Raw genomic sequence first — 121896 nt, forward strand, 5'->3', positions numbered from 1 at the left:
AGCTGCCCCTGGGCCTTGAGCTGTGCTGACCACACACCTGGGGGCCTAGACACTGCACTCTCACCGCCAAGTCCTTATGACAGGCTCCGCTCTCTGTCCACTCTCACTGCCAAGTCCTTATGACAGGCTCCGCTCTCTGTCCACCTGTTATCTGTCTACTTGTCTATCAACCTAAATCTGTCTATTTATTATCTGTCTACCTGGTATCAATCAGTCTATCGATCTATCACCTATCTATCATCTATCAATTACCTATCCATCTTTCTATCTATCTAATCTGTCTCTATCACTTGTCTGTTTGTCTATTTTATTGGTTATTTATTTCTCTGGAGAGCCCTAGTACAACAAGTTTTTTTTTTTTTTAATTAAGATTTATTTTATTTATTTGAAAGGCAGAGTGACAGACAGGGAGAGACAAAGAGAGATCTTCTATCCACTGGTTCACTCCACAAATGGCTGTACTGGCTGGAGCTGGGCCAGGATGAAGCCAGGAGCCTGGAACTCCATTCTAGCCTCCCACGTGGGTGCAGGAGCCCAGGGACCTGGGCCATCTCCCACTGCTGTCCCAGGCCATCAGCAGGAGCCCAGGGACCTGGGCCATCTCCCACTGCTGTCCCAGGCCATCAGCAGGAGCCCAGGGACCTGGGCCATCTCCCACTGCTTTCCCAGGCCATCAGCAGGAGCCCAGGGACCTGGGCCATCTCCCACTGCTGTCCCAGGCCATCAGCAGGAGCCCAGGGACCTGGGCCATCTCCCACTGCTTTCCCAGGCCATCAGCAGGGAGCCGGATTGGAAGCAGAGCAGCAGGTCTCTAATTTGTGCTCCAGTGCGGAGCGCTGGTGTTGCAAGTGTCAGTTTAACCCACTCTGCCACAGACCAGCCAACAGGGGCGTTGTGGAAAGCCTTATTTATTTGGACACGTAGCCTGCTTGTTAGCAGATGGCTTTTGTCCAGTTGCACACAGTAGGTACTTAATAAGTGCCTGCTTGTCTGAAGAGCTTCTCTGGCTCTCTGCCCCTTCGGCAGGCAGCAGATCCCAGCAGCAGACACGCAGGAGGCACTGCTGGAAGGCACAGGGGAGAAGCACCAGGCAGGCTCCTCGGTGTCGTGTAGCTGGGACTGGATGTGGTGAGATGAGGCAGAGAACTGCGCCACCTCCGCAGGCCAGCGGGAAGCAACCGCACTGTGCGGTCGGCTGCACCCTCTGCGAGGCTAGCCACTGGCTCCCTGTGGCGTGCCCACATGCCTGTGGTGCCCACGCAGCAGGTGTCGTCCATCCTCGGGCGAGGCCGTGGGCCTGGGGCCTGGGATCTCATTCCTGCCCGGCTCCTTCTACTCCGGGGCTCTGGGGCCAGGCCAGCCCTGCCCTCCTGCCCTCCGATGGGCAGTCCATCTAGCCATGAGGAGCAGCCCTGGCCACTCCCTCTGAGATCTCTCCACGACACCATTCCTGCCCAGCTACAGCGCAGCTGGTCAGCAAGCAACACCGGGGGTGGCCGGCAGGACAGACTCCGCGGGTTCCTGTGAGGCCGTGTGCCAGGGCACCTGCGTGCACAGGACTCTGTGGGCACAGCCTGCCACCCTCGGTGTTGGCCTGTGTGAGTGTGAGGGCATCTGCACATGTGTGTGCACTGGCACATGTGTGGGTGTGAGTGCATATGGGCAACACATGCGTGTTTATTCATGAGCACATGCAGCTGTGGTGAGTTTGTTCACATGTGTGCATGTCAACTGTGACCGTGAGCATGCGTGAATGCATGCACATGCCCGTGCCTGTGTGCACGTGTGAAGTACATGGTGAAGGGGAGTTTGTGTTGCTACAGCCTCTGCTGATGGGAACAGTGAGGTTGTCCTGGAATCAATTTAGAGACAAGGAAGGAGGCCAGGTGAGGGGGCTACAACTGCTGAGGGTGGGTGGGAGCTAATTAAAGGCCAAGCACAGAGTGGCCAGCCCTTAGGGGTAGAGGGACCGCTGTCCCCCGTCAGCGGCCTGCACTGTCCGTCTGTGAGCGGGGCTCTGGTAGGGCCGAGGCAGGGGTACCTGCTGGAAGCCCGTGTGGGGCCCAGCCCAGGCGATGGCGGCTCGGGACCCCTTCATCCTCAGGGCTGCTTGTGGGGAGCACGTGTGTGTGGCCGTCCCTCGGCAGTGTGGCCGCCTCCCTGCGCACTGAGGACGTGGCTGCTGGCCCAGGGTCACTACCAGGATGCAGCTCGGGGGCCAGCACGGACCAGGGCATGGCTGGGGGTGGTCAGGCATCGCGCCCGGAGCCCAAGCTCCCCGCTCCTTCCAGATGGGGCCATTTCCTCCTGCCAGCCAGGCACTGCAGCCCCACACGTGACCCCCTCCACATGCCTGCACACACAGTCCCACGTCCTCACTCGCACACCACAGAGCCTGCCACCGTCAAGGAGGAAGGTCAGGAGTCCCGCAAGGCCACCCCCACCCCTGTCTGTAGCCCTGTCCTGCCCAGAGCAAGGTCTGTGCACTACAGCTGGTGACACCACAAAGACAGGGTGTGGACTGGAAAGAGCCTGACCCAGGCGGCCGGTCCCTTTCGGCCACGACTGCCCCCTACCTGCCCCCTCCCACACTGGCCGGGTGGGGGCCAGCACATCCCTGGCTTGGGGACAGTAGGAGAACGAATGGCCGATTGCCTCCGTCGCTGAGAAATTGTAGCCACAGGTGTGTCCCTACAACGAGCCATCCCCCAGAAAGGAGCCAAGTGTATGTGTGTGTCTGTGTGTGTGTGTTTACTGTTGCTAAAAATAAAAGAAAGAAGTTAAACACAAAGAGGCTAAATGATTTCCGCAGGCGAAGTGTCCAGATTTTCAGCTGTCTTTCCCATAACATTGTATTCTCTTTGTTAAATATTTGGGACATGGACATGAGACAACTGGAGGGGAGCATCCGTGTGTGCAGCAGAGCAGGCAGGGCGCGCTGACGTGTGTGGCTGCTCGGGGTTAATATTTATTCCGGGATAAACGGCGGCTTGAGAGGCATTAACCGCCCGTTACTGATTACACAACGCAGCCCGGCAGAACGCAGCGGGCTCGCACGCCGAGGGGATGGCCTCCCGCGCGGAAGCAGGAAGCGGCCAGCACTGACCCCCGCCCTGAAGCAGCAGCCCCCTCCCCGGTTCTCTGCGTTCCTGGCCCAGTGCAGCCGGCAGCAGGACCTGCCTGGGCGCGCGGCAGTCACAGGAGGTGACCGGACACTTCCTGCCCAGAGCTGGCTGCCGGGGCGGCTGCTGTCTCCAGGAGCTCGTGGAATCTGTACACCAGGAAGCGCTGGGGAAGCCCTGCTCCGGCCTGACCCTGGGGCCTGGCCTGTGGCTACACAGCCTGGCTGACCGGCAGGTGGGCCTCGGCTCGAGCTCGCTGGGTCCACATGCCCCTCGAGCAGAACACTGCTGAAATCCCCCTTGGAGCGCTCCGAGAGGGAGCAGCTGCCCTCCTGGGGCAGGCGGCCAGCCAGGGCCCAAAGCCAAGCAGCCTGCTGCAACTGGAGCCCCCAACTCAGTCCAGACCCTACGTACGTGGGAGGGCCCAGCATGGGCCGTGTGCACAGACCCAGAGGGGGAGGGCCCAGAGTGGACCATGTGCAGATATAGAGTGGGAGGGCCCAGCGTGAGCCGTGTGCACAGACCCAGAGTGGGAGAGGCCAGCGTGGGTGGTGTGCACAGACCCAGAGTGGGAGGGCCCAGCATGGGCCGTGTGCACAGACCCAGAGTGGAAGAGGCCAGCGTGGGTGGTGTGCACAGATCCAGAGTGGGAGGGCCCAGCATGGGCCCTGTGCAGAGTGCACACGTGGGAGAGGCCAGTGTGGGCGGTGTGCACAGACCCAGAATGAGAAAGGCCAGCGTGGGTGGTGTGCAGACCCAGTGTTGGAGAGGCCAGTGTGGGCCGTGTGCAAGGCCCGGGACAGCCGTTTGACAGCTGCTGGCCCTCAGAGGAACCAAATGGAAGGAACAGGCAGGCAATCCAGATGTGTAAACCTGTGCGCCACTGATTGGCTTTGATGCAGGCGAAAGATGCAAACCCTGTCTTCCAAGTGCACCTCCAGGGGAGCTTGTGCTTGGATTTACGTCTTAAACACATCAGTCACTTCCTCCGTCTGACAACCAGTGCCACGCCTTGTCGCAACGCCTTGTGTCCCGCAGGGGCATGACTGGGCCCTGCTCACAGCCTGGGCGACCACTGCTGGGGGAATGTGAACCCAAGCCTGGGTTGTGGCTAGGGTCTCCCAGAAACGGTGCCATGGCTGCTGTAGGAGGCACGGTCCCCACGGGCGCTGTCGGGAGCAGGCAGAGCCTTGTGGAGGTGGGTGTGGTGGTGAGGTCCCTGGGTCTCAGGGTGCTGCCCAGGGAAGGTCGCCCCCGAGAGCCTAACTTCGGGGCCAGCATCCCTACTCCCTGCTTCCCGGCTCGCTGTGTGTGCCTGACCTGGGCCTTGCCACCTGCCACAGGCTCCCACCAGAGCCAGCGTGCACAGAGACGTCTGGAGCCCAAAGCCTCGGCCCAGGTACTTGGCTGCAGCAGCACAGGTGCCCGAGCAGGAGGTCCCAGGCCAAGCCAGACCCAGAGGCCCTGCTGGGCATCTGCTCCCAGCTATGTGACAGAGAGGCGCGGCTGCGGGGAGGGGAGGGCCTCACTCCTCTGACGCTTGGGGACCCTGGCACCAGCATCTGACAGCCCACGGGACCTCTCGGTCACCTCTGGCCCTCAGGCCGCCTGGAAGCGGCGGGTCTGGTTTCTCCTCCACACCAGCCCTCCTCCAAGGTCCCTGCAAAGGAAGGTGCTGAGCAGGCCCCGGCTGCCCAGCCTGGATCGGGGCCCGCATCCCCCAGACAGCGCACGCGGCCCTGTGGGCTGCCGGGGGCTCTGCCCAGGGTAGTGGTTCCAGCCTCTCAGCCTCAGCGTCCGCACACGGTACCGGGGACCAGGGATGTCCACTGGCCCGTGCCTGGCTTCAGTGCTTCCATTATGAGGGTCAGGAGGCTGAGGCTCACGTGGGCCACAGACCACTGGCCTCAGCCGCTCAGAACCAGAACTGCCCCATGGGTAACTCGGCACTCCCAGCCCTTGTGCGGGATCACACTGGGCAGGCCTTGCCAGTGGGGGGAAGCCAGGCCCACCCACCCACGGGGGAGGCCTTGCCGGTGGGGGGAAGCCAGGCCCGCCCACTCACGGGGGAGGCCTTATAGGTAGGGGGAAGCCAGGCCCGCCCACTCACAGGGCAGGCCTTGCAGGTGGGGGGAAGCCAGGCCCGCCCACTCACGGGGGAGCCATAGCCTCGTCCTGGCAGACACTGGGAGGTACAAGAGCTGAGCAGCTGTGACTGCCAGGGGCTGGGGCTGGAGCCTGGCCTGTGCTCTGGGGACGCCGAGATGGGGGCGTTGGGGTTGGGGGATCCCGGAGCCTCAGATGGAAGGGGCTGGGTAAATGGGGGCTTTGTGATCAGCCGGCCCAGAGCGGCACGGGGGTGTCCAGGGGCCTGGGGACAGGCGGTCATGCTGGCCCTGGGTGCTGTCCCAAAAGGCACAATTTGCACCTCGCCACCCCCTCCGCCAGGCGCCAGCTCACTCAGACCCTCTCCCAGCCTGGCCTCCGTCTGGTCCCAGCCTGGGGAGGACGGCCAGTCTGTTCCACAAGCCAGCAGGCACACCGGCTGTGGGGACTCAGGCAGCCCTGGGGGGTGCCTCCCTGCTCCTCTGGCACGTGAGTATCCCACCTGGGCCTCCAAGGGCATTGGCAGGGGCTGGGCAGGAGCCACACTGCGTCAGGCACATGGTCTCCACGGTGTTCCCGGGACACCGCTCCTGCTGAAGAGTGACCCCACTTCTGGGCTCCTCCTGGCTGGTGCCTCTCATTCTGTAGCCTGGGCCAGCATCCAGTGGGCCTGCCAGCCTCCCCTGCACCTGCTGACCATGAGCCCAGGGCTCCTACGCTGTGGCCTGCACACCTGGACGGGTTCATGTCTAGGGCACCCTGGGCTCAGCGGCATGGACGGGGGAGCTCTGGGTGCTGTCTCTTTGGGGGAAACCTCAGTGAAGAGGTCATGGCCCCCATTCTGAGCTCCATTCTGCTCCCCTGCCATCCCCAGCCGGTCATCGCCCAAGTGCACCCGGCCTGGACACCTGCTGAGCCCATGTGCGTGGGGAGCAGGAGGCGGGGGGAGTGGCAGGGTCGTGACCCCGACCCCCATGGGGGAAATGGAGGATGGCTGCTTTTGCCTCAAGAACCGGGCTCCAGGCTGGTGCTGCCTCATTAGTGAGCCGCCGGCCAGGGCTCTCAGTACGTGCGTTCATTTGTGTGTGTATGGGTGTTTGCGTGCATATGTGTGTGCATGGGTGTGCACATGTATGAGTGGGGTGTGGATGCATGTGTGTATGTGAGTACGTGTGTGGTAATGTGTGAGTGTGTATCTGGGTGTGTGTACGTGTGCATGTGTATATGAGTGTATGTGAATTGCGTGTGTGGATGTGGATGCACATGTGTGTATATGTGTGTATATGCATGTGTGAGTACATGTATGTGGTGGTGTGTGAATGTGGGTTTATATGTGTATGCATGTGTGTATGTGTATATGCATGTGTGAGTACATGTATGTGGTGGTGTGTGAAAGTGGGTGTATATGTGTATGCATGTGTGTATATGCATGTGTGAGTACATGTATGTGGTGGTATGTGAAAGCGGGTGTATGTGTGTATATGCATGTGTGAGTACATGTATGTGGTGGTGTGTGAAAGTGGGTGCATACATGTGTATGCATGTGTATATGTATGCTTGTGTATGTGTATATGCATGTGTGAGTACATGTATGTGGTGGTGTGTGAATGTGTGTGTGGGTGTGTGAATGTGTGTATGGGTGTGTGTGCATGTGTGTGGGTGTGTATGTGAGTGTGTGTGAATGTGTTGATAGTGGATGTGGACGTGGATGCCTGTGTGTGTACATATATATGTGTATCTGAGTACATGTATGTGGTGGTGTGTGAATGTGTGTGTATGTGTGTAGGTGTGGGTGTGTATGTGGGTGTGTGTGAATGTGTTGTATGGTGTGTGTGGATGTGTGTGTATGTTTATGTGTATCTGAGTACATATATGTGGTGGTGTGTGAATGTGTATGTGTGGAGGTGTGGGTGTGTGAATGTATTGTATGGTGTGTGGGGGTGTGGATGCACATGTGTGTATATGTGTATGCATATGTGAGTACATGTATGTGGTGGTGTGTGAATGTGGGTATATAGGTGTGTGTGCATGTGTGTATGTGTGTGAATGTGTGTGGGTATTTGTGTGCATGTGTGTAGGTGTATGTGGGTGTGTGATTATGTTGTATGGTATGTGTGGATGTGTGTGTGCATGTGTAGATGTGTATCTGAGTACGTATATGTGGTGGTGTGTGAATGTGTAGGTGTGGGTATGTGTGAATGTGTTGTATGGTGTGTGTGTATGTGTGTATGTGTATATGTGTATGTGAGTACATGTATGTGGTGGTGTGTGAATGTGTGTATGGGTGTATGTGTATGTGTGTAGGTGTGGGTGTGTGAATGTGTTGTATGGTGTGTGTGGATGTGTGTGTATGTTTATGTGTATCTGAGTACATATATATGGTGGTATGTGAATATGTGTATGGGTGTTTGTGTGGAGGTGTGGGTGTATATGAGTATTGTATGGTGTGTGTGGATGTGGATGCACATGTGTGTATATGTGTATATGCATGTGTGAGTACATGTATGTGGTGGTGTGTGAATGTGGGTATATAGGTGTGTGTGCATGTGTGTAGGTGTGTGAGTACATTTATGTGAATGTGTGTGGGTGTTTGTGTGCATGTGTGTAGGTGTATGTGGGTGTGTGATTATGTTGCATGGTATGTGTGGATGTGTGTGCATGTGTAGATGTGTATCTGAGTACATGTATGTGGTGGTGTGTGAATGTGTGTGTATGGGTGTTTGTGTGTAGGTGTGTAGGTGTGGGTGTATATGAGTATTGTATGGTGTGTGTGGATGTGGATGCACATGTGTGTGTATGTGTATATGCATGTGTGAGTACATGTATGTGGTGGTGTGTGAATGTGGGTATATAGGTGTGTGTGCATGTGTGTGTGAGTACATGTATGTGAAAGTGTGTGGGTGTTTGTGTGCATGTGTGTAGGTGTATGTGGGTGTGTGATTATGTTGTATGGTATGTGTGGATGTGTGTGTGCATGTGTAGATGTGTATGTGAGTACATGTATGTGGTGGTGTGTGAATGTGTGTATGGGTGTGTGTGTATGTGTGTAGGTGTGGGTGTGTGAATGTGTTGTATGGTGTGTGTGGATGTGTGTGTATGTTTATGTGTATCTGAGTACGTATATGTGGTGGTATATGAATGTGTGTATGGGTGTTTGTGTGGAGGTGTGGGTGTGTATGTGAGTGTGTATGTATGGTGTGTGTGGATGTGGATGCACATGTGTGTATATGTGTATATGCATGTGTGAGTACATGTATGTGGTGGTGTGTGGGCGTTTGTGTGCAGTGTGTAGGTGTATGTGGGTGTGTGATTATGTTGTATGGTATGTGTGGATGTGTGTGTGCATGTGTAGATGTGTATCTGAGTACGTATATGTGGTGGTGTGTGAATGTGTATGTGTGTAGATGTGGGTGTGTGAATGTGTCTATGGCGTGTGTGGGTGTGGATGCGTGTGTGTGTGTGTGTATGTGTGTGTGTGTACCACACAATGAAGTCTGCAGGTTCCCAAGATAGAAGCACAGAGGAGAGCCCGGGAGAACTTTCTAGAAGAGGCACTGAGCTGGGTGAAGGCTGCCCCCAGCCCACGTGGCCAGTGTTCACACAGGACTGCCACGCGGGGGTTACCCACGCCACCAAAAGGTCAGATCCCAGAGCTGCTTCTCCGCCGACTTTTAAACCCTCGTCTCCAGCATCCCCAATCCTCAATTACTTGCAAACCGCCACTGTGGTTTGAGCCACACCCCCTGAGGGAGCCATCCAGACATCTCCTGCGGGTGACTGCCAGGCCTAATGACAAGGCCCAGGGCCTTCTGTCTACAAACGCGCAGTACACTGGACATAGAGAGGAGATGTGCTCATCCCTGTGCCCTGGAAACGCCACTCTCCCCACGAACAAGCCCCGCCCCAGGAGCCGCTCCCCGATGGGGCGGGGGAGGGGGCACGGCCTCACCCACGTCCTCCGCTCTGCTGTCCCCTGTCCTCCGACCCGTGTCTCACACTGAGGCTTCAACCCCAACTCTGCAGGCTACTGGCCAAGCTCCGCCCCTGCTACCCCTTCCCCACCGGTGTAGAAAGAGACACTGTCAATACTCAGCAAATCCCTCTCTCACAGCCCAGCTCCACTCTCCACCCACAGCCCTGCCCACTCCCAGGGAGAGGTGTGGCCCTGCCTGATGACTTCTTTCACAAGCAAATCCCAGAATAAGCAGCTCATTCCACGACCTGGGCGGGGGGGGGGGGGGGGGGGGGCTTTCCCCAGCTGGTCCCTGGGGTTCTACAGATAGCAGGGAGTCCCAGCCGGGAAGTGCACAGTAAGTACCAAGTATGCTCTGTGGGTGTAGCAGGTGTTCTGTGCATGAAGACCTACACCTAGAATCTCTCCAACAACTGACCACTCAGCTTTCCAATGCTGCACACGGTGCCACTTCAGAGCCTGGGTGTGTAACACAGGAGCATAGAAACCCAGTAGCTACTGCACCCCTCTCTGCGTAACAAACACTTCATCAGCATTTGTATATACCAGAGTCCTGCAGAAAGTTTGTGGAAAGGGGAGTTGAAAGAAAAGTTCATTTTGGTGCAGAAAAATAAAATCCATACCAGGAGACTTCAAAAAGCTCACCGAATATGTGCACTATGAAAAAATCCACGCATGTATTTCAATTTTTTGCAACAAAATGTTTAATTCCATTTTCTACACACTTCCTAAAGTACCCTCATATATATTTGCACACTAGTACATACACAGAATATCAGATACATTTGTATCCATACTGTTAGTGTTTTTATTCAGAAAGGATGAACTGTTGCTGGTACACTGGGGTAATGATATTTAAAGGAAAAGGCACATTATTTTTCATAGTCACAGCAGGCTGATCTGTACAATGGTAAACACAATTGTGCTATCAAAATGTTAAGTAGAGCAGTGAAGACATTGATTGATGGAATGTACTGCTAACCTTTCAAAAAGGCAAAAAATGCGCCAACGCCCCCAGGAACTAGGAAGGAAACAGATGAGAAATATGGGAGAAATTGCTCTTTAAAGTAGAGACTGATTGTGGTTCTGCAGCTCTGCAAGGTTTGGCTCCGAGAAGCCAGCGTGGTTCAGCACACAGCCCTCAGCATCTCCGCCTCGAGGGGACAGGCTTCCTCGCCCTCAGCTCCGAGGGGCGGTGGGGGCTGCACAGACGGCGTGGGTGAGAGGTGAGATGGCGAGTCTTTTTTTTTCTTTTTTTTAAAGATTTAGTAATTTATTTGAAAGGCAGAGTTATAGGTTTCAGAGAGGCAGAGGTAGAGAGAGGGAGGGAGAGAGATCCGTCCAATGGTTCACTCCCCAGTTGGCCACAATGGCCGGAGCTGTGCCAATCCAAAGCCAGGAGCCAGGAGCTTCCTCCTGGTCTCCCATGCGGGTGCAGGGGCCCAAGCACTTGGGCCATCTTCTACTGCTTTCCCCGGCCATAGCAGAGAGCTGGATCAGAAGTGGAGCAGTCAGGTCTTGAACCAGAGCCCATATGGGATGCCGGCTCTGCAAGCGGCGGCATTACCCGCTACGCCACAGCGCCGGCCCTGCAGTCGTGAATCTTGAGCACACCTCAGTGCCGGTGCCAGTAGGAAGGCACTCCTTCAGCTGAACCCCTGCTGCCCCGTGGGTGGCCCCTGCCTGGCTGAGGAAAGGACCCGAGGCCGAGGCACGAGACCGAGGCGCGGAACGACGTCTGTGCCTCGAGGCTGTCACCAGATCACACACCTGCCCCACGACCCCACTGCTGGGCCCGAGCACCCCTGGGCCTGCCGCCTCTGACCCCACAGCCGGGCCCGAGCACCCTGGGCCTGCCGCCTCTGACCCCACAGCCGGGCCCGAGCACCCCTGGGCCTGCTGCCTCTGACCCCACAGCTGGACCCGAGCACCCCTGGGCCTGCCACCTCTGTCTGAGGACCCACGACCCCACTGCCAGACCCGAGCACCCCTGGGCCTGCCGCCTCTAACCCCACAGCCGGGCCCGAGCACCCCTGGGCCTGCCGCCTCTGACCCCACAGCCGGGCCCGAGCACCCCTGGGCCTGCCGCCTCTGTCTGAGGACCCACGACCCCACTGCCAGACCCGAGCACCCCTGGGCCTGCCGCCTCTGCCCCACAGCCGGGCCCGAGCACCCCTGGGCCTGCTGCCTCTGACCCCACAGCCGGGCCCGAGCACCCCTGGGCCTGCTGCCTCTGAACCCACAGCCGAACCCGAGCACCCCTGGGCCTGCCGCCTCTGACCCCACAGCCGGGCCCGAGCACCCCTGGGCCTGCCGCCTCTGAACCCACAGCTGGACCCGAGCACCCCTGGGCCTGCTGCCTCTGTCTGAGGACCCACGACCCCACAGCCGGGCCCGAGCACCCCTGGGCCTGCCGCCTCTGACCCCACAGCCGGGCCCGAGCACCCCTGGGCCTGCTGCCTCTGACCCCACAGCCGGGCCCGAGCACCCCTGGGCCTGCTGCCTCTGTCTGAGGACCCACGACCCCACAGCCGGGCCCGAGCACCCCTGGGCCTGCCGCCTCTGACCCCACTGCCGGGCCCGAGCACCCCTGGGCCTGCCGCCTCTGACCCCACAGCCGGGCCCGAGCACCCCTGGGCCTGCCGCCTCTGACCCCACTGCCGGACCCGAGCACCCCTGGGCCTGCCGCCTCTGACCCCACAGCCGGGCCCGAGCACCCCTGGGCCTGCCGCCTCTGACCCCACTGCCGGGCCCGAGCACCCCTGGGCCTGCCGCCTCTGACCCCACAGCCGGGCCCGAGCACCCTGGGCCTGCCGCCTCTGACCCCACTGCCGGACCCGAGCACCCCTGGGCCTGCTGCCTCTGACCCCACAGCCGGACCCGAGCACCCCTGGGCCTGCTGCCTCTGTCTGAGGACCCACGACCCCACAGCCGGGCCCGAGCACCCCTGGGCCTGCCGCCTCTGACCCCACAGCCGGGCCCGAGCACCCCTGGGCCTGCTGCCTCTGACCCCACAGCCGGGCCCGAGCACCCCTGGGCCTGCCGCCTCTGACCCCACAGCCGGGCCCGAGCACCCCTGGGCCTGCTGCCTCTGACCCCACAGCCGGGCCCGAGCACCCCTGGGCCTGCTGCCTCTGTCTGAGGACCCACGACCCCACAGCCGGGCCCGAGCACCCCTGGGCCTGCCGCCTCTGACCCCACTGCCGGGCCCGAGCACCCCTGGGCCTGCCGCCTCTGTCTGAGGACCCCGACCCCGACGGGAGCCAACCTTGCCTAAGGACAGAGTCGGCTCTGAGGGGCTGGCGGTCTATCGGTTTATTTAACCTTGTTTGAGGAGCAGAGAAAGAGAGACAAAGACAAAGAGACAGACCGACAGACAGGGCTCCCGTCTGCTGGTGCATCCCCGAATGCCCACAAGAACCAGGACTGGGCTGGCCTGGGGCTAGAGCTGCGAACCCAGGAGGGTCTCCCCGTGGGAGAGAGAGATAGACCCCGCCCCACCCCGGAGCCATCGCCGGCTGCCCCCAGGGTCTGCATTAGCAGGAGGTGGAATCAGAAGCTGAGCCCAGGCACTTGGACGGGGGACACAGGTGCCCAACCAGCGTCCCAGCTGCCAGGCCAAATGCCCACTCCCAGTTCTATTTAAATATATACTTGTACGTGTCAACAGCTTATGAGCAGGGTTAACACCACCACGCAGGAAGCCCCAGGAGTCCAGGGACACAGCCCAGGCCCCGGGGAGGCAGCTCGGGCAGTGCCGGTGCGGCCACTCGGGGAGCACAGTCCGCAGCCTGGTCATCGGTGCTTTTCCACTTGTTGGACAGGAAGAGTTCACTGCGAACACGCTCGTGGGAGTTAAGCAGCTGACCTGCTGCCATTCAGTTACTTAGGAGCCAGTGGGGAGGGGCCGCTGTGGTCCCCGGGGCAGGAAGTCATCCGTGTCTGCAGAGGACACAGAGCGGCCCAGGATGTGGGGAGTGTGACAGCCCCTGACATCAGGGAGCAGGCGGCAGGGCCCAGAAGGCCTTGGGGTGCCACTGTTTGTCAGAGCAGACGGTGACATGGCGGGAAGGGAGGACGAGGACCTGGGAGTGGAAGGGAGGAGGAGTGGATGACACAGGGCGTGGTCTGGTGCCGCTGACTTCTGAGTCCGGCTGATGGAGTTCACCGCACCTCTCTCTGCACTCTGGGCTGTGTGTCAGGGATTTGAAGATGGACGGTTTAAAAGACCGGGCTGCCTGTGGTCACTGCACCTGGTTTTTGTCCCTGAAGGCCTAGGGGCTTTCCTCCTCTGGGAGGGGGCGCACTCTCCTCCCCATGTAAGGGCCCCGGCTGGCGGCCCTGACTGTGGTGCCCGTGGCCAGCACCTGCCATAGGGCAGCATGCATGGTCCAGGCTGGGAGGGAGCGCGCCCGAGAGCAGGGGACCAGAGCTCTGTCCCTGCCGAGAGGTCCCCAAGCCCTCACTTCAGGCCTGGGAGCAGGGCACAAAGACTGCTGACTGTTGTGACTTGAAGTGGGTGGAGCTGCGTTTGGCCAGAGATTGGCGAATAAAGAAGCGTCGGGGGAATGTGGGAGTAGGAGAGGAGGAGGAGTGCACACTGCAGCTCCGGGACCCCGTGGCCCTGGCCGGGTCCCAGGGGCAGCCGTCTGGGTAACATGGGCCCAAGGGAGCAGCTACAGAACGCGGTGGCCCATGCGGGCCTGTGGGCCTGAGGTCCTGCTTGCTCTGCAAAGCTGAGGGAGCGGAGAGTGTTTTTCCTGAGTGTGGTGAAAGCAGCCTCGGAGTGCTAAGGGCGGCCTCTGCCTGTCCACAGCCTCAGGCTGCCCGGCGGGCCGGGTCCACACGAGGGGCTCAACCAGTGCCTGCGGCTCTGGAGGGCTTTGCACCCGGCGTGGGCCCGGCGTGCAGCCGCCCGGCTTCATCTGCGTCACGCCACCTACGCGGCACAGGGCGGACTTCCCAGCCTGTGACGGCAGCATGGGCAGTTGTGACAGAGACCGTGGGAGCAGCAGCGCCTCCATCACACCCTCCTGGAGCCCCACGGAAGTGAGTGGAGCCTGCTGCATCCCAGGTGCTAAGCCTGCTGCACCTGCTCTGGAGTCCAGGTCCCGGCGGGGGGGGGGGGGGGGGGGCAGAGACCACGCTGTTGCGAGGTCATCAGGTGGGGGAAGCTCAGGCTTAGGGTTTCCTTACTTTTTTAAATATGTATTTATTTAAAAGGCAGAGTTAAGTTAGAGAGAGAGAGAGAGACAGAGAGAGAGAGAGATCTTCGATCGGCTGGTTCACTCCCCAAATAGCCACAGTGACTGGAGCTGGCTGGGCCAGAGCCAGGAGCCTGGAACCACAGCTGAGTCTCCCATGGGGGTAGCAGGGGACCAAATATTTGGGCCATCCTCCACTGCTCTCCCAGGTGCTCCAGCAGGGGGCTGGATCGGGATCGGAGCAGCCAGTAAATACGCAGGCGTCCCAAGTAGCAGCTTACCCCGCTGCACAGCGCCAGCCACTTCAGGCTTCCGGTGGAGGAAGCCCCACTCTCAGCTCATCTCTCTGCAGCCACTGAGCACCTGCCGACTGGCAGGCACTGGGCTAGGGGCTAGGGTTTCAAGGTGAAATGAACGATCTCAGCTCAGGTCTGGGCAGGAAGTCAGAATCAGAGCCAGGTTCAGCAGCGTGAGCACACACTGTTCCGCAGGGGTCACCCTGCGGGCTCAGGAGGCCTCCCGGGGGAGGTGATGCTGGACTCGGCCGCCAGCACCGAGCTCACAGCCCACAGTGCCGCAGTCAGAGTGTGTTCTCCTGAGTCACACTGAGCAGCCACGCTGGGGGCCGTGAGAAACAGCGGAATCTCCCACGAGAAGCACATGGACGTGGCTCTGAACAGGCTGCAGAACCAGCGCTGGCTTCCATGGGAGCAGGAGCCCGCGTGGACATCGCCCCGTGGACGCCCAGGATGGCCGTGAACGCCGAGGGCTGATGCAGGGGCCACAGGTAAGCGCTAGTGAGTGGGTGCACTCACACACAGGGGCTCGGCCTCCCCCCCCGAGACTCGTGCTGGGGCGGCCCCCACGCAGGCTGTGCGGGGCTGTGCCAAGAAAGGCGCTTTCCACCATGGCTTGAAATTTCCGGGAGCGTCTATGGCTTTGTGCTTGGCTCGGCCACACGTGACTCTGGACGAGGCTCCCGGAGGGTGGAGGGCAGCTCTGAGGAGGCCCAGCCCCACGTCCACGTCCACGGCAGGGCCGCCCAGCAGGGCCACCTGACCTCTCCGTGTGTGGACGCATCCTGGCTTCATCGGGGAACAGCAGTGACTCCCACGGGCGCTCTGGAGTTAGTGCCCCCGTTTCCTGGTGATCTCCACGGGCAGGCGAAGCATGGGGGTGCAGGTCAGTGCACACACAGCGCGGGGTGGAGAGCGCACGACTGTGTGAGGCCCACGGGTCGTGGCACTGTCCCGTGTGTGGGATCCACTCCCTGTGTGTATCCCAGAACTGGCCCAAGGAGCTCAGTAAGATTCATCACAAACATGCGACCGCCCCAGCACTGGGAGAGGCCGAGCGGCCACGAGGGGAGACGCCGCACGGAGGCATGGGCAAGCCTCCCCAGGGCGACCCCGGCCCAGGGCTGAGGAGGCGGCATCTCCTGAGGAACCGCTGTGCCCGGTCCGAGGAGACTGAGCCGGGCCCAGCTTGTGTCCCCATTCTCCGAGCCCTCACCTAACACGTCCATGCACACACACACATGCACACACACACGCACACATGCACACACAAATGCACACATGCGTGCACGTGCACACACATGTACACGCACACATGCCAGTGGAGAGATCACGGTCATCGGGTCTTCCACAGAACATAAAAAGGGGCCTCGCAACTGCATCATGGGACACGAGGTAGACACAGATCGCTCACCGCATCCCCATGCCGCCGGCCGCTGTACACTAGGAGCGCTCGTTGTCCGTGTCCTCACGTCTGCCAGTGTCCACTGCATCACCACGGTGCCCTGCACTGGACACCAGGCACACGCTCATCTCCGTGTCGTCATCCCGGTCGGTCTTTGCTAGAACCTGGTCGACACGGAGATTGATTACGCCCGTGCACAGGTGATACAAACTGAATCCTTAGCAGGTTAATGGTTCGCGCATCTCCCTCGGCCACCAAGAGGGGAAATATGCCCCCGGGCTTGTTTGAACGCAGAGCCTGCAGGCTGCACCCCCAATGTCGTCATGCAAAGACTCGCAGTCTGTGGGAAGCTCTGGAAGCCCAAGGGGCCTGACTCCCGGCCCTGCCACCAACCTGACCGCGGGCCGCTGTCAGCCTTCTCGAGGCATTTGCCCCTAACCAATGGGCTGCTCTCTCCCCTCCCTGAGGCATGCACCCCGATGGCTCAGGCCCCGAGGGTGACTGGATTCCGCGGTGAGTGACAGGTGTGACTCAGGCCCCAGGAAAGCAGGAGGACGGTAAGTGGAAGGAGAGGTGAGCAAAGGAGAAGGTATTCCGAACAGGCGTCTGGGGCTTCAACTCCCAGCAGCGAATGCAGAAACCCCGGCACCCGGCACCCGGCACCTGGCATCCGGCAGGTAAGCAGCGGGGTTGAGGGCTCTGGTTCCCCTCGGGGCTCCCTGTAGGCGGCCACGTGGTTTCCACATGGAGAAGGCCCCGTCAGCAAGTGAGGAGGGGCCTTGGACACACAGAGCTGTGCCGGGGAGACAGCAGGACAGTCACGAGGCCCCCGAGTGCTGAGCCCCGGCAGGCGGGGCAGCAGGAGCAGCTGGGTGCCTCCAGCTCTGGCCATGCTGCAGCCAGAGGGAGCTTCATTCAAGACAAGGACGGGCGGGCCGAGCCCCCCGGGACCTGCTCTCTGCAGGAGCACAGGCCCTCCCGCGGTCTCCCTTCTGCCGGGAGAGTAGAAAGCAGCCACCAGCTACCAATCCCAGCTCCTCAGCGGCAAGAGCCTGCAGCCAGGAGGTTCTGTGAGGCACAAGCAAGTTTGCTGGATGCATTTTTGCCATTTCCATACCCTAAATCTGTGCACTTTTTAACAGAAGTTAAATGAACTGGGTTTTATTTGCATATTTTTTATTTGCATATTTTATTTCCCTTTGTGCCTTATCTTCAATAAGTTCCAAAATTTGTATTTGCATACTGCACTATTTCTCTATTCTTTCCATCTCATTTACATACAGTTGCCCTACCTGAGGTCCCCCACGAAGCAGGTGTCCTGTCTGTGTGTCTCCCCTTGCGTTTACTGTCGTGTTTGTGTTTGCTGCCACAGATGTCATTTTTTTTTTTTGACAGGCAGAGTGGACAGTGAGAGAGACAGAGAGAAAGGTCTTCCTTTTCCATTGGTTCACCCCACAATGGCCACTGCGGCTGGCGCACTGCGCTGATCCGAAGCCAGGAGCCAGGTGCTTCTCCTGGTCTCCCATGCGGGTGCAGGGGCCCAAGGACTTGGGCCATCCTCCACTGCCCTCCTGGGCCACAGCAGAGAGCTGGACTGGAAGAGGGGCAACCAGGACAGAATCCGGCGCCCCGACCAGGACTAGAACCCAGGGTGCCAGCGCCGCAGGCGGAGGATTAGCTTAGTGAGCTGCGGCGCTGGCCACAGATGTCACTTTAACCCTGCTTGATAACTGTCTTTGCAGATCTTGTTGTCATTCTCCAGGTGGCAACACCAGCCCCAAGCCAAACCTCAAATGTTTCACTTTTTCTCACCTCAACTGCACATGAGTAGCAAGCAGAGAAGAAAAACAGATAAAAAACTGGCGTGGAGAACGTGGCGTCTGGCCCCACACTGGGATCTCTTATTCATTAGAACTGTGGGAGAGCGGCTTCCCTGTGTACCCTGTCATTGCGTTTGCAAGAATTCAAATGCACTCAACTCTGGGGACGCAACACTGTGCACTCACTGAGAGAAATGAGGCTTCTGGGCCAGCGCCGTGGCTCACTAGGCTAATCCTCTGCCTGCGGCGCTGGCACACGGGGTTCTAGTCCCGGTCGGGGCGCCGGATTCTGTCCCAGTCGCTCCTCTTCCAGTCCAGCTCTCTGCTGTAGCCCCAGAGTGCAGTGGAGGATGGCCCAAGTGCTTGGGCCCTGCACCCGCATGGGAGACCAGGATAAGCACCTGGCTCCTGCCTTCAGATCAGCATGGTGTGCTGGCTGCGGCAGCCATTGGAGGGTGAACCAACGGTAAAGGAAGACCTTTCTCTCTGTCTCTCTCACTGTCTACGAAGAAGAAGAAGAAGAAGAGGAAGAGGAAGAGGAAGAGGAGGAGGAGGAGGAGGAAGAAGAGGAAGAAGAAGAAGAGGAAGAAGAGGAAGAAGAAGAAGAAGAGAAAGAAGAGAAAGAAGAGAAACAAGGCCTCTGGCACGGCACCTGGCACTGCCTCTGCTCAGGGAGAGCCATCCTGCTCACCTGCCCGTGTTGCCCTCGCCTGCAGCCCACTCCTAGCAGAGCGAGTCCAGACAGCATGAAGGGTGAGAGCGGCTGCTCAGCTGGGATGAGGCTGTCCACCCAATAGCGTCTGCTCCGCGCCCAGGAGCCGGCCGTCGTCCCCTCATCCCAGGCCAGAGTGGCACCTCCAGGGGAAAGTCCCTTTCTCAGGCAGGGGACGGGAGACTCGGGGTCACTTGCTGTTGAGACCAAGAGCAGCCCAGCTCCTGCTGTAAGTAACCTCTGGGTGCAGTGGCTCAAAGCCCCTGGGTCAGGGGCAGCTCAGCGGGGAAGCTTCCGGAAGCCCTCCAAGGGTTGGCCTTCCCTCTGCAGGGGGTGCTCTGTGGCTGCAGTGAACACACCTGCTGGGCTGCCCTCTGCAGCCGACCCACACCGCTAGCTTGGGGAGCCCATGGAGAGAGCTGGGCTGCCCAACTGGGCTCAAGGTGAGGGCATGAAAACAGCCTTGGGGATTATTAGTCTCCGAATTCGTTTTCAAATCTTTGTCGAGATTCTGCGTTGGAAAGAGCAGGTGAGGACACGGCCTCTGTTCTCCAGGACAGACTTAGGGGATTGTTGACGCTCAAGAGGACAGTGTGGTGACCACTCGGGAGGGAAAATCCACCCCAGGAGCACCGGGCCAGCAGGGCCTTCACGAGGGGGCAGGACTCAGGCAAACGGAGCCCAGGGTTCCCGGTGAGCGGAGTCCACGGAACACCAGGGCGGTGGGAGGTGCCCACGCCCAGAGGGCATTCCTGCCCCACCGCTCTTCCTCCTCTGTCTCCTGCAAGCCCATCCTACCCTGCCGCTCCCGCCCACAGCCACCGGCACCAGGGGCTCTGTGAGCCCACGTCTGGCTCTCCTCGCTTTTTCAGGGCTGCAGGCACTAGATCCCCGAGGACCTTCCCGGAGAAGGGGCCACTGGCGAGAGGCGATAGCTTGCTCCTGCCCCCAGCTCCAGCAAGTTTGCTGCTCGTGTTTGGGGCGCAGTCTGCACAGCAGCAGCCCCACTGGGGCCATTGTGTCAGCTCAGGTGTTTAATTAACTGACACGAATCCAGAACGTGGTGTGCAACTCATTCATTACGGGCCCTGCGTCCATCTGATCGGCTCTTCCCCGAGGGGATGGGGTGGTAATTGGTCCACTAGGTCCTTGCCTAATCTGTCAGAGCTGAAACCAAGTGCTGCCATCTGTCAATGTTTTCTCCGAACCCTACCCCTCATCTCAGCCTGAGGGGAGCACAGGGGGTCTGGGGAAGGTCCTGAAAGCAGAGGGGTCTTCATCCCCCTGAGGTGTCGAGCGGAGGGGAAACAAATCCTGCCCAACACATAAAATCCACAAAATCTGACCATTGACAGAGTGTTTAATTAAGCAAGCAAGCCGATGAGGTATAAAGAGACCAAGGCGGGCTGAGAAGTAGAGACACAGGGTAGGTTAGGAAACGAGAGACCTGGGAAGGCTGAGAATGGAGAGGACCCAGCACTGAGGGTGGAGAGGACCCAGCACTGAGGGTGGAGAGGACCCAGCACTGAGTAGTGGGGAGGACCCAGCACTGAGGGTGGAGAGGACCCAGCACTGAGGGTGGAGAGGACCCAGCACTGAGTAGTGGAGAGGACCCAGCACTGAGTAGTGGGGAGGACCCAGCACTGAGTAGTGGAGAGGACCCAGCACTGAGCATGGGGAGGACCCAGCACTGAGTAGTGGGGAGGACCCAGCACTGAGGGTGGAGAGGACCCAGCACTGAGTAGTGGAGAGGACCCAGCACTGAGTAGTGGGGAGGACCCAGCACTGAGGGTGGAGAGGACCCAGCACTGAGTAGTGGGGAGGACCCAGCACTGAGTAGTGGAGAGGACCCAGCACTGAGTAGTGGGGAGGACCCAGCACTGAGCATGGAGAGGACCCAGCACTGAGTAGTGGAGAGGACCCAGCACTGAGTAGTGGGGAGGACCCAGCACTGAGGGTGGAGAGGACCCAGCACTGAGTAGTGGGGAGGACCCAGCACTGAGGGTGGAGAGGACCCAGCACTGAGTAGTGGGGAGGACCCAGCACTGAGGGTGGAGAGGACCCAGCACTGAGTAGTGGAGAGGACCCAGCACTGAGCATGGGGAGGACCCAGCACTGAGTAGTGGGGAGGACCCAGCACTGAGGGTGGAGAGGACCCAGCACTGAGTAGTGGGGAGGACCCAGCACTGAGGGTGGAGAGGACCCAGCACTGAGTAGTGGAGAGGACCCAGCACTGAGTAGTGGGGAGGACCCAGCACTGAGGGTGGAGAGGACCCAGCACTGAGTAGTGGAGAGGACCCAGCACTGAGTAGTGGGGAGGACCCAGCACTGAGGGTGGAGAGGACCCAGCACTGAGTAGTGGGGAGGACCCAGCACTGAGTAGTGGGGAGGACCCAGCACTGAGTAGTGGAGAGGACCCAGCACTGAGTAGTGGGGAGGACCCAGCACTGAGTAGTGGGGAGGACCCAGCACTAAGGGTGGAGAGGACCCAGCACTGAGGGTGGAGAGGACCCAGCACTGAGTAGTAGAGAGGACCCAGCACTGAGTAGTGGGGAGGACCCAGCACTGAGGGTGGAGAGGACCCAGCACTGAGTAGTGGAGAGGACCCAGCACTGAGTAGTGGGGAGGACCCAGCACTGAGGGTGGAGAGGACCCAGCACTGAGTAGTGGGGAGGACCCAGCACTGAGGGTGGAGAGGACCCAGCACTGAGTAGTGGAGAGGACCCAGCACTGAGTAGTGGGGAGGACCCAGCACTGAGGGTGGAGAGGACCCAGCACTGAGTAGTGGGGAGGACCCAGCACTGAGGGTGGAGAGGACCCAGCACTGAGTAGTGGAGAGGACCCAGCACTGAGTAGTGGGGAGGACCCAGCACTGAGTAGTGGGGAGGACCCAGCACTAAGGGTGGAGAGGACCCAGCACTGAGTAGTGGAGAGGACCCAGCACTGAGTAGTAGAGAGGACCCAGCACTGAGTAGTGGGGAGGACCCAGCACTGAGCATGGGGAGGACCCAGCACTGAGCAGTGGAGTGGACCCAGCACTGAGTAGTGGGGAGGACCCAGCACTGAGTAGTGGGGAGGACCCAGCACTGAGCATGGGGAGGACCCAGCACTGAGTAGTGGGGAGGACCCAGCACTGAGCATGGAGAGGACCCAGCACTGAGCAGTGGAGAGGACCCAGCACTGAGTGGTGGGGAGGACCAGCACTGAGCAGTGGAGTGGACCCAGCACTGTAGCCTTGGAATTGACCGACCTGGGGTGGCGGTGTCAGGACCTCAAGGGAACCCAGGCTGAGCTCATCACACGAGAGCAGGACGCTGCAAGGGAGTCAGGACAGCCCAGGCCCGGGGATGAGTCCAGGTGCCCGGAGCTCTGAGGAGCCCTGAGAACCCCGAGCTGGCGAGCAGCTCAGAGAAGCAGCGCCGGGGCTTCGGAAGGCCCTGGAACTAACAGAGCACCAGAGAAATGAACGTGGCGAGGAGTCCGGGGAACCCTGAGGTGATGGAGGCTCGAGAGACCCCAGAGCCGGGCCGCATTGTGGAGACACAGGTCAAGCCGCCACCTCTCAGGACAGCAGCGCCACGGGCGCCGGCTCAGATCCCCGCTGCTCCACTTCTGATCCAGCTCCCTGCTGATGCACCTGAGAAAGCAGTGGAAGATGCCCAGTGCGAGGGCTCCTGCACCGCGTGGGGGACTGGGAGGAAGCTCCAGAGCTCCCACCTTCAGCCTGGCCCAGCCCCGGCCGTTGCCGACATTTGGGGAAGTGAAACAATGGAAGAAAGACTCTCTCTCTCTCTCTTGCTCTGTAACCCTGCCTTTCAGATAAAAATCTTAAATAAAGGAAAAAAAAGCCAGCGAGAGAGAACTCGGAGTTGATGAGGAATTAACATCCAGTGCTGGGCCAGACTACAGCAAGGACCTAGAACTTGGTCTAGGAGCTCCATGCGGGTAGCAGTAGCTCCAGTTCTTGAACCATCACCTGCGGCTCCCCAGGGCCAGTGTTTGCAGGAAATTGGGGTGAAGAGCCCGAGTGAGTATGGAACCCAGGTAGTGTCTTGACTGGCACATTAACTTCCACATTGGCCTCCTGCCCTTTAACAAAATCTGTTTGTCTATGGGCCAGAGAGAGAGAGAGAGAGACCCATCAATTGTTTGCTCCCCAAATACCTGCAATGGCGTGGGTCAAAGCTGGGATCTAGGGCCTTGACGCAGGTCTCCTGCTGGGTGGCAGAGAACCAACTGCTTCAGTCAACTCTGCTGACTCCCACACTGTGCACCAGCAGGAAGGCTGGAGTCGGGAACCCAAACAGGTGCACAGCCCAGGTAGGCCAAGGTAAGGCCACAGGCATCCTGGCCACTGGGCTGCGCACCGCCCCGGGCTCACTTCTTAAGCTGGGCTGTCTGTCTCCTTGTTAAGCTGAGAGAGCTCTCTGCATGGGCTGCGGGCGTCGCGAGCGGCAGGTGTGCCCTCCCAGCCTGCTCCCCGAGCACCGGTGCAGAGCAGGTTTCTGACCCCGACGGAGTCCGCCTGATCTCTTCTCCCCCATGCGGGCCACGCCCGGTGCTGGATCCAGGTAACAGAGATGTTCTCCCTGACGTGCTGTGGCTGGGGCCAGGGCGTCGGTGCTGAGGTGGCGGCACTGGTCAGGTCACAGGGCCCACCCGGGTGAGAGGACTGATGCTGTCCCTTGCTGGGGGGTTGTAGTAAACCCCGGCCCACCGACCCATCTTGTCCCACGTGTGGCATGGCCTCTGCGGCTCATGGCGGCTTCCCTTCCCGCCTCTCTGCCGGGGTGCACGGCAGGGCGCAGGCAGCTGCTGCTTGGGCCCTGTAGCCACCGACAGACAAACCCCTTCACGGCGGCCCTTAGGACGAAAACCTCCTGCCTTCCACTCTTAGGCATAGTATCAGCTGCAGGGAATTTTAAAGAATAGATGCTCTTCCAATCCAGCTCTCTGCTGTTGCCTGGGAGGGCAGTGGAGGATGGCCCAAGTGCTTGGGCCCCTGTGCCCATGTGGGAGACCCGGAAGAAGCTTCTGGCTCCTGGCAATGGAGTAGCCCAGCTCTGGCCATTGCAGACATTTGGGGAGTGAACCAGCGGATGGACAACCTCTTTCTCTGCCTCTCTGAAACTCTGCCTTTCAAATAAATGAATAGGGGCTGGCTCTGTGGCTCACTTGGTTAATCCTCCGCCTGCGGCGCCAGCATCCTATATGGGCGCCGGTTCTAGTCCCGGTTGCTTCTCTTCCAGTCCAGCTCTCTGCTGTGGCCCAGGAAGGCAGTGGAGGATGGCTCAAGTGCTTGGGTCCTGCACCTGCATGGGAGACCAGGAAGAAGCACCTGGCTCCTGGCTTCAGATCAGCACAGTGCGCCAGCCGCAGCAGCCATTGTGGGGTGAACCAACGGAAAAGGAAGACCTTTCTCTCTGTCTCTCTCATTGTCTGTAACTCTCAAATAAAAAAAAAATAATTAAAAAAAATAAATCTTAAAAAGAAGAAGAAGAGTAGATGCTGTTTACCACGTTAGGGAAAGCCCTTGCTTTTTCTAGTTTGTTGAAAGCTTCTGCCAAACCTAGATGCTGACTTTTGTCGGATGCGCTTTCTACATCAATGGGTAAATCTGGGTAGGTTTTCTCCATTGGCCCACAGGCGTGGTGAGTTCCAGTCACGGACCATCCCAAGCAGAACCAGCCTTGCATTCCTGGATGGACCCCAGCGGATCACAAGGGATGGTTCCTTTTGAATGAGGGGGCTTCAAAGTGGTGGGGAAAATTGAGTCTTCCATTTAGGGGCACCTGGTTCAAGTCCAGCTGTTCAGCACTTCTGATCCAGTTCGCTAATGCACCTGCAGGCACGCGGGAGAGCTGGGAGGAATTCCTGGCCCCTGCTGTGGCCTCTCCCTGGCTGGGCTGGCTTTTCAGGAGTGAACCGTGACCTCTTGGAAGGCCCCAAACTTCTGTGTATAGAGTGGCTCCGGGGCTCCTGGAGGGCTGCGTGGTGACCCGGCTTCCATCCCTGGGTGATGACTGTCTTTGTCACCCTTTCCAAGGCTTCGCCATTTCACTGGCACTTTGGAAGAACCTGTCTGAGCTCGGAGATGTTCCTCATTGCTTCTCTGCTCCCAGTTTTCCATAGCTCAGAACACTTTCTCCTTTCCTTGTGATGCCCTCCGTGACTATGGACTGTCTTACTTAATTCCCAGATATCAGGGAATTTTTGAATGTTAATTTCTATTTTATTATGGTCAGAAGACTTGCTCTGTATGATTCACCTTACCCTCACCTCGAAAGCTTCCTGCTCTGCTGGTCCCGTCCAGTGGTGACAAAGCTGCATCAAAGTTAGGGTTAGGGTTAGGGTTAGGGTCAGGGTTAGCTATGGTTACTGATTCCTCATGTCTGCCCTCCGTTCTGTAGATGCTGTTGCACTTGACCTCGTATCAAGTGCATCCTCGGTCTGGCCGTGTGTCTGCCTGCCAAGTTGCCCTGTTTCCATCACCCCACGACCTGGGCGATGGCGGCTTTCCTCTCTGGCAGCCTGTTTGTCCAACATCAGAAAGCCACTGGAGGTGCTGGCGCTGTGGCGCAGCAGGTAAAGCCGCCACCGGCATCCCACACGGGCACCACTTCAAGTCTCGGCTGCTCCACTTCAGATGCAGCTCCCTGCTAATGCTCCTGGGAAAGCAGCAGATGACGCGAGAGCTCAGGTCCCTGCCCCTGCACGGGAGACCTGGAGGAAGCTCCTGGCTCCTGGTTTCAAATTGGCCCAGCTCCGGCCTTTGTGGACGGAAGATCTCTCTCTCTCTCTCTCTCTCTCTCTCTCTCACTCTTCCTTTCAAATAAACCTTAAAAAAATAAGGCACTGCCATGTCCTTTCACCGTGTTTGTGAGCCGTGTGTGTCTACTTTACGTCGCTGCTAACTGAACGCCACACACAGGTTATGTTTTGAAGGAAAGAGCTGTATTCTGACTCCTCACTCTGGCAGGGAGAGGCGAGGGGCCACAGCTGGTGGTGATGTCAGTCCTGATGCAGTGCAGGGGACATGAGGACAGAGACAGGGAGCGTGAATTTGGGGTTGGTTGAAATCACAACAGATGCACAGTCAACGCCCCTGGAGGGTAGGTGCCTAGGAGCACCTTGGCCAGGTGGATGCGTCATCAGGGCAGTTCTGAGTCCACCTTGCAACTACCAGGCCTGCTGGGTGTGGTGGGCACCTTCCCATGGGGACCTCAGGGGGCCCTGCACGCCCAGCAGGAGCCAGAGACCCCATCAGGTGTGGGGAGGACCTGGTGTCGGGCCCCTCCTCCTCTTGCCTTTCGTGGCTGAGAGCAGCAGGAACAGGGGTCAAGTTCTGCAGGGTCTGGAATCTCCATGGGGCAGCTGACCCTGCCCCACCCACACGAAGTGGCAGATCCATGCCGTGGCCAGCAGGGACCACGTTGCCTGTGGAGATGCAACATGGAAACAGCGGTTTGCCAGAACAGAAGGGGTGCTGGCGGCATCAGTCAGCCCAGCTCCCGCCCCGCCTCTGCGGCAGCAGTGACACAGGCAGAGTGCACCTGCTGCAGCCGGGCGCCGGGCCCATGTGGGAAGAGAGCTGAGGGGAAGCTCACCCGTGCCTGCGCCAAGGCCTCCTGGACCAAGTTCACCAGGTTAACGCCCGAGGCTGAAGTGGCCACAGGCAGGGCGGGGAAGGCGGTGGCCAGTTTGCCTGCTGCAGCTCCCGGCCCCCTTCTCCTGGCGTCAGGGCTCCTGCCGGAGCTCCTGAGCTCCAGGGGCAGCAGCCTCAGAACTCCAAGTTCAGCTGCGAGGCGCTGGTCTCCTCCAGGCGTGACACCCAGCGGGATGGAAGCTTTGTGAGGGAGGGGCCCTCTGTGCTGGGCTGTGACCTGGGCACCGTGTGTCCTGGAGCAGCCACCCTGGCTGGGTGCTGGTGGCGTGGGGAACCCCCCAACCACAGCCCTGCACACAGCTTTCCCCGGAGCTGACCAAGCCCCACAGGCTCCAGGCTCTGACCCGCGCAGCCCCTTAGGGCTGTCAGGCAGGAGAGCGTCATCCGACGCCTGACCTGGCGGCCGCCCTGGCCAGGTGCCTGCTGCATGTGCGTCAGCACTGTGCGTGCCCCAGGCCCTCCCCGGGCGCGAGTGCAGGCGTGTTTGCAGGTGGCTCTGTGGACAGGCCCGCCCGCCCCGAGGCACGGGCCCGGAAGGAGGGCCCAGCTTCCCCTCACAGACCCGAGTGTGACTTTCGCTTTCTCCTGAGGCCAGCAGCCGGAGCCAACAGCAGCGCCAAGTTTGCCCCCTGCCCCCGGAGCCAGGTTCTCGGGCGCTGTCTGGGTTCACTTCCTGGTGCTCCAGCGGGGTCACGAATGGGTTCACGGGGGACAGACATCGCCTGGGCCCCTGATTCAGAGCTGGGGTCTGGCCAGGGTTCCCTGCTGTGTTGTCATCCACAGTCCAGGGGTTCTCCTGTAGGCCAGAGCCTAGGCCATTGACTCTGACCATGCTGCCCAGCACAGCCCCGCCCCCAGGTGCCCCAGCCCCACCCATCTGACCATGCTGCCCAGCACAGCCCCGTCCCCAGGTGCCCCAGCCCCACCCATCTGACCATGCTGCCCAGCACAGCCCCGCCCCCAGGTGCCCCAGCCCCACCCATCTGACCATGCTGCCCAGCACAGCCCCGTCCCCAGGTGCCCCAGCCCCACCCATCTGACCATGCTGCCCAGCACAGCCCCGCCCCCAGGTGCCCCAGCCCCACCCATCTGACCATGCTGCCCAGCACAGCCCCGCCCCCAGGTGCCCCAGCCCCACCCATCTGACCATGCTGCCCAGCACAGCCCCGCCCCCAGGTGCCCCAGCCCCACCCATCTGACCATGCTGCCCAGCACAGCCCCGCCCCCAGGTGCCCCAGCCCCACCCATCTGACCATGCTGCCCAGCACAGCCCCGCCCCCAGGTGCCCCAGCCCCACCCATCTGACCATGCTGCCCAGCACAGCCCCGCCCCCAGGTGCCCCAGCCCCACCCATCTGACCATGCTGCCCAGCACAGCCCCGTCCCCAGGTGCCCCAGCCCCACCCATCTGACCATGCTGCCCAGCACAGCCCCGCCCCCAGGTGCCCCAGCCCCACCCATCTGACCATGCTGCCCAGCACAGCCCCGTCCCCAGGTGCCCCAGCCCCACCCATCTGACCATGCTGCCCAGCACAGCCCCGTCCCCAGGTGCCCCAGCCCCACCCATCTGACCATGCTGCCCAGCACAGCCCCGTCCCCAGGTGCCACAGCCCCACCCATCTGACCATGCTGCCCAGCACAGCCCCGCCCCCAGGTGCCCCAGCCCCACCCATCTGACCATGCTGCCCAGCACAGCCCCGTCCCCAGGTGCCCCAGCCCCACCCATCTGACCATGCTGCCCAGCACAGCCCCGCCCCCAGGTGCCCCAGCCCCACCCATCTGACCATGCTGCCCAGCACAGCCCCGCCCCCAGGTGCCCCAGCCCCACCCATCTGACCATGCTGCCCAGCACAGCCCTGCCCCCAGGTGCCCCAGCCCCACCCATGGGAGCTTAGTTTGAGGGGTGTGTTCAAACCGCAGCCTCCCACCCAGGGCGCCCCCAGAACTCATGTCCTTCTGACACCAGAAGGCACCCACTTCAGCCCCATCACCCACAAGTCTCAGTGCAGCCCAGCACGAGCCCCGTCTAAGGCACTGAGACAGCGCCGGGTTCAAGGTGGGGCGCGTTCCCTGCAGACGAGGCCTCACACCAAGAAGCCGTCTCCTTGCAGGCCACAGAATACCGTGGGCATGGGGGTGGGCAGGCGAGGAGAGAGCAGCAGGCCCCAAGCAAGAGGCCTTACATCTTTCCCTTTTTTCAAGATTTACTTATTTTATTTGAAAGGCAGAGCAACAGAGAGAGGGGAGACACAGAGCGATCCTCTGTCTACCGGTTCACTCTCCAAATGGCTGCACCGGCTGGGTCTGGGCGAGGCCACAGCCAGGAGCCGGGAACTTCATCTGCTCTCCCACATGAGTGGCAGGAGCACAGGCACTTGATTATTTCCGCGGCCTTCTCAGGCGCTGTAATAGGCAGCTGGGTGGGAAGCCGAGCAGCTGGGTCTCGAACCAGCACTCGTTCAGGGGCTGCCACTTCCGAGCAGCAGCTTCACCTGCCGAGCCACAGGCCTAAGTCTCAAGACTCCAGGAACATCTTTCACTCCTGGTGCTGCCTCCTGGACACACCAGGGTCTGGATTGGGGCCCCAAGGCCTCGGCAGCCCCACCACGGCTTTGCTGGGTTCAGCCCACACTGCAGCTCTGTCAGACTGGGGGTGCACCCTGCGACGTGCACAGCGTGGGGCAGTGGTGGTCCCACTCCTGCAGGCCCGGCAGGCACTGCCCTGGTGGGTACTCCCTGTCCAGGGCGCCCTTTGACATCTGGTGGAAGCAGCTAGACTCACATCCATGGCTTACAAAATCAGCCCAGTGGATGCCACAGGGTTCACAGATGTCGGCCTCTGGGGCAGAGACCAGAGCCACACCCAGGGCCCCTGGAGCCAAAGATGGGAGGCCAGGGGGCTCTGTGCTGGATGCAGGAGCAGAGACGGAGGCAGGAGCGAGGTACAGGACACCCCAGCCCATCCCCCTGAAGTCGTTCTACCCTCCGGAGCTAAGCTCGTGGTAGGGGGCAACCCTGGAGGCAGGAGTCCCTGAGAAGGCTTCAGGCCTCTGTCCCACAGTCCCGATGATCCCGGCACCAGCACGGAGGTCCCAGGCACAGGGCTGCTCGGCCACACCCTCGGTTTCCTCTCCGGGGGATGCTCTCATTGCCGGCCACACAGCCGGGACAGGAAGTTTCACTCCCGCTCAGCCTCTCTTGTAGTCAGAAACTGTGCGTCGTCTCTCCCCTCCCGCTGCAGGACCCGCAGCCAGCCAGCAGCAGCCCGAGTGCCTGCCTGTCTCTTCTGCCAGATTTCCCAGTGTGTCACGAAGAATTTCCATATTTATGGCACAGAAAGTGGGGGGAAAGGAGAGAGAGAGAGAGAGAGAAAGAGAGAATCTTCTACCATCTGGCTTCACTTCCCAAACGCCGGCAAAACCAGGGCTGGGCCAGCCCAAAGTCAGAAATCCCATGTGCGGCTCCACATGAGTGACAGGGACCCGAGAACTTGAGCCACCACCTGCTGCCTTCCCAGACACACTAGCAGGAAGCAGGACGTGGCGGTGAGACTTGAGCCAGGAACTCTGGTGGGGTCACAGGCTCACCACGCAGCCTTCACCCCCAGCACAAGACCTCTCAGAGTCCCAGCGATCTGGGCAGGTGGAGCTGGGGAGGAGCTGAGGCTTCCAGCCCCGCCCCTGCATGAGAGCCCCTCCCCCACCCCACCTCCGCCTGTGTGTGCTGGAAACTGCAGGGTCCACGACTTTGCTGATGTAGGGACAGCGCCACCTGGAAATACCCAGCCTGGCTGCAGGCTGCATCCCCATGGCGACATTTAGATCATTCCTGGAGCTGGCATTCCCACTCCCAGCATGCACCGGACACCACGACACCTCCAATATTTCTGAAAATGGGCGCAGAGATGGGCGGCACTCAAGCCCCGCCCCGAACTCTGCCCCCTTTGAATATTCAACTAAGTCCCATCCCAGACACCACACACTGCCTCCTGGTGTAGACGAGCAGCCGGAACCTTGAGTTCTTCCAAGTGCGCAGGGAAGAGCAAGGAACAAGCCCACCTGGGTCCCTTACCCACCACACCGCGGCGCAGGCGCAGATGCGGCTCAGCCGGGGCAAGGACATGGCTCAGCCCTGGGCAAGGACACGGCTCAGTCCTGAGCAAGGACACGGCTCAGCCCTGGGCATGCGCCCCATTCAGTCCTGGTCTCGGGCAAAGACCCAGCTCAGCCCCGGGCACGGGCCTGGCTCAGCCCCAGGCAAGGACACGGCTCAGCCCTGGGCACAGGCCCGGCTCAGTCCTGGTCCTGGACAGAGACTTGGCTCAGCCCTGGGCACAGGCCCGGCTCAGTCCTGGTCCTGGACAGAGACTTGGCTCAGCCCTGGGCACAGGCCCGGCTCAGTACTGGTCCCGGACAGAGACTTGGCTCAGCCCTGGGCACAGGCCCGGCTCAGTCCTGGTCCTGGACAGAGACTTGGCTCAGCCCTGGGCACGGGCCCGGCTCAGTCCTGGTCCTGGACGCAGACCCAGTTCAGCCCTGGGCACGGGCCCGGCTCAGTCCTGCTCCTGGACAGAGACTTGGCTCAGCCCTGGGCACGGGCCCGGCTCAGTCCTGGTCCTGGACAGAGACTTGGCTCAGCCCTGGGCACAGGCCCGGCTCAGTACTGGTCCCGGACAGAGACTTGGCTCAGCCCTGGGCACGGGCCCGGCTCAGTCCTGGTCCTGGACAGAGACTTGGCTCAGCCCTGGGCACGGGCCCGGCTCAGTCCTGGTCCTGGACGCAGACCCAGTTCAGCCCAGGCAAGGACACAGCTCAGCCGTTATTTGCTGCTTTACACCATGTGTGACCTGGGCTCTGGTTTCCAGTATCTTTTTTTTTTTTTTTTTTTTTTTGACAGGCAGAGTGGACAGTGAGAGAGACAGCACAGCCGGCGCATCGCGCTGATCCAAAGGCAGGAGCCAGGTGCTTCTCCTGGTCCCATGCGGGTGCAGGGCCCGAGCACTTGGGCCATCCTCCACTGCCTTCCCAGTCCTCAGCAGAGAGCTTGCCTGGAAGGGGGCAACCAGGACAGAATCCGGCGCCCCGTCCGGGACTAGAACCCCGTGTGCCGGTGCCACAGGCAGAGGATTAGCCTACTGAGCCGCGGCGCCAGCCTCCAGTATCTTTTCTTAAGTTCTATCTGAGGCCTCGTCAGAATGGTTTTCATGTCCTTATTTCCTTTTGTGTTTTAAAGATTGATTTATTTATTTGAAAGGTAGAGACAGAAAGAGACAGAGATCTCCCACCTGCTGATTCACTCCCCAGGACTGCGCCAGGCTGAAGCCAGGAGCCAGAGACTCCCCCTGGGTCTCCCACGTGGGTGCAGGGGTCCAAGCACTCAGGCCAGCTTCTGTTGTCTTCCCAGGCTCCTTAGCAGGGAGCCAGACCAGAGGCAGAGCAGCCGGGACTGGAAACAGCGCTCCGAGAGGGGCTGCGGTAAAACCCCCTGGGAGAAGCTTACCTGGAGGACTTCGGAGTCGAGTAACGAAGGCAGTGGTTGAAGCCGAGAGCAGAGGAAGCCGCATGTGTGCTCACAGCCTCGTGAGTGGGTGGGAAATACCCAAGAAGAGGCAGAGATCACAGCAGCCGCCGCGTCTAGGACCTGATGGAGCCCCGAGCCCCGCCCACTGCACCACCTCCCTGTCTGTGATGGCGGCCTGGCCACTCCCCTCCAAACACCCCCTTTCCCAGGGCGCCTGGTCTTCGTGTGGGACGGGGCAGGGTCACCACGTACATATGTGCATTGCGCTCCACGTGGAACTTTGTGGTGGTGCCATGAATCTCCCAGGCGACCGCATTACTGCGCAAGCAGGTGCTGGCAGGTGCTCGCTCTCTGCCCCAAGACCAGGCCGAGGGAAGGAGCTGAGGGTGTCCCCCTCTCTACTCCCCGTCCCCACCCCCTCTCTCTGGCCCACTCTAATGACGCCACGTGTGTCTGTGCTTGCCTCCTTACCTTCTGAACAGACTTCGTCACTTTGTGCCCACATGTGTGCCTGTGCCTGGACTGCGAGATCAGTAGACAGCAAGGACCTGGTTAATGCAATCAGATCCCACTTCTCCCACACCCAGCCATCCAGGGCAGGAGATCCTGAGGCCCGGGGGAAAGAGGGGGCCCCGCACAGACGCAGGGCTGAGCGTGGGGCTCCTGGAGAAGCGGGGAGTGAGCCCCCCCCCGCCCCACTGAGAATGCTCCCGAGGCCAAGCTCCAGCCTGGGCAAGGCCAGCTGGCTCCCAGCAGCCTCCGGGGCAGCCAGCGCGAGGATCCCGTTGCCATCTTGCCTGTGCTCACTGCGCGGGGGCAGGCCCTGGACTGGGCCTGGGTCTCTGTGAAGAGGTGGCAGAGGGTTAGAAAGCCACACTGGGCCCCGAGACTCTGGCCAGCCTACTCCATCCACAGCGTCCACAGCGGGCAGGGGCCACTCCTGGGGCCGGCAGGGCGCAGGGCTGACCCCTCATGGCGCTGCAAGGTCTTCTCCAGCCGCCATTGTTCTGCACATAAATGACAGACGCAGGCGCCCACCCTGCCCCGGCTGAGCCTGGATTCTGTTTCTCTGGCTCCTGACAAATCCCATTGTTCCCCGGCTGATGCTAAGTCAGCTGGCAAAGCCCAGTGAGAACACCCCGGGCAGGTCAAAGATCCGTGGCCGGAGGTACAAAACCCACCCTCGTGGCCCGCCCGCCACTCACGGCGCCGCATGCCGGGGACGGCCGGACAATGCCACGTCCTCCCGCGAGCCCCCAGACCCTGAGAGCAGGCCTCCGCGGTTAAGATTAAGGCGCTAATCCAGGCTTCATCTCCGGCCCTTTGAGGCCAAAAAGGTAATTCAGGGCTGCTCGCTGGAGGAGCGAGACACAAAACCCTGGGCTGGGTGACCTTTGCTTCCCGTTGGAGCGCTAACTAATGCTGCAACAGGTGAAGCTTTTAAAGTGAGTCTGCTGTCTCGCGCTGACAGTGCTGATGGATAACACGGAGCTAATCTCCCCCTTTGTTCTCAGGGGCCAAGGGTTGGGCTGCCTCCTTTGACTGTGGGTCTTTTAACTCCAGCGAGTAAATCATAACGCGACCCCAGGCCCCAGGACTAATTCCCGCAGGAAACACCCTCCGGGGACCCCTGATGACCAGCACCTCCCCTGACTTCGCAGCCTCCCCAGGGCTTGGAAACTGGGGCGGTCGCACCTGGGGTCTCAGGGCTGGGCGGGAAGAGTGCGGGCGTTCAGTCCACACAGAAGTGAGGGGTCAGCTCCCAGGCGCTCAGCTCCCCCCGCGATCCTCCCAGCACAGGTCAGCCGAGGAAATGGGCCCCTGTGTCACCTGGGCGCGGGCCAGCCTGCCACAGCCACCCTCACCTGAGCCGGTGACCACCACGTTTCCTGAGTGCCCCTGGCTCCTCTCACTCCCTGGGCACCCTCGCCCCGGGCTTTCATCCACCCTGGGCGCTGCTCCCTGCTCTTTGGCCAGCAACATCCAGCAGAGACATGAATGCAACGAGAGTCACATCCCGAAACAAAAAGAACCAGGAAAATTAACGTTAATGGTATGTTTTATTAAGCCCATCTACCCAGAATGTGATGCCAACAGGCTGGCCGCCTGGAACCGTCACCAGTGAGGTATCATACAGCCCTTCTCGCCCAAGGCTGCATGCCTAGTGTGCCTGCTGACTTCAGATTGGCCGCACCCCAGGTCGTGGGGCCGGGGCAGTGCAGCTCTGGGTGTGGCCGTGGCCACCAGACTCTCAGAGCTCTGTTGGGGACCCATGGGGGCACAGGATCCAGGACGCAGGTGTCTGCCTGAGAGGTGGCACTGACGCCCCAGATGGAGCTGTTTCCCGGGCTGGCCTGCAGTCAAGTGCAGGGCTAGACACAGGGCACAGCAAGCTGAAGCGGCGACTTTGTAACGGTAGAATGTCGTCCGTGGATGGAGACACTGCAAACAAGGGTTTCCCCCAAGTCTGTAACCCATCACCAACCATGCCCTGCTGACACCTGGGTGTGACAGTGACGGAAGCCACTGGTCACTGCGAAGACAGAACTGAGCCAAGAGGGCCATGGTCACCAGAGGTGAGTCGGCTGTGCCCGGCAACTGAAGACCTTTGACTAGAGAGGTGGAGGACGGGGATGGACAGACTTGCAGCCCTCCCAGAAGGCCCTGCCCTGAGAGGGCAGGGGTCCAGGCTGCATGGCCTCACTGCCAAGGGCTTGTGGGCAGGAGGCCACGTGGGGGTGGGCCATGACATCGGGCACTCGTAGGGAGCCCCTCGGGGCTCGCTGGGTGCGGGTGACACGGGAGAGGCACGTGGCCGAGGACTGACTGTGCTTCTGATACAGTGCAGGGATGCTCACTGGGCAGCGATGGCAGGGGAGGGGCTGCGGGACTGGAGCCTGCTGGGGGCTGAGCCACAGGGAGGAGGCGGGGGCTCTGTGTGAGGCCAGAGCAGAGGGACTGTTCCCACAGAAGACGCCTGGGGAATGGCCATGCTCCACACGTGCCCTGCCACACGGTGACAAAGAAGCGGGAGATGGGATGGGGCCGGTGGCACAGGCAGGTGCAAACTCAGCAGGTCACGTGGGCCCTTGAGGCGGGGCCACACGCTCACCGAGACCTCCCATGGCCAGGCTCCCGCTGGAGCTGGGACAGGTAGGCTTGGCCCTCTGTGCTGCCCCACAGCTATGCCAAGGACACTGGGCAGCAGGGCAGCCAGGTGCCCGCTGCTTCCTGCCTGGGCCACCTCAGGGCACATCCAGGGAGCTCCTTATCAGAGGCCACACAACCACAAATCCCAACACTTGGCCTAAAGGCGGAAGAAAGAGGCAAAACTTCCACTCAAAATAGCCCTGCTGCTCGGGACACCTGCGTCCAACACCAGAATGCCCGTTCCAACCCCGGCTCCTCCATTTCCGGTCCAGCCTGCTGTTAGCAGGTGACGGCTCCAGTACGTGGAAGACCTGGCTGGAGCGTCCCACTCCCGGCTCCGGCCTGGCCCAGCCCAGCTATTGCAGGAGTCCGGGGAATGGATGGGTAAGCGGGAGGTCTCTTACTCTCTCTCTCACTGGCTCTGGCTCTCCTCCTCCTCTCTCCCTCTATCTCCCTTTCATATACGGTGGAAATAGACAAACATTCTTAAAGAAATGGGCAAAAAATTACAAGAAACTGGGCCCTGCCCCTGCCAGTGGGGCAGAGGAGCTGGGAGCGGGTGGTGGCTCCTGCGAAGATTAACCAAAGACCCAGCAATTCTGCTCCTAGATTGCATTCAAGGGCACCCCCAGGCCGTGAAATAGTGGTGCTCCAGCACCCCACAACACAGACAGACCTGGAGCATGTCTCGTGGAGGGAGAGACACAAAGGGCCAGTGCTACCAGGCCCCAGGACCGGGGTCCTCGCTGGAATGGCCCTGCCCGCATGGCAAGCGTGTTCCTGGAGGACCACAGATGCCCACAAACAAGCCAACAGATAAGGAGGAGCTGCCGCCATGTGGGGTTAAGACGAAAAGGTAGGCACCCGCACTGTGGCGAGCACCTAAAGCCCCTCCCACATGGGTGCCAATTCAAGTCCCAGCTGCCCCACTTCCTACCCAGGTCCCTGCCATGGCCTGGGAAAGCAGCAGCAGATGGCCCAAGTCCTTGGGCCCCTGCACCCGTGTGAGAGACCTGGAAGAAGCTCCTGGCTCCTGGCTTCTGATCAGCTCAGCTCTGGCCATTGCGGCCATTTGGGGAGTGAACTAGCAGATGGAAGATTCTCTCTGTGTCTCTCTGTCTCTGTCTCTGTCTCTGTGTGTGTGTGTGTGTGTGTGTGTGTGTATATATAACTCTGCCTTTCAAATAAATAAATAAATCTTAAAAAAAAAAAAAAGAAAGGTAGGGTATGGCCACCAGCCCAGGAAGTCCGGGGCAACATCAAAGCGTCCAGCGGCTGTGACACAGGCCGCGGCCAGGCGGGCCGGCTGCGTGCTGGTCCTGCCTCCCACACCTGCCCTGCTACTGCGGGACACTGAGCGTCTGGGTAAACGCAGGTGTTCAAGCTCAAACCTCAACTCTGATTTTAAATTCAACAAGGGCACAAAATACTACATCTTACCTCTGGAAATGTAAATAGGAGTATTCACACTGCACAAATCCAGCACGCTCTGAGTTCCCACACATCATCCACCACACACACGTGCACACACATGTCACACACGTCACCCACCACACGCACATGCACACACTGCACACACGTGCACAAACATTACACATGTCACTCCACACACATGCACACACATGCCACATACACTACCCACCACACACGTCACCCACCACACGCACATGCACACACATGTGCACACACATGCCACACGTGTCACCCACCACACACCCATGCACATGTCACACCTGCACACGCATTGCACATGTCGCCTCACACACATGCCACATACGTCACCCACTACACACATCACCCACCATATGCACATGTGCACACTTAGCAGACGCATGGTAGGGGGCTCTTGGGGGGGGAAATCGCCCCGGGGAAGGGGTGGGAGGGTCAGCCTTGTTTGTTAAAATTAAGCAACGGTGGCCAGGTATCGTGTGCGATGGTGGTGAGTGCATGGGGTCTTTGAGGTTGTTTCTGGAATGTTCCGAGTTCCAAGTTTAAAAAAATAAACAAAACCTGGCTTTTCTGCAGTGCCCGTCCTCGGGGTGTTGCGGGGCTGGCTTCTGAGAGGAGCGACCACGCGGCTGGGAAGTCACCGGGAAGCCCCTCGCCCAAACCGCCCACGTGAGAGGACGCCAGTCATTCCGAGAGCACGGGGTTGGGCCGGGTCATCACGGATCTGTAAAACGTGAGGATCGATTTACTGCAATTTCTAATTCCTGAAAGCATACGTGGTCTCGGAGTAAAATTCCCAGTGTGCGCTTTCTCACTCTATTGCACTGCGCTAGTATCACCATGCGTTTTTAACCCCACGTGTCACGCGTCTCGGGTTCCCGATGTGTGACCTACACATCTGTCACGTGTCCCACAGGAGTGTCCCACAGTGAGGCACGTGGCCTACACTCGTGTCACAGGCGGTCACACAGACGTCTGGTGCTGGGGCTCTGGCCTGCCAGGGACTGTGGAGCGCACAGATTCAGAATCCCGCCGAGCCTCGGAGCACTGCTAAACCCCCGGAGCCCCGGTGTTTCCGGGGCAGCCAGGGACCCCACTGCCCCTGGCCGTGGGACAGAGGGAGCCGGGGGCCGGGGTCTCCCTCCTTGTGGGTGGTGTGCAGTGCAGCCCAGACTGAGCGCAGGACGGGGCTCAGGCGGGGTGGAGCTCTCCTGGCCACGGCAGCTGGGACGTCCCTGCCTAGCCGTGGGGGGCACAGCACACAGCGGTCCCCAGAGGCAGCACAGAGCCCCCTCCCCTGGGGCTGTCGCCTCTGTCAGCCACGGCCCCTACCCAGGGGCCAGAGAAGCCGCAGGCCCGAGATGGCTGTGTGCCAGAGAGCACGTGACCGCTAGGAGCTCTCGGCTCTGCCCGCTGGGAGCTGGCCGGCCTGGCCTCCCTGTCTCTGCCTGCCATGTGCCTTGCACAGAGGCTCTGACTTCCTGTGTCCACAGTCCCGGAAACGGGTGGAGAGGAGCGTGGAGAATCACCCAAGGCACCCTCTGGACTGTGCCTGGCCAGTATGGCGACTGTGAGTGGCAGGGCGCAGCAGGGAGCCCCAGGAGCCCCTGTAGGGTGCAGGGAAATGGATGAGCCGGCACGCCAGACAGTGCCGCACGCAGCAGCCCCTGGACACAGGGGAAACCCAGCACCTGCGTCTGCGAGGGTATGGGGCAGGCGGGCCCCAGATGGCCCCCAAGGTCAGCACAGGTTTGGCAATGGCGGTTGGGGCAACGGCTGGTGGCCGGTGGGGGGCGGGACCTGGTGTGCGGCAGCGCAGACCCAAGATGAGTGATGACTGGGCGGCCACAGACGCAGGTGAGAGCCGGCTCGCGCGGGCGGAGCGCACAGGGGCCCACTCCTCCCGAGGCGCCCGCCCGCGCTGTGTGCACAGCCTGCGGAGGGGAGAAACATTAACCAGATCATGAGATTCGGGTCATTTGTCTTGTTGTTGCTCGGGGGAAAGTTTATCTTGCAAACAGGCCCACCTGTTCTCCTTGTAAAACTTTATTTGAGTTATTAGGGAGCGTGTTATCGGTGCCTGTTCAAACATTCCACGGCGGAGCCGGGCGGGGAGGGCAGGTGCGCGCTGGGAGACGCTGCCTCCCGAGGCCGGGCCTGCGCCCCGCCCTGCCCTCAGACAGCAGGCATGGCTGAGAAGCCCAGGCCCCAGCCGGCCTGTCCACGATCCAGCCCCGGCTCTTCCTGAAAGAAACTCGACCTGGGTCCCGCCCAAAGCCTGCACCGCAGCCCGCTCCAGCCGCCCGCCGTGCCACGGAAGAGTCGGGGACGACGCCGACGGCTCAGTGGCCGTCACTTGCAGGATTCCGCTTCCTCCACTGCAGAGGAGACAAATGGATGACCTGAGGTTCACGTCACAGCCACTCAGTGGCAGCTCTATGACACACATAACATCCTAGACTGGGCACTGGACGGGCCGCAGAGACACACGTCCTAGACGGGTGCTGGGTGGCCGCAGCACAGGACTGCGCTCCTGGGGCCCCCGTGCCAGGAGAGAGGGGCAAAGCCTGCAGCGGCCTCCACTTCCGAGCAGGGGCCGGCTGCTTGCCTTTGGGGCAGGATTCTCCCTGCACCTGGCGCAGGCACCGGGAGCGCCTGAGGATCTGCAGAGAGGACGGCACGCCTGGAAGGAGCAGGGCGGGCTGGGACTGGGCCCCGGAGCACCTGCTCGGCCCTGGCCCGGCTCTGCTGCTCCGCGTGCGCGAGGCTCAGGCAGCCCAGCCCCGGAGCTCCTCTGCTGACTCTCACACGGCTGCTGCTTCTCGTCCTACTCAAGGTCAGGTTGCGAAGTGCGCAGATTCTACTTACAGTCACTGAGGGGTTTTTAATGATTTATTTTATTTGAAAGGCAGAGTTACAGAGAGTGGGGGAGAGCAGAGAGATCCTCCATCCCCTGGTTCACCCATAAATGGCTGTAACGGCCTGAGCTGGGCCAGACTGAAGCCAGGAGCCGGCATTTCTTCCAGGTTTCCCACGTGAGTGCAGGGGCCCAAGGCCTTGGGCCATCTTCCGCTGCTTTCCCAGGCCATAGAGAGAGCTGGATGGGAAGTAGAGCAACCAGGACTCGAACTGGTGCCAGCATTGCAGGTGGGGACTCAACCTGCTACGCCACAGCACTGGCCCTTATTTATTTATTTATTTATTTGGACAGCGATTTACAGTACACGCATCTCAGACCCTCTTGAACAAGCAGGTGAGTATGGAAGGTCGGACGAGGAGAGACTGGTTTGCCTTGGATACACGGATTAGATAAAACTCAGCCCTGGCCGTTGCAGCCATTTGGGGAGTGAACCAGCAGGTGGAAGATCTTTCTCTTCTTTTCTTCTTCTTTTCAAATAAATAAATAAAATATTTTTAATTCTAAAAGAGAGTATCAGACTCAGAGAAAACCCTGAGCCTTCAAGTCACGGCGTGGCTGTGCTGTGAGGTTTTCCGGCTGTGGGCCATGGTTTAGGACCCCACGGTGCTGCTTAGCTCCAGCCCCTCCCAGAAGACAGCGCCCCCTACAGAACGCGGAGATGCACTGCGGCAGAGTGAAACTCAAACAGCTTCCAAAAATGATTTCTAAAGCTGCTATAGGCATTTATTGCATCTTTTAACAGATCCAAGGTGAAAGAGAGAGTCATTGTAGAAACTGGAAAAGTGTGATAAACTCTAAAAAGTGTGATAACTTCAGCCTCAAAAACTTAGCGAAACAGAACAGGTGCCTTCCTGGGGCGGGCGTTTGGTACAGCGGTGAAGACGCTGCTGCGACGCCCACAGCCCACAGCCCAGCGCCTGGGCTCCAGCTCCAGCGCCCTACTCTGCACCTGGGAGGCAGCAGTGGTGGCTCACAAGGTTGGGTCCCCGTCACCCACATGGGGCGTCTGGATGGAGCAGTGGAAGATGACCCAAGTCCTTGGGCCCCTGCACCCACGTGGGAGACCTGGAGGAAGCTCCTGGCTCCTGGGGAGTGAACCAGCAGATAGAAGACCTCTCTCTTTCTCTGTGTGCAACTCTGACTTCCAAAGAAAAAAAAATCATTAGATAAAAAGGTTTTTTTTTAAAAAAAAGCTTTCTAAACATGGTAAGATACATCTATCTCATCCAAAAATACAGTATCATATTAAAACTTTGTATGAATAATAAGAAAATCGAGGCAGAAAGCAGGGTACAAAGCTACCATACAGGATGCAGTGCTGTGGAACAGCTGGTGGCGCTGGCGTCCCACATGAGCACCAGTGAGTCCCGGCTGCTCCGCGACCGACCCAGCTCCCTGCTAATGCACCTGGGACAGCAGTGGAGGATGGCCCAGGTGCCTGGGTCCCTGCACCCGTGTGGGAGACCCGGAGGGAGACCTAAGATCTTGGCTTCAGCCTGGCCCAGCCCCAGCCGTTGCAGCCATTTGGGAAGTGAATCAGGGGATGGAAGGTCTTTCTCTCTGTCTCTCCCTCTCTCTGTCAAATAAATAAAATAAGTCTTTAAAAAATAGTGTTATACAGAAAGCCTCAGAAGATAAAATGAAAGGAATCACCCCCTTTTAATCAGCAAAACAAACACGACTAAGCTCCTGTGTCAGTGCTGGGAAGGCTAAGGGTTGTGAGGATGAGGGTAAAATTCATAAAAGAAAAGTTGAATACATGGAAAGATGATTGTTGTTGCCGAATAGGAAAACCTAAAATCATAAGATGTCAAGTGACCCCAGCTTGTACCATGCAGCACTGTGTCTTAACAACAGCACAAATGAGTCGGGCTGAGGTTTCCCGGGTCTTTATGTTACTGTGGGAGAGAATTAGATAATCTGATTCTCCAGTTCAAGCAGAAGAAAAAAAGACAGTAATGAACAGAAAAATCCTAAAATGAGCAAAGAACGGGAAGCAGGCCTGGCGGTCACTCCAGGGCAGTGTCCGTCCCTACACGTGGCCGTGCTGGTCACGGGAAGCCACGTGGGACAGCAGGCGACCACGACCAGTGCAGAGAAGCAGCAGCCTGCGGGAACTCAGCAGCCAGTACCTCTGAGAGCGGCGTGAGGAGCCATCCAAGAAGTCAACAATCAAGGACATTCCCGCATCTCCCAGTGCACAGCAGGATCCGTCCCAAACGCACAGAACATGTCAATGTTGAAAACAGAGTCGCGGAAGCACAGCAGGCATCACGGACACGTTTCCCAGTGGCTGCTGGAGTCCAGGGACGACTTTCCTGGTTGAACACCAAACTCCAGGTGCAGCACAGCGACTTCTAAACTCAGCCACACGGCTACGAGCCGCTGCCTACCACCACCACCAAGGAATCAGGACGGACGATGTGCGAGCACTCAATGCAGACAGAGCTCCCACAAGTCCAGGGGAGGACACGGCCACAGCTCGGGAAGGAAGTGGCCGGCCCGTGGGAAGGGGCCGAGTGGATGCTCAGTGTTGCTGATAATAGGAAGATCTGGCAAACGGCGGAAGTCGAGTGTCAAAACACTGTCAAGGCCGTGGAGAAACAGGCTCCTTCACATCCGCCGGTGCATTCTATGTCCCCGTTCGGAGGCCACTGTGGGGACATCTATAAAACGACAACGGCAGACGTTCCACTCCAAGAGGAGGCCGACTGTCAGGCCACGCCAGGAGGAAGGGCCCGAGCCTCGGCTCACAGCCGGGAGAGTCCACGCCTCACAGGCTGAAGCAGCAAGCGGCACACAGATGTCAGGAACGCTCGGAATCGGGACATCGATGTACGGATGCACGGGAAACAGACAGTACCTGCCCAGCCTTCCAGGGCAGCAGAACCAAAGAAAGCTTAGCCCACACAGCACTGGAGGCAGGAGCAGACAGAGGAGGGAGGGCTCAGCGCCGAGCCAGCGCCAGCTCCCGCGGTTCCTCCTCCAGCCCCGCCCCCTCCCCCGCAGCACCTGCCCTGGGAATGCGCCAGAGGAAGGGGCAGGAACAGAACTGCTGCAGGCCCAGCGGACGGTGCCCCGGGGATATACACGTGGTCACGGCCAGATCAGCTGGTGGGCTAGAGGTTTCCCACTGCAAGGGCATAAAGGGTACTAACCACGGATTACACAGAGGAAGACTTTTCCTTTTAAGACTGCCTTTCCTTCTATGACACACCATCACATGTGCTCTGCACTTAACCCTTTTGTTTATTTTATTTATTTGAAAGGCAGAGTTACAGAGACAAAGAGGGAGAGGGAGGGATAGAGAGAGAGAACCTTCCATCTGCTGGTTCACTTCCCAAATGGCTCCCAACAGCCAGAGTTGGGTCAGGCCAAAGCCAGGAGCCAGGAGGTTCATCTAGGTCTCCCACTTGCGTGCAGAGGCCCAAGCACGTGGGCCATCTTCCACTGCTTTTTCTCAGGCCATAGCAGAGAGCTGGCTCGGAAGTAGAGCAGCCGGGACTTGAACCGGAGCCCATATGGGATGCTGGTGCTGCAGGTGGCAGCTTTACCTGCTACACCACTGCGCCAGCACCAAAAGTTTTTAAAACTATATAAAAAAAACTCTCCAGGTACTATGTGGAGAATTTTCCATGCAAAAGGGCAAAGAATAGCATAGACCTGTGACACGTCCCTGTTTGCATAGCAGATAGGGAGGGTGAGAGTGAACACGTTACTCGTATCTGTCGGCGTTTGCCTTAGGAGCTTCTGAGCACGCAGAAGAAACTAACCCCAACTCACGCCCTCCAGGACCGGCTTCTTCCGCAGAGGAGTGTGGAGACGCTGGGCAGGGCAGGCGTGTGTGGAAGCAGCTTTCCGCCGAGTCCTGCACGGCTTCTGCTTTCGCGTCCGTGTGAATAGTCTCGATCTGAAACCCGGAGTGAAGAATACAAGTATCTTCTTTGTTTAAGCAACACTTTCCTTTATGTCTAAGGCCTCAGATAACGCCAGAGCTGAGCACTTTTGTCAGCCTCGCACACTCCCACTGTCTGCACGGCCAGTGCTTCTGGCATCACAGACAATGACGCAGAAGTTGCCTAAACAGTGTTCCGGTGAGCAGACAGAAGGGATCCTCTCAAGTGCTGCCGAGGACTCCCCTCCTCGTGGCTTTGTTTGCTCTTTACCCTCTGCCTTTACCTTCCCTCCTGGACGCCTCAAACCGCTCCATAGGAAGTCCCTTGAGCCTTGCGTGTGGTCCTCTCCGGCAGCCACTCCAGCAGGCGCCAGGGAACGCTGGGCATGTCGGCATCTCCCATCAGGAGCAAGCCCAGGCCACAGGAAGTCCTGTGCTGAGCAGGCGTGGTCGGCGGGGGGCTCCCAGGCACGTGCCGGCGGCAGTCCGAGAAGACGCCGGGGGGGTCACAGAGTCTCCCCCGGTGGCAGCGTGTCTCCTCTGTTGCCGTCTGTTCAGCTCCTGTCCTTCCCCAGCAGAGCCATTTTATCCCAACATCTGCAGCCTGTCCAGCACTTTCCTGGGACCAGTAAGCAGCCGGCAGGAGAGATGAGCACCAGCGACCCGCGCCCAGCGGACCTCGGGGGCTTGCAGAAGGCCCCCACGAAGACTGAGGCACTGACCCACCAGTTCTGAGAGCCACAGCTGCCGGCTTGGCCACGACTGGCGCATGTCCCCCGCCGTCCAGATGTCTACGCTCGTGTTGGCCGCAGGCCCCAAGGTCTAGGCCACTGCTTACCCAGGCCACTCGTCCACTCTGCTTCTCACACCTCAAACCTCCGGCGCGGACCCCTCCTCTGCCTGCTCCAGAGCTCCACAGCCTCCCGCCGAGCGCCAGGAGCCCCGTTTCTCCCTCGTGGGATCCCTGCGAGGTCGCCGGATCCGAGCAGCCTGTGCCACGCAGGCGGGCTCGCAGGCAACACCGTTACAGGCACAGCACCGCTGCCCGGGGCCTCGAGCTCTCCCGGCTGCACCTGCTGTCTGCAAGCCGCACATTCAGCCCCTTCTCTGTGCCAGAACCTCAGCCCGAGCTCCAGAAGCCTGGTCACGGGCTGGCCGCCTGCTAACCCCTCCCCGCACGGGCCCTCTCGGCCTCACGGCCCGGCTCTCACTCCTCCCTGCTCCGTGGTCTCTGCTGCTGGAGCCTCGAGGTCACAACGTGACCCCAGATGGAGCCGAGGACGACACCGGGGCAAAGCAGGGAGCTGCCAGGGTCCCTTCACCTGTGTGAACGGGCACAGACATGTCTACACCTGCAGGGGAGACGACGTGACTGTGCACAGACGGTGGGGCAGGAAACAAGACAGGGACAGTGTCTGCTGCAGTGACTGGGGTGTGAGGGCTCCTGTGAGGCGTGAAGCTCACACCTGTGAGGCGGGTGACTGGTGTGAAGGAGCTCACACCTGTGAGGCAGGCGACCGGCGCAGCTTCTCTCCCGCTGCGGCAGCTGACCCTGCTGGGTAGCAGCTCACCCCCTCGGGCCGGTGAGTGCTGCGTGCGCTGTTCCTGCTCTCCGGGGCAGGCAGCGCTGGCCTGGGGGCTTCCTCCCTCCAGGCCGGTGGCTGAGGTAGGGCGTTGCCTGGCCCTCTGGGAGGTGGCTTGCGGCCAAGCGTCTTACCCTCCTGGGCAGTTGACTGTGGTGTTTGTGACTTTCTCTGTCGTATCATCTACTGCAAGCTGGGAGTTCACGGCTAAACAAAGCGAAGCTGAAATGCAAACTCTCCTTCCATGGCAGGCCCAGCTGGTGGCACCGCGGCTGTTCTGTGACCGACGAAGCACTGAGGAACAGACACGAACCCCAGACTGCCTCTCATGTGCACCGGGGGCAAAGACCCCTGCAGCTGGGCCAGCCACGGCGTCGCTCCTGCCGAGGGCCTCGGCCGGAAGGTCCCTGTGCCTCTGCTCTCTGCAGCGTGGTGGGGAGCGGGGAAGCTTTGCAGAGGCCACGCCATGCCACGCCATGGGGTGATGACGCCTCGGGCCTGTGGGAGCGATGGTTGACTTGGGACTGAAGATGTGGGATTCCCAGTCTTGTTTTGTTTGGAAAGCTGCTCACATGGGCTTAAATTCCAAGGGCTGGGCCGGCGTGGTGGTGAACTGGGTACAACCACCGCCTGGGACACCAGCGTCCCCTGTGGGAGCTGGGAGTCCCCACTGCTCCACTTCTGATCCAGCTCCCTGCTAATGGCCTGGGACAGCAGCAGCAGATGGCCCAAGTGCTTGGGCCCCTGCACCCATGTGGGAGAGTCAGGTGGAGCTCCTGACTTGGGCCTGGCCCAGCCCTGGACACTGCAGCTATCTGGAGAAGCAGCAGGTGGAAGATCTCTCTCTGTCATTCTGGTTTTCAAACAAATCAATTATTTTTAAAAATCCAAGGGCTGGCTGGCGCCGCGGCTTAATAGGCTAATCCTCTGCCTGTGGTGCTGGCACACCGGGTTCTAGTCTGAGTTGGGCGCTGGATTCTGTACCGGTTGCTCCTCTTCCAGTCCAGCTCTCTGCTGTAGCCCCAGAGTGCAGTGGAGGATGGCCCAAGTGCTTGGGCCCTGCACCCCATGGGAGACCAGGAGAAGCACCTGGCTCCTGCCATCGGATCAGCGCGGTGTGCCGGCCGCAGCGGCCATTGGAGGGTGAACCAATGGTAAAGGAAGACCTTTCTCTCTCTCTCTCACTGTCCACTCTGCCTGTCAAATAAAAAAATCCAAGGGCTTTCAATTTTGGATTCTGGGAGGTCTCGCATCTGCACGGCAAGGGCAGGGGAAGGTCACAAGGACGAGGACGGAGGGAGGGGAGCAGGGTGGGGCCCCACCCAGGAGTGAGAGCAGAGCGCCCAGCCCTGCGCTGGCCGCGTCAGCCGCCGTCCTGCTGCGACCACATTGTGAGGGCGGCACTGTTCCCACATCCATCTCTGCCTGCGAGGTGTCGCATCTCCCGGCCTCCCCGCGGCTCTCACGGCTTCCTGTTGTCTGCAGCTGCGTGTGGTGTTAAATGCGACGAGGCAAATGTCCTTCCCGCTGCCTCTTCCACACCTTCACGCTGACCCAGCTCTGAGTCCACCTGTGGCCCCGGGGGCCTGGGCTGGGAGAGGCAGCAGCAGTCTCTCTGATGCATCGATGCCCCGGGAATGCAGGGTCAGTGCTCCTTAGAGACAGGACAGCAGTGTTGGCAGGTGGCCCCGGCACAAGGGCTGGAAAACAGACTCCTTCGCAAAAGGAAAGAGAGGGGCCTGCCCCCGTACCTTGGAGACCCCTGGCATCCTCCAAGCCCTCCGCCCCCAATCCTGAGCGTCTCCCCCAAAACTCTCGGCTTTCTAAGCCCATCAGCTTGGCTCCTTTCTCTTTTCCTGGGAATTCTCTGGTCCCTGCCCATTCCCCCTCCCACTTCTCTCCAGCGGCCTGGACATCCCACGTGCCCCGTTCATCGCCTCCTCCTCCTCCTCCGGGTCCCTTCTCTGCCTTCCTTGACCTTAAAGCCACTTTGTGTCAGTGTTGCCACAGGTGCCCTTGCCTTTCACTGCCAAGTCCCTCCAGATGGAGGCTGAGCCCGTGGCACTGCCGCCCATCTCCCTCAAGCCCCAGGGACCCTCTGGCCCTCTGGGCCTGGGCTCGCTGTCCCCAGGGCCTGGGCCTCTCCCAGGCCTCCTCCCCTCATGTTCCCCTCACCCCTTGTACTGACTATCAGGACGCCATGCGGGCCTCCCACACGCACCGCGGCTTGGTTTTTCCTGCCCTGGTCTCTTCTCCAGCTGCAGCGGCCCCAGCCTCACCCAGCGACTCCGGCCGTGGTGTGTGTGAGCAGGACACAGGGACAGAGGGTGACGGCTCCCTGGTGGAGTGCGGAGCCCGGCTCTCTCTCCTGCCCAGACCCAGGCATGACTACCTGCTCTCTCGTATGCTTCTGCATTGCCCTGCTGCCCCTCGGGGCCCCTCTGTGGTGACTGCTGGGCCCCAGTGGCTGTCTCTGAGGGTCTGGGCTCCCTTCTCAAATGAGCCCATGAGGCCCCGGGCCAACTCCCTAGTAGAACGTCTTGCGTGGAGTGGCGGCTCCATAAGCACCTGTTTGCAGATTATTTGTTCTATTTATTGTGTCACTTTCATGCAGACCAGAGAAACTGGAATCGTCACAAAGCAAAGATCAGAAACAAGACCTGGAGATACAGACGCTGGGTCCACACCAAGACCTGGCCACCCCAGGACAGCCCAACCAGAGGAGGGGCTCCTGTCACACTTGACCAGGTGGAGCAAAGGGCGTCTCAGTGTGGATGCCGTCAGGCCTGGAGCCGGTGAGCGAATTCTGCCGCACCGTGTAACAGGAGGCTGCAGTCCACTTTGCAGGCTCCTTAGTGAAGTACAGCAGGCTTGCGCGGGCTGGAAGGCAGGGAGCCTCTGCCCACTGACTAGACCTCCTGGGTCACCGTGGACAGCAGCACCAACAGCCCCACAGCCTGGGGACCAGCGTGCGAGTGACACGAGCTGGCCCTTCTCCGTGCCTCTTGTGTCTGCATCTATGCAACGGGACCCACACATCCTCCTCCCCAGGCCCCCCAGGACGAATCCTCAGAATAACCAGCCTGGCGCGCGTCCCCGGGTGGGATCACTGTGAGGTTCAGAGCAAATGGCCGCGCCTGGAGAAGGAGCTATGCAGCAAGGACGGGCAAGCGGCCCCGGCGTCTCCGGGGCCCCCGAACGCAGCTAATGATACTGCCTGCCTCTGGGGTGTCCACAGACGTGGACGGTTAATGACGGCAGAGTGCTTTGAGGTAATGAGCTGCTCAGAAGGGCGGCTCTGATGTTGATAATGACGGGCCTGTGGCCGCCGGCTGCACAGACTGCAAGCACTGGCTCAGGGCCTCGTTTCAGGGCTGGCATTTTTGAAGCTAACAGAATGCTTTTAGAGTGATTAAATGATGTGTCAGAGGAACTTCCTGCGTTCATCCTGGGGTCCTGGGTCTTTTGTTGTTGCTGTTGTTAGAAAAACTTAAAATTTGATCCTAGAGCGAAATAGTCTCGAATTAATTCACGTGGATTCCTCTTTATCTGAGGCCCAAGAGACACCAGAGGTCCCCTGTAACACTCAGACACCGTGAAACAGCGAGTCACTCGTTCTACTAAAATTACTTGGTGTGGCTATAAACCACACCACAGCCACTCCCTTTTGCCCAGGGTAAAGAATTTCCCTTGACAGCCTGTCAAAGCCATGCACAAATGGGCCCAGGCTTTGCCCTGGAAGGCCATGCTCCGTTTCTCTGCAGCAGTGTGGACAGATTTACGGTGACACCAAGGTGCGAATTCAGACTGCGCCCCATAGACGGGTCGTTAAAGACGATTTCCACAGCACATCTGCACCCTGCACACGGCTCTGCGGGAGCTCAGCCCGCTTCTTTAAACAAAGAGCAGCCCCTGTGCAAGGTGTCCCTGAGCCACAGATGATTCTCGCAGAGGACGTAGCCCTGATTAATGACCCGGGCGCCTCCTCCACTCTCCGGGGACTGCTGTCACCCCGGGCAGGCAGCGTCCCCTACAGCCATCCCCAGACCCAGTCCTCACTGGCCGAGACGCACAGGTTATTTAGAGGACGTTTGCGCGGGTCTTCCATCAACCACACACGAATGGAAATCTCATTATCAGGTCAGGGTCCCAGGCTCCTTGCTCACTTTCGCCATCTGGTGACGCTGAAGCACTCCACCTGCTACAGCCAAAGGGAAAAGCGAGGACCATTTGACCTGAACTGATGGCCCTTTAGGAGTCTCCCACTTCCTCTCACAACCGTGGTGTTGCCTTAGCAAACAGCGCCACCCCCCGTCGCGCCAGAAGCAATGCAACGCAACACACAGCTGGAACCCGAGGGAGAGGGGCCAGGCAGGTGTGTCTCCAGCAGCTCGCTCACCCAAACTGGCACAGCAGCGGAAAGAGCGAGCAGGCGGGGGAAATGAACAAGGTGGCTGCTTGCGTTCTGTGAACCTACACACAGGGAACCTTGAGCAGGGAGCTCCCAGGCCCACCCAGGAAGTGCTGGTGTTCACTGATGCCTCAGGCCAGGAACCAGCCTTGGCATTCCCAGACCTCTGCACTTCGCTGCCCAGGAAACCAAGTTGCCAGGAGTTACCTAAGCTGCCACGAAGCAGGTGCGTGGTGGAGCCAGTCTCCGTCTGCGGCCCCAAACCCCATCTTCCTCCTCCCGGCTGCACCAGGTTTCTGGATGGCCGTTGGGCTCGCGCTTCAGGTGCAAGTGCTGGCTGACGGACTCACTTCACCTGGGCTCCAGGCAACGCTGGCAGACGCTGGGGGGGAAAGCGGAGGCCGTGCACAGCTCAGCAGCTCTGCCTCACCCAGCGCCTCACGCTCGTCTCCACAAATGGCCCACCCCGCCCGCGTCTTCCTCATCTCCCAGCCCTCACTGTCCCTGCTTCTCCAAACCTCAGCACCACCAGCTCACCTCTCCCTGGTGCTCACGTGAGCAGGTGTCTGGAGGAGTTGATGGGGCCTCGCGGCTCTGTCCACTCTGCCGGGGAGACGTGAGGAGGCTGTGGATCAGGGAGTACCAAGGCGTGCTCAGCACAGCCCGGCGTGCGCAGGGGACTCTGGATGACCTTAGCTTGACTGGGCTTTCCTTTCAGAATCAGTTGAGGACAGCAGACCCTGTGCTTGTGTCTTACTCTTCTCTGTGTTACTGTCACCCTCGCAGGACTGACAGATGCCGCCCCGCGTCACCTGGCAGCAGGGCTGCACGCCCGCTTTGCTGGAAGGCTGGGAAGGCCTCATTTTGTCTGCACACTTGGCAGGCAGGCCCGGGGCTTGCCCGTGGTACTCAGCAAACAGCTGCTAGGATGAAATGAGCTTGGGAGGCCGGCGCTGTGGTGTAGCAGGTAAAGCCGCTGCCTGCAGTGCCAGAAACCCATATGGGCACCGGTTCGAGACCTGGCTGCTCTACTTCAGATCCAGCTCTCTGCTATGGCCTGGGAAAGCAGTGGAAGATGGCCCAAGTCCTTGGGCCCCTGCACCCACATGGGAGACCTGGAAGGAGCTCCTGGCTCCGGACTGGCGAAGCCGTGGCTGTTGTGGCTAATTGGGGAGTGAACCAGCAGAAGGAAGCTCGCTTGCGCTCTCGCTCTCTCTCTCTCTGCCTCTCCTTCTCTGTGTAACTATGACTTTCAAATAAATAAATGGAAATGAGCTTGGATGTGGACCACAAACTGACTTCCCTTCTGCCAGTGGCCAGCAGGAAGCATGCTACGGGGCTCCAGGTGCTCCTAGACTTATGACCCCTGACCTCACCTCTACGGCCTGAAACAAAAGAATGCCCCTTTTCTGGAGAAATTCAGGAAATCATTTAACAGCCAAGAAAACAGGTTCAGGCAGGAATTACCATTAGATGCCGAAAGGCTAATGGAGAAGGGTGCTCGCGTGGGCTCAGGTGTCAACCCCATCCTAGTGACTCCGGAAGTGAAGAAGTCGGCCTCAACTCCCTCCCGGATGGATGGAGCGCCACGTGACAATGATGCCAAGGGCGCATACACACCATGTGCTTCTTGCCGTGGTGCGGGGAGGACACGGCACTGTGCATGTGGATGGGGTGTCCTGATGTGAACGGAAACATGTAGTGTCATGTATGTAGTGTACCTTTAAGTGTCAAACATAAGGGAACAAGCGAGTGAATCCCAATGACGGACACCAGGTAAACAAAACTTGACTCTCAAAAATGTCCATGACACAGAGGGAAAGAACCTAGAGCCAGGGAACTAACCATTGTAAGTAAAAAAGTCAGTGTAGTGACCAAAACAAGCAGTGAGCTCCGTGAAGGGAGGGAGGTGTAGGGACATCACCCCACTGGGAAAATCCTCAACCCGGTACGAGGCAGTGGTATTCTACTGCCATTGCCGTGCAGGCAAGTGTTCTGTCGTCTTCCCTGCGTGTTGGACGGTGTTCTGTCACCATCCACCCTCCCGAGTGGTTGCTGTAGGGCATCTCTCCGCCCCATTCGACAATGCAGTGTAGTGGAGTGAGAATCAGTGGCTGCTTCAGCCACGAGAATGCTACACCTACAAAGAGGTGAATGTGTGTGGCAAGATGCCAGCAACTGTCGAGGGTCACGTGGGAATGCACTGTACCAGCTGTGAGACACTGCTGCAGCTTTGAGATTTTCCAAAATGAAAGCTGGGGGAAAGAACGCACAGCTGTAACAAGACAGGCTATGCATTCAGGAATAGAGGGAAGATGGATGCAGAGGCAAAACGACAGGGCCCCAGCCCCAAAGGGCTCTCCCGGTTGTGCACGTGCCCATCAGTCTCCAGCCTCCTGCAGGGGGAGAAGGGGGTGGAGAGCTGCACAGGGGCGAATGCATCTGCCCGGACCATGGCACCGCAAACTTGATTAATCCGCATCAAAACTGCTGCTGTCACCACACGTCTGGTAACAGAGGCAGGCGGCAGGCTGGGAGGGAACGGGTACCTGATGCTCCCCGAGGGCCACTCTGGACGCCCTGTGTGGGCAGCCAGGAGCCCGCAAAGCTGACTGTTCAGTGAGGGGCGGCGACCGGGCAGGCTGCAGAGCTGATCAGCAACACCAGGCGAGGCCTCCCCGGCTCCGCTCAGAATGCTCCTTCCTCTGCCGCATGAAACAAGGCGCAAGGGCAAACGTCTCCTCCTGCAGCTGAATTCTGTGCACCCAGAGGAGCAGCACAGCTGCTACAGGAAGCAGTTTACTTCCCCAGGGAGCAGGGGACGACACTTTCATTGTGCACAGGTCTGCTGTTGCTGCATTTTTTAAGAGAAGGAGAGGAAGAGAAAGCACGCCCTTCCACTGATTCACTCCCCAAAGGATCGCAATGACCAGGGCTGGAGCCAGGGGCTGGAAACTCAATGCAGGTCCCCCATGTGGTGGCATGGACCAAATCACTTGGGCCATCACTACTGGCCCCCAGAGTCTGCATTAGCGGGAAGCAGGAGTAGGAGCCAGAGCTGGGGTTCCAGCCCAGGCAGTCCTATGTGGGGTGCAGGCGTCCCACCCACTAACCAAACACCCACTCCCAATTACTTTCATTGTTGCCTTTGATGGAGAACAAAATTAGCTAATCTTCAACTTTTCCCTTCTTGCAATAATTTCAGTCTATAAAAGATATTTGGCCAGTGGGGAGAAGGCACGCAGGGGCATCTGAGGCGGCCCTGTCACCTGTCAGTTCTCCAAATCCCCCAGCAGCGTGACACCATGGATCAACCAAGAGCAGAAATGGTGACTCCTCCGACAAGCCGAGCCACGGCAGCTTCCTACAGATGCTTGGCCCTAAACCATACATGCCGTCACCTGTGAGGCGAGCAGACGCAACCTCATTTGGGGGAAACAAAGGACTGCAGCCCCCAAGATGTGGCCGTCAGGGGAAGGCAATGCAGTGTCCCTCGGAAGTCGGCTGGTCACCTGGGAACAGACAGCAAGCAAAGTGAGGGAGCTCGCCCTCGTCGAGGGACAGAGCAGCACACACTAGCAGGGTGGCTCTTGTGGGCCTGCTTACTGCCCTAGCACGAAGCCACAGCAGGGAAGGGTCCCCCGAGGCCCTGGCCCAGCGTGGTGAGACAAATTCTCACAGGGACACAGCTCTCCCAGCTCAGAGCCCACACCAAGAAAGCCCGCACCCGGTAGCATCATGCAGGGCCCAGTGCCGGATGCCACCCCAGGCCCTCACTCGTCCCTGCTGGGGGCTGAGCTATGTCCTCCCCAAATCCTCATGAGGCCCCAGTCCCCAGACCTAACGTGGAAGTTAAGATGGCGCCACTCTCTGGGTATGCTACAGAAAGAAATCCCAGAGTTTAGGAAGGCAGGGATCTTGTCTTGCTTCTTGGTTTTCAACGAGTGGTCTGTTGAGCCCACCCTCACCCCATAAACACACTAATAAGGGAAGCCTGGAACTGGAGTGTCGTGGCCGTCCCCCACAGGCAGGGGGACAGTGAGAGTGCCACCATGCACCCAGCCACTCGGGGCCATTAGAACGATGGGCCTGAAAGTGACATCCGTGGTTTCTGCAATGGACAGAGGGTGGCACACGTGTCAGTGGGCACAGCCAAGGAGACTTGGTAGTGGCTGATCCTGGTGCTGGGGACTGACACAGCTGGCAGCAGTGTCACCCTCCACTGCCTGACTGCGTGAGAGCCACACTCTCCCCAAGTCCCCAGACTGAGGGGTACCAGACCTCCTGTACAGAGGCACCCCCTTACCTGCCTCTGTGCCCTCTAAGAGGGCTGTGAGTATCTGCCAGGGTTCTGAGAGTCGGGGAGAGAAGCACCTGGCCTGTCAGGAAACCACTGGGCACCGCCTCCAACCCTGGAAGAGCAGCTCCAGGAGGTCAGGTGGTCAGCAGTTTTGGCCGAGACAGCAACACCGGTCCCACGTGCAGTGGAAGGGACAGCAGCTGGAGGAATCCCACACAAGCTTCCTGGCCCCGGAGCAGGCCTGGCAGAGCCCAGGGCAGAGCAGAAATCAGAACGGTCTCTCCCCTCTCAAACAGAACATTCAAAAGACGCCTTCCTGGAAAAATCCGAGATGAATCCCACAACCATGCCCATCCACCTGCGCCGAGAACTCAGGGCCCGGCCCAGTGCTTGGCCTGTCCCCAGTGCACCCCAGCAGCCACGGCAGTGGCAGGTGCCATCCAGACGTGGTTTCTTTGCTGAAACAAATCAGTGACTTTCCTGCACCCCAGCCTTCCCGAAGTGTCCTTCCACCTGGCGGGGATGGCAGCGCCCCTCAGGGTCTTGTGCCAGGGTCTGCTGCTCCCAGGCCTCCCCACGGGCCCTGGGGAAGGCCCAGGGTGGAGGGGCAGCGGACCAGACACATCCTGGGGAGGCCTGTGAATGCCAGAGGGTAGGGTTTAGCCTGACACAGAAGGAAGGGCCACTGCCACAAAGCCCCAGGGCCCAGGGACCTAAGGAGTTCAGACGCGGTCGCCAGGGAGGGACAGGCTGCTGCCTCCCGTCACCGCGGTCCTCACAGCACCACCTGCCAGACTCGCACGGCTGTGTGATGGACCCATGAGCTCCAGACTTGTATGAGGTCCAGGAAAGTAAAGGCCACCCAGCACACTGATGCGACAGCCGCACTCTCCTCAGACCCCAGCACCAACAGCAGCCAACAGCACACGGTCTGGGCAGAAGGCAGCACGTGGAGCCACAAACAGGCCCACAGCAGACCCCCAGGCTCTGGGAAAAACCATGTCCTCTAGTGCGAGTAATTGCTCTCCTCTTGAGAACCACGTTCTGGCTTGCCTTCAGGGCCCAGACAACTAAGACTCTGCGAGCTGCCATCAGACTTCTCTGCCCATCAGGGCGCCCGGTGGCTATAGCAACACACCTCACCACTGCACTGACCGTACACGTCCCGAAGGTACAACCCGCAAGAGCAGATGGCCCCACCTCTCACAGCGTCCACACAGCTGCACTGCCAGCGCGCCTCATCACGTACCTGCAGCCTCATGTGGGGTTTCTTACCATCAGTTGCTTATTCATTAAAAAGTTGGATCTGATTTCTGCAAAATACGCTGACACCACTTTAAGGGAAAGGCTGGTGGCCCTACAGCCCCCTCGAGGGTGGTGCTGAACAGTGAGGAGGAAGCGAAACAGCCCGCAGACAGACACAGTGGCCCAGTAGGGCTGCTGGCCACACAGGACGCACCTTACGTGCCGGGCCTTCAGTAAGCACCACTGGCTTCTTCCACAGCATGTGTTCCCACCACACCCAAGCCAGCAAACTGTGGTGTCCGCATTCCGAGAGGCGGTAGCTTCCACGGGGGACGCAGGCTGTGTTCCCCATCTTGCACCTGGCTGTGCTGGGTCCACTCGAGTCCAGGGTCCTCGTGTTTAACTTCAGCTGACGTGGCCTCCTGGATACACACTGTGGGACCCACTCGAGTCCAGGGTCCTCGTGTTTAATCACTGACGTGGCCTCCTGGATACACACTGTGGGACCCACTCGAGTCCAGGGTCCTCGTGTTTAATCACTGATGTGGCCTCCTGGATACACACTGCAGCAACCCTCGCAGCACACGAGGTGAGCTGCTGACGGGAAGGAAGCGCTCTCAGAAGAGGGGCCCGTGTGGTCGTGGCCGTGTGCTCTTCCTGGTGATTTCCCATACCAGCCGTCAGGTGGTCTCTGCTGTCTGCTGCTGGCAGGTTGGCCACTCAGCAGTGGACAGCTGCCAGACCAGCCTCAGGGGGTGAAGCACCTGTGGCCAAAACCAGGGCCTCTGCCCCGACTCCACGGCTATCCTGCTTCGACCATGAGAAAGGGTGCAGTGGTTGCAAAGGCTGATACCAAAAGCCAGCAGAGACTTGAGGCTCGTACAGCTCAGAGTGTTCAGCCTCCCCCCAGATGCAGACACACAGTCCGCAAGCAAGCATCCCGCAGCCTCCCGGGACGCTCACCACTGCACGGGCTCGCCAGGCTGACCCACACAGAGACTGCCACCCGCTACGCGGGAGCCACAGCCAAGGAACCAGGGGACAGAAGGCTGCTGGGAGTGGCCTAATGACTGCCCCCAACTACTCTGGGGAAAGAGGGTTGCTCCAGACAGGGGGAGTTACGTCTGGAATACGGGCGGGTCCTCAGGGAACTGTTCGTACTCCCGTATCTGCTAAGTCCGTGCGAACCTAAAGCTCCGCTCCGAGGACTCACAGGAAAGATCCTTCAGGCATGAGGTGGGGTCACACCAGCAGATGAACCACAACTAACAGGGCTGAGAGGCCGGGAGTAAGTGGGTCCTAGAAAAAGCTACGCTAGTTAAGCTGCCAGCCCCTGCCAGAGCACCAGGCCCAGACCAGTGGCTCTGCTCGTTGCCCACTGCCCTGGCAAGGAGATGCACCTGTCAGCCTTTCCGTCGGCCAGCACGAAGTGCAGGAGTGTTGGCGGCGGCCCTACTGCCCAGCACTTGGCGGACAGTGTCCCGGCGGGCTGTGGCTGGGCCGTGAAAGAACACCCCAAGACATGCACACGCTGACATGTGGATTTTGTGTCTACACTGGAGAAGGGGATGAAGAATCCCCAACCGCACAAAGGAAGTCGGATCACATCAGCTGGGAGCACACTGTTTTTACTTTTACCTGGAAGTATGGTTTAAGGGGGTGGGGTGGGGGGCAGTTAGGTGTGAGCTGACAAAGGGGTGGGCAGCACGTGCCCGACTGTCTGTTGTCACATGGTATCCACCACCCCGAGGGGCTCCCTAGAGCCGAATGCACGTCCCAGCACATCCTCCCTTGGACAGCTGCAGGCTCCACGTGCCAAGGAGGTTCGAGGGCAGATAAGGAGCAGCCACGATTCTCTGAGGCACCTGAGCCCACAGGCCTCACCCTCCAGGAACCGCCCCACCCCAGGGCTTGCCCGCAAGGCCTCACGGCACCCACTGCATCCCCAGCTCCAGCGATGGGCCCTCATGGCCCAAGTCCATGCTTCTCGCCCCGTGGCAGGCCAGGGTGGACGTCTGGGTGCTGGCCACAGGGAAGCCAGTGAGTGAAGGGTGGCTCTGCCGTCCTCCGAGTGGCATCTTCCGGGGCCGCACAGCCAAGGTTGCTGCAGCCGTGTGATCAAGACAGCAGCCCGCCCGAGCTCGACAGCCCAGGGAGGGCGAATCCGACAACTGTGGGGAAAGACAGCCTGGGCCGATCACGTCCCCGCAACCCACTGCACTCCTGCTGGCCGCTCACACTGGGGCTCTGTTAGAACCAACAGCACCCTACTTACACATGCTTCCACTAGACTACTTCACTTGCGGGTTCTTAGCTAGGTGTATTAACATTTGTTTCGACTCACTGAAAGTCCAAATCTTCAACAAAGCTGTATGTGTAAGACTGACAGCTTCATTCCACTTGTTCTTGTCCTGGCTGGTGTAGACCACCAGGTTCTCAGTGTACTGCAGGATGGATTTTAAGAACCTGTTGAAAACATGAATGACGTTTCTTTATCCATTCAAATACAAACACTTTGGTGATTTAAATGTCTTCTTTTCATTCTTGGAATTACCCCAGAAGTCAATTCTGCTTATGTTTGTCTGAGGATTCAAAAAGAAAGAAAGCGCTCTAGTCTGACGATGGTTTGTCTGCTCAGAAACAGTGGAACCACTGCAGGGCCCCAGGAGGGTGCGTGCCTTTCTCCCAGGGCTGGGCCCCCCTCGGGAGCAGTGGCCGCACAGGAAGGCCACCCGTTGCACACGCCCATTTGCCCTCTGCTCTGTCCTAAGACGAGGTGCACCAGGCCCTCAGCACAGGCACCATGCTCTTGGGCTTCCAGCCTCCAACAATGAAAGGAACTTTTCTTTATAAATGACCCAGCTTCGGGTACTCTGTTACAGCAACAGGAAACAGACTAAGACAAATACTACAAAATGAGAATATGAGAAGACAAATAAGGGAAGAGCAAGATGCTCAGATGTGAGTGCTGGTGGTCACCAGAGGAGCTCCCAAAGGCTGTACAAAACCCAAGGACCTTCTGACGGCTACTTCCCAAAACTGGCATGATTTAAAAAAAATTTATTTATTCATTTGAAAGTCACAGCAACATGGAAAGAGAGAGAGAGAGAAAGAAAGAGAGAGATCTTCCACTCACTGGTTCACTCCCCAAATGGCAGCAAGGGCTAGGGCTGGGCCAGGCCAAAGCCAGGAGCCAAAAATTCTGTCTAGGTCTCCCACGTGGGTAGCAGGGACCTATGTATTTGGGCCATCTGCTGCTGCCTCCCTAGGCCATTAGCAGGGAGCTGGATCAGAGGCACAGCCTCGGAGACTCTACCTGAAATTCTGATTGGATGCCAACATCCGAGTGGCCACTTAACCTGCTGCACCACAGCTCCAGCCCCAGGTGTTTTTGTTTTTTAAAGATTTATTTATTTTACTTGAAAGGCATAGTTACAGGGATGGGAGGGAGAGGGAAAGGCAGAGAGCGAGCGAGCGAGAGACCTTCCATCCACTGGTTCACTCCCCAAAAGGCCACACTTCAGAGCTGGGCCAGTCTGAAGCCCGGAGCCAGGAGCTTCTTCTGGGTCTCCCACATTGGTGCAGGGACCCAAGCACCTGGGCCATCTTCCACTGCTTTCCCAGACACATCAGCAGACAGCTGGACTGGAAGTGGAGCAGCCAGGGCGGTGGCTTAACATGCTAGGCCACAGGTGGGCCCCATCCCCAGGTATTTTAAATGATGTAACAATTCCAGAAGAGCTCTGAATAAACAGAAACAGACCAGAAACAGACCCGGTGGTGTTTAGCTCTGCAGCCTGCCTGGGAACAGGGGAGCAGTCCCTGCACAGTGGAGGCTCAGCTCCAGGGAGCCCTGACAGCCACTGCTATACAAAGTTTCTCCTTGAAGATACTCACCAAGTGGGAACAGAGGCTTACCTCTGACAGATGAGAATAAATGTCATTCTTATTTTCTCTGGGTTCTCCTCAAGGTGCCCCAAGAAATTGAAATGTTTTTTCAATTTTGTACCTTGAAAATGTTCATATCCAAAGGGAAGTTAAAAGAATAAAAACAATGGGGCTGGCATTGTGACATAAGGGTAAAGCCACTGCCTGCAATGCCAGCATGCCACATGGTACGAATTGAAGATATGGCTGCTCCACTTCCTGTACAGCTCTCTGTTAACGTGCCTGGGAAAGCAGTAGAAGACAGCTCAAGTGCCTGGGCCCCTAAACCCACGTGGGAGCCCTGGAGGAAGCGCCTGACTCCTGGCTTCAGCCTGGCCCAGCCCTGGGCACTGCAGCCATCTGGGGAGTGAACCAGCAGATGAAAGATACTTTCTGTCTTTCTCTCTCTTACTCTTTCAAATAAATAAATAAATCTTAAAAAAAAATAATAAAACAATCCAAGTCCACAGACCCTTTGTCCATTTGTCCAACACGTAGTTCTCAGTGGGGCAATATGGCCCCCAGGGACAGCTGGGGGAGCCACTGGAGTCCAGTGGGTGGAGGTAGGGAGGCCACTCAGCTTTCCACTGTGAACAGGACAGCATCTCCCCTCAGAATGATCCTACGCAGGTGTGCTAGTGCCCAGGGGAGAACCCTGACCCACAGATGCTGACCTCTAACCCTGTACACGCGTGTCACTCACTCTCAGTGGGGGTCTATGCAGATGTCCTAGTGCCCAGGGGAGAACCCTGACCCACAGATGCTGACCTCTAACCCTGTACACGTGTCACTCACTCTCAGTGGGGGTCTATGCAGATGTGCTAGTGCCCAGGGGAGAACCCTGACCCACAGACGCCGACTTCTAACCCTGTACACGTGTCACTCACTCTCAGTGGGGGTCTATGCAGATGTGCTAGTGCCCAGGGGAGAACCCTGACCCACAGACGCCGACCTCTAACCCTGTACACGTGTCACTCACTCTCAGTGGGGGTCTATGCAGATGTGCTAGTGCCCAGGGGAGAACCCTGACCCACAGACGCCGACCTCTAACCCTGTACACGTGTCACTCACTCTCAGTGGGGGTCTATGCAGATGTCCTAGTGCCCAGGGGAGAACCCTGACCCACAGATGCCGACCTCTAACACTGTACACGTGTCACTCACTCTCAGTGGGGGTCTATGCAGATGTCCTAGTGCCCAGGGGAGAACCCTGACCCACAGACGCCGACCTCTAACCCTGTACACGTGTCACTCACTCTCAGTGGGGGTCTATGCAGATGTCCTAGTGCCCAGGTAAGAACCCTGACCCACAGATGCCGACCTCTAACCCTGTACACATGTGTCACTCACTCTCAGTGGGGGTCTATGCAGATGTGCTAGTGCCCAGGGGAGAACCCTGACCCACAGATGCCGACCTCTAACACTGTACACGTGTCACTCACTCTCAGTGGGGGTCTATGCAGATGTGCTAGTGCCCAGGGTGAGAACCCTGACCCACAGACGCTGACCTCTAACCCTGTACACGCGTGTCACTCATTCTCAGTGGGGGTCTATGCAGATGTCCTAGTGCCCAGGGTGAGAACCCTGACCCACAGATGCCGACCTCTAACCCTGTACACGTGTCACTCACTCTCAGTGGGGGTCTATGCAGATGTCCTAGTGCCCAGGGGAGAACCCTGACCCACAGATGCCGACCTCTTGTACACGTGTCACTCACTCTCAGTGGGGGTCTATGCAGATGTCCTAGTGCCCAGGTGAGAACCCTGACCCACAGATGCCGACCTCTAACCCTGTACACGTGTGTCACTCACTCTCAGTGGGGGTCTATGCAGATGTCCTAGTGCCCAGGTAAGAACCCTGACCCACAGATGCCGACCTCTAACCCTGTACACATGTGTCACTCACTCTCAGTGGGGGTCTATGCAGATGTGCTAGTGCCCAGGTGAGAACCCTGACCCACAGATGCCGACCTCTAACCCTGTACACGTGTCACTCACTCTCAGTGGGGGTCTATGCAGATGTCCTAGTGCCCAGGGTGAGAACCCTGACCCACAGACGCCGACCTCTAACACTGTACGCGTGTCACTCACTCTCAGTGGGGGTCTATGCAGATGTCCTAGTGCCCAGGGTGAGAACCCTGACCCACAGACGCCGACCTCTAACCCTGTACACGTGTCACTCACTCTCAGTGGGGGTCTATGCAGATGTGCTAGTGCCCAGGGTGAGAACCCTGACCCACAGATGCCGACCTCTAACACTGTACACGTGTCACTCACTCTCAATGATCCTGTGCTTCTCTCCCTAAAATGCCACATTTTAAGCCTGTGTCCAGCTTCCTGCTACTCACAAAGCGTCAATTTAAAGTCAGTCTCACAACACAAGCCACAGCCCTCTCTGCAGTGGGTCACCCAAGTGTTATGTAACTTTCAGGTCCCTAGGCCTGGAGGGTCACAAAGCGTAGGCTTCCCACAGGTGAAAGTGCTGGCTACACCACAAGTCTGGTCTCAGCCATCTGGACATGGCAGAGAAGGCCCTGTGGCCCCGCCTCCGGACGCTCTGCAGAGGTGCCAGGTGACAGCACCCTTGGCTCCTCTCCAGCACTGTTCCCGCAGACCTCCCCCCACCCCTCCGGTCGTCACTGTTACTGCAGACTCAGGATCTGCCTGTAGGCATGCTCAGTTTTCAGAACTACCTGCACAGGTGTCAGTCTCACATGGTCACAAACTTACAAGCACCCAAAGTCACAAAGATTAGCTAAGGGCCTGTCAGAATCTATGAAGGTTAATAAAATAATTACCAAGAAAAATAACTAACAGAAATTAAAATACTTTAAAATAACAAAACATGGTTTATTTCACACATGACACACTTACCTGAGGTAGTGCTGATATTCAGAAGTATCTTTTCCAAGAACCACATGAATGTTAGCCAATTCCAGCGCAATGAGCAGTAACATCAGGTAAAGCACAGGAGACAGAAGCCTGATACTGAGACAAACGAGCGCACATCAGCATTTGGCACCTTCCCAGGAAACGCACGTTCAGCCTAACCAACGCCTTCTCCCAGCACCCTTAGGTCCAAACCCCGCTGGCAGTCCCTGACTGGCCCTGGGCCTGCAGCAGGGCAGGGAGCTGAGGGCAGCCCTGTGTCCTTGGCCACGCCCAGCACCTCCTCACTCTTCACTCCTCTGCTCTCAGAGGACACAGGGGCAGCTGGGTCTGCATGTGGCCCCTTCCATCGGCTCTCTGCCCTCTGCTGCCTGTCGGTCTCTTTCCTACAACCTCACATCCAGCAAAGGATGCTCACTGTGGGCTTCAAGGGAAAACAAAAGCGTAAGTATCAGAACGTGCTCGGTGTCATCAGACTCAAACTCAAATCAAACTACGGTCTCATCTTCCCCGTGAAACGGGTGGAGGCATTTTAAAATTGTTCTAAGACGGATTAATATTTCAGAAACATGTTTTCCACTTTCACAAGGAAAATTTTCTCATAAGTTGCCACTAAGAACATAAATGAACATCACCTTTTGGGAAGGCAAGGCAGCAAGACCCATTACAACCCTCAGAAATAAAGACGCTGGGACAGTGCTGTGGCACAGCGGGTTAAGCCACAGCTGTGACCCAGCAGTCCATACCAGGAACTCAGGTTCAAGTACCGGTGCTCCACAGCAGGTCCAGCTTCCTGCTGATGTGCCTGGCAAGGCAGAAGACGACGGCCCAAGTGCTGGGACCTCTGCCACCAGGAAGGAGACCCAGATGGACTTCTTAGCTCCTGGCTTCAGTCTGGCTCAGTCCTGGCCACTGCAGCCATTTGGAGAGTGAACCAGTAGGAGGAGGATCTCTACTGCTCTTTCAAATAAATAAAGCTTTAAAATGCAGATACACACACTAATCAACTCCAAGTACTAGAGATTTGTGCCAAATGGTCCCTTCTTCATATAGCACATTCTGGGGCTGGTACTACAGTGTACCAGGTAAAGTCACTGCCTGCAGTGCTGATAACCCATATGGGCACCGGTTTGTCTTAGCTGCTCCACTTCCAACCCAGCTCCCTCCTATGGCCTAGGAAAGTGGTAGAAGATGGCTCAAGTCCTTGGGCCCCCACAACCATATGGGAGACCTGGAAGAAGCTCCAGGCTCCTGGCTTCAGATCAACCCAGATCCAGCCATTGTGGCCATCTGGGGAAGTGAACTAGCAAATGGAAGATCTCTCATTCTCTCTCTCTCTCTCTCTGCCTCTTCCTCTCTGTAACTCTCTGCCTTTCAAAATAAATCTTAAAAAAAAGAATAGCACATTCTGAAATATACCCTGCAAGTGGAGACAAACTCAAGTTAATCTTAATCAGAGTAGTGGAACATACATGCCCATACACCAAAACAGCAGACTTTTTAAAAAAAAAAAAAATCTTTTTAAGATTTATTTTTATTTATTTTAAAGGCAGGTTTATAGAGGGAAGGATAAGAGAGAAATATAGAGAGACAGAGAGATCTTCCAAACATTGGTTCACTCTCCAAATGGCCACAATGGCCAGCCAGGATTGTGCCAGGCCGAAACCAGGAGCCTGGAGCTTCTTCCAGGTATCCTACGTGGGTGCAGGGGACCAAGCACTTGGGCCATTTTCCTCTTTCCCAGGTGCATTAGCAGGGAGCTGAATCAAAAGTGGAATGGCCAGGACTCGAACCAACGCCCATATGGGATGCTGGTATTGCAGGCAGTGGCTTAACCCATTACACCACAATGCCAGCCCTTGGCAGATTGTATTTTTAAAATAACACGCCCATAGCTGTCTCTGAAAATAAGTGTCTCCCTGAAAGTAAGGCCAGGACTACATCCAAAGGTACGAGCCGACCCAACAGTGCTTCTGCAGAAGACAGGCCACACCTGCTCGCCATGCGCACGTAGTTCTGCCGCTGGCGGGACCGCAGCCTCCTCTCCAGCCACTGCCTGTGCCTCAGCTCTGCAGAGGCAATCACCTGGCCAGACACGCGCTGGCACTGGGAGCAGATGCTTCGCAGCACAACCAGCACCTCAACGACATTCCTGGGGCAGAACAGCGTGGGAACACGCATCCGGCAGAGTTCACCGAGCAGCCGGTGCCACCTGCAAACCAAGCACAGCTTTCAGGGGACACCGCCTGCCACGAGCGCTGCACACACCACCCGCACTGCAGTCACACAACCGTGAACACTGTGCATCTGTGTCTCATCAGACACATCACGCCTTGTGCAGGTGTGTCACAGCTCATCCAGGCATTCCTCCCACAGCAGTAACAGTGGGAATTCCACCGCAGCTACCAAGCTTACAGAGGTAAACAGAATACAGTTAAGCTAACTCCCCTGGTTTGGTTAGTGTATGTTTCGTAACTCAGAGCAGGCCCTAGCGCTTACTTCTCAGGGGCAGAATACTGTGAGTTCCCACACACACAATGCTCGGGCGCATGGCGGTACAGCTCTTCCAGAATCTGCGTAATCAAAGAGTTGCAGGCACTTGCTTCAGCATCACCTTCTAATCTGAAAGACAGAACACATTTAAGAACACATGACAGGCCGGCGCCGTGGCTCACTGGGCTAATCCTCTGCCTGCGGCGCCGGCACCCCGGGTTCTGGTCCCGGTTGGGGCGCCGGATTCTGTCCCGGTTGCCCCTCTTCCAGGCCAGCTCTCTGCTGTGGCCAGGGAGTGCAGTGGAGGATGGCCCAGGTCCTTGGGCCCTGCACCTCATGGGAGACCAGGAGAAGCACCTGGCTCCTGGCTTCAGATCAGCGCAGCATGCCGGCCGTGGCGGCCATTTGGGGGGTTAACCAACGGAAAAGGAAGACCTTTCTCTCTCTCACTAACTCTGCCTGTCAAGAAAAAAGAAAAAAAAAAAAAAAAGAATATATGACAATTGCAAAAATGCACACATTGGCCACTATGCAAACCACTGTTTACTTTAATGGTTCACTGAGCTGAAACTTGGTTTCCCCAAATATAAAATGAAACAAGCCACAATCAGAGACAGCAGTATAAATAACGATGCAGTCTGCCAATGTGCCACACAGACACAGAAGACCTGAGAGTCAGCAAGGATCGTGCCTACCCAACAAACAGGTCAGCTACATTCCATGATCCAAAACTTCTACCTCGATCCCACTTTCCCCTAACCTGCAGAACCCCATTCTCCTCATATACAGGACAGCTCTCAGTGATTCCACAAAACCTGCATTCCTGTGCTGTCTGTGCAAGGGCCCCACCCTGATGGCTGTCACACCCAGCACTGCCTCCACCTCCCCCTGCACAGCCCATGAGAACCAGCGCTGCCTCCATCTCCCCCTGCACAGCCCACAAGAACCAGCGCTGCCTCCACCTCCCCCTGCACAGCCCATGGGACCCAGCACCACCTCCACCTCCCCCTGCACAGCCCACGGGACCCAGCGCTGCCTCCACCGCCCCCTGCACAGCCCACGGGACCCTGCACTGCCTCCACCTCCCTCTGCACAGCCCACGGGACCCAGCACTGCCTCCACCTCCCCCTGCACAGCCCATGGGACCCTGCACTGCCTCCACCTCCCTCTGCACAGCCCACGGGACCCAGCACTGCCTCCACCTCCCCCTGCACAGCCCATGGGACCCAGCGCCACCTCCACCTCCCCCTGCACAGCCCACGGGACCCAGCACTGCCTCCACCTCCCCCTGCACAGCCCATGGGACCCAGCGCCGCCTCCACCTCCCCCTGCACAGACCACGGGACCCAGCGCTGCCTCCACCTCCCCCTGCACAGCCCATGGGACCCAGCACCACCTCCACCTCCCCCTGCACAGCCCACAGGACCCAGTGATCCTTTCTCCTACTCCTCCAGCAGCCTTGTGGGTAAGGAAACACTTCCATTTTTAAATTTTGAGAGGCAGAGAGACAGAAACTACAGGGACAGACAGAATTCCTATCTACTAGTTTATTCCCTGAATGCCCACAACAGGTGGGGCTATGTCAGCCCAAAGACAGGAGCCAGGGACTCAATCTGGTCTCTCGTGTGGGTGGCAGGGAATCAATGACTTAAGTCATCACCTGCTGCCTCCTAGGGCATGCATAGCTGGGAGCTAGAGCTGGGAGCTGAGCTGGGACTCAAACCCAGGCCCTCTGACACGGGATGCACACATCCCAGCCAACAGCCAGCAGCTGAGCCAAACACTTGCCTCAGGAAACACTTTTGAAGGTGACTGTAAGTGACAGCCCCCAGGTCTGCCTGCCCCAGGTCACGGCCCCTGACTGCTCTCAGTGGCTCTAACGCTAGGGCCCCTGGATAACACCCACCTGCCTGCTTCCCGAGTGTTCTCCTCGGGCAAAGGCAGCAGAGGCCAGATCCTGATCTTCTCCTCACAGCTCAGCACCTGGGAGGAAACATTTACTCACTTGTAACGTTTTCGTAGTAACATCCTAGGAAGTGTGTGTTCAGGCTATTACAGATGCTAACTCCATCTCTAGAAAAACAATGTTTGTAAACCGTTACAGTCCTGTAACATCTTAGAACCTGATGGTGGTCTCAGGTGTCCAACATACTCCATGAGCAACAGCTGCTGCCACCACCCAGGGCAGTGGGTGGTTAACGTCTAGGGCTGCCAATGCCGCTGCCAACCCTTCTGACCTGGAGATGGGCCTCCCCTGGTTCCCAGGGCCCCGGGCTTGGCTGAAGCTGCCATCATCCAGGGACATATCTGTAGAACAAAGCAGCACTGGTGCCCACAGGCCTCCAGCCAGCGTCCAGCATTCTCTGATGGGTCACCCACACAGCAGAGCTGTGAGGGCTGCAGCTCCATGACAGATTCCTCGTCAGAGCCGACCCGAAGGTGAGCTGAACACGGGCTGCTGACACCACTGAGCTGGGTGATCGGTCCCACGGCAGAGTGTGGAACAGCTGAAAGGAAGGGACGCGTGATGGACGCAGGGCAGTGGGGAAGGGGAGGCCCCTCTGGGGCAGGGAAAGGACAGTCAGGAGCGCAAGGGAGCCCGGGAGCCTGGGCAGCTCAGGTCGAGGGAAAAGCCTGCTTCAGCGAGCTTCTTTCACTCTCACACTCCTCACTGCCTTCTCCCCATGCTGGCCCTGGCACTCCCAGCTCTGGGTGACTTCCTGGGAGCAAAGTTAGCTGCAGCGCAGCCACCAAACCAGAACAGCCAGGTTCACTGGCTCCCAACAGAACCGCCTGACCCTAGGACTTGAGGAATCCTTCCCGCAAGCAGTCGTGGATGCTGACGCCCTGGGAATGCCCTCCCTGACGGTACTTTCCGAGGACACCACTGGTCAGGCCATGGCCCTCTCCAGGCTCCGTTCCACTAAGTTGCCTTTGAGAGCTCCCCCAACCACCTGCGCTGACTTCACAGCTTCCTTGGAGAGGGCATCTCACGGAGGGGCGTCCACGTTCCAGCCCCGAGTCCTTGGTTCCTGGGGACGGCCCTCTCCTGCCCTGCACTATGCCTCATACAGACGCAGCACCTCAGACAGTTTCCAAATTGGAGCCTCCTGGCAGGAGAACTTCAGTTTGCTGTCTGTGGGAGTTTCTAAGTTAACAAGCACTGGTTTTCTACAGAAAAAGGAAAGGCCATCCCTCGCCACTGACAGTCTGCTACTGCCCTGGCTCAGTGGGTAGGACGCTAACAGCCTCCACGGCACTACACCAGACCCTTGCCAGCACTCATCCACTTGCCAAAAACACCCAGCCATCACCATCAACCGTTAGACACAGGAGTTGAGCCACAGAGGCCCGGAGACTCTGAGCAACCCGGCCAGGGTCACACAGCTGGTGGTGCACGGGCTACACTCTGCTTGCCGGGGCACCCCCAGCCCTCCTAACAAAGACTCACACAAACCCCTCTCCCAAGCATTTGACCTTCAGCATACCTGCTTTTTAAGCTGGGAAATCGGATGGCAGTGAGAACTATAGCCTTCTGCAAGACTTATCAATGACTTTATTGATGCTTTTTCCTATTAGAAAAGAGCAGACATTAGTTACTACAATTTCTAATTAGGCTTTTAGTTCTATTTTATTGAATGGCAGGTCACTGAGAGTACACAGTTCTTACTATCCTCTCTCAAGTAATTCTATTCACCTATAACAAAACAATACTTTTCATAAAAATGGACTTGATATGGGAGTCAAATAGCTCGATGACAGCCCACAAAATGATTTTAAATGAAGCTGATTAACAATAATTTGCAAAGGCCTCAACCACCCTTCATCCACAATGCAACAAAATTACAGACACATAAGGAAGAGATTCCAAACTGAAAAATCTAATACTTGCCTAAAAAAACTAAGAAGCGATCATTTAAACACTGTATTAACACAATTAAGAGAATTTCATAGTGATAATCATGTAAAGTTGAGTTAAATGTTGTGTTGCTAAACATATACTGAAAAAAGTACAAACAGCATTTGCAGCTGATGTAACTGGATAATCCCAGTCCACAACCGAAACCTACTAGAAACAAAAAGAAAAGTCAGGGGACTGACAGACAGTTGGCAAACCTAACAAGCAGGAACCAGGAATCTCAGCGGCACAAAATAACCAAAACAGCCATAAGACAACTACAGAGGAGACGTGCTGCCTCACACCCACCCACTACACATCCACCCTCAGAGAGCGCTCGACAGTGCCCTTAGAAATCTGTTCTGGCCGGGTGGTGGGAAGCAGGTAGGGGACGGTGGACTTCGAGCAGAGAACTGAAGTGTTTGTGAGAGGCTCATGCTGGTTGCTATGCTGAGAACAGAGAGAATCACGGCAGAGACACTGGTCAGAGCCAGCACTTTCCAGGGGAGGCAATGACAGGTAGGTGGGGGAGGGGAGGAATGTAAAAAGGGGCCCACGTAGTGAACATCAAGGGTGGACGGCTTACTTAAGAGAGGAGGCTGAGACAGGACCAGCCATCTGCAGGAGGGAGGAGTCACTCAGGAGGTGGGGCTGGGGCGCAAGGGGCACTCAGAAGGGGCTGGGGCACAGGGGGTACCTGCAGGAGGAAGGAATCACTCAGGACAGGGGGCTGGGGCATGAGGAGTGCAAGAGCAGATGTTAAGTTGAAGACATTATGTTTCCAAATAATTTTCAATAGTGTAAAAATGCCATTATTTCTAAATTGATCCATAGGAGCACAGTCCTTTTTGTTTGGTTGGTTTTGGGTGAGCTAGGGGATGTGTGGTCTGTGTTTAACTACAGTAATGTTCACACAGAATAGTAAGAATTAAAGAACAATGGGTTGGGTGTCTGGTTCAGCTTAAATAAAACATAGTTCAGGACACATAAATCCTATACTGGACTGCCTCCCTCTCTCTCCTCCTCCTCCCTGTCCCTCCTCCTCCCTCTCCCCTCCTCCTCTTCCCTCTTCCCTCCTCCTCCTCCCTCTCCCTCTCCCTCCTCCTCCTCCCTCTCCCTCCTCCTCCCCCCTTTCCCTCCTCCTCCTTCCTCTCCCTCCTCATCCCTATCCCTCTTCCCTCCTCCCTCCTCCTCCCTCCCTCTTCCCTCCTCCTCCCTCCTCCTCCCCCTCCTCCTCCCTCCTCCTCCCCCTCCTCCTCCTCTCCCTCTTCCCATCTCCCTCCTCCTCCCTCCCCCTCCTCCTCCCTCTTCCCTCCTCCCTCTCCCTCCTCCCTCCTCCTCCTCCCACTTCCCTCCTCCCTCCTCTCCCTCCCTCTCCCTCTCCCTCCTCCTCCTCCCTCCTCCCTCTCCCCCTCCCTCTCTCCTCCCTCTCCCTCCCCCTCCCTTCCTCCTCCTCCCTCTCCCTCCTCCCTCCTCTCCCTCTCCCTCTCCCTCCTCCTCCTCCCTCCTCCCTCTCCCCCTCCCTCTCTCCTCCCTCTCCCTCCCCCTCCCTTCCTCCTCCTCCCTCTCCCTCCTCCCTCTTCTTCCTCCTCCTCCCTCTCCCTCCTCCCTCTCCCTCCTCCCTCCTCCTCCTCCCTCTCCCCTCCTCCCTCTTCCTCCTCCCTCTCCCCTCCTCCCTCTCCCTCCTCCCTCTCCCTTCTCCTCCTCCCTCTCCCTTCTCCTCCTCCCTCCTCCCTCTCCCTCCTCCTCCTCCCTCTCCCCTCTTCCCTCTCCCTTCTCCCTCCCTCTCCTTCTCTGTCCTCCTCCTCCCTCTCCCTCTCCCTCCTCCTCCTCCTCCCTCTCCCTCCTCCTCCTCCTCCCTCTCCCTCTCCCTCTTCCCTCCTCCTCCGTCTCCCTCTTCCCTCCTCCTCCTCCCTCTCCCTCCTCCTCCTCCCTCTTCCCTCCTCCCTCTCCCTCCTCCTCCTCCCTCCCTCTGCTGCCTATTCCATCTCCCGCTATTGTGGACCCTGGACGGCAGCAGTGCTGGCTCAAGATGTTGGGTCCCTGTCACTGATATGGGAGACCCAGGGTGTGGTGTTTATCTCCTTGGCCTTTGGCCTTTGGCCTTTGGAGAGTGAGCCAGAAGATGGGAGATGTCTCTGACTTTCAAATAAAATAGGTAAATAAAGAATTAGGGAGCCAGCGGGAAAATTCTGGAAAGCAAAGCTTCCAGAAGCTTCAGTGAAGAGCCCAGGCCCCCAGGCCAGCTGTGTCTACGTGCACCAGACACAGAGGCTGCCTGCCTCTCCACTGGGCCCAAACTTGCTGGCAAAGCTGGATTCATCTCCCACATGAGATAAATTCCAGCTGGTCAACAGATATAAATGAAAGGAAAAAAAACAAACAAACAAACAAAAAAAGTACTAGGAAGAAAATATATTTATAATTGTGGAAAGCAAAGAAATGTTTAAGAATGACTCCAAATAAAGAAGCCAAAAACACAAAGAGTCGAAGCAACATGGACCATACACTGAAAATGCCAGATAAGGGTGACACACCAAGGGAAAATAAACCAAACCAAACAGGGCCAGGCAGTTCATGGAAGAACAACTACCGACCCAACACACGACAGCAACCACCAGAAAAACAAGGCTGTGGGGCACACATTTGGCCTTATGGTCAAGGTGCTCATGTCCCACATCAGAGCACCTGGGTTGAACACCAGGCTCCCAGCTCCTGCTAACGTGCACCCTGGGAGGCTGTGGTAATGGCTCAAGTCTGCCACTTGGGACCCTGATTATGTTCCCTGCTCCTGGCTTCAGCTGGGCCCATCCCCATCATTACAGGCATTTGGAGACCAAAGCAGCAAATAGGAACGAACTCTCTCTGCCTCCCAAACAAATAAAAACAAATTAATGACACAACAAAACAAACCAAGGCCTTATTGATATCTTGTGCCTTAGAACTTGACTTTTACAAATTTGCTTACACAAGTTCCCAAATGAACAAAGATGTCCACTTCAGCACCACAGCTGGGAACTTTCCAGACCAGGAAAACTGCTTCCACCATCAGTGGAGGGTAAATAAGACACTTGTGGGAAGGAGTGCCAGACAGCCATGGAAGAGTGAGGCGGAACAAAGACGCCAAAAACACAGTGGCGTATGTGGGAAAGACGTCCAGTTACTGGCAGTAGGTGTTTCTGGGAGATGGGTACCAGAGGATTCCATTTTTTACACTTACTTTTCTTTATTTTCTGAACTTTTAAACAATTTTTTAAGATGACTATCCTAAGTAGAATGTGAACAAAATATTAAAATTTCCGTAACAAGCATTCCAAACCTTGTGTTCTGCAATAACAACAGGGTTGGCTTACTGACAGATGCAAATGCCACTTCCCCAGTTAAGAGACATCTGCAGGGGCTGGCGCTGTGGCACAGTGGGTTAACGCCCTGGCCTGCGGTGCTGGCATCCCACATGGGTGCTGGTTCGAGTCCCGGCTGCTCCACTTCTGATCCAGCTCTCTGGTATGGCCTGGGAAAGCAGTAGAAGATGGCCCAGGTCCTTGGGCCCCTGCACCCACGTGGGAGACCCAGAAGAAGCTCCTGGCTCCTGGCTTCGGATTGGCACAGCTGCGGCCATTGCGGCCAATTGGGGAGTGAACCATCGGATGCAAGACCTCTCTCTCTCTCTGCCTCTCCTCTCTCTGTGTAACTCTGACTTGCAAATAAAGAAATAAATCTTAAAAAAAAAAGGGAGAGAGAGAGACAGCTATAAACATTTCCTAATATTTGGTTAATGATGTTTTATAATTTGTTCTTTGGTTTTCGGCATCATGTTAAACACAAATGTGATTTCAAGAAATGAGACTCTGCATGAGTCCAGACTGGACTAAATAGCACTGACAGATGTGTCACAGAGAATGCATGTACACAAGCAATCAAGTCACCGGTGGGTGCCACCTGATCTGATGGGGAACATGTAACTCAAAGTTAAAACAAGAGATTAACAGCTAATTAGATCTGAAAAATAAACTACATTCTTTCATTGCTGAATGGCAAGGATTCTAACTGATCATTTTTGTTCTCGCACGTTACCTTATAAACTGCTGACAGCTCTTCATCAACAAACCTCAGTAAAAGGACAACAGAAAATCCAAGCAACTGATTGGTCACTTCTTTTGGAAATTCAGGTAAGTTGATCTCCCCATGGCTTAAGTGATCTCTTATCCGGGGACCCTCCTGATGGTTCAGGAAATCCCAGAGAAAGTCCTTTCATAAAACAAACAGAAAATGTTTTGTTAGTAACCCAGGAAGAAGAGAGAGTGAGTGCCACAGCCCACACAGGGCCAGGCCTGACACAGCCTGGAACAGAAAGTGGACCCAGAGATGGAGTGCACCAGCCACATGAGCACGGCGCCCTGCTGGAGCTGCTGCTCTCTGAGCACCTGGGACCCTCTAAGGACACCACTAAGGGAGACAGAGCTGCGAGGATAGCGCCGATGCTTCGGTTAAGCTCCTCCTTCTGCCCTTACCCTCCTCTAAGGAAAGGAACTGAGGGAATCACAGCTCCTGCGTGTGCAAGCACAGCCCTTGAACTCGTGCCTCCTCAGGCTCTCCTCACGTGCTCTTTCAGAATCCCTCTTTTCTATCTTGGAAGTCCAAGTACAAAGTGGCCTCTTCCATCAACAGCCTAAGCTCAAGACCTCTCCCTCGGGTTATATGGAAGAGGTCAGAAAACCCTGGACCTAGAAATCTACTAAGACGAAAAAGAGTATTAGGCAAGAGACGACAAAGAATGTCAGATATGAGATGACAAAGAATACTAGATGAGAGGTAGAAAAGCATACAAGACAAGAGAAAACGAAGAACGTTCGACACGCTGGGTCAGTCACATTGGCTGTGGCAGAAGTGCATGCCCAAAGGGCACGAGGCGTCATGCCAGCATCAGCACAGAGGTAGCGCCTCAGTCTGCCACTTCTCGGGGTATAAACATACAAACACCCATTTACAGTCACAAAACACAGAAAACAGACAGAGCGAAAATGGCCCCACACGGTAATTCTTTCCATCCAACGCCCAGCCTCATCAGTCACATTTGACCCTAGTACCTTCCACAGTATAAATACACATGGCCAACAAGTTCAAACGCTGCTTGGGAACAGCGAGGCCTAGGAAAAGACACTGATCCACCTGCATCAAGCACAGGACCTACGCTGGAGCCATGGCTCTGCTGACAGGTGACAGAGCTGACAGCCCAGCAATGGCTCCAGCACCCAGTTCCTGAGCACAATACAGCCAGAACCAATCCCACCTCAGGGACATTCTCATCACATCCAAAAATGCAAGAATAATCGTGAAAAATACACAATACCTACCATAGCAGGTTCTCCAAGGAAAAGAGGAAGCTGATTGATTTCGCCATCATTCAAGTGTTTTGCCAACATCTAAAACACCAAAAATAAACACAATTGTGAAACTCAGACACATCACAGACACACCCTAACACACATGCACAGATACACAAGCACACACCAAACACACATACAAACATACATAGACACAAACGAACATATTTTTAAGGTCATTACACTGGTTAAAATGTTTTTCTAAACAGTGGTTGCTACATTTTGGGGACACTCCTTCATTCATTTAATTCACTTGGAACCAATGTAACACTACTCTTCAACTGAACACTATAATATATAATTAATATATAATTCAATACTACCTTCAACTGAAAGTTCTGTAGGGATGTGTGCACACAGCAAGCTGCCGGAACCCAACCCCCCCGACTCAGCCCTGCAGATCTACCCTAAGCAGACTAGGCTACTCTGTTCAATCGTCACACTCCCAAATGTGTTGTGATTAGAGACCCAGTTGTCTACCAATGGAATGAACTCTGCAGGCAAGCAGGCACATGATTAATCCACCACACTTAGCAACCTAACAGTTGTCTTAAAGGCAAGATGATCCAAATGCTCAAGTCTCTACACAGCCTCTCTCTCAGTCCCTCCTGCAGCCTGTCTGTCACCCTTCATGAAAGCACCACCTTCTAGAACCACCCATGGGTGACAGGAGATTTCTCCAACTGTAATGACCAGCTTCACAGTCACCTTTCCCCAGAATGCAGAAAACACTCTACAGTGGATGACAGGAGGTAACAGCACCTAGCAGGAGGTAACAACACCTAACAGGAGGTGACAGCACCTAGCAGGAGGTAACAGGACATAACAGGAGGTAACAGCACCTAGCAGGAGGTAACAGCACCTAGCAGGAGGTAACAGTACATAACAGGAGGTAACAGCACCTAGCAGGAGGTAACAGGACATAACAGGAGGTAACAGCACCTAGCAGGAGGTAACAGCACCTAGCAGGAGGTAACAGGATATAACAGGAGGTAACAGCACCTAGCAGGAGGTAACAGCACCTAGCAGGAGGTAACAGTACATAACAGGAGGTAACAGCACCTAACAGGAGGTAACAGTACATAACAGGAGGTAACAGCACCTAGCAGGAGGTAACAGCACCTAGCAGGAGGTAACAGCACCTAGCAGTTGAGTTACATTCCATACCCAAGGAAGACAAACGCTAATCCTGACTCTACGATGAATACCTCTAACTAATGACAGCCAGTGACATTAGCACCTCCAGGCATTTTCCAGCTCGGAGCTTCATGTCACTTCAGAAAGTAGATTAGTAACACTGGGTCTTTAAAAACATGAAAACTATATTTAAATCTAGTCTCTCTCTATTTTTAATATATTACTCCAAACATTTTTCTATATGCATATGACTTATGGTTTGTCTTTAATTTTGTGCTTCAATTAGTGTTGAAGTTGGAGACCTGTGTATGGTTCAGGTCAACAACTGGGGGCAGGCATTATGGCACAGTGGGTTGAGCCATAACATGAGAGTCAGCATCCCACACGGTCACAGGTTTGAGTCCTGGCTGTTCCACTCCTGGTTCAGCTCCCTGCTAATGCACCAAGGAAAGCAGTAGAAGACCAGTCAAGTTCTTGGGCCCCTGCCACCCATGTGGGAGACCTGGATGGAGTTTCAGGCTCCTGGCTTCAGCCTGTCAAAGCCTGGCCATTGCGGCCACTTGGGGAGTGACCCAGTAGTTGAAGCTCTAACTCTCTGCCTTTCAAATAAATAGATAAAAGAAGACAATATTTGGATGGTTTCAAGTAACCTGTAAGTGTACTTACATCATCAAAGGTGGTATAAAAAGCTGTTGACTTCAAAAAAGGAAAGAAATGAAAAGAAATGATTAAAGCAAAATAAAAGTAGAGTAACATTATTCAAAACAGGAAAAATTTCTGGGACATGGCCCCAAACCTAAAACTTTCTTATGAAAATGAACATTAACTACCCACAACTGTGGAAGAGTCATAAAATAAACATGCTGTAAAAGACACAAAAATACAGTGAACCGAGTAACCGAGCTGTGTTAAATGCTGCCCTTACAGTCTTGTGGCTGTTAGTGGTAAAATTCACAGCTGCAGACTTCTCTTTACACATCGCTACTCACACCCAGAGTGTTTCTCCTGGTGACTGGCGCTTAGGCACAAGTGAGCACACTTTAATACGCTCTCCAACAAAGGGCCTCTGTTTTAGCTGCTACCTGATGTAACCAGCACAGAGCCTGTGGGCACAGGCCCCAGGGCCACTCTCTCCTAGTCGCACTGGAGCTTCACATCTCTACAAGGGAAGCCCCGGGCAGCTTCTTTAGCTCCACAAACACAGGTTTTCCCTGGAAAACTTTCAACCAAACACAGCTTGATTATCCCTTTATCCAAGACCTTGGGTCCAGAAGCGCTTACAATATTTACTGCCTGGATTTTAGACTATTTGTACTTATAAAAGCTACCTTGGGGAGGGGAGCCAAGTCTACAAACAAAATGCACTTATGTTTCATATACGCCTTACACAGAGCCTGAAGGTAGCATTACATGCAAATTTCAGCACACCTGTGTCTTGATGGCGACCCACCAGGTGTGAGCCTCTCACCTGTGGCACCAGAGCAGCACTGTGAGTGGTTCAGGTCTCAGATCAGAGATGCTCAACCTGTGTTATTAAACGTTCTCCAACACACAGCGTCCTGGACGTGACCCTAAAACCTCTTCCTGAGCTCTCAAGCACTGCTGGGACATTTCCTGAGCTCTCCTCTAAACATTCAATTGTCTTCTAAATATCCCCACTACTTTTTTCAAAATGCTGAATTTTTTCATAAATTACATGTATATGAATTCTGTCTAGTTTTATGGAATCAGGAGAAGCGTATTCTCTCCTATGACAGACAAGCTCTCAAAAGCCACTCTTGCTCATATTCACAACTTCCACGGATCCAAAAGAGACTGAGCTGCAGAAAGTGCTCAGTAAATAATGGTACTTACACAGTCACTGGTCTATTTATAAAACATCGTCCTGTATGCACAACCTTATAAACTGACCCAGGTCTTTCTGAGGAAGAGTCTGGACTAAAACTCAGGCCATTCCTTGTCAAATTGCATGCTCTGTAGACATATCCATGTCATTCGTTTGCATAGCCAACTGACAAGTACATCATCAAGTTTATTTATAGCTTAATTTATATGGCCACACAGCAACTGAGCTTGCTACCAAACAGCCAGTTGCAAGAGTAATCCATGAGGGCTATGACGAATGAGAATCTATTTCTTTCTGCAGACAATGAAACTTCCCTCCACAACAAGGTGCTGAGAGAAGTCCATGTCCTAACCCCAGGCATGGCACCAGGGGCAGCATCAGGAGGGCTCCACTCAGAGCCAGCAGAGGCCTCCACCAGAATGCAGCAAATAGAGGGAGTGCTCATTACTGATGGGACATCGCTAAGTTTAAAAGACAATTGAGAAATATTATAGAACTACCAAAACCAATCATGATTAAAATAAACATAAATCTGACAAAAGCATTGTAATAGGAAGTCACAGAAAATGCCAGTAAAACCTTCCAAAGAAAATTTTTCACTAAAAAATTCATTTCAATGAGAAATGAAATCATTTTTAGTTTCAATTAGGTGGGGCTGGCATTGTGCATAGCACATAAAGCCACTGCCTGCAATACCAGCATCCCACGTGTGCACCAGTTCATGTCTTGCTGCTCCACTTCTGATCCAGCTCAATGCTAATGGCCTGGGAAAAGCAATGGAAGATGGCCCAAGAACTTGGGCCCCTGACACCAACGTGGGAGAACTGGATGAAGCTTCTGGCTCCTGGCTCTGGCCTGGCCCAGTCCTGGTCACTGTGCTTAGCTGGGGTTTGAACCAGCAGATGCAAGATGTCTCTGTGTCTCCTCCTTTCTCTGTAACTCTGACTTTCAAATAGATAAATAAATCTTTCAAAAAAACTTTCAGTTAGGCACAGAAAGCTGTCCATGCAACAAAAATCTCATCAACAATAAAAGCAAGTGTGTACCTCAGCAGTCAGCAGTCTTTTGGGACATTTGTTAACTGTAGCAAAAACTTTCCTAAGTCCAGTCTCCAGTTGTGTCAATAACAGTATGGCACAGTCAGCAAACCTGTGAAATTAAAAAAAGAAGAAAGCTCTACATTTCAAAACTAAATATTGATGCCAACACCACAATAACTATTCTGTGGTCTAAATATGACAATGCTATAGTAAAAGCAAGTAACATTATTTACTAATAGGAGAAACAAAATCAAAGTTTCATTAGACTACTAATTTTAAAACTATATTTCAGTGTTTTAATTTCAATGAACTATTTTTAGTAGCTTCAGGATATAAAATGTCATCAAATGCCAGCCTAACTCATCTCTTCACCTCTAAAGAACACTCGAATAGGACTCAGTGGGTTTTCAAGACATAAACATGAAGGTAATGTCACCTGTCAAGATCAACTCATTGCCCTCCTGATCTGCACAAGGTGAAGGTTTTCCTCCTGTATAGCGTTCGCTCTTACGCAAAGAGAACATAAGGGAAGGGGGTTTGGCCAACAGTGAAGATGCTGGTTGGGAAGCCTGCAAACCACATCCAAGTATCTGGGTTTGAGGCCCTGCTTGCTCCCAACTCCCGTTTCCTGGGAGGCAGCAGGGATGGCTCAAGCGGTTGCGTCCCTGCAACCCATGTGGGAGACCTGGACCGAGTTCCTGTTTCCAGCTTCAGCCAGCCCAGCCCAGCTGCTGTGAGCATCTGGGGAGTGAACCAGCAGATGGAAGCTTTCTCTCTGTTTCTATTTCTTTTTCTCCTCCCCGCCCCGTCCCCATCTCTACCTCAAATAAAAAATGCAGATAAAAATTTTTAAAGACACAAAATAACAACAAAGTTGATTGCTCTTTCATGATGCTCTGGCACTGCACACATTTCACTCATAGCAAGAACTCAAAAATACGTACAACTTGATTCTGAAAAATGATGATGTGAAATGTATGACACATGTTTAAACATAATTACAGGCTGCCTCTTCCATTATTGTATGAAGACATTCAGCCCCACCTCCAAGTGCTTCTCCAATGACAAAAGTGTGAAGGACAAGGGCGTTGAAGGTGTCCAACCACACTGCCCTCCTTACCTGTGTGACCTGAACCTGACCAACGCAGCTTCCCAGTATGGCAACATGACTTTTAATATAAAAGAGGATTTTTTCATGATTTCTTCTAACACTGAAAGTACTTCATAAGGAACATCTGTAAAACAGCAAACATTTTTAAACACAACCATACTACGCAACTCAAAAAGATGGGGTGCTGCCCTCTCAGGGCTGACCACAGTTCCCTGGCACAATGCTCCCCTCAAAGAGGGGGACAGCCTCACCTAGAGCCACAGGCGAGGGGGACCTCAGGGACATGGGAGGGGGGGCACGGACTCCTGCACCTCTGTGGTGATTCAGGGAGGCCAGTGTGGAGGGGGAAGTCAGGGGGCCAGTCGAACATACTGGCCAGAAGTAAGATGTTTTCAGAAGCTGCGGGTGATCCTTCACGCCACAGGCACTCTGGGTGTCATGATTTGAGGACAAATGCTCAAGAACGGAAAGGAGGAGAAGTGCAGTATAAAACGGCCCAAAGCCATTGGGCCATCTCTACATCTGAGGAGTCAATGAGCTCTGAGCTCCATCATCCACTGTGATTCAAGGAGATCAGCACAGCTGTGCTTGAATCCCAACGCACATAGGGAGAGTGTGAGAAGAGGTTGAGTCGTACGTGGTAACGGCTCTGAGTTCTTCAAGTAACTGTCAAAGCCACCTTGCCACTGCAGGACTTCAAGTCTAAATACTGTCGTGAAGACGCAGTAGGAGGGGAAATTGAAACAGAGTACTTGCCAGGAAAAACAATCAACTCCTCTAGGTTCCTAAGAGTTATGAGGGATCGATGTGTCAACGTAAATGTGGTTTGTTGAAGGAAACTCTTCAGTAACTGTCCCAATCCTACTGTCAACAGCATCATCATTGAACAGTATCTAGGGAAAAATAGCACGGAGATCTGTTAGAAACACAAGCTCAGTCACACACACATGACAGCTTTACTTTCCAAATATTTAAAATTTAAAAACCAAAGCATTATCAACTTGCAGAAAATTTCCCCTAGATACAAGTACAGGTATTCAGCTGTGCCATAGCTGGAAAAAACAGTAATTATCTCAGAAACTCTGGGCCCCCTCCCGCCTGGGACCTGGGTGCACCACCACACCCTGTGTGACCCCTGCAGGGCCTCCAGGCTGTGTGGGGCTGAAACCACACCCCGGCAATCTTCTCTAGCCTCACAATCCTGTCTCACCCCTCATGCCTCTCTCATGCATCTTCCTCTCTCATGAATTCAAGCTAAAATAAACTCTTAAGCAGATGAAAAAGAAGGAAAAGTACTTTTCCAGCATCTTACTTTGGAGGAACCTCTTGGGGTGATGCAAACCCATGCCACAAGATGTTCCGCAGGTTGAGTCCCCGTGGAGAGCCAATGAAGACTTTCAGCACATCCACCTGAAGCGAGAGTGCAGGTCACGACTAGAACTAGCACACCAGATGGCTCGGCTGCTGTAGAACAGTAATAGTACTAATCACACAGCCAGCACCCTGAGTGTTGCACATGCATGCACTGACCCACTCATCAGTCCTCAGAACCACCTCTCAGGGAGGCTGGGAAAGGCACTGCACATCCAAGGTCCCTGACATCGAATCAAGTGAAACAGAAAGCAATCAACACAAACTCGGCATCTGGCAGCGTGGACCTGAATGGTTAAGTAACAAGACAGCATGGAGAGCTAGACCAGTGAGGCTCCAGCCCTGTGCCCCCACCTCCAGGTCACCTGTCTACACAGTGAGCGGCACAGCCACTGGAGGAGTTCCCAGAGCACTGCTTCTGGGTTTGAAGCACCACACTGCACAAGAGCTATGAACAAATAGAAGATATTTAAATCACGTCATGTGAAGACGTACGCACATAACCAAAGCTGTCCTCATTCCTAGGAAACACTGCCACTGTGTGGCAGACGGATTAAGTCTCCTTCAGAGAACAGGTGGGAATTACAAGGAGGGTTTCAGCTTGGCCCAGCAACGCTAGACAACAGGTTCCTCACTGCAACTTCAGGAAGTCTGCTCTCCCATTAATTTAATGTGCTTCATTTACATCTTCTGGGCAAACAGAGATACCTGTGAGAGTGGCTAACAGCGTCTGGTGGTAGGGAAAGGCTCCCAGCAACCAGGCAGGAAAAAGAGCAGAGCAGAGTCAGAATCCAGGGCAACATCCCACGCTCTTCCCAAAAGCAAGTGCCCTTTAGGCTAGAGGGATCCACAGCACTGAGTGCAGGGTGCTGCTGAGGGCCAGGTTCGTAGCCAAAAGCAAAGGGTTGTTGCTCACTGCTGTGGTGAGCACACCTTTCTGAACGACGAGGGGTTCCTGGGTTTCTCCTGCCTCACCCTGTTGCCTACAGGCTGTTCTTGTCTTAAGTGACTTGATGTGCACCCTCTTCCAGATTCTGTGACTTTTTTTTAATCAATATCCAAATATTTTTTCACTGCTAGTTTAAATGATTGCCAAGGGCCCGAGTTCCCATATGTCAAAATATTAATATTCTAAGGAGATCCAAGATGGCAGAATAGAAAGGGAGCTTACTGCTCTGGCCCAGGGAAAGACAGTTTAAAAAAAGTGTAGAGAGTGCAGTCTCAGGGAAGTCTTAGGGAGAAAACGTCAGAGAACACTCCACACAAATTAGAGGGACACTGTGCACCTACACGGAAGGTGCGGACACACACAACTCAGGACCCCAGCAGCTGAGAACCTCAAGTGAGACCAGTCTGCAGCAGCCCACGCCATTGGCAATAAAGCTACAGGAAGAGGCTAGCATGGGCCCAGCTTGGAGCCCTGCGGGGGATAGTGTATCTGCCAAACTAGAAGAGAAAAAAAAGGGGGCACATTTCTTGCTCACTGACCACCTAGCACCGGCGTCCTCTAACTAGCTGAGAGGGCACGCCACTTTGAACATATGAAACAGCTGCACCAGCTCGTGTCCACACACCCAAAAACTAGCTGAGAGGAGATGCCTGAGTCTGGCTGGGTGAACTGTCAGGGAGCTGGGTGCTCAGGCTGTGGGAACCTTGTGTGCTGGGACGGTAAAAACACTGTGGCTGTGTGGGAGGGCCCAGGGTGTGGCTGGAACTTTGGGCAGTCACTGTGGGTGGCTCCACATGCTCAGGGCTGATTCCCTGGTGAGTGAGGGTCATTGCTGCAGGAAGGACCTGTGCTTATACCAAAAACTACACAGATCCTTTGTGTGGTCCTTGTGGATGAGCAGGTCAATGCTGCACCCACTGGGGCTGGCGCCCAAGCACTGGCCTTCTCTGAGGAGCAGAGGTGAGCATGAGACTACACCAACAGAACTGAACAAACCCTCCCCTCCAATTAAAAAAAAGAGAGAGAGAGGGAGATTTACCACACCCAACCTGGTGTCACCTTGGATATTCCCTTCACTCTGGAGCACTGAACAGAGCTCCCTGGCCACACCCAGCACACGTCTCTGGGTATTCACGGAGTAAGTCAACACTCCACTAGGCCACAGAGGCATAGTCCAAAGATTAAAGCCATCACATGGAAAAAACAAAACAAAAAAGGAACCAATAAGTATCTCTACAAAAGCCAAATAATAAATACAGCAATTCAAGGAACAAGAATACAGAAGACAACATGATGCCCCCAAAAGAACAAAACACCTCAATATTAGAATGTGAAGATGAAGAGACTGAAGAAATCCCAGAAATGAAAATCAAAAATTTGACCATAGGATTACTTCAGAATAAGCAGCAAATCTACAAACTAATGAAACTCATACATGACATGAAAGAAAATTTCTCCCATGAAACAGAACTTAATATGAAATCTTGGTGATGAAGAATTCAATAAAAAATTTTTTAAATGCAATGGAAAGACTTAACAAGAGACTCAGTGAAACAGAAGAAAGAATATACGAGTTAGAAAACAAATCTCTGAGCCGGCACCATAGCTCGCTTGGTTAATCCTCTGCCTGCGGCGCCGGCATCCCCTATGGGCGCTGGTTCTGGTCCCAGTTGCTCCTCTTCCAGTCTGGCTCTCTGCTGTGGCCCAGGAGGGCAGTGGAGGATGGTCCAAGTGCTTGGGCCCTGCATCCACATGGTAGACCAGGAGGAAGCACCTGGCTCCTGGCTTTGGATTGGCGCAGTGCCAGCTGTAGCAGCCATTTGGGGAGTGAACCAACAGAAGGAAGACCTTTCTCTCTGTCTCTCTCTGTCTCTCTCTCTGTCTGCAACTCTACCTGTCAAATAAATTAAATAAATAAATAAAACAAATCTCTGGAAGTTTTACACTCAGACAAAAAAAAAAAAAAGAATAAATCAGAAAACTAACAAACAATGTTGGAGATCTATGGGGTACTAGCAAATGACCCAACATAAGGGTCTTAGGAATTCCTGAAGGCGTGGAAAGAAAGAATGGAATAGAAGGTCTTTTTAGAGAAATAATAACAGAAAACTTCTCTAAATTGGAGAAAGGGACACCCAAGTACAGGAAGCACATAGAACTCCTATAGATATGACCAGGAAAGATCTTCACCACGACACACAGTAGTCACACTCTCCACAGTAAAACATAAAGAAAAGATTCTAAAATATGCACAAGAAAAACACATTACTTTCAAGGGATCTCCAATTAGACTCACAGCTGACATCTCATCAGAAACCTTACAGGCTAGGAGAGAATGGCAAGATATATTCCAAGTCTTATGAGAGAAAAAAAAAAAAACTATAACTCAGAATATTGTATTCAGCAAATATCTCATTTATGAATGAGGGTGAAATAAAGACCTTCTGTAACAAAAAGAAATTGGAAGAATTTGTCACCACACCTCCAGGCCTGCAGAAGATGTTTAAGGATATGCTGCACACAGAAACACAGCAACATGGTCATCACTACGAGAGAAGGTAAAGGCAGAACATCTCCCAGAAGTTGTAAGGGCATAAGATAAATGAGCTTTCAGTGCATCTCAAGGACCTAGAAAAACAACAGTAAACCAAACTCAAAATTAGTAAGAGGAAAGAAATCACTAAAAATAGATAAGAAATAAACAAAATTGAAACCAAAAATACAAAAGATCAGTGAAATGAAGAGCTGGTTGTGCTGGCGCTGTGGCGTAGTGGGTAAAACCACAGCCTGCAGTGCCAGCATCCCATATGGACGCCAGTTCAAGTCCCAGGTGCTCCACTTCTGATCCAGCTCTCTGGTATGGCCTGGGAAAGCAGTAGAAGATGGCCCAAGTCCTTGGGCCCCTGCACCCATGTGGGAGATCCAGAAGAAGCTCTGGCTCCTGGCTTTGGATCGGCGCAGCTCCAGCCATTGCGGCCAATTGGGAAGTGTTCCAGTGGATGGAAGACCTCTCTCTCTCTCTGCCTCCCCTTCTCTCTGTGTAACTCTTTCAAGTAAAATAAATAAATTAAAAAAAAAAAAATGAAAAGCTGGGTTTTTGAAAAAATTGACACAAAATTGACACAACATGGGCCCAACTAACCAAAAAAAGAGGGAGAAGACCCAAATCAATAAAGTTAGAAATGAAAAAGTAAATGTAACAGACACCACAGAAATAAAAAGAATCATCAGAACTTACTACAAAGATCTGTATGCCAACTAACCAGGAAACCTAGAAGAAATGGATAGATTCCTGGACACATACAAGCTAACCAAATTGAGCCATGAAGAAAAAGAAAACCTAAACAGATCAATAACCAAGAGAGAAACTCAATCCCTAATAAAGACCCTACCAAGAACAAAAAAAGCCCAGTATCAGATGGTTTCACTGCTGAATTTTACAGGAAGTTTCAAGAAGAACTAACTCCAATTCCTCTCGAGCTATTCAAAACAATTCAAAGGGAGGGAATCCTCTCATAATCTTTTTTTTTTTTTATTTGACAGGTAGAGTTGCAGACAGAGAGAGAGACAGAGAGAAAGGTCTTCCTTCCATTGTTCACTCCCAAAATGGCCGCTATGGCCAGCACTGCGCCAATCCAAAGCCAGGAGCCAGGTGCTTCCTCCTGGTCTCCCACGTGGGTGCAGGGGCCCAAGCACTTGGGCCATCCTCCACTGCCCTCCTGGGCCACAGCAGAGAGCCAGACTGGAAGAGGAGCAGCCAGGACTAGAACCTGGCACCCATATGGGATGCCGGTGCCACAGGCAGAGGATTAACCAAGTAAGCCACGGCACTGGCCCTCCATATTCTATGAAGCCAGAATCACCTTAATTCCTAAACCTGAAAAAGATACAACAGAGAAAGAACTACAGACCAATTTCACTGATGAACATAGACACAAAAATCCTCAACAAAATACTAGGCAGTTGAATCCAACAATACATCAGAAAGATCACTCACCTGGACCAAGTGGAATTTATCCCTGGTTTGCAGGGATGGTTCAACATTCACAAATCAATGTGATACATCACATTAACAAACTGGAGAACAAAAACCATATGATTATCTCAATAAATGCAGAGAAAGCATCATAATACCCTTTCATAATGAAAACTAAGAAAAATTGGTTGCAGAAGGAATAATCTTCAACACAGTCGAGGCAATTCATGACAAGACAAACCCACAGCCAGCATCCTATTGAATGGGGAAAAGCTGGAAGCATTCCCACTGAGATCCAGAACCAGACAAGGATCCCCACTCTCACCATTGCTACTCAGTATATCCTGGAAATTTTAGCCAGAGCCATTAGGCAAGAAAAAGAAATCAAAGGGATACAAACTGAGAGTAGGAAGTCAAACTATCCCTATTTGCAGATGACATAATTCTATATAGAGAGGATCCAAAAGACTCCCCCTAGAGACTATTGGAATTCATAAAAGAATTTGGTAAAGTGGTAGGATACATAATCAACACACAAAACTCAGTAGTCTTTGTATACAGAGACAAAGCTATGGCTGAGAAAGAGCGTCTAAGATCAATCCATTCACAACAGCTAAAAAAAAAAAATGGTGCAGCCACTATGGAAGGCAGTATGGAGATACCTCAGAAATCTGAATATAGACCTACCATAGGACCCAGCCATCCCACTCTTGGGAATTTACCAAAGGGAAATGAAATCAGCATATGAAAGAGCTACCTGTACCCCCATATTTATTGAAGCTCAATTCACAATAGCCAAAACATGGAATCAGCCTAAATACTGGTCCATTAAAGACTGGATAATGAAATTATGGGATATGTACAACATGGAATACTACACTGTGGTAAAAAAGAAAAAAAAAAGGAAGAAAGAAAGCAAGAAAGAAATCTGGTCATTTGCAACAAATTGGATGAAACTGGAAAACATTATACGTAGTGAAATAAGCCAGTCCCAAAGGGACAAATTCTATATGTTCTCCCTGACCTGTGATAACTAATAGAGCACCTAACAGGCAATCTGTAGAAATGAAATTGACACTATGAGAAACAATGACTTTGAATAGTTCTTGTGTTGATATTAATAGTTTTTTTTTATATTCTTTGTTGAACTCTTTACTCAGCATAAAGTTAATCATAAGTGTATAAAGCTAACTGAAAATAGTTGTTAGTAAAAAAATAAGAGTGGGAATAGGATAGGGAGGAAGAAGAGAGGAGGAAGAGGAATAGGAGAGAGTGTGGGAGGGCAGGTATGATGGGAAGAATCACCATGTTCCTAAAGTTCTAATTATGAAATGTATGAAGTTTGTCTTCTTTAAATAAAAGGTTTCTGGGGAAAAATAAATTAAAATATCAATATTCTAGAACAAAAGTGTAATATCACTTTTTAAGAGGTCAAAACTTCATTCTGGACTAAGTTAGCATTTAGTATTAATGTATGAGTGATCAAAGCAAAATACTTCCACCTGTCCCTGTGATCCAGGTTATTCCAGCACTGTGGACCTAGGACAAAGTGCTACAGGTGGCTGAAAGAGGAGGAATTCTGAAATTAAAGGCAGGAAGGAGAATACGCGTGACCACTAATGTGACTGTTTTCCTAAAGCAGCATCAGTTTTGGAAGAACCAAAACCAAGGTGTTTTTGTTTGTTTTGTGCTGTACTCACTCTGCAAGTTTTAGAAGAACAAGCTTACCACAGACTGACCGAAGACCTGGGCAAGCTCCTCAGAGGCAAGCAGATCTCTTAAGAGAAAGGGACATTCTTTCCCAATCAGTAAAAACACCTACAATGGAGACAAAAATTATGTACCAGTTGCATGCTAATAAGCCAGTTAATGTTAATAAAAACATAACTGGTGAAGCAGTACAGTGGACAAAAGTATTTAAACACCAATGTGTTGATGTTATGACCATTCAAAAAGAAAAATATTAAAAATAGGCACCAAATGATTATATTTTAGAGGAAAACAATAATCTAGGAAACTTAGGGCAACTTCAAAATAATTCAATGTTTGTTCAGATAACTTATTGGAACAATATTGAGAGTATAACACTTACATCACCCAAGGCTCGTTCTAGACATGATGTCAGTTTCATTAAGCTAAGAGAAATAGCAGGCGATTGTAGACTTTTCAAGGAGTCAAATATTTCAGGAAATAACTGTTCAGAATAAAGCATGTGTTAGAATTTACACTAATAAGTATTTCTCAATGTAATACTATTTATTGAAATTCAAAGTCTAACTATCTCAACTAGTTATTTAATATTTGCACCCAAAAAATATCTCTCAAAGTAACAATACTAGTTATTGAAATTAAAAATCTAAGTATTTCAACTGCTATATTTTCATATTTTGGAATAGTAAACATCTCCTTTATAAATGTTACAATGCCTAAAGAGTCAAGAAAAATATTTATGTATGTGACTTCTTTGAAAGGTATCTCAATGTTTATTGAAAGCAAAAAGCATGGCAAACTTGTGAATTTAACAGTCAACCATTTTGACCTATATCTCTCATCTCCAATTTTGCAATAGGTTGGTTCTCAATAACAGATCAACATGGGCAGCTGACCTGACACTTAAAGAAACTTCTCTAAAGAGAGAAACCATGATCCTTCTACTCTGCAGAAGGAAATCCAAAGTATCTCATAATTAGACTTATTAAAGTTACTACTTTATTATAGTCATTTAATGTGCCAAATGAAACAGAGAAAAACCTGACAAACAAGATTTGGGTTAGAATTCAAACCAACCATCTTCCCCTCAACCCTCCGTTAACAATTCAGACATTCCCGTCCCTAGCCTGCTGGTCCCACCACCTGGAGATCACCTTGTATCTCTCCATAGATCTCTCTTTAATTCTGGAGTAGTCAGTTTTTCTTAGCCCAAGAGGAGCAGCCCTGCACCAAACACCCTGGGGCCACTGATCCTGATAAAGTTGGACTCTAAAACATTTTTGTTCAAAGGGACATGTTTCTCAGCTCAGGCTTTGGAAGCCTTGCATAACAGCTCAGGTTTCTCACAACCCTCAAGATTTCTTCCAGTTGGAAGGCCTAGGATTGGAGACCTTTTTTTTAAGAATTATTTTTTTTATTTTATTTGAGAGAGAATGCCTTCCATCCACTAGTTCACTACCCAAATGTCTGTAGTCGCTGGAACTGGGCCAGGCTGAACAGAACCAGAAGTCAGGAAGTCAATCCATGTCTCTCACGTGGTGGCAGGAGCACAGCCACTTGAGCCATCACCTGCTGCCTCCCAAGGTGCAAATTAGCAGGAAGATGGAATTGAGAGCAAAGCTGGGCATCGAGCCCACCCACTCCAATATGGGAAGTGGGTGCTTTCACCACCAGGCCAAACACCTGCCCCAGAGACCACTTTAAAGCTGGCAAATAATAATTACCAGAGGATCTAAGTGGTATTTGCAAAGTCTTTTATTTGTAAAGGTTGTTCAAAAGCCAAACCTCTGAAAAACCCGTCCACTGGAGTGACGGAGCATATCGAGTTTCAAACTGTCCCTTAGTCAGAGATAAGAAATGTAGATGGACGGCTTCACATACAGGGCCCAGCAGCCGCACACTTCCCCAGTAATCCAGGTCTTGGTCTTAAAGGATGAGAAAACAAGTTTTAGTATCACAGTTCCATATCATGCAAAGAAAAATGCATAAATTATCATAGAAAAAGTGCTTCAAATATAAAATCTCCACAAAATCAACAATCAGCTTATAACTGAACATACGAGAAAAATATATTGGAAACTAATTACATAACACTTATCTGATTATAAAATAAAAATACATTACGTATGAAAAATACAGTAAAGTTCAAACAGGAAAAAATATTTTCTTCTACATCTTTAAGTGTAAATAAGTTTATACACAACAGGTTTATGTGCATACAACTGTCCCTCTTTATCTACAGTTCATTACTGGCAGTCAGCCAGAATCCAAAGAAACTAAACACACACCGGAGATAATGAACTTCTAAAGTTTCAATCTGCGCTCCTTTAGGAGCAGTGTGATGAGATTTTACATCGTCCTCCATTCCAGCAGCCTTGTCTAGTCCATCTACAGTGATCTGTTACCCACCAGCTAGTCACTTAGGATAGTCTGTCATGGGACGACAGTGCTTGTCTTCAAGTCACCCTTACTTTACTTACTGATGGATGCAAAGCACAAAAGTCATGATGCAGAAGAGGCAATGGGCACAAAACACGCGAGGACAGATGCCCTGGTGCCACGTGGCAATGCTCCAGGCACAGGGGAACCAACAGCATTTGCAGGTTTTGGTGCTAGCCAGTTTCAGGCATCCACTAGGACTCTTGGAACTTACCCCATACAAGAGGGAGGGCTATTGTACGTATATTGTAACTTGACTTCATTTACTTAACATTTTTAGATTATGAGATTTCTGACAATAAATTACTCATAAACTTTTTTGTTTTGTTAGTCTGGGACTTAAGAATCACATGGTTCATGATTTAAAAATACACAGGACTGAAAGCATTCCACATGGTCCTTCAATTCTTCTTCTATAGCAACTACTTTTATTAACTTCCTGGGGGCATTTACAAACACTTACACATATACAAGCAAATATAAATATATGCTATTTTCTTTCACTTAGAGAGATCACAGTATCAAATGAGTCTCCTCAGTCTTCTTCATCACTGCCTAACAGTTCACTTCTGCATTTATTGTTACTTACTGAGCCAATCCCCTACCAATGTTTGGCTGTTCCCAGATTATTAAGCCATATGTTTATTTAGCTGTTCAAAGAATGCTACAAGGATCAAATGTGATTTGGCTCCTGAGCTCATGTAGAAGTTTAAACCCCAAAGTGACATTAACAGCAGCAAGAAAGAGAAAACTTAGTACAATGACAGGTTTAGCAGTGGGGCCTTTGATTCGATCGGATTAGGTTGTTGGGATGGGCCCATGACCAAATCATGGTGGCTTTGTAAGGAGAGACTCAGACATACACACCCTTCTTGCCCCATGATGTTTACCACCACCTCACAGCTCTGCTGTGCAAGATCACCATCTCCAGATGAGGACCTGGGGTGGGAGGGCCGCCCAGTCTTGGACTCTGAACCTCCAGAACCATAAGCCCAAATAAGCCTTTCCTTCACCAGGAGCTTGTTTCACATATTTAGTTGCTCTAATGAAAACCTGACCAGCACACACTTTCAGATCCATGAGTGTAGCACATGCCTGGGAATGGAACTGCTAGGCCAGACTATGTTCATTTGAGTGCTGTAACAACCCTAATGCCTGCTCCAAAAGCATACACAAGTGACTATAAAACATGTAAAATGATTTTATAATTATGGTCATGCCAAACCTGCAATTCACACGCCTTCAACAGAGAATCACCTTGAGGCCCCGGGATCTGCATGATCACCTGCCCATCAATCCCAGCCACCTCCTGACCCTCCTGCTCACACAGGGCTCTCTCCATCCAGCTCTCATTAACCTCCCATACTTCTCTGGTCTCATCCTCTCTTCTCACACTGATTCTTTTCTCCTTTAAATCAGGCTTGGATTACAACATCCTCCAAAAAAAAGGAATTTTTTTCAGACCAAGACCAAGACACTTTCAGTGGAATGATACGGACTGATCTCTGGGTACTGACCTGACTCTGCATATCTCAAACACTCTGTGACTGTCTTCCAATACACTTCACCACTCTGAGATACAACGCTATTGATAGCACAAAGTTCTTTGACTTCAAAACCAACTTTACAAATAATGTCATACACTGAGGGAGAAAGACATGTGGTAACAGGTTCCTCTATTAGTACCTGAAATATAAAACACAAAAGACACTATTCAGTAGGACACAAAAGCAGAGGGACATTATTTATTTAAGTTACACGAAAAAGTCTATCTAAAGTGCAGAATGTACTTAGCTGTAACTGCTGTTACCATGCTTTCTGGATAATACAGCTAAACACTAAGATAATTTATGTACATGTTTTCAAATAGAAGATAAACACTGAAAATTCTTTTATTGATCAGAGTAATTAAGATGCCAGTTCACAGAAGCTCAATGTGTCTTATAAATAGGGTGCCATTCCTTTTTGTTTGTTTGAAGGTTTTTATTTAATATGTACAGCTTTTAGGGATATAGTGTTTCTTCCCCTCATACCTGCCCTCCCACCCACACTCCCATCCCACCTCCCACTCCCTCTCCCATCCATTTTCCATTAAGATTCATTTTTAACTGACTTTATATACAGAAGACCAACTCTTTACTAAGAAGAGATTTCAACTATTTGCAACCACACAGACATACAAAGTATAAAGTACAGTTTGAAGACAAGTTTTACCATTAATTCTCATAGCACAACTCATTAAGGACAGAGGTCCAGCAGGGGGAGCAAGTGCATAGTGACTCCTGTTGTTGATTTAACATGAGCTGCCAAGGCTATGGAAGCATTTCGAGTTCACAAACTCCATTGGGTTTTAGACAGGGCCATATGCAAAGTGGAAATTCTCTCCTCTCTTCAGAGAAAAGTACATCCTTCTTTGATGGCCCCTTTTTTCCACCAGGGTCTCACTCACAGAGATCCTTCACGCAGAACCATTTTTGCCACTATGCCGGCTTTCCATGCCTGAAATGCTCTCATGGTGTTTTCAGTCAGGACTTAGGGGCTGATTCTGAGGTCAGAGTGCTGTTTAGGGCGTTGGTCATCCTATGAGTCCGCTGTGTGGACTGCTTCCCATGTGGGAACTCTCTCTCCTTTGTAATTCTATTGTTATTACCAGGCACTTGGGTCTTATTTATGTGATCCCTTGACTGATGGTCCTATGTGTATGATCAGTTCCATACTTAATATGATCACTTTATCACATAAGATAGGTTTAGTGCCACCCAGCTAAATGGGTACCATTCCTTTCAGCACTCCTTTACCACCTCAGAATTATCAAAATAAGCTATTTCTTATTGGGAGTGGGAGAGCAGAAAATCAAGTAAAACGAAAAAAAGATAAAGGAAACCTCTGACTCAATATATTGAAGGAAACTAGAATGTCACCTCAAAATATTCTTTGGGGGTTGGCACTGTGGCACAGCAGGTAAAGCCGCCACCTGCAGTGCTGGTATCAAGTCCAGGCGACTCCATTTCCAACCCAGTTCTCTGTTATGGCCTGGGAAAGCAGTAGAAGATGGCACAACTCCTTGGGCCCCTGCACCCGCATGGGAGACCCGGAAGAAGGTCCTGGCTCCTGGCTTCACATCAGCGCAGCTCTGGGCGCTGCCGCCAGTTGGGGAGTGAACCAGCAGATGTAAGACCTCTCTCTCTCTCTGCTTCTGCCTCTCTCTAACTCTTTCAGGTAAAACAAATCTTTTTTTAAAATATCCTTTGATATGAAAATTATTGAGTTGAAGACAAATAAGCAGCAGCAGAGGAAAAGCTGTCTCGCTCCTCCTCATTTTCTGCCTCAATAGAGTATACAAATTCGCTTCTACTGGACACAACCTCAGACTCTTCAGGGAGGACACCAGGGAAGCTCAAGTGAACCTTAAGCCAGTAATTTCTTCTCATATCTGCTTCTCCAGTTTCTAACACTTGGAAGCCTAAAACCGTTTCCTTTTGTCCTGTTATTTCTTGACAGGTTATTTTTTATTTATTTGAGAGGCAGGAGACAGAGCCCTCATCCACTGATTCACTCCCCAAATACCCACACTGATGGTAGCTTTGGGATCCGTAAGGAGGGAAGGCCTATACTTCCGGGAAGAAAAGTCCTTGTCAAGGTCCCTGTGGGTGCCTAAAGGTCAACCAATGAGGATCAGACCCGCCTCAACCTTTAACCCCCACACCCTGAATCTATACCAGGAGCCCTCCCAATCTCTGACGCATGACTTCTCCACCCCCACTCTGTCGCCCAGGAGTGGAATCCCAATAAAATAATTGATTCGTCCTTAATTCACGTGTTCCCTGTCGGTCTCCGGTTTCCCGCCCAGTTTAGGGCCACTGCACATCCTGCCCATTCACCCTGCTGGAGGTACAGCGTCAGCTAGCGCTGGTGCAAGACCAGCCAACCACAGCCTTCCAGGGAGGGCTGAGCGTAACAGAGGCCCCCTAAGCGCGCGGTCACACTCCTGGACTAACCCCAGTCCCGGCGCGCGTTCAGGACAGAGACGAAACCAGGCGCTTCCTGGTGAGAAGCCGGCGGCCCGGGCGCCTCCCCGCCCCCACCCCCAGGATCGCCCGCCGGCCGCGGCCCACGCACGGGCCCGCTCTGCAGCCCACCGCACGGCCGGTGGGGCACGACGGCGCGGACCTTCACGGCCCTCCGCGGGACGCGCGACCACCAAACCCCAGTCCCGCACTGCGGGCGCGTCTACCCTCACAAGCTACTGAGGGCAAACCCCGGGGCGGCGGAACGCGGGCGCAGCTGGGAGGCGGCCGGAGAGGCCGCTCGCACCGGCGTCCACGCCGCTCCCGGCGCCCACGCCGCAGTGCGCCACGGCCCTACCTCCATAACTTCCGGCTCTGCGCGCGCCGCAGCCCGCCCCTGAACTTCCGGCGGGTGCGCCGCTTCCGGCCGGGCGCGCGAGAGTTCCCGACTCTCGCGAGAGCTGCCGAGATTCTGGCGGCGGGATAGGGGGCGGGGCCGTGGACATCTTGAGGAAGCAAAGATGGAGAAGCGAGAGCGGGGCGGGAAGCAGGCGCCGAGCCAGGCCCCTCAGCAGTCGCCTGTCACGGCCAGGAAAGAGAGGAGGCCGAGCATGTTCGAGAAGGAAGCAGTGAGTGCGAAGCCGCGCGGGGAGAGAGCGTTTCCGAGCCATTCAACCCCTCTTCCCGGCCGCCTGGCCTGCGGACCCCCGAGGCGGGGCGCGCACTTGGTTTTGCTTTGGTTTCTTTTTTCAGTTGCGGGACTGAAGGCTGAGCTTCGGACCCGAGTGCCTTTGGTTGTTTGTTTTTGGCTTGTGTTGTTGCTTCGTGAGGTCGAGCCTTACATGAGCTGGTAAAGGTCATCTTCAGTACTTAGTACTTAGCTTGAAGATTTTATGAGTACCCTAATATTTAATTTTTTACAAAATACCTAACTTTAGTACATTTAGTGGCCATGACAGATGCAATTTTCACAGAAAAAAAAAAAGAGAAACTAACTTATTTGATATTAATGGAAAAAGGTCAGTTTTATTTGGTGGTGTAACTGGGTGACCGTTTTCTTAATAAACTCAATATTCCATCTTTTATTGAGACTTCAAGGAGAAAGTTGTTACGCGGAAGGATGCAACACTGCAGTGATAGAGCTGAGACTAGAACCTGTGACCTGGAGCTCCTGGCCTACTTTTCTGTTTCCTGCCTCATGGAACCCGTAATTGATAGGCTGAAGAGGACAGGCACAGCGTGTTTTTGAAGACCCTGACATACGATCGCTCCCAAGTAACGAGTTCTCGAAAAAACTTGTACCGGCATTTCAGGCTCTAATGGCTCTTTGGTGTCTGTGTGTCACAGAGAGGAGAAACACACTAAACAGGCCAAGCTCACATAGCTAAGAAGAGCAGTGCGGAGGTGGAAACCTGAATCAACCGTTAAATTCGTGCTTCAAATGCTGTGCTGGGCCGGCGCCGCGGCTCACTAGCCTAATCCTCCCGCCTGTGGCGCTGGCACACCGGGTTCTAGTCCCAGTCAGGGTGCCGGATTCTGTCCTGGTTGCCCCTCTTCCAGGCCAGCTCTCTGCTGTGGCCCAGGAGTCCAGTGGAGGATGGCCCAAGTGCTTGGGCCCTGCACCCCATGGGAGACCAGGAGGAAGCACCTGGCTCCTGGCTTTGGATCAGTGTGGTGCGCCAGCTGTGGCGGCCATTTGAGGGATGAACCAATGGAAAGAAGACCTTTCTCTCTGTCTCTCTAACTCTGCTTGTCAAAAAAATAAAATAAAAAAAAAATGCTATGCTGAATTGCCTGGCACTAAGTCTGAAGTACAGCTTACCAGCAGTAAAGAAAAATTACATATTTGGAAGCAGACGAGGGTGACTTATATGAATTTACTGCCTAATAAATGTCTGAACTACTCTTGAAAATTAAGCTAAGCTCAGAATGAGGAGACAGATGTTCTAGGTTATGTGCTAAAGTCTAGGATTAAGGGGACTTGGGCCGAGGCAACTTAATTTGATATGCAGTGATCAGTTATAGCTTGTGGATTTGGTTAGCATGCTTAGAAAGCATACCGCCTAAGTAGTGGGCATAAAAAAGTAGCTCAGATATAAAAGTTTCTGTAGTTTGGCTTATCAAAGCTTAAAAAGGCTCCAGAGAGTTAAAACTGTTTTCAAGATTCTCCTAGGAGGAAGCTCAATATTTTTAGGAATACAAAAATACGCAGCATGTAAGAAGATAAGATACACAGTGTCTTCTCCAGTTAAATATTGAAAACATAAATAGGAAAATAAAACTCAAAATGAGAAGAAACAGTGAAAACAGGCTGAAAATGACATAATGGTAGAATTGTATAAGGGGGGGGGCCAGCGTGGCACAGTGGGTTAATGCCCTGGACTGAAGCACCGGCATCCCATGTGGGCACCAGATTGAGATCTGGCTGCTCCACTTCCAGTCCAACTCTGCTATGACCTGGGAAAGCAGTAGAGGATGGCCCAAGTCCTTGGGCCCCTGCACCCGCATGGGAGACCCGGAAGAAGCTCCTGGCACCTGGCTTCAGATCCGTGCACCTCCGGCCATTGCAGCTAATTGGGGAGTGAACCATTGGATGGAAAACCTTTCTCTCGCTCTCTCTCTTTCCCTCTCTCTTTCCCTCTCTTTCCTCTCTCTGTGTAACTCTGACTTTCAAATAAATAAATCTTTTTTAAAAAAGTATAAAGGGACACTAAAGTAGTTTTGGTAAAAGTTACTGTATTAGTTTTCATCAAATCAAAGCAGTTATGATTTCATTCAGTTTATTTAAAACTGTAAAAGGCTGGGCATGTTAAATCTAACTTGAACTTCTGTATATGAAAACTACCATGTCAGAGATGAAAATGCACTGAATGAAATTAACAGCAGATTAAAAAACTGTAGAGGAAAAAATTAGTGAGTTCAGAGACTTAGAGGAAATAGAAACATTGAGCAGAACTTCAAATGGACTAATGTAATTTGAGTCACCAAATGAGAAAAAAACGAGGAGGGGACAGACAATATTTGAAGAACTGTGGATACAAAATTCCCAAATTTATTGGAAACTATAAAGCATAAATCAGTGAAACTCAGTAAGCCAGTTCAAGAAACATGAAGAAAATTATGCCAAGACATACTTGAAGCCAGTGATTTAAAAACTAAAGGACAACTAGAAAAAAAAATTAGGTACAGGGGAAAAAAAGGAATCGGATTTCTTCTCCAAACAACACAAGATAGAAAACACAGAGGCATCATCTTTGCTGAAAGAGAAGTCTTCAACCTAGGATATTAGAGCCCCTGGATTCAGTACCCAGCTGTTAATCACTCCAGCTTCCTGCTAATGCAAACCCTGGAAATGGTGATGGAACAGGTGTGATCAGGTTCCTGTCTCCCACTTGGGAGTCTTGGATTGAGTTCCCAGCTCCTGGCTTTGATTCTCAGCAGGGGCCTTTGAGGCATTAGAACCAGATATGGCAGGAATATTATAGTTATCATGATACTTAAAACGGATTACTTTGTTGAGGACTATAGTTGATAAAAATAGATAACATGCAAAAGTAGATGAGCAATGTAGGAAAAATGGAAGAACAAGATGAAATACTATAACCAAAAAATACTAACATAAATGAAGTATGATTTTGGTAGGCTTAACTTACTAGACTGGATAGACTAGAGGAAGGAACCTTTGAGCTTTAGGATGTAGTAATAGAAACTGCCAAGACTGGAAAGCAAGAAGAAAGACTGAAAAAAATTCAAGAACTATAAGAGATGAAAATTGCTCTTAATGAAAATATTAGGGGAAGAAAGAAAGGGGTAGAAAACATACTTTAAGTGGTAATGACAGAATTTTTCCAAAAATTAATATCAGACACCATTCCCACAGATCCAGGAAGATCAGAACACAGAGCAGGAAAGGTGCCAAAATAAAACAAGAAACACATGTAGGCATGTCATTTTTAAATTATACAAGTTATAAGTAGGTTACATACCAGGAAAAATTATGCCTTGAATAGGGACATGAAGACACTCAGATGAAAATGGAGAGAATTACTAGTAAACCTGACCTGCAATAAATGTTCTTAGAAGTTCATTAAATAGAAGGGAAATAATATAGATCAGAAATTTCAATCTACCTGAAGAAAGGAGAATCATCAAAAAATGAGTAAGTGAAAATAAAATACTTTATTTCCCTATTCTTGATATTACAGATAACTTTTAAATATTAATAGCCTCCACAGGAAAAGAGCAGTGTACAAACACATAATTCACTTTAAGAAGTGACGAGGAGCTGCTGTGGCACACCATTCTATATGACTGCCTTTCCAGGTTTGGATGTTTCATGTGCCATTGAACTCCCTGCTGCTGTGCCAGGGAGAGCAGTGGAAGATGGCCCAAATGCTTGAGACCCTATACCCACATGGGAAACCCAAATGGAGTTCCAGCTCCTCACGTTGGCCTGACCCAACCCTACCCATTGTGGTCATTTGGGGGAGTGAACCAGCAGATGGAAAATATCTCTCCCTCTCTGTGACTCTGCCTTTCAAGTAAATAAAGCTTTATAAAAAGAAATGATGTGATATTTAAGATGAAACCTGGAGTTGGCACTGTGGTGCAGTGGGTTAACGCCCTGGTCTGAAGCTCTGGCATTCCATATGGGTGCCGGTTCGAGTCCCGGCTGCTCCTCTTCCAATCCAGCTCTCTGCTGTGGCCTGGGATAGCAGTAGAAGGTGGCCCAAGTCCTTGGTCCCCTGCACCTGCATGGGAGACCCAGAGGAGGCTCCTGGCTCCTGGCTTTGGATCGGCACAGCTCTGGGCATTGCAGCCATCTGGGGAGTGAACCAGCAGATGGAAGACCTCTCTCTGTCTCTACCTCTCTCTGTAACTCTGTCTTTCAAATAATAAAATAAATCTTTAAAAAAAAAAAAAAAACTCACAGGAAATGCTTAAAAAAAAAAAAAAAAGATGAAGCCCATAGCACCAGACCGTACACATCAGTTTATGAGGGAAAAAATTGCCATTACTACTCAAATAGTATTTTACACTTTGTGTTTCTGTGTGGGTGGAAACTGTTGAAATCTTTACTTAATATATGCTAAATTGATCTTCTGTATATAAAGATAATTGAAAATTAATCTTGATGTGAATGGAAAGGGAGAGGGAGTGGGAGAGGGGAGTGTTGTGGGTGGGAGGGAAGTTATGGGGGGGGGAAGCTATTGTAATCCATAAGCTGTGCTTTGGAAATTTATGTTCATTAAATAAAATAAATATAAAAAAAAATTGCCATTACTGAAGAGGGTCAGTGATTAATAGCAGGAACAATAACACAGTTCTGACTTAAAACGTGGAGCAAACTTTCCACTCAGTGGCTACCAGAGGTGTTCCACATAGCTAGCTGCTAACAGAAGGTGGGCTTCCAATGAAATCTTAAATGGATCGATACTGTGAAGGATTGTTTTTTTTGAATAATTTTAACAGGAGAGAAACACGGATTTATCAGTATGATTCTGAAGAAAAAGCACAATCAAAACAATGACAACCAAGAGGTGGAAGTGGTACACTCAAAGCAAGAGCAGACTGATCAAGAGCAAAGATCATGGGACTGGTGCTATGGTGTAGCAGGAGGTGCCAGCATCCAATATGGGCACCAGTTCAAGTCCAGGCTGCTCTGCTTCCCATCCAGCTCTCTGGCCTGTGAAAGCAGTAGAAGATGGCCCAAGTCTTTGGGCCCCTGCACCCATATAGGAGACATGGAAGAAACTCCTGGCTTCAGATTAGCCCAGCTCCAGCCATTGCAGCCATTTGGGGAGTGAACCAGCAGATGAAAGACCCCCCTCCCATCTCTGCCTTTGCCTCTCTAACTCTGCCTTTCAAATAATAAAATAAATCTGTTCTTTTAAAAAAAATTGCAGAGTTCATGGCAACAGCTCTTTGGGATGCTTAAGGCATTTTTTTTGTTAACTTTATGAAGAACCAAAGGATCTGCTAATTATAAGAATGTTTTGAGAAATTTAATCAAAGCTTTTTATTTTTATCATAAAAATTCCTGAGAAATCTTCATCAGTGTGCTTTTCTACCATGACAGTTCTCATTCCTCTTGTCAAACAAGGGTGACTTAATGGTAATTTCAGTGGAAAAGTCACCTTAATGTTCTGATTTGACTCATTCTGCTTTTGTTTCCTAATTTTAAAAACTTGTTATTTTTTTCAGTTAATAATTTGAAAATTGAAAATTTGGCTATTTTTCTTCTGTCAGTAATTCGAAAAGACTAAAATGACAGTTAAATTCAGAAATCCCTTAGTTCTTTAGGGATGGATTATATGACTATTATCATTTTCAAAAGTGTGTTGAACTTGAAGCTTATGTTGGGAAATAAAGTTTGTTTTCATTTATAAACTTTAATTACACTTTTCATGAACCTTTAAAGTCCATTTATATCATTTTGAAAGTGTCTAGAATATATAGAATGAAAAAAAATAGCAAGAGAATATCATCAAGTCACATTAAAGGAATTCCCATTAAAATAACAAAGAGTTTTCAGCAGAAATCATACAGGCCAGAGAGAATGGGATAATATATTCAAAGTCCTGAAAGACAAAAACCACCAACCAAGAATAATCTACTCAGCAAATTGTGAAGTGAAGGAAAAATAAAGTCTTCCTAAGGTATGCAAAAGCAGAAGAAATTGATGACCATCAGACAAAATATATAACAGCAGCTCAAGAGATCCCATACTGGAAGCAAAAGAATGGTAACTACCACCATGAAACATGGGGAAGTACAAAACTTACTAATAGAACAGATAATTGAAAGAAAGAATAGAATTAACCCATATTAAGATGAAAACCACCAAGCCATAAAGGTGAAAAAAGGAGAAAGAAATAAATGATATACAAAACAGTGAAGAAAAAGAACAAAATTACGGGTGTATGTCTGTATCAATAATAATTTTTTTAAAGATTATTTTATTTGAGAGGTAGAGTTACAGACAATGAGAGGGAGAGATGGAGAAAGGTCTTCCTTCCGTTGGTTCACTCTCCAAATGGCCGCAGTGGCCAGAGCTGTGCTGATCCAAAGCCAGGAGCCAGGTGCTTCTTCCCGGTCTCCCACGTGGGTGCAGGGGCCCAAGGACTTGGGCCATCTTCTGCTTTCCCAGGCATAGCAGAGAGCTGGATTGGAAGTGGAGCAACCAGGACTAGAACCGGTGCTCATATGGGATGCCGGCACTGCAGGCTGAGGATTAACCTACTGTGCCACGGCACCAGTCCCAATAATTTTGAATTTAGATATTAAATTATTTCATTACAAGATAGCTGAGTGGATTTTAAAGATGTTCAATATTCTACAGCAAGTAATTCAGTTCCCTTGTAAATACACACTGAAAAGTAAATTGATGGAGAAATATAGCATGCAAATGGAAATGAAAAGCAAGCAGGAGGGAGCCAGTGGTGTAGCAGGTAAAGCAACTGTAGCAGATAATAGCACCAGCACCCCATATGGGCATCAGTTTGTGTCCTGGTTGTGCCTCTGCCAATCCAGCTCTCTGCTGTAGCGTGGGAGAGCAGTGGAAGATGGCCCAAGTGCTTGGAAACCTCCCATGTGGGAGACCCCAGGGAGGCTTCTGGCTCCTGGCTTCAATCAGGTGGTTGCAGCCATTTGGGAGTGGATCAGCGGATGGAGTATCTTTTTCTTTCTCTGTTTTTTTTTTTTCTTTTTTCATGGCTTTTTCAGGTCCAGGGGTTATTTTTTTAATTTTATCTAAGTTATACAAGTTTCATGTATGTCATATGTGTGGATTTAGGAACATAGTGACACCTCCCCCCCTTCCTCCTCCTCCCTCTCAGGTTGGAGGACTTTCCTCTGTCTTTCCCTCTCTGCAGCTCTACCTCTGAAATAAATAAATAAATGTTTTTTAAAAGCAAACAGGAATAACTATAGCAAATGAAATAGACTTTAAATCACAAACTAGAAAAAGAGAAGGTCGCTATATAATGATAAAGGCATCAATTCAACAAAAGATTATACCAGTTGTAAATGTGTATGTAGCCAATGTTGGATATTATTGGATCTAAAAAAATATAGGCTCTAATATAGTAGTTGGGGATTTCAGTGTTCCACTTTCCATCAGAAAATGGATCAGACAAAAGATCAACAAAGAAAGCTCATAGTTTAACATAATATAACCAAAATACTGGCCTCCATAATTTCCCTTTTTTAAATTAATTTGCCATTCTTGCCTAACTTCTCTTGCAAATTTTTGGGTTTCTGTGTCTTACTTAAAACAGTGTTGAATCTTGCTTAAATGTTTTGTCTTCTGAGCTTGAAGCATTTCCTAAGATTTCTTGGGTTGTCACACTTTTATAAAGTATAATTGTATAAACCAAGATAAAAACATTTACCTGTTTCCTACTGAATTTCTCCAAAGTTCGAAAACTACCTTAAGGTAGCTACAGTTAAAATTCTATATGTCTTTCAAAATGTTTTTCTGTTAAGTTAGATGTGTTAATGGATTATTTCAAAATGTAAGTAAAAAAAATATGTAAGGGAGAGAAAAACGTAAAGGAAGTTATAAGCATGAGAATGTGTAATTCTGTAGGGCAGAGGGATGTGTAGTTAGGGGGAAAAGCAAGTAATATTTGTCCTAAAGTAAAATAACTGGTTGAATGTAAGTGAAAAGAGGAACAGTAATATAAGAATGATGTAGAAGCTTTGTGGGAGATGACTCTTGTGGAGTTAGGTTGGCTGAGATTAGAAGGAAAATTGTTTATACAGTTTTCTAAAAACTGAGCGTTAACATTAAAGTTACACTGACATGAAACTAGAATTTGATCCGATAAATTAAAGTAACAAGGTAACAAGGCTTTCTGCTAATAATTTTATAAAAATTTGTAATCTTTTAAATTTCAACATCTGGGGCTGGTGCTGTGGTGTAGTGGGTAAAGCCTCCATTTGCAGTGCCAGCATTCCATAATAGATGCCAGTTCGAGTCCAGGCTGCCCCACTTCACATCCAGCTCTCTGCTATGGCCTGGGAAAGCAGTGGAAGATGGCCCAAGTCCTTGGGCCCCTGCACCCACGTGGGAGACCCAGAAGAAGCTCCTGGCTCCTGGCTTTGGATCGGTGCAGTTCCAGCTGTTGCGACCATCTGGGAAGTCAACCAGCGGATGGAAGACCTCTCTCTCTGCTTCTGCCTCTCTCTAACTGCCTTTCAAATAAATAAATAAACCTTAAATTTTTTAAAAAAGAAATTATTACTGGAATAACCACTTTAAAATAAATAAAAATAAAAAATGCTGCCCAAAATAAAAATTTCAACATCTGTTTTTTTCTTTAATTCATTCAACCCCTTTTTCAGGCTGTAGTTTTTTTTTTTTTTCTTTTTCTACAGTTTGTTTTTAATTGGCAGCTCTTCAACTTTTATTCAGCTCCTGTTGTATTCTCCACCTCTGGCTTTTTCTTGAGGTACTGAACTTGTTCCAGGTAATGGTATGTCATATACTAATTCTTTAATTCAACAACTTCATTATTTTTGTAAGTGACCTAAAGAAAAAGGATTTAATAATGGGGAGAGTTTCATGTGTTTTATGCTGTCTTTATTGAGTTCAGATTGCTTAGGAAGAACTGAGTTTTAAAAGAGTTAAGATTATCTACTTATTTTTAATATGTGAATAATTACCTTATAACTCTGATTAAGCCTGGTCTATGGCTCTGGTTAAAACACCTTGGTTAAAAGGATTATTATTTTTTCAATTAAAGTAAACTCTACTACAGATCAATTGGACCTAATAGACATTTACAGAACATGTCATTCAACAGCAGAAAAATATACATTATTGTCATAATCACATAGAACATTGTCTAGGATGGACCATATGGTAGACCAGAGAGCAGGTCTCAGCAAATTCAAAATAATTGCAATCACAGCATGTATCTTCTCTGACCACAATGGAATGAAACTAGAAATAAACAAGAGGGACTTTAGAAATTATACAAGTGCATGGAAACAAAACATTTGATTGAACAATCAGTGGGTCAATGAAGAAATCAAAAATTTCATGAAACAAGTGAAAATGAAAAGAGCGCAACAAAGCCTACCGATTTTAGCAAAAGGAGCACTAGGAAATTTCTATCAATAACTGCCTACATGAACAGATTTCAAATAAACAATCTAACAATGCATCTCAAGGACACAGAAATGCAAGAACAAACCAAAAATTAGTAGAACGGAAGTAAGAAAGATCAGAACAGAAATGAATGAAACAGAGACTTATAAAACAATACAAAAATGGCTGATCTTCGAGCTCCAGCGATGCAACATGGCAGCCAACACAGGCTCAGACAATTTACAAAAACTGAACATACAGCCTTAAAATAGAATGTGGACCTAAATACCCAGTAGCACCCCTTTATATAATTTGTAATAAAAATTAATATGAATAGAATCAATAGTTCTAACAGAGTGTGAACCCGAGCCATACCAGCTAACAAGATGTCAGAACCACACAGGGTCAAAGCCAAGCTGCAAGAACTGTGGTGCCTGATGCTGTCTAAAGAGAATAGGAAGCTGCTGTGAGCCCCCTCCGCCACTTGGAGGACAGTGGTGCAGCCATAGGCCCTGCCTCCCTGTGCAAGTCAAGCAGTCGTCGTTTTCCACGGTGGGCCTCCAAGTACTAGAAAGGGAGCACCCATTCAAAGGCAATTTATCTAAAGATACTGTAATGTTACTAATTTTTTGTGTATTTGAAATTTATAAGTTGTGTAATAATATGAAAATAATACAAAAATCAATGAAATTAATAGGGTTTTTTAAAAAGATAAACAAAATTGAGAGGTATTTAGGAAAACCCAAATAAGGAAAAATCAGAAGTAGGAAAGGAGACTATTCAACTGATACCACAGTAAACAAAGGATAATTAGGAAACTATTATGAAAAACTTTATGGCAGCAAATTAGAAAATTTAGAATAACAACTAAATTTCTTGAAAGATATAAACTGGCAATATGAGAAAATAGAAAACTTGGACAGACTAGTAACAAGTAACAAGATTGATATAATAATAAATAGCCCAGCATAGAAAAGGCCAGAACCCAATGGCTTACTACCGAATTTTACTAAATATTAGACAGTCAAATAATAACTAGCATCAATTATTATCAGACAATTCCAGAGAATTAAAATAGAGGGAACACTTCTAAACATACTCTTTGAGACAAATACAATAATACCAAAACCAGACACAGGGCACCAGTGGCAAAGAAATCTATAGATCAGTACTCACAATGAACAGAAAAATTCTCCCAAAAAATGAGGTGCTAAACAATCTAACACAGCATCACATAAAAAGTTATATACCTTGATCAAGTTGGATTTATCCCAGCAATGCAAGAATGATTCAACATACATGAACAAAGCAAACATATCAATGAAATGAATGACAGAAACTATATAATCATCTCAGTATATGCAAAAAAGGCATTTGATAAAATTCAATATGTCTTCATGATTTAGAAAGAAAAACTCTCCAAACATTAGCCATAGAGGTTATGTACCTCAACCCAATAAAATTTAGACATGAGAAAAACACTGCCAACATCATAACTGAGAGGGGAAAAGCTGAAATAATTTTATCCAAACTTAGGAGGACAAGAACGCTTGCTCTCATTATCTTAATAGAATATTAGAAGTTTTAGCCAGAGATATAAAACAACAGGAAGAAAACAAGGGCATTCAACTAGGAAAATAGGATGTCAAATTCTTGTTTGCAGACAACCTGAATTTATACATAGAAAAGCCTAAAGGCTCCACTGAACATATAGGACTGATAAAATTCAGAAAAATTGCAAGAGTCAAAATCTACATATGAAACTAGTAGCTTTTAAAATACACGAATAATGAAATTACTGAGATAACAACCCCATTCACAATAGATATAAAAAATCTAGGAATAAATTTAAGAAAGTAAATTAACTCTTCAATGAAAATTATAAAACACTGATGAAGGAGATTGAAGAATATATATAAAAGAGCAAAGATAGCCCATGTTCATATAGTGGAAGAAACAATATTGTTAAAATGTATTACTATCCAAAGCAATGTACAGTTTTAATGCAATTCCCATAAAAATACTAATGACATCTTCATAGAAATAGAAAAGCAACTCAAATTTATACAGAGCCAATATAGACACTGAAAAGCCAAAGAAATAATGAACAAAAAGGACAAAGCTGGAATATGATCAGACCTGGCTTCAAAAATGTACTACAAAGCTAGAGTAACCATTATTACATGGTACAAGCATAAAACCAGACATATATATATATATATGTATATATGGAGCACATATATATATATAGAGAGAGAGAGAGAGAGAGAGAGAGAGCGCAGAATAGGTAACCAGAAATAAGTACATGTATTTATATTCAATTGATTTTTGGTAAAGTCAGCAAGAATGTATATTGAAGAAAGGAACATGTCTTCAATAAATTACACTGAGAAAAATGGATATCCATATGCAGAAAAAAGAAAGTATCTTTCCAATTCTATACATATATATTGTTTAAAAATCAACTCAAAATGAATCAAAGACTTAAATGTAACACCTGACACTATGAAATTACAAGAAGAAAACATAAAGTAAATGCTTTGGTACATTCATATGGGTAAAGCATTTTGGAATATGACCCCAAAAGCACAGTCAACAAAAGTGTAAAGTGACAAATGGGATTTGCTCAAACTGAAAAAGTGTGTACAACAAAGGAAGTAACCAACAGATTGAAGAGATGACCTGCAGAATGGGAGACCATATTTGTGAACTATTCATTCAACAAGGGACTAATTTCCAGGATATACAGGAAACCCAGTTTAAAAAAAAAAAAAGAAAAAAGACAATCTGATTTAAAATGGTCAAATAACTTCATTAGACATTTCTGAAAAAGAAGTTATACAAATGGCAAAAAGTATATAAAAGTGTTAAGCATTTCTTATTAGGTAAAAGCAAATCAAAACCATGATGCGACATCATCTCATTCCATTTATAATGGCTATTACCCAAAAGTCAAAAAATGACAAATGCTGTTGGTCTAGAGAAAGGTAAGCTGAAAGCACCCATAAATGTTGATGGAAATGTAAATTAGCATAGCCATTATTTAAAACTTCATTAATCTTACTCAAGACCATAAATAGTACTGCAATATGATTGAGCAAGCCTACTGTGTGTGTGTGTGTGTGTGTGTGTGTGTATCCAAAGGAAATGAAATTGGGGCAGATGTTTGGTGCAATGGTTAAGTTGCCTTTTGGGATCCCTGCATCCCATATCGTATCCACCATTCTACTAATGCACATCCTAGGACACAAGGTGAGGTTAAATACTTGGGTCCCTCCACCCCATGGGAAACCTGGATTGAATTCCAGCCTCCAGGCTTTGCCCTGTCCTAGCCCCGGCTTGCTCTCTCACTCTCGCTCTCGCTCTCTCCTCCCCTTTCAAATAAATAATTTTTTAAAAAAACAAATCATATCAAAGATACACCTGCACTTGCAAGTTTATTTCAGTTTACAATATTCACAATATCTAATAAATGCAGTCAACCTAGGGGTCTGTTGAGAGAAGAATGGATAATGGGGTCGGTGCTATGGCATAGCAGGCAACCCATATGGGCACTGGTTTGAGTCCCAGCTGCTCCACTTCCAATCCAGCTCTCTGCTATGGCCTGGGAAAGCAGTAGAAGTTGGCCCAAGTCCTTGGGCCCCTGCACCGGCGTGGGAGACTTGAAAGAAGATCCTGGCTCCTGATGGATAGAGAACGATACACCATGTTAACATTAATAAAAGTGAGAATAGCTATTAATTTCATATAAAGCAGGTCTCAAAGAAAGGAATGTTTTCAGAGAGAAGAGCATTACACAATGATAGGCTAATTATCTGAGAAGATACAGCAATTCCTAACATATATGTAACTAACAATGTAATATTAAAATATAGGAGGCAAAAACTGATGGAAATTAAAATAGAAACAGTTTACCATTTTAGTTTAAGACTTTAACAAAAGTCTTAAATGGATAGTCAAAAATGGACAGGAAATTGATATAGACTTGTTTGAACTTAACAACACTATCAATCAACTGAACATAATTGACATACATATACACATACTTCACACAACAACATCTGATTATTCATTCTCAAGCTCACAGGGACCACCCACCATGGCAAATCACATAATGAGCTATAAAGCACATGTTAACAAACTTAAAGAACAGAAATAATACAATGTCTGTTCACAGATAACAATATAATTAAACTAAACTAGGAACCAGTAAAAGAGATAACTGGAACAGCTCAGAATACTGGGAGATTGAGCAACACTCTTGGGACAAAGAACTCTTGGAAAGCGCATTTAGCCTGTGGTTATAACACCTGTTAAGATGCCTGTGTTCTGTACTGGAGTACTTAGATTTGATACCTAGTTCCAACCCTGACTCCAGCTTCCTGATAATGAAGAGAGGTAGTGTTGATTGTCCAAGTAATTGGGCTCCTGATGCCCACATGGGTGATCCCATTCCTGGCTCCCAGCTCTAGTCCAGCCCAGTCACAGCTACCATGAGCATCCGGGTAGTAAACCAGTGAGTGATAGCTCTCCTATTCTCTCTCTCTCTCTCTCTCTCTCTCTCTCTCTCTCTCTCTCTCTCCCTCTCTCTCTCTCTCTGCCTTTCAAATGAACAAAGAAATTTCTTAAAAGAAATCTTGAGAAATTAAAAAATATTTTGAAGTAAATTACAATGAAACAATGTATCAAAAGTTTAGGATACAACAATTACAGTGCTCAAAAAAATTTATAGCAATAAATGCAAGCATATATTGGAAAAACATATCTAAAATAAATCACCTAAGCTTACAAAGCTTAGTTGACAAACTAGGACAAAAGCAAATCACATCCAACGTAAAAAGAAAACAAAACAAAATCATAAAAAGCAGAAATGAATAACACTGGAAACAAGAAATGAACAGAGAACATAAATGAAGCCAGAAGGTTTTTTTAAAATATTTATTTATTTAATTTGAAGGAATTACAGAAACAGAGGGACAGATGGACAGAGAGATTTTTCATCTGCTGGTTCACTCCCCATATGGCCACAATGGCCAGTGCTTACTCCAGGTCTCCCACATGCGTGGCAGGGACCCAAACACTTGGGCCATCTTCCACTGCTTTTCCTAGGCCATTATCAGGGATCTGGGTTGGAAATGGAGGAGCCACTGGGACACAAACCAGCACCAATATGGGATGCCAGTGTCACAGGTGGCAGATTTACTTGCTGCGCCACAACGCTGGTCCCCAAAAGTTGTTTCTTTTAAAGATCAATAAAACTGATAAGCTTCTTACCATGCTTAAAAAAAGCATAGAGGATGCAATTTATTAAAATTAGAAATGCAAGAGGGGACATCACTAGAGATCTTATGTACATCAGAAGGATGGTTTGTAAAAGGAGAATGAAAAAATATTATTGACAACTCTACGCCCATACATTTGATAACCTAGATGAAATGGACCAATTCCTTGAAAGACAGTCTGCCAAAACACACAAGACAATTTTAATAGATCTATGTCATTTTTAAAAGTCAAATTTCATCAATAATTAACAACCTTACAAAACAGAAAGCACCAGACCAAGATGGGTTTGTTGGTGCATTGCACCAAATATTTAAGGAAGAAATCATACCAATTATTTACAATGTCTTTAAGAAGACAGATGCAGTGGGAATACTTTCTAATATTCTGTGTGATCAGCATTACCCTGAAACCAAGAGTATACAAACATTAAATAAAACAGGCCAGCATTGCGGCATAGCAGATAAAGCCACTGCCTGCGATGCCAGCATCCCCTGTGGGCACTAATTTCTGTCCCAGAGGCTCCACTTCCAAACCAACTCCTTGCTAATAGCCTGGAGAAAGCAGTGGAAGATGGCCCAGGTGTTTGGGCCCAGTCACTCACATGGGAGACCCAGATGAAGCTTCTGGCTCCTGGTGTAGGCCTGGCCTAGCCCTAGCCATTGCAGCTATCTGGAAGAGTGAACCAGAGAATGGAAGGCCTTTCTCTGTCTCCCTCTTGCACTCTCTATCTCTGACTTTCAAATATAAAAATAAATCTCAAAAAAAAAAAAAAAAAAAAAAAAAGGAAAACTACACAGGGCTGGCATTGTGGTACAGTGGGTTAAGCCACCACTTGTGAAGCCAGTATTCCATGTGAATCCTGGTTCAAGTCTTAGCTGCGCCACTTCTGGCTCAGTTCTCTTCAAATATGCCTTGGAAAACAGTAAAAGACGGCCCAAGTGTTTGGGCCCCTGTCACACACATGGGAGACCTGGATGAAGCTCTGCTTCCTGGCTTTGACCAATTGGAACAGAATGGAAACTCCGGAAATCAATCCACACATCTACAATCAGCTAATCTTTGACAAAGAAGCTAAAATCGGTCCCTGGAGAAAGGACAGTCTCTTCAACAAATGGAGCTTGGAAAATGGGACCTCCATGTGCAAAGCAGGAAACGAGACTCCTACCTTACACTTCTTATAAAAATCAATTCAAATGGATCAAGGGTCTAAATCTATGATCTCATACCATCAAATTACTAGAGAACATTGGGGAAACTCTAGAAGACACTGGGAAGACTTCTTGGAGAAAACCCCAGAAGCACAGGCAATCAAAGCAAAAATAGACAAATGGGATTACATCAAGCTCAGAAGATTCTGCACTTCAAAGGAAGCACTCAGTAAAGTGAAGAGGCACCTGACAGAATAGGAGAAAATATTTGCAAATTTTGCAACTGGTAAAGGATTAATATCCAGAATCTATAAAGAGCTCAAGAAACTCAACAACAACAAAACAAGCAGCCCAGTTAAGAAATGGGCAAAGGACTTGAACAGGCATTTTCAAAAGAGAAAAATCAAATGACTAAGAGATACATGAAAAAGTGCTCAGAATCACTAGCCATCAGGGAAATGCAAATCAAAACCACAGTAAATTTCCACTTCACCCCAGTTAGAATGGCTTTCATACAGAAATCAACAAATGACAAATGCTGGATATGGCAAAAAAGGCACCCTAATCCACTGTTTGTGGGAATGTAAACTGGTGCAGCCATTGTGGAAGACAGTATGGAGATACCTTAGAAATCCAAAAATGGATCTACCATATGACCCAGCCATCCCACTCCTGGGAATTTACCCAAGGGAAATGAAATCAGCATGCGAAAGAGTGATCTGTACCCCCTTGTTTATTGTAGCTCAATTCACAATAGCTAAGATGTGGAATCAACTCATGTCCAACAACCAATGACTGAATAAAGAAAATATGGTATATAGACACCATGGAATATTAGCCATAAAAAAGAATGAAATCATGTCTTTCATAACAAAATGGATGCAATTGATAACCATTATATTTAGTGAAATAAACCAGTCCCAGAAAGACAAATATGTTTTCCCTGATCTATGGTAATTAATACAGTACAAAAAATGCAACATATACTAATTTGCATTGCAAGGTACATAAAACTATTCCTGTGTATAAACTCTTGAGAGGAAATCAAGTCTAAATGAACTTGATTATTATCTTGTAACCACACAGGAAAAATTTATATGTCACATTCTTACTGGTTCTATTTCACTGAAAGAAATTATGAATGAATAATCGACCAAAAAGTTGTAAATGAGTGAAATGCTCATTTTTTTCCATTCAATTATTGTTAGCCATTGTCTATATTCTCACTAAACTAGGGTCTTTTGGCTTTTTATCTGGTGAACTTCTTATTTGGTGAAATAAGTTATCTCAAAAATTAAAAAAAAAAAAAGACAGGTAGAAGGAATATGGTGGGAAGGAGGGAGGAAAGGAATATCATTATGTTATTAGACTTGTATCTACAAATCATACTGAGTCTATTAAGAATTAATTAAAACAGGGCCAGCACTGTGGCGTAGTAGGCTAAGCCTCTGCCGGTGGCACCAGCATCCACAGTTCATGTCCTGACTGCTCTTCTTCCAATCTAGCTTGCTGCTTATGGCCTGGGAAAGCAGTGGAAGATGGCCCAAGTGCTCAGGTCCCTGTACCCACTTGGGAGATTTGGAAGAAGCTCCTGGCTCCTGGATTCAGCTCAGCTCAGCTCTGGCTGTTGTGGCCATCTGAGGAGTGAACCAGCAGATGGAAGATCTCTCCCTGTCTCTAACTATGCCTTTCGAATAAAGAAATAAAATCCTTTAAAAATTACTTAAAATTGAAATAAAAAATTAAAAAGTTAATTACAGAAAAAGAAAAGGTAGAAATTTATAAAAAATGTTTTTGCTATGTTGATAGCTAAGAGTGGATCTTGAATGTAGTGACTACATTATCACGGAAGCTCCTTATAACAGATTCCCGAGCTTTTTGTTTGCATCAGCCCTGCCCCGCTGTAACTATATCAGGGTTCTTTAATATGAGATTGAATTTTACAGTTAAAAATACCTTCTTTCTCTCTCTGCCTTCTCCCCCTTCAGTATGCACAGATCTTAAAAGAAAGACTGAGAGAATCTTTTCATGATGTTCAGTATGTGGAGCCTCCATTTGATGACTCAATTGTGGATATAGGTAAAGAATGGAAGAGTGCCCTGGCGAAATTAAAGTTTGCTAATTCCTATAGAATGGAGCCATTGAGGAAATTCCAAGCTCATTCAGTGGAAACTAAAGTCCAGCAGATATTAAAGGTAGGTTGAGCTATGTATAAAAGAAGCAATAAGATTCTCCAGAATAACAACAGCCTAATAAGATATTATAAAAAATTTTATTACAGGAATTGATTCATGCAACTATAGAGGCTGAGAGGCCCACACCCTGCTGTCTGCAAACTGGAAAATGTGTGTAACACAGTCTGAGCCCAGGGGCCTGAGGACCAGGGCAGCCACTGCAATAAGCCGCAGTCCAAGCCTAAAGGCCCAACAATCTGCACTAATGTCTATGGGCCACAGAAAGTGGATGTCTCAGCTTGGGCCATCTTCTGCTACTTTCCCAGATGCATTAGCCCAGAGCTGGATCAGAATTGGAGCAGCCTTAACTTGAATCAGGACCTGTATGGGATGTTGGCAATGCAAGCAGAGGCTTAACCGGCCACACCACAAAGCCGGCCCCAAATTATGTAGCTATAAACCTGAAGTTTTCATTGTTGACATATCATGTGGCCAAGTCACTCTTTCTTAATTTTCTACCAAATGCATTAGGATTTATGGAAATAAACACATTTTATTGGCCACATCTTGAGATTCACTTTTATAAACTTTTTTTTTAAGATTTATTTTGGGCCGGCGCCGCTGCTCAATAGGCTAATCCTCCGCCTGCGGCGCCCGCACCTCGGGTTCTAGTCCCGGTCGGGGCGCCGGATTGTCCCGGTTGCTCCTCTTCCAGTCCAGCTCTCTGCTGTGGCCAGGGAGCGCAGTGGAGGATGGCCCAAGTCCTTGGGCCCTGCACCTGCATGGGAGACCAGGAGAAGCACCTGGCTCCTGGCTTCGGATCAGCGTGATGCGCTGGCCACAGCAGCCATTGAGGGGGTGAACCAACGGCAAAAGGAAGACCTTTCTCTCTGTCTCTCTCTCTCTCACTGTCCACTCTGCCTGTCAAAAAAAAAAAAAAAAGATTTTGAAAGTCACAGCTGCAGAGAGTGAGAGATCTCCCATCTGCTGGTTCATTCCCAGATGACTGCAATGGTCAGCACTAGACCAGGAGCCAGGAGCTTCATCTGGGTCTCCCACGTGGGTGGCAGGGACCCAAATCCTTGGATCTTCCTCTGCTTTTTCCAGGCCATTAGGAAGCAGGAAGCTGGATTGGAAATGGAACAGCTGGGACACAAATGGGACACAAACCTACACCCACATGGGGTGCTGGCATCACAGGTGGCGTCTTTACGCTCTACGCCATGATGACGGCCCCCACTTTTAGAAACTTTAGTCATGCAGTGGGCCTTTGGCCTAGCAGTTAACTCTCCAGTTAAGGCGCCCTCATCTCAAGGGCCAGCATTGTGGTGTAGCTAGTAATGCTGCCGCCTGCAACACCAGCATACCGTATGGGTGCCAGTTCAAGTTCCAGCTGCACCACTTTCGATCCAGCTCCCTGCTAATGCACCTGGGAAAGGAGCAGAACATGGCCCAAGTGCCTGGGGCCCTGCTAACACGTGGGAGACCTGGAAGAAACTCCTGGCTCCCGGCTTCCGGCTCCTGGCGTTGGCCTGGCACAGCCCTAGCTATTGCAGCCGTTTGAGGAGTGAACTAGCGAATAGTTCTCTTTCTATCTCTTCTCTCTCTGTAACTCTGCCTTTCAAATTAATAAGTAAATCTTTAACAACAACAAAAGACTGCTGATGAGTTTTAAGGACATTTCTGGAAACAGTTAAGGAACATATAGATGAAGAACAAAGGATTATGCAAGGTCACTTCAGATAACTTAGGTGAAACAGCCTGTGCACACATCGCTCCAGTCACATCAGAAGAGACGCGTAGCTCTGTCCAGATGCTCCTCAGACAGGCGCCAACAGGTGATGCTCCTGACCGCCTTGCCGGCTTTCTAGGGCCAGCATGTTCTCAGTTCCCCTCACCCCCATGGGAGACCTGGACTGAGTTCCCAGATTTCTGCTATGCCTGAGGCTGCGCGCATTTGGGGGTGTGCGCCAGCAGATGGCAGCTCTCATCTGTCTCTGTAAATAAATAAATAGATATTAATAAATTAAAGGAATCCTGGTCACATACAAATCCAAATACCGCATTGTGGTTTGGGGAGCCATCTGAAATCAATCTTCTGCCAAGTCCACCAAATCGTCAAATAAGCATTTATCAAGTTATCTGCATTTTTTCCAATCTTTGATACATAAATGAACAGAAATTCTAGAATTTTCAGATTTCAACATTCGGACTTTTAATTTTGGGGGCTTATTTTCAGAAGCTTTAGACATTAAGGGTTTCAACACTGGGTTCATGACATTCAGGACTGGGTACTGGGGATTTTGATTGCATCACTCTCAGGCAAGTGGCAGTTGGTACTGGTGGGAGGAGCGTGGCTGGGGTGAGAGAGACGACTATGTTTGCATTCTTTTATGAAAGTAATTGCAATCGAAGCACAGAGTGTGCACCCCCAAAACTTTAGGCCAGAGAATGTGGGAGACCTGGCTGCAGCCACCCACACCTGAGAGAAGCTGAGACCTTGTGGTGGTGCACATTCCTGTCCCGGAGTATGCTGAGGTCGCATGCAGTGCAAGCTGGTGATGTGGGAGACGTGGGGTCTGAGCACAGGCACACATGCGGTGCTCAAACTGATAACGTTTACTCAGAAGGTGACAATGTGGCATAGTTAGAATGGGCCAGAAGAGAAGGGGTGGGGGCAGGGAAGTAGAGAGAGGGGACATCCTCAGTATTTTCTCTTGGCCTTGTCTCAGGCGGAGTGAGCACCTCCCACCACCTCCTTTTAGGGGGTAATGTGGTCACTTGGGAGAATTATGCGGGCAGGCCATAATGGGGCGCCCATTTGAATCCCAGCCGAGTTTCCTGCTAGGCATGTCAGCAAAGGCAGCAGATAATGGCCCGAGTACTCAGGCCCCTGCCATCAGTGAGAGACAAGGATGGAGTTCCCAGCTTCTAGCCTCAGCCCGGCCCAGCCCTGGCTGTTGCAGCCCCTGGAGAGTGAACCAGTGGGTGGTAGGGCTCTCTCGTTCCTCCCTCTCTGTTGCTCTGCCTTTCAAGAAAATTAAATTTTTAAAAAGATATGAGAGTTAGTTTAGCAATGTTTATTCATTTCACTCCACAGTCTCCACTCTCCATCTTCCTGGCACAGAGATCACTTTCACATAGGAGTGTCACCTGTTGGTTTCAGGAACAAAAGGAAAGCATCCGCTGATTTTTGAGAGCCTTTAACTCAAAATGATGAATGCGCAAGTGGGTGCTTTAGGGTGGCATACTTTGATCCTGTATACCACCTTCCAGTCTCCCTCCATTATTACACACACGGATACATTTCTAACTGAATTAATCATTTCCAGATGATATTTGGCAAAGATATGGCTCATGGATTCAGAAAATAAATGCAGTTCAACTTAATACAATAATCACTACCTGCTGCTCTGATCTAAACTCTAACAAGCAGCATTTGTGATATAAGAGTATGTTTTTGGTGTGTCTCTCACTCGGCCTTACCTTAGGGGCTGAATTCAAATGTACTGACTATGGTGGGATTTCAAATAGTGTTGAAAGTATAACACCGTACAGACCTGCACTGAGAATGCTGGCGCTGGAACAGCTCGTGGGACCCGGAGTTTGGATGACCAGGGTTCTCTGTTCGGTCTGAAGGAGCACGGAGTGTAGAAGTAGCAGAAGTGGAAGTAGGAGGCATTGACAGAGCTTGGGGGGCATCGTCCCATAGTTTGCGCTCAGTATCTATTAACATCGGGGTTTCAGGTAGGGAAGGCCTGGATTCTCTGGGGCAGACCAGAGGAGCGGATGGGGAGCAGGGGCAAGGAGAACAGGGGCAGGAATACAGTCCCTCTGCGTGGAGAACGGGGAAGAATTTGCCCTTACCCACTCATTTTAACTTCCAACTACTGTGTCTTCTCACAAGACTCTGGGCAGCCACATTCCTGGGTAAAGTCAGAGTCAAGGCAAGTGTGAGTGGCCCACTGGTGGGTGAGGCTGAGGGGCCACAGCCCAAGATGGAAAGAGCAGGGGGCAGTTTCAGAACACTGGGACCTCCCAGGTGTAGGGACTGAGAAGAGAGGGATTTGGGGGAAGATGGAAGTCGCTCTGATAACCCTGTAGATGTATGGCTTTTTCTTCTAGCCAGTCCTCAGAGTTCTTTTTATACACATAGATTGTAAGTTGGGGAGTAGGAAGGAGAGGGAGAGAGGGAGAGAGAGGGAGAGGGAGAGGGAGAGGGAGAGGGAGAGGGAGAGGGAGAGGGAGAGGGAGAGGGAGAGGGAGAGGGAGAGGGAGAGGGAGAGGGAGAGGGAGAGGGGAGAGGGGGAGAGGGGGAGAGGGGGAGAGGGGGAGAGGGGGAGAGGGGGAGAGGGGGAGAGGGGGAGAGGGGGAGAGGAAATAAAGCAAGCAATCAAGCAGGCTATCTCCCATTTGCTGATTCATTTCTCAAATGGCTGCAATAGCTGGGACTGCAACCAGGTGAAGCTGTGAGTCAGGAACTCAGGTCCATGTGGAGGACAGAGATCCATTACCTGAGCCATCACCTGCTGCCTCCCAGGGCGCGGTAGCAGGACCCTGAAATGGGAAGGGCTCAAACGCCAGCACTCCAGTGCGGCCCGTGTGTGTCCTAACTTGCGCCAAATGCCCGCCCCAGGCCTCACAGCTCTTAAAACAATGCACTTGGGGAACAACTCCCCGTTCACGTGCTGAAAGCTGTGAAAAACTAACAGGAATAAGTGAAGTGGACGTGATAATAACCATAGATAAACAAAGGTAAAGCCCAATTTTGCTGTCTTAAGAAACTAGGGGAACAAAGTTGCCAGTATAACCTGGAGCAGCATCTCAGGGCTCTGAAGGTCAGTGTGAGGCCCACATGTGGTTGGAGATGTTTCTAGAAAGACAGTGGTGAGTTGAGTTTGCTCGGAGGAAAGATGGAGCTTGGTTTCGGAGGAGCGCGGAGCAGCCGACAGGGGGAGCAGCCGACGGGGGAGCAGCGGACAGGGGGAGCAGCTGACAGGGGGAAGACTGAGCCACCGCCAGAGTCCCAGCGCAAGTCGTGCTGCTGGACTCAGTTTCGGATACGTGAGTTTCTGACAGGCACCAAGACCAAGCCAAGTGTTTTAAATAAACGAAATGAAAGGCAGTTTCTTTGGTTGTGCAGTCCAGAAACAAGCTGTTGGGCCCGCATGCGGTTGGGAGGACCGAGCAGTGGGAACTGCTGGTGCACGTGAGACTGGCCCAGCAAAGGCAGCATGGCCTGTCGTGCCAGCAGGCTACACTCTAATTTATGAGGAAGTACAGTCAGCTACCTCTGATTTCTTTGCATTTCCCTGGAGGCCAAAGGAAAATGCAGCAGAGTGAGGAGTGGTGGCAAGAGGGTCAAGAAGAAGTAGGGGTTGGCCTGAGGAAGCCGAGGAAGACAGCAGCGACCTGGTGCAGGCCTATGCATTTTTAAAAAGTGTCTGCCTAAGAATTTCCAGAAGCCTTCTTTTGAAATTCCCCTGTGTAGCCCTAACAACAGGTTAACAAGAGTAGTCTGGTGAAATAAAACTACAGCCTAGTGTTGGTAAGGAAGAGCAATGAAACGTGATTCCAAAACACAAGACAGATTTTTAAAAGATCTGACACACAGAGATAGAGAGATCTTCCAACTGCTGGTTCAGTCCCCAAGTGGCTGCAGCAGCCAGGGCTGGGTCTAGCCAGACCATTAGCCAGGAGCCACGTACTGTCTCCCACTTGGATGGCTGGGGCCCAGGTACTTGAGTCATCTGCTGCTGCCTTCCCAGACGTTAGCAGGAAGCTGGATAGGAAGCAGAGCAACTGGGACTTTAACTAACAGTCTGACATGGAATGCTGGCATTGCAAGTGGCAGCTTAACACGCTGTGCCATAGTGCCAGCACTAATAAAACAGATTTTTAAAAAAATTATCACTGGGGCCGGCACTGTGGCGCAGCGAGTACAGTTGCTGCCTGCAGTACCAGCATCCCATATGGGCACCAGTTCGAGTCCCGGCTGCTCCACTTCCCATTCAGCTCTCAGCTATGGCCTGGGAAAGCAGTAGAAGATGGCCCAAGTCCTTGGGTCCCTGCACCCATGTGGAAAGACCCAGAGGAAGCTCCTGGCTCCTGGTTTCAGATCGGCATAGCTCTGGCTGTTGCAGTCAAATTGGGGAGTGAACCAGTGGATGGAAGACTGACCTCTCTCTGCCTCTCCTCTCTCTGTGTGCAAGTCTGACTTTCAAATAAATAAATATATCTTTAAAAAATTATCATTGAAGTGTAAACTAGGAAGCATAACATTTATTTATCAATACTTTGTTAGGAATATGTATATTTTTAACTTTTAAAATAGTGTATTACTTAGATATATGTTCTACTTGTATTTTTACATTGAAAATTAAAATATTTTCCTTAACTTGTTTTTCAAAGGAAAGTCTTAAAGATGTCAAATATGATGATAAAGTCTTCTCTCATCTGTCACTTGAATTGGCAGACCGCATATTGTTAGCAGTCAAAGAATTTGGGTTCCATCGTTATAAGTTCATTATAAAAGTATTATTTATTCAAAAGACTGGTCAAGCAATAAATGTAAGTACTCATTGATCCATCGGTTGGAACCCTGAGGTATCTCCCCCCCACCCAGTGATTTAATATTTATCGTGGGGACTCCAGGGTACTTCAATACTCTGAGGGTCCTCTCGAATGGAAGGACCATTTTGTAAACATATTTCATTTCACTCTAAACTGTTTGAAAAGCAATACAATAGAAGTTGTATTTTACTATGGATAATTTATTAAATTGCATAGTTATCCTGTGCTTTGGTCATATCAGCTTGGACAATTTATGTCATTTAAGTTAATTAATTAACCAGTAAATTTCAGAGAGAGAGAAAGGGGACAGACACTTTTGTCTAGGTGGCAGAATCCTGTGGAAAATACAAAGAGTGTGCACTGTGGCTCTGAAGGGGCACCCGCTCCAGCCAAGGGCATAATGCAGCACAACTCAGGGGTCGTGGCAACAGCCCGGGCCTGCATCAGCTTGCCCAGGAGTAAGTCGAGACAGCAGCCTGCATGGCTGAGGCCTTGGCAGAGTGGCTTCCTTACAAAATGGTGGTGATAACACCTACTTCCCAGAGTTGTTATGAAGATTAAGTGAAATTATCTGCATTGAATTCCTCAACAGATTCACCTCACAGAGCCCTCAGTAAGCAGTAAGGTGATTAACACTATTTGTAAATACACTAGGCTGTGTCGGTATCTAGGGAATTGACAGTGCATATTGAGGGCTGCAGAGACCCTGCTGTTTGGAACATTCCGGAGGCCTGCAGCAGGAGGGTGCTGCATACTGAAGCACGGGGAGGGAGACTGAAGGGGGGGTCAGGCAAGACATCAGTCACAAGACGAAGGTGGACCTGCCACCTTCAACACACACCTACACAACGGGACAATTCTGGATGGAGCTAAGTGCTCTAGAAAGGAAGTTAAGGGTCAGTGCCGCGGCTCACTAGGCTAATCCTCCGCCTGCGGCGCCAGCACACTGGGTTCTAGTCCCGGTCGGGGCGCCGGATTCTGTCCCGGTTGCCCCTCTTCCAGGCCAGCTCTCTGCTGTGGCCCGGGAAGGCAGTGGAGGATGGCCCAAATGCTTGGGCCCTGCACCCACATGGGAGACCAGGAGGAAGCACCTGGCTCCTGGCTTCAGATCAGTGCAGTGCACCGGCACCCAGCGCGCTGGCCGCGGCGGCCATTTGAGGGTGAACCAACGGCAAAGGAAGACCTTTCTCTCTGTCTCTCTCTCTCTCTCTCTCTCTCACACTGTCCACTCTGCCTGTCAAAAAAATAAAAAAGAAAAAAAATAAGAAAGGAAGTTAAGGTAGGATGATATAAGGTGTGACGTGAGTGGTTACTTGGGTACCGCTCGAATGACAGCAGGAACCAGTGGCATGAAAGATGAGAGAGAACATTCCAAGAAGAGTTAGCTTTGAGTGTGAAGATCAAAAGGCGGGGGGGGGGGGTGAGGGGGGATTTGGTGTGCTGGATTAATCACAAGGGCAGTTGGCTGTATTTAGCTAGAGGAGAGTGGAGTGGAGTAATATGTCTGCTAATACTGCTTCACATCAAACCACCGCAGAGCTTAGCAGCTTGGAATGGCAGCCATTTGTTTGCGCACCTCTTTATGGGCCAGATCCCTCTGGATCAGCTGCTGGGTCTGTCTGCTGTCCCCTGGTGACCTCTGGGCCCACGGGTCCACATTGGTCTCCTCACACATCTGAGAGCTGTTGCTGGCTGCTGGCTAGGGCACAGAATTCTCCTGCCCATAAGCCATCATCCTCCAGTGCAGAGTGGGCTTCCTTACATGGGGGTCCAGCAGATGCTGCAAGACCTCTGAAGACCTGGCTAGCAAACTGTGGGTGTCACACTCTGTTGGCCAACAAATCAAGGCCAACTCCTGTTCAGAGGGTGGGGGGACAGGGTCAACCTCTTGACAGAAACCACAGAGAATAAATATGTGGCCATACTTGGTCCACACAGTTAGGCTGCAGTCAGATCGTGTATGGCTTTCTAGGTGGAACAGAGGAGTTAGGATTTTCTGTAACAGCCTGCCTGTATAATCAATGTCATTTCTTCACTTCAGGACAGACTTTTATTTGAAAATATTTGAAGAGTAGAGAGAAGAATTTCTTTTTTTTAAATATTTATTTATTTATTTGAAAGTCAGAGTTACACAGAGAGAGAAGGAAAGGTAGAGAGAGAGAGGGAGAGAGGGGGAGAGAGAGAGAGAGAGAGTCTTCCATCCACTGGTTCAACCCACAGTTGGCAGCAATGGCCAGAGCTGTGCCAATCTGAAGTCAGGAGCCAAAAGTTTCTTCCGCGTCTCCCATGCGGGTTCAGGGGCCCATGGACCTGAGCCATCTTCCACTGCCTTCCCAGGCCATAGTAGAGAGCTGGATGGGAAGTGGAGTAGCCAGGACTCGAACCGGCGCCCTAATGGGATGTCGACACTGCCACCCAGGTGGTGGGTTTACCCACCATGTCACAGTGCCGGCCCCAGGAGAAGTTCTTAGCATGGACTGTAATGTAGCAGAGTGGTGTTTATGCAGGACTGCTGGACGGCAGCACAGAGGCCTCTGCCTCTGCCCCTGCCCCTGACACACTCAGCTAAGGTGGCACCCTGGTGGATAAACACCAGCCTCTGCACAAATGAGAGGGTGGGTCCATGTGGCATCACTCTTCATGAAAGGGAAGACTGGACAGAGTACTTCTTAAATGTGACTTCATATGATACAAAGTCACCTGGTTTAAACATCCAAACTAGTGTAGATTTGACAACCACCTAACATGCTCAATCTAAAGTTGGTCTTTTAAAAATTTCTCTTACAGATTGCCAGCAGATGGATCTGGGACGTTGCTTGGGACAGCTGGGTTGAAGCGAAGCATGAAACTGAATCTTACGTAGCACTGGCGCTGGTATTTGCTCTTTACTGTGAATAGCTTGATTCCCATACTAAAGGGTTTACATTCCAACTTCTCAAGATAAATGAAAAAAAGATGAATGAAATAGATAGATTGTGAACCTCATGGTAGCTTTGATTAACTACATTGTTATCTACAATTGAGTTTTTAATGGAATTCTTGTAACAACAAACAAGAAAACTAGATTTTTAAATTTATACTTCCCAGTTGTATTTATTAACATTGTGTTATACAAAAGTAGTATGAGGTGTGTGTATTTATGAATTCTTATAGTGAATAATAATAAAGAGAGATATTCTTTTTAGATTTATGAAAATTAGAATTTGCTGCAGGAAATTAAGATACAATCTTGTAAAGTATCAAATGGCCGGGGTGTTTGGACCCTGCACCCTATGGGAGACCAGGACAGGAAAACAGACAAGAGAGAGATTCTTTTTTTTTTTTTTTTTTTTTTTTTTTGGACAGGCAGAGTGGACAGTGAGAGAGAGAGACAGAGAGAAAGGTCTTCCTTTACCGTTGATTCACCCTCCAATGGCCGCTGTGGCTGGCACACCGCACTGATCCGAAGCCAGGAGCCAGGTGCTTCTCCTGGTCTCCCATGCGGGTGCAGGGCCCAAGCACTTGGTCCATCCTCCACTGCCCTCCCGGGGCCACAGCAGAGAGCTGGACTGGAAGAGGGGCAACCGGGACAGAATCCGGCGCCCCGACTGGGACTAGAACTTGGTGTGCCCGCGCCGCAGGTGGAGGATTAGCCTAGTGAGCCATGGCGCCGGCCAAGAGAGAGATTCTTG

The 121896-nt window shown here is 52.0% G+C and overlaps 2 protein-coding genes and 1 long non-coding RNA gene across 16 annotated transcripts; 1 reads left to right on the plus strand and 2 right to left on the minus strand.

The window, feature by feature from the left end:
• Positions 1 to 47391: 47391 nt before the first annotated feature.
• Positions 47392 to 49883, minus strand: LOC149126371 (uncharacterized). The gene is made up of 3 exons (XR_016233513.1): positions 49769 to 49883; positions 49439 to 49613; positions 47392 to 49021 (listed from the first exon to the last, which is right to left on the minus strand). It is a non-coding gene; the product is annotated as an uncharacterized LOC149126371 (long non-coding RNA).
• A 6505-nt stretch (positions 49884 to 56388) lies between these two features.
• On the minus strand, positions 56389 to 93422 carry ERMARD (ER membrane associated RNA degradation). 12 transcript variants are annotated; one of them, XR_016233511.1, is made up of 19 exons: positions 93310 to 93398; positions 91866 to 91977; positions 90462 to 90630; positions 88291 to 88430; positions 86888 to 86989; positions 86524 to 86613; positions 79812 to 79909; positions 79256 to 79392; positions 78509 to 78623; positions 77395 to 77497; positions 75169 to 75198; positions 73336 to 73404; positions 72056 to 72229; positions 67572 to 67655; positions 65990 to 66066; positions 64090 to 64542; positions 63584 to 63802; positions 61576 to 61689; positions 56389 to 57242 (listed from the first exon to the last, which is right to left on the minus strand). XR_016233511.1 is itself a non-coding variant. In XM_089332410.1 (19 exons), exons 2-19 carry the CDS (start codon positions 91950 to 91952, stop codon positions 57068 to 57070), a joined length of 2106 nt encoding a protein of 701 aa, XP_089188536.1. In that variant the 5' UTR covers positions 91953 to 91977; positions 93310 to 93398; the 3' UTR covers positions 56389 to 57067. The 12 variants fall into 12 exon arrangements, 10 of the variants coding, with proteins under 10 accessions (XP_089188536.1, XP_089188538.1, XP_069930665.2 ...); XM_089332410.1 differs by having other exon boundaries at positions 64090 to 64212; XM_089332412.1 differs by having other exon boundaries at positions 64090 to 64212; positions 88230 to 88430; positions 93310 to 93328.
• On the plus strand, positions 93346 to 121300 carry DYNLT2 (dynein light chain Tctex-type 2). Of its 3 annotated transcripts, XM_002723328.6 has the most exons (4): positions 93346 to 93580; positions 111467 to 111673; positions 118064 to 118222; positions 121013 to 121245. In XM_002723328.6, exons 1-4 carry the CDS (start codon positions 93473 to 93475, stop codon positions 121121 to 121123), a joined length of 585 nt encoding a protein of 194 aa, XP_002723374.3. In that variant the 5' UTR covers positions 93346 to 93472; the 3' UTR covers positions 121124 to 121245. The 3 variants fall into 3 exon arrangements, with proteins under 3 accessions (XP_002723374.3, XP_089188542.1, XP_089188543.1); XM_089332416.1 differs by lacking the exon at positions 118064 to 118222 and having other exon boundaries at positions 121013 to 121300; XM_089332417.1 differs by lacking the exons at positions 118064 to 118222; positions 121013 to 121245 and adding an exon at positions 111760 to 111942.
• The last annotated feature ends 596 nt before the right edge of the window (positions 121301 to 121896 follow it).

The sequence above is a fragment of the Oryctolagus cuniculus genome, chromosome 5, assembly GCF_051225735.1.
Source record: "Oryctolagus cuniculus isolate XC-2025 breed Fujian yellow rabbit chromosome 5, ASM5122573v1, whole genome shotgun sequence".
Taxonomy (NCBI): domain Eukaryota; kingdom Metazoa; phylum Chordata; class Mammalia; order Lagomorpha; family Leporidae; genus Oryctolagus; species Oryctolagus cuniculus.

Excerpts from the sequence above, each read along its gene's own strand:
- ERMARD (XM_089332410.1), bottom strand. The coding sequence starts at position 91,952 with ATGGAGTCGCCTGGACTTGATACCAGCACTGCAGGTGGCGGCTTTACC. Across the intron at positions 79,393-79,811 it reads CCCCAAGAGGTTCCTCCAAA|ATACTGTTCAATGATGATGC; the intron begins GTAAGATGCTGG and ends ATTTTTCCCTAG. Across the intron at positions 73,405-75,168 it reads TTTATACCACCTTTGATGAT|ATGTTGGCAAAACACTTGAA; the intron begins GTAAGTACACTT and ends TTGGTGTTTTAG.
- DYNLT2 (XM_002723328.6), top strand. The coding sequence starts at position 93,473 with ATGGAGAAGCGAGAGCGGGGCGGGAAGCAGGCGCCGAGCCAGGCCCCT. Across the intron at positions 93,581-111,466 it reads GCATGTTCGAGAAGGAAGCA|TATGCACAGATCTTAAAAGA; the intron begins GTGAGTGCGAAG and ends CTCCCCCTTCAG. Across the intron at positions 118,223-121,012 it reads AGACTGGTCAAGCAATAAAT|ATTGCCAGCAGATGGATCTG; the intron begins GTAAGTACTCAT and ends TTTCTCTTACAG.